At 57.7% G+C, this 127,901-nt stretch overlaps 13 protein-coding genes, 3 long non-coding RNA genes and 2 other non-coding genes across 25 annotated transcripts; 6 read left to right on the top strand and 12 right to left on the bottom strand.

Annotated features, from left to right (window-relative positions):
* Positions 1 to 6,639: 6,639 nt before the first annotated feature.
* Syt3 (synaptotagmin 3) lies at positions 6,640 to 14,574 on the bottom strand. The gene is made up of 10 exons (XM_090322061.1): positions 14,473 to 14,574; positions 13,355 to 13,520; positions 12,118 to 12,646; positions 10,624 to 10,996; positions 9,975 to 10,193; positions 8,113 to 8,233; positions 7,852 to 8,023; positions 7,648 to 7,780; positions 7,413 to 7,481; positions 6,640 to 7,158 (listed from the first exon to the last, which is right to left on the bottom strand). Exons 2-9 carry the CDS (start codon positions 13,503 to 13,505, stop codon positions 7,416 to 7,418), a joined length of 1,764 nt encoding a protein of 587 aa, XP_090178187.1. The 5' UTR covers positions 13,506 to 13,520; positions 14,473 to 14,574; the 3' UTR covers positions 6,640 to 7,158; positions 7,413 to 7,415.
* A 1,897-nt stretch (positions 14,575 to 16,471) lies between these two features.
* LOC150043493 (uncharacterized) lies at positions 16,472 to 16,948 on the bottom strand. The gene is made up of 2 exons (XR_016533387.1): positions 16,830 to 16,948; positions 16,472 to 16,661 (listed from the first exon to the last, which is right to left on the bottom strand). It is a non-coding gene; the product is annotated as an uncharacterized LOC150043493 (long non-coding RNA).
* A 443-nt stretch (positions 16,949 to 17,391) lies between these two features.
* C31H19orf81 (chromosome 31 C19orf81 homolog) lies at positions 17,392 to 23,481 on the top strand. Its single transcript, XM_090322059.1, has 5 exons — positions 17,392 to 17,812; positions 21,158 to 21,227; positions 21,347 to 21,467; positions 22,430 to 22,563; positions 23,119 to 23,481. Exons 1-5 carry the CDS (start codon positions 17,416 to 17,418, stop codon positions 23,312 to 23,314), a joined length of 918 nt encoding a protein of 305 aa, XP_090178185.1. The 5' UTR covers positions 17,392 to 17,415; the 3' UTR covers positions 23,315 to 23,481.
* Positions 23,482 to 25,563: 2,082 nt separating this feature from the next.
* On the bottom strand, positions 25,564 to 64,941 carry Shank1 (SH3 and multiple ankyrin repeat domains 1). Its single transcript, XM_090322060.1, has 25 exons — positions 64,881 to 64,941; positions 62,726 to 63,023; positions 62,407 to 62,610; positions 61,911 to 61,982; positions 60,771 to 60,879; positions 60,342 to 60,493; positions 58,923 to 59,090; positions 58,490 to 58,606; positions 52,123 to 52,200; positions 51,311 to 51,377; positions 50,433 to 50,763; positions 49,642 to 49,835; positions 47,758 to 47,871; positions 47,528 to 47,603; positions 47,103 to 47,129; positions 39,694 to 39,776; positions 39,346 to 39,470; positions 38,695 to 38,830; positions 38,508 to 38,588; positions 37,798 to 37,821; positions 37,535 to 37,603; positions 37,089 to 37,207; positions 31,807 to 31,903; positions 28,035 to 31,035; positions 25,564 to 26,359 (listed from the first exon to the last, which is right to left on the bottom strand). Exons 2-25 carry the CDS (start codon positions 62,978 to 62,980, stop codon positions 25,648 to 25,650), a joined length of 6,411 nt encoding a protein of 2,136 aa, XP_090178186.1. The 5' UTR covers positions 62,981 to 63,023; positions 64,881 to 64,941; the 3' UTR covers positions 25,564 to 25,647.
* A 3,765-nt stretch (positions 64,942 to 68,706) lies between these two features.
* Clec11a (C-type lectin domain containing 11A) lies at positions 68,707 to 71,119 on the top strand. 2 transcript variants are annotated; one of them, XM_090321975.1, is made up of 4 exons: positions 68,707 to 69,041; positions 69,236 to 69,416; positions 69,605 to 69,796; positions 70,241 to 71,119. In XM_090321975.1, the coding sequence occupies exons 1-4, from the start codon at positions 68,895 to 68,897 to the stop codon at positions 70,684 to 70,686; spliced, it is 966 nt and encodes a 321-aa protein (XP_090178101.1). In that variant the 5' UTR covers positions 68,707 to 68,894; the 3' UTR covers positions 70,687 to 71,119. The 2 variants fall into 2 exon arrangements, with proteins under 2 accessions (XP_090178101.1, XP_090178099.1); XM_090321973.1 differs by having other exon boundaries at positions 69,227 to 69,416.
* A 4,125-nt stretch (positions 71,120 to 75,244) lies between these two features.
* On the top strand, positions 75,245 to 77,773 carry LOC150043489 (C3a anaphylatoxin chemotactic receptor-like). Its single transcript, XM_090322587.1, has 2 exons — positions 75,245 to 75,298; positions 76,084 to 77,773. The coding sequence occupies exon 2, from the start codon at positions 76,097 to 76,099 to the stop codon at positions 77,072 to 77,074; it is 978 nt and encodes a 325-aa protein (XP_090178713.1). The 5' UTR covers positions 75,245 to 75,298; positions 76,084 to 76,096; the 3' UTR covers positions 77,075 to 77,773.
* Positions 77,774 to 80,569: 2,796 nt separating this feature from the next.
* On the bottom strand, positions 80,570 to 81,065 carry Smim47 (small integral membrane protein 47). Its single transcript, XM_090321990.1, has 3 exons — positions 80,889 to 81,065; positions 80,751 to 80,810; positions 80,570 to 80,671 (listed from the first exon to the last, which is right to left on the bottom strand). Exons 1-3 carry the CDS (start codon positions 81,048 to 81,050, stop codon positions 80,660 to 80,662), a joined length of 234 nt encoding a protein of 77 aa, XP_090178116.1. The 5' UTR covers positions 81,051 to 81,065; the 3' UTR covers positions 80,570 to 80,659.
* Positions 81,066 to 81,067: 2 nt separating this feature from the next.
* On the top strand, positions 81,068 to 87,044 carry Acp4 (acid phosphatase 4). Its single transcript, XM_090321991.1, has 11 exons — positions 81,068 to 82,032; positions 82,325 to 82,429; positions 82,511 to 82,597; positions 83,259 to 83,405; positions 83,575 to 83,673; positions 83,741 to 83,836; positions 84,378 to 84,510; positions 84,587 to 84,669; positions 84,844 to 84,974; positions 85,077 to 85,255; positions 86,972 to 87,044. The coding sequence occupies exons 1-11, from the start codon at positions 81,967 to 81,969 to the stop codon at positions 87,013 to 87,015; spliced, it is 1,170 nt and encodes a 389-aa protein (XP_090178117.1). The 5' UTR covers positions 81,068 to 81,966; the 3' UTR covers positions 87,016 to 87,044.
* Positions 85,989 to 90,420, bottom strand: LOC150043484 (uncharacterized). Its single transcript, XR_016533381.1, has 3 exons — positions 88,958 to 90,420; positions 88,501 to 88,617; positions 85,989 to 87,331 (listed from the first exon to the last, which is right to left on the bottom strand). It is a non-coding gene; the product is annotated as an uncharacterized LOC150043484 (long non-coding RNA).
* LOC150043486 (small nucleolar RNA SNORD88) lies at positions 87,411 to 87,502 on the bottom strand. The gene has a single exon (XR_016533437.1). It is a non-coding gene; the product is annotated as a small nucleolar RNA SNORD88 (small nucleolar RNA).
* On the bottom strand, positions 88,689 to 88,779 carry LOC150043485 (small nucleolar RNA SNORD88). The gene has a single exon (XR_016533436.1). It is a non-coding gene; the product is annotated as a small nucleolar RNA SNORD88 (small nucleolar RNA).
* A 1,942-nt stretch (positions 90,421 to 92,362) lies between the features above and the next one.
* LOC150043483 (uncharacterized) lies at positions 92,363 to 97,842 on the top strand. 2 transcript variants are annotated; one of them, XR_016533419.1, is made up of 6 exons: positions 92,363 to 92,608; positions 92,811 to 92,928; positions 94,325 to 95,134; positions 95,346 to 95,438; positions 96,833 to 96,937; positions 97,315 to 97,842. It is a non-coding gene; the product is annotated as an uncharacterized LOC150043483 (long non-coding RNA). The 2 variants fall into 2 exon arrangements; XR_016533418.1 differs by having other exon boundaries at positions 94,325 to 95,438.
* On the bottom strand, positions 94,454 to 98,387 carry LOC150043482 (uncharacterized). 3 transcript variants are annotated; one of them, XM_090322672.1, is made up of 5 exons: positions 96,827 to 98,384; positions 96,257 to 96,531; positions 95,888 to 96,034; positions 94,933 to 95,130; positions 94,454 to 94,684 (listed from the first exon to the last, which is right to left on the bottom strand). In XM_090322672.1, exons 1-5 carry the CDS (start codon positions 97,630 to 97,632, stop codon positions 94,617 to 94,619), a joined length of 1,494 nt encoding a protein of 497 aa, XP_090178798.1. In that variant the 5' UTR covers positions 97,633 to 98,384; the 3' UTR covers positions 94,454 to 94,616. The 3 variants fall into 3 exon arrangements, with proteins under 3 accessions (XP_090178798.1, XP_090178799.1, XP_090178796.1); XM_090322673.1 differs by having other exon boundaries at positions 94,999 to 95,130; positions 96,827 to 98,381; XM_090322670.1 differs by lacking the exons at positions 94,454 to 94,684; positions 94,933 to 95,130 and having other exon boundaries at positions 95,255 to 96,034; positions 96,827 to 98,387.
* On the top strand, positions 97,902 to 100,888 carry LOC150043481 (uncharacterized). Of its 4 annotated transcripts, none has more exons than XM_090322676.1 (5): positions 97,902 to 97,941; positions 99,004 to 99,233; positions 99,539 to 99,685; positions 100,238 to 100,366; positions 100,503 to 100,888. In XM_090322676.1, exons 2-5 carry the CDS (start codon positions 99,119 to 99,121, stop codon positions 100,730 to 100,732), a joined length of 621 nt encoding a protein of 206 aa, XP_090178802.1. In that variant the 5' UTR covers positions 97,902 to 97,941; positions 99,004 to 99,118; the 3' UTR covers positions 100,733 to 100,888. The 4 variants fall into 4 exon arrangements, with proteins under 4 accessions (XP_090178802.1, XP_090178801.1, XP_090178800.1 ...); XM_090322675.1 differs by having other exon boundaries at positions 97,905 to 97,941; positions 99,024 to 99,233; positions 100,285 to 100,305; XM_090322674.1 differs by having other exon boundaries at positions 97,905 to 97,941; positions 99,024 to 99,233.
* Positions 100,889 to 101,453: 565 nt separating this feature from the next.
* Klk1 (kallikrein 1) lies at positions 101,454 to 105,289 on the bottom strand. The gene is made up of 5 exons (XM_090322669.1): positions 105,183 to 105,289; positions 103,839 to 103,998; positions 102,619 to 102,905; positions 102,397 to 102,533; positions 101,454 to 101,654 (listed from the first exon to the last, which is right to left on the bottom strand). The coding sequence occupies exons 1-5, from the start codon at positions 105,226 to 105,228 to the stop codon at positions 101,499 to 101,501; spliced, it is 786 nt and encodes a 261-aa protein (XP_090178795.1). The 5' UTR covers positions 105,229 to 105,289; the 3' UTR covers positions 101,454 to 101,498.
* Positions 105,290 to 106,596: 1,307 nt separating this feature from the next.
* On the bottom strand, positions 106,597 to 110,989 carry Klk15 (kallikrein related peptidase 15). Its single transcript, XM_090322714.1, has 5 exons — positions 110,927 to 110,989; positions 108,320 to 108,470; positions 107,925 to 108,208; positions 107,458 to 107,594; positions 106,597 to 107,117 (listed from the first exon to the last, which is right to left on the bottom strand). The coding sequence occupies exons 1-5, from the start codon at positions 110,961 to 110,963 to the stop codon at positions 106,965 to 106,967; spliced, it is 762 nt and encodes a 253-aa protein (XP_090178840.1). The 5' UTR covers positions 110,964 to 110,989; the 3' UTR covers positions 106,597 to 106,964.
* A 4,121-nt stretch (positions 110,990 to 115,110) lies between these two features.
* LOC150043478 (kallikrein-2-like) lies at positions 115,111 to 120,456 on the bottom strand. The gene is made up of 5 exons (XM_090321971.1): positions 120,423 to 120,456; positions 118,238 to 118,463; positions 116,611 to 116,879; positions 116,020 to 116,156; positions 115,111 to 115,720 (listed from the first exon to the last, which is right to left on the bottom strand). Exons 1-5 carry the CDS (start codon positions 120,454 to 120,456, stop codon positions 115,565 to 115,567), a joined length of 822 nt encoding a protein of 273 aa, XP_090178097.1. The 3' UTR covers positions 115,111 to 115,564.
* Positions 120,457 to 121,439: 983 nt separating this feature from the next.
* On the bottom strand, positions 121,440 to 124,811 carry LOC150043477 (kallikrein-2-like). Its single transcript, XM_090322715.1, has 5 exons — positions 124,766 to 124,811; positions 124,040 to 124,199; positions 122,847 to 123,139; positions 122,614 to 122,753; positions 121,440 to 121,595 (listed from the first exon to the last, which is right to left on the bottom strand). Exons 1-5 carry the CDS (start codon positions 124,809 to 124,811, stop codon positions 121,440 to 121,442), a joined length of 795 nt encoding a protein of 264 aa, XP_090178841.1.
* Between the last annotated feature and the right edge of the window lie 3,090 nt (positions 124,812 to 127,901).

The following is a 127,901-nucleotide window of genomic DNA, read 5'->3' as shown; positions in this document are numbered from 1 at the left end:
GGGGCGGCCTGGGAGGAGAGTAAGCCCTGGGAAGCCTGCCACTGAGCTGAGGTTCAGGGGTGATGATGAAACCCAGTCCCCCCCCCCCCCATTAGAATGGAGCTTCAGACCCTGGAAGGGGCCAGGGTGGGAATCAGATCTTGAGTTCTGGCCCACTGGCAGGCTTGACCAAGGCAAGAATTAGGGAGGGGGCCCTGGCTCAAACCCAGAGGAGCCAGTGGGGCTGTGCCTGCCCCCTCTGCCCCCGTTCCTGCCTCCCCCAGGTGACGCAGCAGGTGCTGGGGTCACACTTGGAGGTGTAAGGCTGCTGGTGTGGTGTGGCAGGGAGGGAGAGGAGGGGAGGGGAGGAGAGGTCACAGGGTGCCCACTTCTGCCCTCCTCTACTGGGCTCACGTCCCCGAGGACTGGAGCACCCCGGAAGGGGGGCTAGAGACCCCCAGAAGGGACAAAGAGGAGGCACTGACTATCCACCCAGATGTTCACATCAGGGCAGGGGCTCCTTACTGGGCTGCAACTCCCTCACCACCCAGACGTGTGTGTGACCCTCGTGACCCTCCTCCCTCCTCGGCTGAGCCCAGGAGAGGGCAGCATCTCCACCCTCCACCACCCTGATGACAGCTCTGAATGAAGAAAACTGTGCCCAAAAAGAGCCAGGGGCATGAGGGGGCGGGGAGAGGAAAGGGGCTGCTGCCAGCAGTCCCAGTTACTTACTGGGCAGAATCAGGGGGAGGACCTTGAATTCAAGGCCAGCCTGGGCTACATTTAAAAAAAAAAAGACCAAAAAAGCCAGGTGCTGGCGCTAACACCTATAATCCTGGCTACGGAGGCGGCTGCAGACTTGGGGATCATGGTTTGAAGCCATCGCATCACCTTGAGAAGGGACGGACTGTAGCATCATAGAGCAAAGTACGCTCCAATGTGACACCGCTTCCCATGTGCCATTTGCTATCCACGAATGTTGAAATCGAGTCTCGCATAGCCAGGAGAACCCTGGTTATCAAACGACACTGAGAAACTGGGCATGCGTGGGAGGGGGGATTTCACAAAGTCACAGCTGGCCTGGGCATCGTGACCAAGATGGCACTGGCAGAGGTTTAACCATCACTTCTTTGGAGATAAAGTGGCAGCTGGAACCTGGGGTGCAGCGCAATGGGGCAGGGCCCCCCTCACGTGGTGAGGTCCAGGGCTCTATGCCAAGGTGAAATAAGGTTATTTCTCTTTGAATTTGTGTGTATGTGTGGGGGGGGTACCGTGCATAGAACCCAGGGCCACTGTCTGAGCACTGTACTATGTGAATCACACATCTCTCTCTCCCCCTTCCCCCAAAGCTCTTTTTTCTTTTCTTTGTGTGTATGTGTCAGTCCTGGGGCTTGAACTCAGGGCCTAGATGCTGTTACTGAGGGGTTTTTTTTCCCCCTCTCGTGGCTGAGGCTCTACAACTTGAACCCCAGCTCTATTTTCCCAAAGGAGATTCTTGATCTTACACAAACTTGGATCTTAGGAAACAGAGGAGGAAGAGATACTTTCAAAATCATTTCTCAGCTCAGCAAATCCCAGTATCAAAACCTGACATTACGAGAAAAGAAAATGACACGCCAATATTCCTCACAATGCCAGGGACAAAGTCCTTAGTAAAATATTGCAGATATAAAAGAGGAATACAGGAAAAGGTTAATGCGGTGTAACAAGGGGATTTAGAATGGGGAAAATTATTTGTTTAACATTCAGAAAGCAATGAGTGGAATCCAGCACAATGCGGGGACCCTCATGTGGTTATCTCAAGAGGAAAAGAAAAAAGTGGCTGGATGCTGGTCTATAATCCCAGTTACTATGGAGGCTGAGCTGTGGTTCAGAACCAGTCCAGGCAGAAAAGTCTATGAAACTATTATCTCCAATTAAGCACCAAAAAAAAGCCAGAAGTGGAACTGTGGCTCAAGTGTACAGTGCTAGTCTTGAGCAAAAAGGCTAAGGGACAGCTTCTGGGCCCTGAGTTCAAGTCCCAACAAACCAACAATCAAAAGAAATAGGAGGTGAAATTTGCTGGATTCAGACATCATGTATGTGGAAAACCCAAAGAAACTTGCCAACCAGTTTCTGGAACAAATACATGAAATGGAGTTAGGTGGCAAGAGAGTCAGTGAAAAGTATATTAATATTTTTAAACACCAGATTAATATGAAAAAATTAAATTTCACCTAAAATAGCACCAGATGCATAGAAATAATAGAGGGTGTTGTCAAGGACCAGTGGCTCACACCTGTAATCCCAGCTTCTTGGGAGGCTGAGACCTGAGGACCACAGTCCCAAGCCAGCCCAGACAGGGCAGTTTGTGCGACTCTGATCTCCAATTAACTAGCACAAACAAATCAGGGCTAGAAACTCAAGCAAGCAAGTGCAGAGATCACAAGGTGCTGAGTTCAGCTCTGGAACCAGCAAAATATAAATATATTCCAGAGGCTATGTAAGTCTTCATTGAACGTTACACGATGTTACTGTAAGAATAAATGGGGGGGGGGAACCATCAAGAGTGTGAGCCATAACTACTCCTTTGGTAGTTAACTGGAGATGAGAGTCTCATGGACTTTTCTGCCTGGGCTGGCTTTGAACTACAATCCTCAGATCTCAGCTTCCTGAGTAGGATTCCAGGTGCGAGCCCCAGTCCCCGGCAGCCATTTGAGAGCAACTTAAATCCAAAACCTCGGATGTGTGATCTTGGGGGCTGTGCTTTCACCTGCAGCCTGCTCCAGTCACGCCCACCTTGCTTACTAATCATGTCTATATTTGGAATAAGTTTGGTGCTGGTTGCTGGAAGTATAGTAAAAATCTGTTGATGGCACATGTCTATAATCACAGCTACTTCATCTGTAGGGATAGAAGAATCACACTTTGAGATCAACCCAGGCCAAAAAGCAAAAAAAGAAAAAAAAAAAGTGAGATTCCCTATCTCCAAAAACCACAGACCCACACATAACCCCAGCTACAAGGGGGCTGGAGGCCGGACTGTCGTCTAAGGTCAGTCCTCCGCCACGGCCCGAGACCTCATCCAAAAATAATGACCTGAAGGAGGGCCGGGGCCGAGCGTTCTTGGGGGACTCCGCGTCCTGTCGGGGGCCCCGCGCCCGCAGACCCTCGCGGCGTCTCCACGTTCAGGAGCAAAGGGAAGACGGGGAGGAAGCCGCGGGACCCAGATCTTTACCTACGTCGGGATGGATTTCCACGACCTACTGTCGAGTTGAACAAGCAGGCCGCACAACCACACGGACAGGACGACAGGCCGCGGCCCCTCCAGGGGGGCGGCACCCACCGGGCCCGGAGCCCCGGGGGGCGCAGCGCCTTCGCGCGGCCCGCGGGGCTGGGTGCGGGAGGGGGGGGAGTGCGCATGCGCCCGCCCGTCATGGCGCATGCGCCCGCCCGGCCTTGAACCCCAGCTCCGCTGCGGGCTCCTCCGTGGCTGGCTGGATATGAACCGTCTCTTCCCTGCCCGGGCTTTGAGCCCACTCGGCGTCCGGAGAAGCCTGGATGTCGGGCGGGGCCGAGGGCGCTGGGCGTCCGTGTTATTCGCTCATTTGTGCGTCCTGCTCCGGGCCTGGGCTCTGTCGCCGGCTTCCTCGTGAGCCTCAGCACCACCTCTGGGGGCCCCGGGAGCCCAACCCGCGTCTTCGCGCGCGCTCGTGTCATTTTTAAGGGTCGTCTCCCAGGCTCTTCCTGGGCACTCTGAGACCTGTCGGTCGGCCGTCCATCTGTCCATCTCCATCTTATTTCTCGCCTCTCCTGCTTTCCCGCCTTTTATCGCCTCTCGCCACAGAAAGAAGCAGATGTGCGCCTGCGCATCTCCATCTCTCTGTGGTGGGGGGGGTCAAGAGCGCGCAGAAACTCTCGCGAGAAGTCCTACACGCTTGCGCTAGCTTGGCAACTAGTGACGTCACGTAGGTCTGGCCCCTTCTCATTGGCTGCCTTCCACCGGCCGGGCCATGCGGTGCGCGCTGTCTGGAGTCGTGGCCAAGCGTTGCCAGGCGCCACGAGGCGCTCAGCGCTAGGGCTCACAGACCTTGGGAACCCTCGAGAAACTCGTGTTGTCATGGCAACCTGGCCCTCTCCAGTTGAGTACCTGGGGATTTTTTCTGCGAATCTGATTGGATCCCTTGCAGATGAATGCCTATTTCTGATTCGATGTCAGGGAGTTTGGACCACCCCTCTCTCCGCATTTGCTTCCTCTTCTAGCAGGAGTTGGTCAGCGATGTGGGGATAGGAAGTGACCCGGGTTGCCAGGGGGCGGGAGGTGCTGGGCACAGCTGGGTTTGGCTCTTCTCAGGGGCAGTGTCCCTTGCCTCCCGTCAGAGGGCGCCAGAGAGCAGCACTGGCCGGGGGCGGGGCTGGAGGCAGTGACGTCAGCGGCGGTCCACTCCTGGTTGGCTCCCTCTCCCCCTCATTAGCATAACCAGAATGAGACGACGCAAAAACGAGAGATTCCCGGGTCCCCAGGAATCAGCGTTCTGTTCTCAAATCCCCTTCAATGTGCAAAGGCATTGCTTTCCTTCATTCTTCTAATCTCCGAAATCATGAGCGGGCACTCATTAATACTGGACACCTGTTGTGGGGCGTGACATGTCACCAAGATTTTTCTTTTTGTCACGAATTGACTTTGAGCACACACACACACACACACACACACACGCACACGAGTTTTAGGTTGACTGAAAAATCTAGTGGACACCTGCAATCCTAGCTACTCAGGAGGCTGAGATCCGAGGTCTGAGGTTCAAAGCCAGTATGGGCAGGAACGTCAGAGTGACTCATCCCCAATAAACACGCAAAACCTGGAAGAGGCCCTATGGCTCAACGTGGTAGAGTGCTGGCCTTGAGCCAGGCACAGTGCCCAAGCCCCGAGTTCACGCCTCAACGACAAAAAAAAAATTGCAGACATAATTAAGAATCTGCAAGTGAAATCATCCTGGCTTTAGACTGGTACCCAGTGCCAGGTGTCCTTAGAAGAAAAAGACAGGGAGATTTTGGAGCCACAGCAGCGAGAAGGGTACAGGAAGACAGAGACATAGGAAGTGGCGCTGTGGCTCAACTTGGTAGAGTGCTAGCCTTGAGCTGGAGAGCTCAGGGACAGCGCCCAGGCCCAGAGTTGAAGCCCCATGTCTGACAAGAAGAAGAAGGGGTGGGGGGAGGAAGAAGGAGGAGGAAGAGGAGGAGGAGGAGGACAGAGACAGATTGGAGTGATGCATCCACCACTACCCAAGGAATGCAGGGTTGGCCAGCTGCTGCCAGGGACATGCTGTGCATGTAGTTTTCCTAAGAGCCTTGGAAGGAAGCTACCTGTTGCTGCCCAGACTTGCAATTTCTCTTCCAAGAGGGAGATATTTGTTCAGGCTGCCCAGAGCAAAAATCAAATAAAATCCATTGCCATACCATTTTCCTGGAGACGTTGTGGAGCAGCTGTATTCGGGAAGTAGATGTGAACACCAAGGAATGAAGTGCGCATCCATTTCGAAGAATTACTGCCCTGAAATTCCTTCAGGACCATCAATCAAGGACTCTTCCCTAGGTTCTGGATTAAAGAAAGTTTTATCTTCAAAGAGATGAATTTCCCATTCAAGCCAAAAGCAATGACAGCCTGAGGGGAGCTGAACCAATAGCAAGTGAGATAGGGGAAAAGTGGAGTCAGGGGTGGTAGAGGGCAGGGCCCAATGGCAAACGGGATGCAGTGATTGGTCCTAGGTGGCCACCCGAGGCCTGAGCAGGACCAATCAGAATCCTCTCCCCGAATGTGCTCCACAATGGGGAGACAGAATCCCTCTTTGGTTTCCTTGGGAAACCTGCTTCTAACTAAAGAAAAAAACCAGAGTTCTGAAGGTGATCGCATAAGGGCTCTGGTCATATTGCCCCTTAGTTCCCGTTGTTGTTATTGTTTTGTTATCTTGGAGATTTTTCTTCTTCTCTTTTTGTGTCAGTCTTGGGCATGCACTTAGGGCCTGGGCACTGTGCCTGGGCTTTTATTCACTCAAAGTTAGTGCTCTATGACTTGAGCCACAGCTCCATGTTTGGCTCTTTTTGGTATTTAATTAGAGATGAGTCTCTTTCTTGGGCTGATCCTTGGATTTCAGACTCAGTAGGGTTATAGGTAAGACCAGCGTGCCTGGTGATGTTGGCTGCTTCATTAATGGTGTGAGAACATGTCATCTTGTACCCAGGCTGGGGGAGGCACAGTAGCTTCAGGGACACAGCTCAATGCTGCCTGCTGCCGCGCAGCTGAGCTAGCCCTGGCATTGTCTTCAGAAGATCTGTCACTGGAACACTACAAACCTTCCTCCCTGGCAAACAGAATTTTAAGAAACTAAAGCTAAGCCTGACACAAAGTTGCCCAACTCCTGTCCGGCCCAACAGGTGTCATCTCAGGAGACCTGAGATCTGAGGAGTTGAGGATCACAGATGGAAATCTTTATCTGCAATTAGCCAGCAAAAGGCCAGAAGTGGAGGCGTGGTTCAAGTGGTAGAACACCAGCCTTGAATGAAAAGGCTAAGGAACACTGATCAGGCCCTGAGTTCAAGCCCCAGGACCTGCACATACACACACACACTAACAATAATAACAATAATAATACAAATTCAGTCACAGAAGCAGGACCAGGCAGCTTGAGGCCCACAGAATGTTTATTCTGGCATCGGTAGCAGCAGCAGCGGTGGGGTAGGGAATCGGCCGGCTACAGAGTGGCGCACAGGGGCAGATACAGATGTGTGTGTGTGTGTGTGTGTGTGTGTGTGTGTGTGTGTGTGTCTGGGGTCACACAGAGGATTGGCCCAGTAACATTCACGGTGAGAACCAGGGTCAGAACACCAAGTCTTGGACAACACTAAAGAGACAGAGACAGACAGAGGATCTAGGGAAAGGGTCCCCCGACATGCATGGCCCCTTGCCTTGAGGGGGACCCCAGGGAACAGAGGACAAACAGTGGAGGCTGAATGCCTCCCACCCTGACACAGAGGACTGGGCCCAGCGGCCTCCCACCCACACACCTCCAGGTGGAAAAGGGCAGGCCCAGGGCTGCCTGCACCAGCGGCTCGGACGCTATGGCTTCGAGATGAGTTTATGGTCCGGGCAGGAAGGGATGGGGTCGTCAGGGGCCCTGGTTCGATCCCCAGCCTAGGCCAGCCCTGTGCAATGGGCAGGGGAGGAGAGGTCAGAGAAAGGGAGAAACATGCTGGGTTGATCTCTGGCCTCTTCCCCCAGACCCAGGTGTGCAGACTCCAGCCCCTTCCCTCCAATCATAAGTCTAGACCCCAGCCTCCCACTCAGACCTCAGTGGTTCAGACTGCAGCTTCTTTCCTCAGGTCAGGAGTCCAGATCCCTCTCCTCCTCCCTCAGACGTCCTCCCTCAAACCCAGGGGGCCTCGTCGGGGTGCCTTACCCCTCACTCTGAGTTCTCTTTCTCTGATAGACCTTTGCTGCCTTTTGTGAAGCTGGTCAGGGTCTTTTCCTGAGGGAGGAAATCCACGAGGTTTGGGAGTGGGGTCAACTCAACCATTCCTGCGGCAGGGAAGTGGCCAGCTTTCTTCCCTCACTCTCCGTGGGGGAACGGACAGGCAGGGGTTGGGTGACCACTGGAGGGGCACACGCCCAGCCCTAAGGCCCAGCACGCTCACCTCCACCAACTGGTGCCAGTGCTCCACAGGCTTGCGCGGGTTGGCCAGCATCTCTGCCCAGTGCTCCCGGCCGCGGGGGTCGGCTGCCTCGGGGCCCACGCGGCACACGCCGATCACCTCGTTGTGCCCGATGCTGCGGGGGCAGGGAGGAGGTTACCCAGAGCTGGAGGGGCCCCAGCGCCCCCTGCCCCAGCCAAGGCCCACCAGTCGTAGTCCACCACCGCGATGCTCAGCCCCACGTTCTCCACGCTCTCGGGGGCCACGTCGAACACCAGCGCCTCGTTGTATGTGGGGTTCAGGGTGTTTTTCTTGATGGAGGTTTTCCGCTTCTTCAGACGTCGACCCTCGCTGATCAGAGAGGCCTTGACGTAGGGATCTGGGACCGGAGAGGGACAGCACGGTGACCTCCTCCCTCAGACCCAGACTGCAGCTTCCTCCTTCAGACAGGGGTGCTCTGGTGCTCACCTGAGAAGCCGGTAAGGTCCATCGCTTTGAGGTTGGAAGCTTTGATGATGGTCACTGTGAGGCGCCCGGCCGTGGGGAGGTAGCAGAGTGAGAAGTTGAGCTCCCCAAGATCTGCCTTTTCCTGCCATTGGGAATGGGGTCAGCAGAGCCAGCCCCCCGACCGCCCTTCCTCTGGCTCTCCCGCCCCCAGCCTCCTCCCTGACACCAGTGCTCGGGTTCCTGGCCAAGGCCTAGCAGCCCCCAGGCCATAGCCGCCCAAGTCGATCAAAACCTATTTGCTCTCTGCAAGGAAAATGGAAGAGATGTGAGTGAGTGGGAGAAACAGACAGACAGACGAGACAGAAAGAGGATGGAGATAGACCAAAAGAAGGGAATGGAGCCAGCTGCCCTGGGACAGCATGAGACACAGGGTCAGCTGTGGAGAAGGCAGGAGATGAAGCAAAGCAGGATGGGCCTGGGCGGAGAGGCTCTTCCCTCTTGGAGGCCCACGTGAAGCAGAAGCCAGGGCCGAGGGGGACCTGCGCCTGCCCCCCTCTGCCCTGCAGCCTCAGCTGCGCCCCTGGCTCCCACTGATGCTGACCAGACCCTTGCCACACTGTGCCCCCCGAAGCTCCCCCTTGTGTGTACCCCACAGCCCTGACCCCCGGCACCACCTGGGACTTCCTGAAACCGAAGCTCTGAGGACCATCTGGTTAGAAGAATGAATGACTGACAGAGAATGGATGAATGACAGAGGAAGGGAGCAGAAGAGGAAGAGGATGCAGGGATGAACGGGCAAGTGAATGAGAGAATGAATGGATGAATGAATGCGCTGATGAATGAGCAAATAAACATGCCAGGGGTGAAGGAGTAAATGAATGAATGGTGGAGTGGATTAATAAGTGAAGGCGTGGGTGAATACATGAAGGAAGGAGTGAAGACCGCCTTAGGTTGTGAAGGCAAGAGGAAATGAGAAGAGCGGCACAAGCATGAGACAAGGTGGCCCCCAGGGAACACTTCGGGGGACAGCAAGGCTCAGGGGTGGATGACAGACGGGAGCTGTGGGGGTGGGCCCAGAAGGAGGCTCCTAGACCCCAGGGGTGAGCCCTGGGTGGGAGGATGACAAAGGTTATAGGCAGACACCTCACTCAGGTCACTGGCAGGTGGGGAAACTGAGGCTCAGGGCCAGACCTCTCTGGACCCCAGCCATGGCTTCCTGGCAGGGAACTGGAATGCTGGGAAATCCATGGCTGCAGAGTCAGGGTGTGAGGTTGAGGCCTCAAAGGCTCTGCGCACTCAATCAGGCCATGGAGTTAGGCTGGGGCAGGGGCTGGATCTAGATGTTGGGAGAATGGGGGACGGGGGCAGGGAAAATCGAGGATCCTGGCCTGTCTGGGGCCTGCCAGGGCTCAGGGTGGGAGACAGTGAAGAAATGGGACGAGGTATTTGCGAGATAAAGGGGTTCAAGCCTGGAACACCAGGAGGAGAGGAAAGGTCAGAAGGTGGGTGGCAGAGGATGCTGAGAGAAGCGAGAAGGCTGGAACCACAGGGCCACAACTGGAAGCCAAGAGATGTGAAGGGGGGGTTCAGAAGTCGGGGGTCTGCTGGGCGCAGTGGCTCACGCCTGTCATCCTAGCTACTCAGGAGGCTGAGATCTGAGGATCGCAGTTCAAAGCCAGCCCAGGTACTAAAGTCATGAGACTCCTATCTCCAATTAACCACCAGAAAACTGGAAGTGGTGCTGTGGCTCAGGGGGTAGGGTGGTAGCCTTGAGCTGAAGAGCTCAGGGACAGCGCCCAAGCCCAGAGTTCAAGCCCAATGATGGATTAAAAAAAAAAAAAAAGCCAAGGGTCTCAGGCCCAGAGAGGGTGCACGCCACTGACCGAGCCCCCCTCGATGATGTCTCTCCAGAGAGGGCGGTCGGGGGGCTGCTCGGCCAGCTCCAGGAGGTTGTCCAGCACCACCTGGCCGATGAGGTCATGCCGCGAGAAGCGGTCGAAGTCGTAGACGCTGAAGTGCAGCTTGCGCTGGGCCAGCTCGGCCAGGGGCACCGAGAACTGGAACGTCTCGTTGAACACAGGGTTCAGGGTCTTCCTGTGCACCTTGAGGGACGAGAGCCGACAGACACGGGGACCCTCATCTCCCTGGTCGGCACTTCAGGAATCTAAGCCCAGGCCCGGCCTCAGACCTCTGACCCCGGGATCCACGCCCAGCCTCCTCCCTCAGACCCTGGGGTCTACACCCCCGTCCTCCTCCTTCAGACCCAGGGGTCCAGGCCCAGCCTCCTCCCCCAGACCTGGGGGGCCAGACCCAGCCTCCTCCCTCAGACCCGGGGTCCAGGCCCAGTCCCCTCCCCCAGACCCGGGGGGGGGGGGGTCCAGGCCCAGCCTCCTCCCTCAGACCCAGGGTCCAGGCCCAGCCTCCTCCCCCAGACCTGGGGGGCCAGACCCAGCCTCCTCCCTCAGACCCGGGGATCCAGGCCCAGCCTCCTCCCTCAGACCCAGGGTCCAGGCCCAGCCTCCTCCCTCAGACCTTGGTCTGGAACTTCTTCTTGCGATCAGGCAGCAGGTAGATCTTGACATAAGGGTCGGAGAAGCCATTGGAGTCCTTGGCTGGGAGGTCCAGGGCCTGCAGGACCCGCACGACCAGCTGGTCGGAGCCGTAGAGGTACCGCAGGGCGAAGCTGATCCGGCCACAAGGGTTGCCCCCCTCTCCGGAGCCGCCGCCCCTGCGGCCGCCGGGGCCGGTACCCTGGTACAACTCTGGCTTGATCTGCCCGATCAATTTGGCTTTTTCCTCGCCCCCGGGCAGGGGTAAGGGCATGGCTGGCGGCCGCTCCTCGCTGCTGGGCTCTGGCTGCGTCGTCAGCGTGTGTTGGGTAAGGGGCCGGGGCAGGGCTGGGTACCTGCAGGGGACCAAGATGAGCTCAATGCTCCTCATCTCTGCCTGCATTCAGGCACCTAGGGACTTCTCTGCCTCTTCAATGTCCAGCCAGGTGACCACAAATTCCCTTGGCCTGAACAAGCCACTCATGCCTCAATTTCCCCATCTGCACCCACCCTTTGCAAGCCCTCCTTGAAGCTACTCTGGGTCACTGGTGACACCAAGAACCTGCTCTTTAGTCCCCTGGGGGATTGTCCCCTATTGCCAGGCTGAGCCTCTCCTTCCTTGCTTGGAGTCTCGGCCTACAGCTGCTCCCTCTCGATCACCTGTGTGGCCCCAGTGGGAGACTCATACACCTGACCTCATTCCTCTCCCTCTCTGAGACAAAATCTCACCCTGGCATGACTTGGTGCCTGCAGGCCCATCTCCCAAGTTTTCTAATTACAAATATGTTATCAAAGACCCATAATTCCTGGCAGGTCCCACAGTTCACCATGGTCTCTTGCCCCCACAATGCACTGCAGTGTCCTCCCATGGAGCACCACAGTCTCCTCCCACAATGCACTGCTGTTTCCCCTTTGGCCCCTATGACTGGATGCAGGGCCTCCTCCTGCCTCAGCCTTCCCCAGTCTAGAACCAGGAGTTCCTGGGGACCCTGCTGTCACACCTCCCACCTTCCTGTCTCTAGGCCACTCCTGAGCCAGGTGGCTCTGAGGGTCAAGGCCAGGGGCCTGGATGCCCTGCTCAAGCCTGGCTGGTACTCAGGCCATGCAGACCAGTAAAGACCAATGAATGACTGAGTGGAGCCCAGGCCTCCTAGCTGAGCCCGGCCTCGAGCAAATGAAGGCATTTGGGAATCTCATTCTTGGTCGCTTCTACTTTTCTGAACCCATATGCTTGTCCCCACTCCTTCCTGTCTCTGGACTCAAGGATCAAGGCCTCCAGTTCCCTTCCTCCTTTAGATCCCGGGAGTTTACACCCCCATCTTCATCCTCATGGGTCCAAAAGTGTGGGGTGTCAGCCTCCTCATTCTTTTGGACCCAAAGTCAAAACTTCAATCTTCCCTGACCAGGGACTCAGATAAGGCTTAGATTAAAAAACAGCCACGAAGTTAGGGGGTCCCCAGCCCAGGGTCCCTCTTACCTGGTGGCAGGTGCTAGGCTTGTGACTTGCTGATGTGACTGGGCACTGGGCAGGCCCCCTCCGCTGGGGGGCAGCAGCAGCAGTCCAGACCCAGCTCCAGTCTCGGAGGGCAGCTCTGGAGATGTCTGGCTTGGCTTGACCCCAGCAGCCACCATAGCTGCAGCGGCAGCCTCTGGATAGGAGTCCATATCCAGGTAAGAAGGTTCAGGGGGCTCCGAGCCCCCCAGGCTGCCTGGCTCCAGCAGCTCCGCAAAGGGCGGGTGGTGGACGGCGTGGGCATGGTGTGGGGGGACGCCCAGCAGAGGGTGGTCGCCCAGGCCAGTCCCCAGGTGGTGTGCACCACCACCCACCAGGCCAGCCAGCCCAACCCCCGGGCCTAGGTCCTTGCGCAGAGGGCCGCCACCCACTGCTGACCCACCCTTGTCCCGCCAGGGTACCCAGCACAGCTTCCAGGACACAAAGAGAGAGACGCCCAGAAGGACAATGCCACAGAAGGTCACGATGACAGACAGCAGGCTCACAGAGATGTCTAGAAAGAAGCAGAGAGGCCTGGGTCCAGAAGGATCCTAGCGCATCTCCCACCTGAGAGCTCTGAATGCAGGCCTCAATCTGAACCCTCCTCCTCTTGGAGACAGCTTATTTCTATTCAGCCATTCTGGTTTGGGACAGTCCTCGGGTTTGGATTCAGGGCCTTGCTAGGCAGTCACTTGACCGCTGACCACACCTGCAGCTCTGACAAGCACGTGCCAGTGGCTCATGCCTGTAATCCTAGCTACTGAAATTGAGAACTGTACTTCAAAGGCAGACTGGGTAGCAGTATCAGTGAGACCCTACCTCAGTTAATATGTCAGGCATGGTGGTATGCATCTGTTGTCCTGGATATATAGGAGACACCAGCGGAAAGACTGAGGTCTGGGGCTTTTAAGCGGTAGAGTGCCTGGCTAGCAAACACAAGGCCCAGAGGTCAAACCTGAGCTATGCAGGAGTCACAAAGCGTCCTGAAAAGTCTGTCTGGAGGTCATGGTTTTGGGGTGGACCCCAGGAACAACTCCAAAGGTCGGGGAGCAGGTTGAAGGCAACGCTCTTTCCACTTAGAAGTTTTGAGACAGGGTAGCTGCAAGCAGGATTGGGGCAAGACTCTAAGTGGATCTGGTCCCAAATGGAACAGAAAACAGAATCCTTTGGGTCTTCTCTATCATGGTGTTGGGGGCTGTTGGGATATGGAGGGGGTGCAGACCTGCATCTGGGCCCCGCGGATAGCCTCGGATTCGCAGTTCATTGAACTCCTGGCATCTGTCGTTGGTGTCAGCATCTCGGACCCGAGCACAGAGGTCCGAGGCCAGGATGAGGGCCCGTCGACACAGGTCGTCCTCGTAGTCTCCAGACATGGTGGCCTTGGGGTCCTGTGCTTGAGAGGGGTGGGGAAAGGTGAGGATGGGAAGCGGAATGAGGGGAACGAGTGGGCAGGGGTGCAGGAGTGCAGGGGTGAGGAAGAAGGGTAGCTGGAGGACAGGTAGGGAGCCTGAGTGAGGGAAGGCCAGCAAAGGGGGAGAATCAGGATGGACCAATAAAGGAGCAGATAGGTGAGGGGACAATGATTAGAGATGCGTGTGGGAGGATTCAGGGATGGACACTCATTCATTCATTCATTCATTCTTCCAACAAATATTCATTGAGGGCCAACTGCATGCCAGGCCCTGGGCTAGCTGCTGCAGACACAGGAGCGTGGAGCCTGCCAGGCTTGTTGGTGTCACAATTCGGTAAAGAAGACAGAGCAAAGAAAACCAAACACCAACCAACAAACAAGACCTAGAGTGGGCAGGCAGGGGCCGCCTGGGTGGAGCCAGGCATGGGCAGGGAGCTGGGGCAGGGAAACGAACTGGGGCAGCCAGGCCAGTATGGGCAGGTGGCTTAGGGGAAGGAGCCAGGCTGGGGAGGACAGAGGTAGGAGGAGGAAGGAAGAGAAGTGGGTAGGTATGGAGTTGCAGGATGAGGTGAGTTGGAGAGAGCAGTACCAAGGAGGGACAGACAGACAGAAGTCAGATACTGAGTTTGGATGGAGAGGGATGTATGTGAGCGGGAGGATCCGACAGCCGGGTGTGCAAGTGGTAGGAAGGAGGCACGGGTGGACGGGAGCAGAAATCCAGGACAGACAGGACAGACAGACAGCCAGACCCCGGCCAGGATCCCAGGCAGCCCGGGGAGGGGGCTGGGCGGCGCAGGGGGAGGCTGCCTGGGGAGGGGCGAGGCAGGGCCCGGGTGTGAAGCCAGACCAGAGGACGCAGAGGGCAGGTGGGGGCGGGCAGGTGGGGGCGGGCAGGTGTGTGCTGGGTACCGCGGCACCGGTGGACTCACCGCGCTTATCCCCGCCTGGTCCTGGGCGCCGGCCGAGGCGGCTGCGGGCGTCGGCCCATGGGGGCTGCAGGGCAGACTAGCGGGGTGGACGAGTCCCCACACTCGGGGGGGGGGGGGGGCGCGGGCTCTGATCTGGGGGAACCGAAGCCGACAGGAAAAGCTCAGCCCGAGCCGCATATCATGCCGTACTCCCGCCGGCGGCCCGACCCCAGACGACCCCCGAGAGGAGGCGGGTGGTCCGGCCGCCCCCTCCCACCTCCAGGGAAATGCTTAGGGACTACAATTCCCGGCAGGCAGTGCGCTCTCGCCGCTGCTGCTTCAAAGACCCTGTGCCGCAAAGGCTGCTGGGAGTGGAAGTCCTTAATGCCGCTCCAGGCTGCAGAGAGGATGGGATTGGGGGGGCAGGTTGGGGGGGGGTAGTTAAGATGCTAGGGTCCCAAGACGCTGCAGGAAAATGGGGGGGGGCGGACGGCATCCAGGATCGCGAAAGGCAGCGAGCCCACGTACTTTGGAATACAGTAATGAGTGGACGACCCGCATTGGGGCATGGATGGGAGACGGGGTACAACCAGGTGCGTCGGGGACCCCCCTTTCCGGGGCCAAGCGCCCCTCCCGGGCGGCCGCGAGCGCGGCGGACACCCCCTCCCCGCCCAGACCCACGCTCCGGGGCACCCACCCCGGCTTCTCCGCGCGCTGCCGCCCGCCCCCCCCCCCCCCCCCGCCGTGGGGTCGAGGTGGAGGAGGGGAGAGAAGGGGAGGGAGACAGGAGAGGAGGGGAGGGGAGGGGCGGACTCACCCGGAGCCGCCGCCGCCGCCGCCGGCCGCCGCAGCCCCGCGCGCCCGCACCGGCCCCGCTCGGCTCCTCCCCGCCCCTGCCGCAGGTCCGCAGCTCCTCCCCCTGCACCCCCTCCTTCCACCCCTCTGAACCTGCGGGCCCGAAAGCCAAAATCCCGAGGCCGCTGCGGGGAAGGAGGGCCGAGGCGCCACCGCCCCTGGACGCCAGGCAGGACCCCGGGCCCTCCCCAGGACGGGGGACTTCAAGGGCTGCCACCAGAGGGTGGGAGCAGATTCAGGCCTCGGGGTCAGGGGCCGAGGCAGGAGAAACCTGGGCTGAGATTCCGGCAGGTACAGACCATATGCATCCCGCCAGAGAGACTTGGGAGCTTGCAAAACCAGCCAACATACATAACGCTTGGGCACCAAAGAGGTGCCTGATTAATGCTTCTTAAAAGCAGCAAATAAGAGCCCGATCCCCGTGGCCTAGGTTTGTAATCCTAGCTAACCAAGAAGTTGAGATCTGAACACCGCAGTTCAAAGCCACCCTGGCCAGGAAAGTCAATGGGACTCATCTCCAGTGAACCACCAAAAAGCAGAACTGTGGCTCAAGTGGTAGAGCAGCAGCCTTGAGTGGAAAAGCTCAAGGATAGCACACAGGCCCTGAGTTCAAGCTCACACACACACACACACACCTTACACTGAAAGTTTCTGGTATATTGATAGCAGCTAATGGTAACTGCTCTCAGCCTCTTCTTTAAAGGGATTTCCCCAGTGTGCCTTCATGTGGTGGGGGGTCTGGGGGTCACGCATTTATATTCTTCCCACCTTGCTAGCAAGAGATGGAGGCCCACAGAGGCTAAATCCCCCAGGTAGAGTCTAGATTTACTGCACAGCTGCAGCTCAGAAAACTGGCACGGATACCTCTTCATCTTTCCCTGAGCAAAAGGCCCTTTGCTTCTCCTGCAAAAGCAACGGGACATCATTGTCGCCTGTGCAGACACCAGCAGTGATTAGCACACTACAGATGCCCCAAGAAATGATGCCCCCGAATTGATAATCTTTTTCCCATGTGGCTCTGCTTCTGTGCCAAGGAAAACTGGCCCGGGGGCAGATGCAGAAGGGAGAGCCTCTGTGGAGGTGGCGCAAGAAGTAGCAGGACTACAGCGAACTAAAGACACAGTCTGGACTGTTAAAATTGCCAATGATAACAAGTCAAACCGAATTGACTTAAGTATAATGAGATGTATTGAGAGGATGAGGGTTCAGGCATAGCTGGATCCAGCGATCCCAATCATCACCAAGAACCTGTCTTCTCTTTGCACTCTGCTTCCCTCCAGTTGTCTCTGTTCTCAGGAGAATCAGCCTGGTCCCCAGGCAGCTCCATCCTCAGCTCTGAGCAGCCAAGCAATTTCCTGGAAAGAGCAAGAAAAACATTAAGACTTGTCTCTAAAGATGGTTTGCTCCTGCGATCAAGGTGCTATTGCCCAGAGAAATGGTGGACTGATACTGGGCAGGTAAGCACAACAGGCAGGAAAGACGAAGAGCACTTGGGAGTGGGGAGAAACAGTCAGGAGTGGTACCTGCCCATCACCTCAGATCTCAGGAGGCAAAAGCAGGAGTTCTAGGGCAGAAGGGAGAGAGACAGACAGGGAGATACCCAGGCCGAGCCCTGAAACCCCACCCTGAAGTCCAAGCCCCCACTTTCTTCTTCAGAGCCCCTCCCCCGCCCCAGGAGTGCCATGGCAACCAGACCCCGCCCCCCCAAAGAGCCCCCTTTCTGTTTGAGTGTCACTTGCGCGTAGCCAGTTCATACGTAAGACACTGGAATGGACGCGCGGGCCGGCGAGGGGCACGCGAGGGAGGGGAGGAGCGGCGGGGAGGACCGCGGAGAGCTGGGGCGAGCAAGGGGGGCGCAGGGGCGCCGCGAGGGGGCCATGGGCTCACAGAGAGGCAGCCGGGGATGAAGAGAGGGAGCGCGCGATGGCCGGAGCCATGCTGGGGAAACTGATGCAGAAAGAGGAGGAGGAGGAGGAAGGGGAAGAGGGAGAGGAGGAGGAGGAGGAAGCGGAGGGGGGAGCGGAGGAGGAGGAAGAGAAGGCGGAGGAAGAGGAGGAGGAGGAGGAGGAGGACGACTACGAGGAGGAGGAGCAGGAGGAGGCAGAGGAGATGAGGCCAGGGAGGAGAGAGGCGGGGAGGAAGATGGCGGAAACGCTCCTACGAGCGGACAAGTGGGGAGAGGGGCCGAGCGGGAGCCGGGCCGGGCGGTGGGGGGCGGAGGAGCAGGGCTGGAGAGAGAGCGCCCGGAGGCCGGGAGAGACGGGCGCCGAGGGCGGGAGGTGGGAGCGGAAGAAGTGGGGCGCGCACGACGTCCCCGAGGTCAGGGGGACCCGGCTCTCCATGTGGTCCCAGCCCTCCAGCTCGTCGCTCCTCTCCCGGACCGGGTGGTGCAGCCCGCGCGCCCCGCCCCAGCCCCCCGAACCGGCCCCCGCCCGCCCGACCCGGGCGCCGCGCGAGGCGGAGGCCCCGCCCTCGCCCAGCCAGGGCAGCCCACACAGGGAGGCAGGTATGCGGGGGGCGGGCGTGCACGCGGCCCCGTCCCGGGACCGGTCACAGGCATCGCCACGCGAGAGGCTTCCCCCAGGTTCCTGAACGAGAGTCCTTTGGGCTCCAAACTACACTTCCCGTGAGCCTCCGCAGCTTCCCGGCCCGTATGCTGGGAATCAGACTGCACTTCCCCTGAGGCGCTGCGGCCAAGAATCGGAGCGTAGAACTACGCTTCCCGTGAGGCGCTGCGGCAAATAATAGCGGCGTAGAACTACGTTTCCCATGAGGCACTGTGGCTCCCCGGCCAATACGCTGGAAGCAGAACTACACTTCCCATGAGCTTCCGTAGCTCTCTGGCCAATACGCTGGAGCGCAGGACTACATTTCCCATGAGACTCGGGGGTCTTAGCAACTCCTCGGAGGCCATTGTCCCCCGTAGATACCCACCCTCCTTGTCTTCCGCAGTAAGCACAGTGTTCCTTTTCTTATCCTGTTTTTCACTACCAGCTCAGGCACAGAATCAGACCCCAGCCGCTATTCCTCCCCTCCCAGCCCCTACTCCCTCTATCAGTCCCCATCTTCTTGCCCTCCTACCTCCCTGCCTGGTCTGATCTTAATATAACTACAAACAAAAGGCCTGGGAGCTTGAGTCAAGTGGTAGGAAACTTCCCTAACAAGCAAGGAGCTTTGGGTTTAATTCCCAGTACCACAGGGGAAGACAAGACAAAAGTAAAAAACCAGACAAAGCATTTTTAGTAGTGTTTGGGAGATCAGGAGGATCACAGTTCCAGGCCAAAGGGCCATAAGACTCAATCTCAACAGTAGAAGCTAAGCATGATGGCATATGCCAGTCATCCTAGCTAGACGGGAAGACTATAATAGGTGCCTCTGGGGTTTTAAGCATGTGGTGCCAAGATGAAAAGCTCTCTGGCTTGCCCTGAGAGGGCAGATTGAGGCAGGAAGATGGAGCCATAGAGGGCTGCAGACCGTGGTTCAGGGGAGTAGGCTTTGCTCTGGTTTGGACCCTTCCAAGGGGCAGGGTAGAGTCTACCACTGGGTCTGTTTGTCTTATCTTGAGGATGCAGGAGCTAACGCTGTGGTTAAAGACACGGTTATCAGCCAGGTGTGGTAATACATGCCTGTCATACCATACCTGGGAGGCTGAGGCAGAAGGACTGTAAGTTTGAGGCCTGCCTGGGCTACATAACAAGACACTGTCTCTAACAAAACAACATATAGAAGCAGACATCAGCTCTGCACCTGTAAGGTTGTTTGATCTCGTGTGTGGTTTGGCCAGTGTTTGCGTTCATGTCTCCGTTGAGGTGTGACTCACAGCGGTCTCTGTCTTGGTGCATCACAGTCATGGTAGCCTTGCCTAGTGCTGGTCTTGTTCTGTTCGGCAGGAGTAAAAGCACCGGGACTTGGCTTGGAGGACATGCAGTTCCAGGCTGTCAAAACACTTTGGAGACTGAGGCAGCTAGTTGGGGCTGTGGACGCCAGAGCTCACAAGTGGATCCAGAGATCCAGGCTGCTTTGGTTCACCATGGAAGCACCTGGAAGCTAGTGTTTTGCTACAGGCTCAACCCAGCCCAAGAGGAGGGGAAAAGGTCCAAGACTAATCATGTACTTTTCTTTTCCTTTCTTTTTTTTTTTTTTTCTTTGTCAGTCTTGGGGCTTGAATTCTAGGCCTGGGCCCTGAACTCTGGGCCTGGGCTCTGTCCTTGAGTTGTTCAGCTCAAGGCTATTTCCCTACCCCTTAAGCCACATGCCACTTCCCATTTTCTAGAGTTAACTGGAGATGAGTCTCACAGTCTTTAGTGCCCGGGCTGGCTTTGATCCTCAGATCTCAGCTTCCTGAGTAGGATTACAGGCATGAGCCAACGCACCCGGCTTCTTCTGGCAATTCTGAGGATGGAATTCAGGGCCTCATGCTTAGATGATGATTACCAATCTATCACTTGACCCATGCACCCGTCTGCTTTTAGTTTGTTTTTCAGGTAGAGCCTCACTGAGTTTCCCCAGGCTAGCCTCAAACCTCAAACCCTCCTGTCTCTGCCTTCCCAGCAGCCAGGATTAGAGGTGTGCCCTAGCCTAAGCAATTTGAAGCAAATGACCCCAGAGTTGGACTTCTTCCTACTAACACTCTGTCAGTGAGAACATGGTCACGTGACCATATAGCTGCAAGGGAGACAGGGCTGCTGGGTGCTGGGCACTGCTGAGTACTACGTCTAGAGTTGAAAGGGAAGAGGGCTGTAAGAACAGTCAGCTGACAAGGAACTCGATGTGAGGCAATCATCTATCTGTTAGGTTTCATGCACTAGGCTTGCCTCTTAAAGTTCTGGGGTGGGGGAACACAGCCTAGACTTAAATGCTTTTTTGTTTGGGTTTTGTTTTGGTAATACTGGGTTTCCTCCATTCTTGCTCTTGGTAAGCAGGCCTTCAAGGTAGGGTCACAGAGTTGGGTGTTGGTGGCTCACACCTGTAGTCCTAGCTATTCAGGAGGTTGAGATCTGAGGATCACAGTTTGAAGCCAGCCTGGGCAGGAAATCCATATGATTTTTCTCTCCAATTAATCACAGAAAAAGCCAAAAGTGGAGCGGAGGCTCAAGTAGTAAAGCTCTAGCCTTAAGCAAAAGAACTCAGGGACAGTGCCCAGATCCAGAGTTCAAGCTCCAAGTTCCAGGACTGGTTAAAAAAAGGGAGGGTCTCAGTTTATGCCCCAGCAACACAATCCTATTTGTGCTTCCTTTAGTTACTAGGACAGGTATGGACCACTGTGCTTAGCCATGCTGTCCCTGAGCTCTTCAGCTCAAGGCTACCACCCTACCCCTTGAGCCATGGCCCTATTTCCCATTTTCTAGTGGCTAATTGGAGATGAGTCTCCCGGTCTTTAGTGCCCGGGCTGGTTTTGAACCTCGATCCTCGGATCTCAGCCTCCTGAGAAGCAAGGATTACAGACCTGAGCCACGGCACCAGGCTAGAATCTGTGAACTTTTCTGAATGGGCTGGCCTCAAACTGTGAACCTCCCTATCTCTGACTCCCAAGCAGCTAAGATTATTGACTTGAACCACTGTGCTTGACTCTGGCAACATGATACCATGAAGAAGCCTACTGGAGTTGACCCAAAGGGGAAGCAAATAGAAGCAAGACTGCAGGCTTCCTCCAACCCTGTGGGTTCCTTCAGGCACCAGCTGTCCAAGCAGAAATGTCAGTAAGGTCCCAGCTCCAGCCTGGGGAAGCCATATAGAAAGGACAGCGTTTGGAGCTGAGAGATGAAAGCCCAGGAGCTGGCCTCTGTAGACAGTACTGGGTTCAAGGCTGAGGAGGTCTTGAGGGCAATGACACTGGGGTCTCTGTTCTCAGGAATCCTTGCGGACCTGGAGACTCCAGAAGACGTACAAGTTCGCAGCCTGGGAAGGCTCTTCAAATCCTCGTGAGTGGCCTCTTCTCCACCCCACCCCCCGAACCCCAGCCTCTGCTCTCAGTTCCCAGAGGTGACAACAGTGAGTGACTCCTGACCTTGGAGATCTCTGCTCTTTATTCTCTCCTCAGGAAGCAGTACATGAGGCATGTTATTGCGGAATATGAAGCACTGGACAGAGACCTCCCATGCATCCGCAAATTCTCCATGCCCCCTGCTGCCCAGCCCCTCTGCCTGTGCATGGAGACCTCAGTGAGTGTCCCTCCATGGCCTCTGGCTTTCTAGTCTGGGTGGGAATTAGGATTGAGGTAGCTGTGGTTCAAATCTCGGCTCTGTGGTTAACCAGAAGTAGGCTTGGCACTGGCCCAGTGTGCAAAGAATCAACTGTGGATTTGTGAAAGGATCACTTGTCAAACTTTAGCATCCCAGAAAACAGGCAGAGAGCCAGAAGCTGAGGCAAAAGGAGCCTGTGATTCCATCTCCTGGGGAATTCTGAGATGTTTCATATACAACAAAAACTCACAAGGAAAAGCTCATGTTTTTGCCAGAGTTGGCTCTGTGGAGCCCTTTGGCAATCACCCCCCCCCCAAATTACAGGTGAGGGCTTTGAGGAAGAGGCCTTTCAGACTTGCACTCATCCCTCCTGGGAGATGACCGATTTAATGGTTTCACACAGGATCTGGGCAGCGGTGTGTGTCTGTAATCTCAGGAGGATGAATGTAGGAGGATCTTAGTCCAAGGGTGGCTCTGGACAAACATTGGGGCCTTATCTGAAAAGTTAATTAGAAAACAAACAAAAAAACGCTAGAGCGGTGGCTAAAAGTGGCAGAGCCAAGCGGAAGCTCTGAGTTCAAACTCCAGCACTACCAAAAAAAAAAATAAAAACCCAGCAACCTGCACGCCTGTACACGAACTGGCCCAGCTCGGCTGAGCATCCCTTAGAGGCGCGTGCGAGCCGGGCCGGGCAGGCGCATCCACCCAGCACCCACCCAGGCCTCGGCCGACCCAGGCCTCGGGGCGTGGCCACCGGCGTGGTCGCCGCCCCGAAACGGCGGAGATGGGCTCCGCTCCCGCCCTAGCCGCAGAGGCAGGGCGTGTCCCGGGACGAGGGGGACCCCGCCCCGCTCGGACGCCTCGGGGACCAGGGCGGTGACGTCGGGATCCGGCTGGAGCCCGGAGGCCGAGCCCTGAGCCTCTCCACCTGACTCGTCCAGGAGGACTTTACGCACCTGGAGGTGCTGCAGGCACTGGAGGCCGAGTTACCCGGGGCCATGGAAGGCGGGCGTGTGAGCAGCATCCGCTTTGAAAACATGAACGTCATCTGCGGGACCGCGGGCCGCCGAGACCGGTGAGAGCGCGAACGCGACCGCCTGCCGGGCGCGTAGCCCGGGTGGGCGGAGCCAGAGGGAGGCCGTGGGGCGGGGCCGGGGAGCGTAATAGGATGGGGGGTCAGAGGGGCGGAGCGTATGCTTGTGGGCGGGGCCAGAAAAAAGGCCGTGGGGTGGGGCCGAGGGCTCCAAGGCTGCAGTGGAGGCGTGGCCTACGGTGTGGGCGGGGCCCGAGAAACGCGGTGGGGGCGGGGCCTAGGGCGAGTAGTTAGGTGGGCGGAGTCCGGAGAGGACAGTGTGGGTGGAACCGAGGACGGTGGGGAGGAACAGGATGGGTGATTGGGGAGACCCCAGAGAAGAGATCCAAGATGACCCGGGTAGTGATGGACACAGGTGTGCAAGGTGTGCATTCTGCACCTGGAAAGGCTGAACGCAAGGGCGGTACCCAGAAAAGCCCAGCTGAAGGTAGGGCCGAAGGGGCCTGGAGGCGCAGAGTGACAGGTGCACCGGGACGTGGCCGTGACCGGCGGCCGACGAACGTCCCTCCCTGTCCTCCGGGCCCCGTCCCTTCGCAGGTGGCTCATCTCCGTCGCCGACTTCCAGACGCGCTCGCGTCTGCTGCGCTCCGGCCTCAGTCCCCGCGGACTCGCGCACCAGTTGGTGCGCCACGACGACCTGCTGCTAGACGACTACCGCCTGCACCTACGCCGCTCCCAGGTCCGGCGGCGCATGCTCGAGGCCCTGGGGGCGGATCCGACTGAGGAAGATTGACGCGCGAGGCGGGTTCTGGCTGCGCCTGCGCCCCGCCCCGCTGGCTCGGGAGACCCAATCCCCAACCCCGGAGGACGAGGGAGCGGCGCCTCCCCAGGAAGGAGGCGGGGCCGGCTCGAGGGGGTGGATACTGCGAGTTTAATTATAAAGAATGACCTGGTACAAAAGCCATCTCTCTCTGCAAAATCCCGGTGGCGAGTCGGGGGAGGGAAGTGATGGGGGTGGGAACGAACCCCCATATTATAATACCGCCTCCCTCGCCTTACTCCAGTCCCAAGTGGACGCCGGGGTTCCACTCCTTAAGGGACAGACCGAGGCCGGCGGGAGAGGACGCGGTGCTGGGACTCCGGGCGAGGCAGCCCACGTCTCTCCAGAACCCGCGTCGCCATCCATCCACCCCTCTCCCTCATCTCCCCACTCCCCTTGGAAGACAATTCTCGGGCTTTTATTTCAGGTTTTTTTTTTTTTCTGAAAATTTTTTTGTTTTAGGGATTTTTTTTGTTTTGCTTTGTAATTTCTTATTGTTTCTTTTTGCTTTGTATCTCCTCTCCACCCCGCGCTGCACCCCCCGTCCTTCCCCGCCCCCCACCCCACTTCCCCCCTCCCCACCCCCTGCGCCCTCCCCAACCCCGCGGCACCCATCCAGAATGAACAAGCCCTTGATAGACAGGCGCCGCGCAGGCCCCCTGCGGACTGGGGGCATCCGACCAGGGGGAGGGGGCGGGTAGGGGCCTAGCTCGACCTCAGCTCCTCTGCTCCTTACCCCTCCCCCCTCCCACGACCCTCCCACAAGGTTCCCCGCAGATCCCTGACGTGGTGAGGGGAGGGGGCTGCCCCTCCCCTCGTAGACGGAGCGCCCCCCCCTCGGGGGTAGGGGGCAGCAAGGGGGGAAATGGGCTGGAGGGGGAGCTCCCTTCTTTGGCAGCTGAACATGGGGGACCTGAGGGCAATGCCCTCCCCCCTTTTACCCACAGCAGGGGAGGGGCTCCCCAGAGGGAGGGGTGGCTTAAAATTCCCAAGCCCCATGAATAAGGGGAGAGGGGAAGCGTGCGTGGGGAGGGGGAGAGCCATGCTGGAGGGGGAAAGGAGGTGGTGAAAAGGTTGGGGAGGACCTTCCTGCAAAATGGACAGAGGTGGAGCAAAACGGAGGGAGTGGGGGCTGGAGGCAAGCTGGAGATGGAGCAAGTGTGCATGCACCCCTCTCTTCTCTCCCAGGAAGGAAGGGGCGTGAGCACTGGAATGAGAGTGTCAGGAAAAGAAACAGCACAGGATGAATGGGGAGAGGGCCCGTGCTAAGTGTCCCCAGACAGATGGCAGAGGTGGTCTAGAAGCTGGAAGAGTGTGCAGATGGGCTGGGGTGCTGGGACAGTGGGAGGGCCACAGGCTTCTCAGGAGCAGGGAGGGCGCTGTGCAAGAGATGCACAAAGGAGTCAAGTCTGGAGTTTGCAGAAGTGTCATGGGGGGGGGCAGAAGGGAGGGAGGATATAGGAGCATTAGGGGGGGTGACCACACCAGAGGGGTTGGAACGAGAGGGACAGTGCTTAGACGATGAAAACAATGGAGGTGTCCTGTGGAAAGGGCCACCAGGGCAAGTGTGCAAGGGCTGAGCAGAGGCCAGAGTCCTTGGGAGAGGAGGTTTGAGGTTTGTCCCATGTGTGTCTGCATCATGGGTCTAGAGGGCATGGGGGAAGTGGTGTGGAGGGTGCAGGGAGGGCCCCAGGGGATGAGTGTGTAAACAGAGGACTAGGGACGTGAGAGGAGATACCACGTGTGCAAGAACTGAGAGCTGAGAGGACCTTGCAAGCTGGAAGTAAAGGCGGTGTGCAAGACGGGTTTGTGCAAAATTGCAGGCTGCGGGAGGGGGGAGCAGGCGTGCAGAGCGTGCAAGAGGTGGGGGGAGGACAGCAGTGTGTGCTGGGGAAAGAGGAGGTGGGGAGAGCTGAGGGGCTGGAGACCAGGGGTGGGAAGGCTGTTAGAGGGGCGCAGGTGGTGGAATCTGAGGGCACCCCTTCTCCTGTGGCCTGGGGGACGGCCCCCATCCGGTCAGGCTTGGAGCTGACCCTCTATGGCTCTGTCTGTCCCCTCCCCCATCAACTCTTCCCTTCTCAGTCCCCCCCCTTTACTTCTTCTACTCCCCCCGTGTCACACACGCAGTCTGGTGTCAGCTGCCCCCTCCTGTGAGGTGTGGTGTCCGTCCTCCAAGTTGTGTTCTTCCCCCTCTCCCCCCCCCCCCCCCCCCGTGACCTCGGAGGGCCGGGCAGGGCGCAGTTTCCACGCGTGCCCGCCCTGGAGGGGTCGTGGGCTCTCGAGGCGGGCGGGCCCTCGGCCGTCCATCACCTCTCCAGGAAGAACTTGAGCGCTCGGTCGATGTTCATGCGGTGACCCACCCTGGTCACGCCCAAGTCCACGTAGTCCTCCTTGGTCAGGGCGGGCAGGTGCGAGCCGTCGATCTCGTGGTCCAAGAACCGGGCCCGGTGCTCGGACAGGCCCAGCCACTCCAGCCAGTCGGCCACGTCGAACTTGGTCCAGAACCCCAGAGGTTTGGCGCCGAACGGCTTGTCCGGGGGTAGCGAGAGCAGCCGGGTGGGCGAGAGGGAGCGCGAGGCCCCGGCCAAGGCCCCTCCGAGCCCCCCGGAGAGCCCGGCGTGCGGCGGCACGAAGACGGGGGCGAAGGGGTCGCTGGAGCCTCCGGCGCCCCCGGTGGGCGAGCCGCGGATGTCGAAGAGGCCGGGGTAGAGGGGTCCGGACGGCAGGATGGGCAGGGACGAGGGCCGCGGCGCGGGGCTGACCTTGTGGTCCGAGGCGGGCAGCAGCGAGGGGCTCGGGGCCCGGCGCAGCAGCGGCGGCCGCATCTCGAAGTCCACGCCCTGGAGGTGGCGGGAGGCCGCGGACGCCGTCGGGGAGGTGGCTCCGGCCGGCCCCGCGCCCGCGGCGGGGACCCCGGCGCCCGCGGGGAGCGGCGGCAGCGGCGTCTTGGGCCAGTTCTGAAACAGGCTGCTGACGGGCTTGGAGAGGAGGGAGGAGGGCTGGGGGTCGTCGGAGAGCCTGCAAAGTGACAAGGGGGCGGGGCGGGGCGGGGCGAGAGGAGGGAGGGCAGAGAGATGGCGAGAGAGAGATGGAGGGAGGCCGGGGTCAGATGAATGCCAGGACAGCGTGAAGGGAGAGAAAGAGGAGAGGACAGGGAGAGGGCGACAGCCAAGAGAGATGAAAGAAAAAGAGACATTAAATGATAATAATAGTCATTGCCACCACTTACTGCTGCTCACGTGTGCCAGGCTTGGTGCTAAGAACGTTAGGGATCACGTCTCAATTTAAGCCCCAGGACAGCTCTGCCGCCTGGCACAACTGCGGCCCAGAGAGGTTTAAGTAACTTGCCTAGGGACACACAGCCAGGAAGTGGCAGAGCGCGGTTATAGGGCACCAAAGTCTGAGCTCTTAACCACTACTCTATACTGCCTTTTGGGTTATGGCCAGTCATAGCAGAGTGGAAGACAGGGAGACGAGAAAGAGAGAGAGAAGGAGGGAGAGAGAGGGGGGAAAAAAAGATGGTGTGCATTCATGGGAGAGAGATGGAAGGGAATGGGGGACAGAGAGAAAAGAGAGATGAAGAGAGGGAGATGAAAGAGAGAAGAAACAAGGGGAGAAAAATGTTCCCCTCATCCCTTTAGCTCCCTCCAGTACGGCCCTGCCTCTGGGCCTCTGAACTGTCTGTTCCCCTCTGCACACTCCGGTGGTCCCCCTCCCTTCCCTCCTCGCATCTTGCCTGACACTTGACAGCCCTTTTCCAAATGTCCCAAACAGCCTCTTCATCCCCTCCCCCCAAGGATGGCTGCAATAATCATGTTCTTTGCTGTCCAGCCTCCGTCCTCGCTAGACCGGAGCGGCCTAGGGCCTGAGCTTTGCTCTTGCCCAGTGTGGTCCTTTATGTAGAAGGGTACCCTGTGATGGAACGTCCAGCATCCAGGCCTTGAGAGAATAAACAAGCACCCTCTCTTCCTCCAGAACACTCAAGAACAGCCAGTGAACTGCTTTAAGGTTTCCAAGGCCTAAGAACCCCACAGTGGAACTTGAGCCTGAAGTTGACCCACGGACAAGCAGAATTCCTGTGAGCTCTCCTCCTCTGGGGGTGAACCAGGAATGTGTTTCCTCCCCGCCCTCTCCCACCAACATTAAGGGTCTAGAGTTGGCTCAGACCTTGCTAGCCCGAAGTCCTTCACCAGTCTCCCAGTTTTGGTTCGTTTGGTTGTTCTGGCCATTGAAACGCAGGGACTCTACCACGGAGACTCCCTCCAGCCCTTTTGCTTTGAAGTTTGAATTTCAAAAAGGGTCTGGTGCTTTTTGCCTAGTGAGCCTGGGATTTCCAGCTTTCTACCTCCACCTCCCCTGGAGCCCAGCCCTTCCCTAAGCCTTCAGGTAGGGACTGCCAGGTCTCTTTTCTGCTAGGTAGAGTCCTCGCCTTAGACCTCGGTCACTCTTGTTACTGGACCTGGGAGCCAGCAGTCGGGGAGCCCCTGATTCCCGGGTCTGCCCCTGGAGGCACAGACATGCGCCTTGATCACCAGGCAGGCACTGGTCCTGGCGGCGAGTGAGGGACCCGAACAGAACCCAGACGCCACCGGGAGGCGGCCCAGTCCTGGACTCAGTCCTGCCAGTCGGCCTCGGGGCGGGCCAGCTCTCCAGCCCCTCTGGCCTCCTCTGCCATCCTGGTGCCCCCACCTACCTCTGCCGCTGGAGGGAGGAGGTCCTCTCCGGGACGTAGCCGGCTCCCCCGTGGTGACTGTCCCCGCCGCTGCCGCCGCCTCCCCGGGCCCAAGGCAGAGCCCCCCCGGCGACCGAGGAGCCCCCGAACTGCTGGAGCTTGGAACTGAGTTCGCTGATGATGCTAGCTTTCACGGTGGCCAGGGCCGAGGCCGGCGGCGGGGCCAGGGGCCCGGGCAGGGGCGGCGGCGGGGGGCCGGGCCCCTCCTCCCAGGGCAGCAGTTTCCGGGGCAGGGAGGAGGCGGCCGGTAAGGGCACCGGTGGGGCTTCGGGCTCCACCGACCCCGGGCTCCCGACCACGCCGGCGGCGGACGGGCCCGCGCAGGCGCTCAGGGCCAGCAGCCCGTCGGTCCCGGCCCCGGTCACGGACACGGTGGGGCTGGTGGGGGTGGCGGGGTCGCGCAGAGCCCCGCCGGGGCCGGGCCGGAGGACCCCGCCGGCGCCCAGGGCCCGGCCCCGGAGCTTGGAGGGGGTCATGAGCTGCGGGGGGAAGGGCGGCCCGGGGGCCCCGCCGCCCCCGAAGGCCTGGCCGTCCAGGTAGGCCACGTAGGTGTCCAGGAGCTCCGGGCCGCCGGCCGCCGCCGCCCCGCCGCCGGCGCCCTCGGCCGACAGGCTGCTGAGCGTGGACGCGCTGCTGATGGTCTCCAGCGGGTGGTCGCTGCTGCTGCGGCTGTCCACCTCCTCGATGCCCGAGTCGGTGCCCGCGGGCGGGTCGGCGCCGGGTGGCGGGCCGGGCGGCGGCGCGGGGGCGGCCGCGGCGGGAGGCCCCGGTGGCGGCGCGTCCCCGGGGGCGGCGGGCGGGCCCTGCGTCAGCGTGGCCACCTCGCTGTCGTAGGACGTCAGGCTGGACGCGGTGGAGTCCAGCGCGGGGCCGGCGGGGCCGGCGCCGGGGGGCGGCCCGGAGGGCGCGGGCCCGGCCGGCGCGGGCGGGTCGGGCAGCGGGTGGGGCGGCCCCGGGGTGAGCGGCGACTCGGGCTTCTCGAAGCTGTTGGAGAATTCGAGGGGCGGCGGCAGCGGCTCCACGAAGAGGAAGTCGCCGTCGTCCACGTCCACCGACGGGGCGGGCGGAGGCAGGACCAGCAGCGGGAGCCCGTTCTCCTCGCCGGGGCCGGCGCGCGGGGAGGCTGGCGCCTGCCGGCGCGGGCTGGGTGGCGGCGGGACCCCCGGGCCGTCGTGGGCCGTGGGTGCCCGGGGCTGGCAGTTCTCCAGGAAGCGCACGTGCAGCGGCAGCCGCTCCGCCTCGTCGGGCGCCGCCGAGCGCCAGGCCTTGCCCGCGGCGGCGTGCGCGTGCGCGGCGGGGGGCTCGGGCCCGAGCTGCAGCAGCAGAGGCCCGACCCCGACCCCGACCCCGACCCCGGGCACCGCAGGGACGCCGGGGGCGGGGGGCAGGCGGTGCAGCAGGGAGCGGCGGGCCGCGGGCGGGCTGGCTTTGTCGGGCCCGCCCAGCCCCGAGCGGAAGCCCAGCTCGCGACGGGTGGTGTCGGGCGGGGCCGCGCCCCAGAGGCGCAGCACGGGCTCGGGGTGCGCGTGGTGGTGCGCGGTGGGCGGCGGCGCCTCGTAGCGCGGCGACGGGGGCCGGGCCGGGGGCTCGGAGGACTCCTTGAGCGCGCGCTCCCGGGCGGCCAGCGCCAGCCCCAGCGGGGACGCGGGGTCTAGGGCCTTGCCGGTGAGCGGGTGCAGCAGCGGGCGCGGCGCTGGGACGCTGGAGAAGGCGCTGCCGCTCGCGTATGCCCGGCCACCGGCCGCGTAGCTCGCCGGCTCCAGGCGCAGGTAGGGCTCGGCGGAGAACATGCCCTCGTCGATGGACTTGGAGTGGCGCAGCCGCGGGCCCGGGGGCTCCACGCCGCCGCCGCCGCCGCCGCCGCCACCGCCGCCGCCGTCCTCGTCGCCCGCGTCGGTGGACAGGAAGAGCGTGGAGCGGCGGCGGGCCTCGCTCTGCCAGCCCCCGTCGCGGCGCGCCGCGCCCACCAGCGCCGCCCCAAACTGGCTGGTGAAGTCCAGGGTGGCGGGGCCGCTGGGCGAGGCGGGGCTGGGCGCGGGCGAAGGGGCGGAGGCGTTGGCGTTGGCGGCGGGCGCGGCGGGCGGCGCGGGGCTGGGGGCCGCGGGGCCCGGCTCGGCCGCGGCGGGGGGCTCGGCCTCGGTGCTGCTGCCCTGGCTGCTTCGGCCGCTGCTGCTGGTGGACGGGGCCTTGATGATGATGGTGGGGATGGCGATGGAGTTCTTCTCGGCGGCGGGCGCGGCGGGCGGCTGCGGGGAGGCGGGCGCGGCGGGCGCGGCCCCGCCCTTCTGCGGCTCGCCCTCCACCTTGGTCTGCTTCACCAGCGGGCCTTTGCGGCCGCGCCCGGCGCGCGCGGGCACGTACATGGCCGCGCTGGCCGCCCGCGGGGGCAGCTGGAAGTAGCGCAGCGCCGGGGCCTGGGTGCCCGCGCCGTGGTGCGAAGGCGACGCGGCCCCCGGGCTCGGGGTGGGGCTGGGCCCGCCGCCCCGCCAGCCCCGCAGACTGGGCTGGGGCCCCAAGGCCAGGCGCGGCGGAGGGTCGTCGGGGGACCCGCCCGTCTCCATCTCGGGGGGGTGCGGGGGGTGCGCGTGGTGGTGGTGCGGCAGCGGCGGTGGCGCGTGGTGGTGGTGGTGGTGCGGTGGGTGGTGGTGGGCCGGGGGCAGGGGCCCGCCGTGGAACAGGCTTTTCTCGCGGCCTCCCACGCGGCCGTCGGGGGGTGAGGGCCCGTCGAAGGACGAGGGAGAGGAGGCAGGGAGGGGACCCCCGGAGCCCGGGTTGAAGGGAGCTCCCCGCGGGGAAGGAGTGAGGCGCCCGGAGGAGGAAGGGGCCGGCGGGGTGCTGTAGGGGGGCTCGGGCGGGGACGTGGTGGGCGGCGGGGGGATGTCCTCCGAGCCGGGCACCGACAGGCTGCGGCTGAACTTCATGGCTGGCGGTGCCAGATAGGGTCGGTCATCCTCCGCGGCCCCTGGGGAGACAGACGGGGGGGCATCCTGGGCCGCTCCCCCAGGCCGCAGGCACGGTGGCGACTATGGATGAGCTCGGAGTGGGCGCCAGCCGCTGGTGTGGCCGCCGGCCCGGCCTCCGGCCCCCGGGGGGCGCGCGCTACACTTCGCCCCAGGCTGGGAGCGCGCGGGGAGACCCGGGCCGGCAGGTTGGACCATATCCAGAGCGGAGGTTGGAAAGGCGGGCGCTAAGCATAGGCGCCACTGCTTGCGCCACTCCTTTAGCCCTCTTGTCCTGAGCGCTGTCCCTGAGGCTTTTGTGCTCAAGGCTAGTGCTCTACCACTGGAGCCACAGCTCCATTTCCGTTCTAGTCTTGCGGGTTTTGCCTGGACTGACCTTGGACCAGTAGCCTCTTAACTCTACCTCCTGTGTAGCTAGAATTACAGACATGGGCTACCATGCCTAGCCCAGGCAGGCTTCATTCACTCCCCCTCTATTGTCAAGCCCCATCTTTATGTCTGGGCCCTGTCCTCTCCCGTCCTGCTGATGCCAGGGCTGTAATATGTCCTCATTTCCTAGCTGCAGAACTCAAAGCCCAGAGAAGTCAAGGCATTTGCCCCAGGTCACTCAGCAAGGGAGGAAATAAAACAGGATTCATACACACATCTCTCAGCCAAAGCCTGACCTGAGTTAGCTGTGGTCTGGCATGTGAACATGCCCATGCGTTCCTATTTCCCCCATAAATGGTCCCCCTGGATCCTCCATCCCTCGTGCCGCCCCTTCGAGTACCTACCAATAGATTTCTGCCGAAGCATCAGCGCAGGTCCAGGAGGCAGGAAAGAAGGACGTTCGTAACTTGGCTGGGAGCGGTGATGGGGATCGAAACTCGACTTTAGCGTGGCAGGCAGACAGAAAAGATGACAGAGAAAAATCAGTGAGGGTGTGAAGTCTCCTGGCTTTCTCCACATCTCGCTGTTCTTTCTCTGAGCTTCTGCAGGGAGTGGAGAGTGGCATGAAGACCACAAGAGGATTGTGGGAAGGTCAAGCATTCTACATGTGGGCAGTGCAGAGAAGGAAAGGGAAAGGACGCCTTCTGGCTCTGCCTGCCGTACCACAAAGCTACCCATTTCCTGCTGTTGCTGCCTGTGCCCACGTCCCATCACTCCACGTTTGCCTGGGTGGCTGCAGTAGCCTCTTGCCACTCTGCTTTCCACACGAGTTAGAAGACCTTTCAAAAAATTTAGGGTGTGATACTGCCCTTCTTGAAAACTAAAGTGAGCTGGGTGCAGTGACACACACCTGTAATTCCAGCAGAGACCAGGAGATTATAAGTTTTGAGGCTAGCCTAGGCTACATAGTGGAAGAGCTGGCTTCACAGGTACAGCTCTCATTCCAGCTGCAGATTGGTTCCAGCAGGCTGATTCTAGTGGGCATCCTTCTGCTGGACCCCTATCTACAGCCCCACCCTGCCTCCCTCCTGAAGTTTACCCCTTAGCACTTGGCACCTGTGACTCACGCTTATAATCCTAGCTACTTAGGAGGCTGAGATTTGAGGATCATGGTTCAAAACCAGCCAGGAAAGTCCAGAAAAAAAGAGGCCAGGAGTGTAGCCTAGTGGTAGAGTGCTTGCCTACCATGCATGAAACCCTGGGTTCGAGTCCGCAGTATACACAGAAAAAAGCTGGAAGTGGTGTGCTGTGGCTAAAGTAGTAGAGCTCTAGCCTTGAGAAAGCCCAAGGACAGTGCTCAGGTCCTGAATTCAAGCTGCAGAACTGGCAAAAAAAAAAAAAAAGTGCAGAAAAAACTCTTATTTCCAATTGACCATCAAAAAGCCAGAAGCAGAGCTGTGACTCAAGTGGTAGAATGCCAGTGTTGAGCAGAAAAGCTCAGGGACTGGCCTTGAGTTCAAACCTTAGGACTGGCGCACACGCACACACGTACACACTTAGAGGTGGAAGAGGGCAGGTCAAAAAAAAAAAGGATCAGAGAGTTTGGCTTAGTGGTAGAGTCCTGGCCTACCATGCATGAAGACCCGGGTTCAATTCCTCGGTACCACATACATAGAAAAAGCCAGAAGTGGTGCTGTGGCTCAAGTGGTAGAGCTCTAGCCTTGAGAAAGCCCAAGGACAGTGCTCAGGCCCTGAATTCAAGCCCCAGTACTGGCAAAGAAAAAACAGGAGGGTGGTGAGAACTGGCATAAGAACGATGATAGTGCTGGAGAAGTCAGAACACTGTCCAAGAAGGCACTGGGCCCAGATGAACAGGCTAAGCTCCACCTACAAACCCAGAACACCCGCCCCCTGCGCATACAGGAAGCCAATCATAGTGCACCAAGTGTGTGACGTCACCGGTTGCCAGGCAGGATCTCGACTCTTTGGGGTCCTGAGCTGGGCCCTCCTGTGTCTATGCAGCCTGACCAGGGGCTGGGAAATTCCTCTTGGGTGACAGAGCAGGACAGAGCAGAGAGAGAGACACAGAATCCCAGGCAGATTGGCAAGGAAATGAGAGTCCCAAGTAGGAGAAAGACTGAGGGGGGGCGGTGTAGGAGAAAGAGAGATGAGACCAGAATAGAAGATGGGACAGGTAATAAATGCCCCAAGGAGAGACAAAAACAACAAAAACAGGAGCCTGGAGCTGATGGCTCAGGCCTGTAAATCTAGCTGTCCTGGAAGCTGAGAGCTGAGGATCTTGGTTCAAAGATATCCTGGGAAGTAGAGTCTGTGAGAAAGGGACAGTGGCTTATAGTGGCAGAGGACCAGCTTTGGGGTAAAAGCTGAGGGAGGGCACAAAGACTTGGGTTCAAGGCCTGATAATGGCACCAAACACAAAAACCCATCTCTAAACTGAGAAATTCCAAGATTCCTGATACAAAATTCTTCCCCTCTTCTTTTTTTTTGGTGGGGGGGGGCATATCACTGAACCTCACACATGGTAGGCAAATGCTCTAGCACTTAAGCCACTCATTCAGCCTTTCCAGTCTGTGTTTTGAGATAGGGTCTTTTTTTTTCTTTTTTCTTTTTTTTTTTGCCAGTCCTGGGGCTTGAGGCAGGGCTTGAGCATTGTCCTGGAGACTTCCTCAAGGCTAGTGCTCTATCATTTGAGCCACAGCACCACTTCTGGCTTTTTCTATGTATGTGATACCCAGGAATTGAACTCAGGTCTTTGTGCATGCTAGGCAAGCACTCTACCACTAGGCCAAACTCCCAGCCCTGAGACAGGGTCTTTCTTGCCATCTTTCCCTGGGTTAGCTTTGACCTCAAGATTCTCCTACCTCTGCCTCCTGAGTTTCTGGGATTTCAGGCATGCCCTACTACACCTAGCTTGTTACCTGCTCTTGTAGAAGAATAAGGTCTTCTATAGCTAATGGGGTAAGTAGCATATGGGGTAGCCTTCATGAGGCCTCTGTACTTGGGCAGGAATATGTGACTTCTCTTTATGGTCCAATTCTGCAATGAAAACTGTACCTCTGCAGTTAAGGCCGCAGGCAACAAATGCTGCCAGTCTCAGCAAGACTGTGTCTGCCTTCCCTGAAGCCTCAGCAAGACTGTGTCTGCCTTCCCAGAAGCCTCAGCAAGACTGTGTCTGCCTTCCCAGAAGCCTCAGCAAGACTGGTGTCTGCCTTTCCAGAAGTTACAGACGCTTCCACACCCACCCCAGCCGTGCAGATTCTGCCAAACAGTGTTTATACTGCTCGTGATTGTGAAATTAGAGTACTTAAGATCCACTGTCGATCTCACAATGGAATGTGTTGACGAAGATTCCCATATTACCATATCACAAATTGGGCTTTAAAAAATATTTTGATAACTCTATTTTGGTATAACTGGCTTCTTTTGTTCACTTACATATAACATTTGTGCATTTATAAGCATCTCTCCCTCTCTCCCTCCCATCTGGTACTAGGGACTGAACCCAGGGCCTTGAGCATGCTGATTAAGCACTCTACCACTGGAGCCAGGCCCCTAGCCTTTTTGGTTACATGTTTTTTTGTTTTGTTTTGTTTTTGCCAGTCCTGGGCTTGAGCTCAGGGCCTGAGCACTGTCCTTGGACTTTCTCAAGGCTAGAGCTCTACCACTTGAGCCTCAGCACCACTTCCAGCTTTTTTCTATGTATGTGGTACCAAGGAATCAAACCCGGGTCTTTGTGCATGCTAGGAAAGCACTCAACCACTAGGCCAAACTCCAGGCCCCTACATGTTGTTTTTGAGCCAGAGATGTTTAGGTGTCAAGGGCCTCGTCCATTGGGAGGCGCTCAGCTCCATCACAAGGGCCAGGGTTCCCTTGGGGGTGAGATCCATGAAGAAGAGGAAGGGCAAAAGGAGAGGAGGAGGGGTGCATTGATTGAACTACTTTATATGGACATGTGAAAATGGAATGGCAAAGCCATTAAAACAGATTTAAAAGGGAGAGGGGGTGAATTTGATCAGAGCAATATGAAAGTATGGATCACAATTAAACTCCTTTGCACAGTTAATACACACTATTAAAAAAGCTAGGGCTGGCTGGGAGCATGGCCTAGTGGTAGAGTGCTTGCCTATCATGCACAAACTCTAGGTTCGATTCCCTGGTACCACATAAACAGAAAAAGGCAGAAGTGGTGCTGTGGCTCAAGTTGAAGAACTCTAGCCTTAAGAAAGCCCAAGGAGGCCAGGAGTTTGGCCTAGTGGTTAAAGTGCTTGCCTAGCATGTGCGAAGACCCGGGTTCGATTCCTTGGTACCACATACATACAAAAACGCTGGAAGTGGTGCTGAGGCTCAAGTGGTAGAGCTCTAGCCTTGAGAAAGTCCAAGGACAGTGCTCAGGCCCTGAGCTCAAGCCCAGGACTGGCAAAAAAAAAAAAAAGAAAAAAAGAAAGCCCAAGGACAGTGCTCAGGCCCTGAGTTCAAGCCACAGGACTGGCCAAAACAAACAAACAAAACTAGGGGTGGGCTAGGAATGTGGCCTAATGGTAGATGCTTGCTAGCAAGCATGAAGCCCTGGACTTGATTCCTTGGTACTACATGCACAGAAAAGGTTAGAAGTGGTGCTATGGCTCAAGTGGTAGAGTACTAGCCTTGAGAAAGCTCAAGGACAGTGCCCAGGCCCTGAGTTCAGTCCCCAGGACTGGTAGAAAAAAAAAAGGCTAGGGCTACACTCTGGACTGGCTGGGTTGAAATGAAATCTTATATCCTTTGCTGAGTCTCAGTGTCTCCATCTGTAAATGGGCTGATAACTGCTTACTACAAGCATAATTCTCAGTAATGGTTGAGATAATCCACTAAAAACCAGTTTCAGCCAGGTGGCTGGTGGCTCATGCCTGTAATCCTAGCTACTCAGGAGGCTGAGATCTGAGGGTCATGGTTCAAAACCAGCTGAGGCTAAAGTCCTTGAGACTCTTATCTCCAATTAACCATCAGAAAACCAGAAGTCAAGTTGTGGCTCAAATTGGTAGTGTGCTAGCCTTGAGAAATAAAAAAGGTCAAGGACAGAGCTCAGGCAGATTTTAAGCCCCATGATTGAACAACAATAAAAAAAGTCACAGCATCTGGAAATGATCTGCACACCCTAGAGGCTAGTTTCTTGTGTGGAAAGCACAGAGAAAAATTTTCTTGTTGTTTTGAGACAAGTTTTCCTGTTTTCCAGGCTGGTCTCAAGCAATCTCATTGCCTCAGCCTCCTGAATAACGAGACTACAGATGTATGCTACTGTACCCTGCTTAATATGAGTATGTTGAGACTACAGATGTATGCTACTGTACCCTGCTTAATATGAGTATATTGAGACTACTGTGTGGCAAGCACCTGTCACCATGGCGGTCACCATGATGGGATGGCCATCTGTGACATTCTTTTGCTTCCCTAACTCTTCTGAGTTGGGTCAAAAAGAGGTGGGACGAGAGAAACAGGAAAAGAGGGGTACATGGAAGAAAAGATGGGGTATGAAAGGAGGGAGACTGTGGATGGGGGGTGGTAAGAAAGGAGGTGTCCAGTGTGGAGGAAGCAGAGGAACCAGGAAGTGGTCCCCAGGAGAAGCCTAAAGGAGGGGAAGGGGGCAGGAATGCAGCCCTGGGTGTCCTCCCGATGCCAGGCTGCCTACCTCGGTGGCGAAGAAACCTTTGGGCCGGTGCTTGCCCAGGGATGCCAGGCCTCCCGGCCCAGGGCTCTCGCTTGCACTGATTGTCTGCTGAGCTGCCGCCAGGATTTCGTCCAGTTTATCTGCGGGGGAGACCGGGGAAGGAAGCTTGCTTTGCACGCTCCCCAGGAGGAAGGCAGGGAGCTCCTCGGGACCAGAGAATGAAGGGCTCCACCCCTGGAGATACTGCCCGGCCCCAAAGTCCGGGTGGCCAGCAATGAGAAGGGGCACAGGCAGAGGAGAGAACCCCACAGGAGGGAGGTGGGAGCAGGCAGGGGGTGGAGAGGGCTGGGGGATGGACTGGGCACCCAAGTCCTGGGCACTGGTGGTGGCAGAGGATGGGGGTGCACAGAGAGGGTGAGGGTGCGGTGAGGGCCGGGGCAGCCTGCGGACAAGGCCGGGCATCTTACTGAGAGCCATCTGATACACCGTCCGCTTCTTCTCCATGCTGGGCACGGGCGGGGGCTGCTGCTCATACTCTGTGGGCAAAGGGTGGCGCTGAAGCCCGCGAGCGCCCCCTGCCGGGCGAGCGGGCCGAGTGGGCGTGGCCGCCGGTGTGGGCTGGTGGGCGTGGCCCGCGGGCGTGCGCAGGCGCAGTGGGGGCAATGAGGGGCCAGGGGTGAGGGCGGGGCGAGTCCGCAGGGGCCCTCCCGCCAGTCCTGTGCCCACTCACCACTCTTCTTCTTCCAGGGGGAGACTAGCCCGTGGGGGGAGGCAGTAGAGGAGCCAAGAGTTAGGAGGTCAGGGGGAGGCCAGGGGCCCCTTCTCTTGGATGCCCTCCTCCCTTAGGGTGCCCCGGGGGGGTCAGGGCGGCCAGATGTCCGACTAGCACCCTGTCAGGGGCAGTGGGACTCCCTAGGTGCACCGAGCCCTGTCTGTTAATGGGAGCCAGTGGCAAGAGCTAGAGAATGGGGGTGGGGTGGTGGAGGGGGTCAGAAGGAGAGAGAGAGCGATCCGCAGAGAGGGACAGAGAGACCCCCAAGAGGGACACATGGAGACCCTGGGAGACCCCGAGAGGGACAGCGACTCCGAGAAGGACGCACAGAGACCCTGAAAGGGACAGAGACCCCAAGAGGGACACACGGAGACTCTGGGAGACCCTACGAGACCCTGAAAGGGACAGACAGAGATCCCGAGAGACCCCCAAGAGACCCCGACAGAGAAACAGATACGGAAGGACAGAGGGAAGTCACCACTCCAACACCCTTCCCAGCGACACACAGGTAAGCAGGCCCCAGGCAGGCCCAAGGTCCAGGGGAGAGACAGAACAGGGTGAGGACAAGGACCCCTGGTCACTAACAACACTGACAACTCCAGGGGTGTCAGCCCACACCCCCTCGCCCTTCCTGCCCTATGGCCTTGGGGCCCTGGTTCCACTCTTACCCATTTCCTCCAGCTCTGAGGTCATGGACTTGGATCGCAGGGAGATGGCGGGGGGTGGGAGCCGCTTGGCCTGCTGGGGTGCTGGAAGGATGGGGTGGGGTGAACAGCATTAGCATCCCAGGGAGAAGCCCCCCTCGACCCCGCACCAGCATCCCTCTGTACCACAGCATCCCTCTGGAGGAAGCACCTTTCTTGTGGACGGCCTCATCCATGTCCGGGTGCCGTGTCACCATGACCACCTTAACCATGAGCGTGTTGCCTCCTTGGCGAATCATGTTCACCACCTGCCGGTGGCCCACCTTCACCACATTCTGCCCGTTCACCTGCAGGTGGATGGGTGCGTCCAGCTTCAGAGCCCCCATAGAGCCTGCCCTGCCCACAGCCCTTTCCTCCACCATGTCCACGTCCCCCTGCTAGGGCCCTGGGATGGGGAGAGGGCCCAGGGATGGAGAGAGGGCCCTGGGATGGGGAGAGGGCCCAGGGATGGGGAGAGGGTCTAGAGATGAGGAGAGGGCCTAGAGATGGGGAGAGGGCCCAGGGATGGGGAGAGGGCCCAGGGATGGGGAGAGGTCCTAGAGATGGGGAGAGGGCCCAGGGATGGGGAGAGGGCCTAGAGATGGAGAGAGGGCCCATTCCCCTCTGCCTGGCTTCTCCCAGCCTGGAATGTGCTGGGGCAGCTCTGGGCCATTAGAAAGAATGGCCTTTGGATGGAATGTCTGGTGAAAGCGGAGGTGGGCTGAGGGGTGGGGCTAGTGCCCAAGAAGGATCTAGATAGAACTAGCAGTCATCTCAGGGTGGTGAGGGGTTCTGGGGAGCGCGGCCTGTGGCCAGGACTCACCTCAATGAGGAAGTCGCCCATCCGCAGTCCGGCCCGCCATGCCACGCCACCCTCGTCCACCGACTCCAGGTACTGCAGCGCCGGGAAGGCCGGGGTGGGGGTGAACTCCTCGATGGGGGTCTGCGCTGCCGGCGGGCGGGGTCGGAGGGGAGAGAGTGAAGAGACCCAGCAGGGGATGGGGCTCAGACCCAAGTCACAGAGGCCTCGCTGTAGCTGGGGGACCAGCACCCCAGGGTGGGGTGGGATAGTGGGTGGTGGGCTGGGGTCTCCCCCCACCTCCCCTTTCCACACTCCCCACCCTAGTCTGGGTCCCCAAGCCCTCGCCCCCCCTCCCTGTCCAGCACTCACCCTTGGCTCCCCGGAGCACGAACCCAAACCCTTCACTGTCTTTTTTCTGTAGCAAAACCGTCTTCTCCTTGATGATGTAATCGCTGGCAGGGAGGCAGGAGACATGGGGGGAAGATAATGAGACAGAGCAGGTGCCCCACCCAGCACCCCAGCCCCCCATCCCCGGCCATTCATGGTGCCTCCCGGCTCCTCTTCCACACTCTGTGTATGTGTGCTCCCCGCAGCCCTACAGTCCTCCCCCTCAGGGCCCAGAGTGCTCTGGCTCCCACTCACTGATTTTTCATTCATCCATCCATGCTCCCCTCCGCCCACCATTCAGCAGGTAGTACCCAGCCCGCTGTGCATGCTGCACCCACGGGAGCGCAGGGAGAAGGCCCCGCATCACCACAGCCTGCCTGGGGTCCCCGCTGGCTACTTCCTGTCTGTGACCTTGGGGCTATGATTTTCACTTTGGGCGCCTCGGTTCCCTCATCCGTGATGGGGGTAATGACACCTGATGGGACTGTTGGGGAGACTTGGGAGGGAGAAAATACAAGCACAGGTGTGTCCAGTGGGCTTCCTTCACTGTTTTTGTTTTTTTTCAGTCCTGGGGCTTGAACTCAGGGCCTGAGCACTGTCCTTGGGTTTTCCTCAAAGCTAGAGCTCTACCACTTGAGCCACAGCACCACTCCTGGCTTTTTCTATGTATGTGGTGCCAAGGAATCAAACCCGGGTCTTCACGCATGCTAGGCAGGCATTCTACCACTAGGCCAAACTCCCCACCCTTCCTTCACTGTTCTTAGATCAGAGTATTTTGTGTGTATATGTGCCGATCTGGGGCTTGGCTTGATTGAATTCAGGGCCTGGTCTCTGTCCTTCTGTCTCTGAGTTATTAGTTAGAGTGTGTGTGTGTGTTTGCATAAGACTGATGCTCGAACACTTTGAACCACACCTCCACTTCTAGCTTTTTGGTGGCTAATTGGAGATAAGAGTCTCACAGACTTTCCTGCCTGGGTTGGATTCAAACCATGATCTTCAGATCTCAGCCTCCTGAGTAGCTAGGATTACAGCCACCAGTGCCTGGCTAAAGCCAAGCAAGTATTAAGCTTATTTTCCCCTACTGGGGATGAAACCTTGCAAGGCCTTGGCACATGCTAGGAAATGGCTCTGCCATTTGAGTCACCAGCTCCCCCCACCTTGTGTGTTGTGTTGTGTGTGTGTGTGTTGTGTGTGTGTTGTGTGTGTTGTGTGTGTGGTGTGTGTGTGGTGTATGTGGTGTGTGTGTGGTGTATGTGGTGTGTGTGTTGTGTGTGTGGTGTGTGTGTTGTGTGTGTGTGGTGTGTGTGTGTGTTGTGTGTGGTGTGTGTGTGGTGTATGTGGTGTGTGTGTTGTGTGTGTGTTGTGTGTGTGTTGTGTTGTGTGTGTGGTGTGTGTTGTTTGTTGTGTGTGTGTGTGGTGTGTGTGTGGTGTGTGTTGTGTGTTGTGTGTGTGTGTGGTGTGTGTTGTGTGTGTGGTGTGTGTTGTGTGTGTGTTGTGTGTGTGTTGTGTGCGTTGTGTGTTGTGTGTGTGTGTTGTGTGTGTTGTGTGTGTGTGTTGTGTGTGTGTGGTGTGTGTTGTGTGTGGTGTGTGTGTGTGTTGTGTGTGTGTGGTGTGTGTTGTGTGTGTGTGTGTTGTGTGTGTTGTGTGTAAAGATCCTATTAACATTTTCCAGGGGTTGGCCTGGACGTTTCTGTCTTCCTGATTCCTTAGCAGCTGGGCTTATCCACATTCACTACTATGCCTGGCTTGACACACATCCTCCAAACCCCTTCACTGTTGTAGGTATGACAGTGCCACCTCCAAGGTCCCCAGAACATGGGAAACACAGCTGGCTGTGCTCAGCCACCAGCTGCCTGTGACTTCCTATCAGCACACACCAGAACACAGCGTAAACCGTGACGCTCTTCCATCTCCTGTGTGTCCCCCAGCTCATCTCAAGTCTACCTCTGCATGCTGTAGTACCAGCTACAAAGATACAAACTCCCCATCATGGCCCCTGCCATGCCGCCAGACCCCCAACAATATAAACTTGTCATGATGGCCCCCGCAGCCTGGCTGGGCGGACCCCCTCCTCACTGCCTTCCATCTCAACCTGTGCTCAGGCTCCCTGAAAACAGCAGTGTCACTGCTCCCACTGAAAGAGGACACAACACCCCCAGCCTGCAGGCCGTTCCATCCACCCCCAGAGGACCCTAGAACCTGCCCCCTGGAGCTGTCAGAATGCATGCCTGGCCTTGCCTCAGAGGAGCACTTCAGCCAGAGCATCGCCACATGTGTTCTAACAATGCCCAAACCCCCTCATAAATCCCCTTCCAGGGCCCTAACACACTCCAATAATAGCCAAGCGGGCTCCCCAATTATCTGCACCACAGATTCTGCAAAGCTGCCCTCCACACATACTGCCGTGTCTTGCACAAACCCCCACACGCTCCAGTAAAACACTTCCCCTCCAATCCTGGTCTATTCCCCACACAGGCCCCCTGTATGCATCTAGCACAGGAAAATAATGGACCCCATGCAAGCACCCTGAGTATGGCTCTGATTCCCTGCCATGCCCCAGCTGTGCGGCCCGTACATCTGCACCAAAGCCACGGTATGGTGCCTGTGCACACAGTGGCCTCTGCCTCATGGGACCCCCACACACATGTGCACTCAGACACACTCTAGCCACTCGGCCCTGAGGACCTGGAATGGTGGCGGTTCACGCCTGTAATCCCTGCTACTCAGGAAGCTGAGATCTGAGGATCATGGTTCAAAGCCAGCCCTCACAGGTCTGTCAGACTTCTATCTTCAGTTACCCATCAAAAAACTGGAAGTAGAGCTGTGGCTCAAGTAGTAGAGCACCAGACTTGAGCAAAAAAGCTCAGGGCAGTGCCCAGCTTCTGAGCTGAAGCCCCACTACTGGTCTAATAAACACATTCATAGTCCCCCCCCCCAACACACACACACACACACACACACACACACACACACACACACACACACACACACACACCATGTCTTCCTCTGCCTGACCTTAGCTATGCCCCAAGCGTCAAGCCACCTTTGGGGAGGGATGGGGCAGGTGTGGGGAGCATACAGAGTGCTGAGGGAGGGAGGCAGGCAGGCAAGAAGAAAGGCTTTGAGGGGCACAGCTAATGGAGTTTGTGGGGGGGAGTCACAGCTGCTTGGTCCTGACCAGACTTTCTGAGACAAACTTGCCCCCATTCCCTGACCCTGACAAAGCCCTCCTCCATGTCGTCCATCCTCTGTGTCCTTGCTATGCCCATTGCCCCCTCCCAGGCCTCCAAGGCCCCTCAACAGCCACTGGTGCCCTTCAGCTCTCCTTCAGACATGGCTTCCTTCTTCCATTCAGGCCTCAGACCCAGCTCCCCCATCTTTCCCTCTGTCCCCCAGAACCTGTCTTTCAACCCCATCCTGAAACTGAGCCCTCCCCCCACCGTGACAAAGGAGCCCTTCCCAGCGAGACGCCAGATCCCTTCTCACAACCGGCTTCTGAGACAGAAGGAGACGGGGGCACAGGGGCAGTGACTTCAACTGCACCCCAGAAAACCATAACCTCCATTCCACCGCACCTGAATGCCTCCGACCCCTTCCCAGATATCCCGGATTCAACCCTGAGCTGCCCCTCCAGCCCTGGAGTTTGTCCAAGCCGAAGGCAACCACACACAAGTAACTCACACGGAAGGCCAGGCTCTTCCGCTTTAATTTGCATGCTCATTTGCATATTCATTTAGTCCCTGTCATATTTACACAGATTTCCACCAGCCCCTAGAGAGACTACATAAGCGTTTGTTGCCGTCCTACTGGATGCAGAAACTGAGGCACCAGAGAGAATGGGCTCCCGATAACGGGTCAATCACAACCTGAGTTCCCTACCAGGGCGACATCCCCAATAGCGCACCCCAGTGTCCCAGCACACCCAGGCCACCATTCTCCATCCCTCTCACTCTCCTTCATCCTGCAGACTTCTCTCAGCCCCACTCTCGTGACCTTGCCAAGTCCCAGCTGTTCTGTGAGCCCTTCCCACCCCCCAGCTGCCCCCCAATTCCTCTGACTTCTGTGACCTCCTCGTCTCCCCCTCCCCCTCCACTCCGTCCTCGGCTGGCCTGGGCTGTCTCCCACAGCCTCTCCTGCCTCCTCTCAGGGGCACCGCGCCACAGGGCTCTGTACCTACCGAGGAGGCGACCCCATGACGCCCCAGGTTCCTTCTGAGCTGTGGCCCCCACCCATGGCAGCTCTCCGGCTGGTGACTCCTGCGTCCCTCCTCCACCGGCTCGCAGCTACTCATTTACATTCCACGTCCTCCAGCTCCACTGCATCCCTCCTCTCCCCCATTTCTGTTCTCCACGCATTCTGCACCCACAGCACCCCACTCTGACAGCCCCCACTCTCCCTCTTCCTGCCCAGACCCCTCCATCCCCCATGCCCTCTGCCCACGCAGCAGCAGTAGCACCCCATTCATGCTTGGGGCGCACTCCACCTGCCCGCCAGGAGCTGGCACGGCGCTTCCCCCCCCCCCCACTTAGTGTCCCTATGAAGCCAGAGCCATGTGGCCAGCTTAATCACCCACCCGGGCCCCACACCCCACCGAGTCCCTCTGAAACACTCTGCCCCCCTCCCCACAGACCCCCTTCTCCACAGGCGGCCAGAGGCCCCCACCGGGTGGCTAGCCTGTCCCCATGCAGGGAAGGGGCCCAGGGCAGTCCCTCTCCACGCAGAAGCTGCGCCTTGGCTCTGCACACTCGCCCATGCAGGCAGAGAGCACAGCCTTTGGCTGAAGGGTCCCCTCATGCACAGAGCCCTGGGGGACAGGGACATGGAGGGGCATGGGGGAGCAGAGCAGGCAGGGGAGGAGGGGTGCTGGGCAAGGCCTCAGCAGTGCCTGGGAGAGACCCACTCCATCTCACAGGAGGGCGCGTGCTCGCACGCGCGTGCTCGTGCACACACACACACACACACACACAGAGTCCTGCTTCAGGTCACACACAGACACTGTGACACAGGGACACACAGATGGACACGGCTGGGGGGGGCCAGAGGCCGCCATCCCCCCTGTCTCTCACACATGCTGTCACACACAGCCGCACACTGGCACACAGTTGCACAGGCGGCCGCGGCACACACCGTCACCGTCACTGTCACTGTCACACACGCGCTCCCGGCGGCAGGCCGCCGCACACCGACACGCAGCGCAGCGGAAAAGCGGAGGGAGGGCGGCCGGGGGCGGGGGCTGTGTGAATGGGAGCGAGGGGCATGAATGGGGGCCTGGCCCACTCCAGGAAGAGGGGCGGGGACTGGGGGCGCGGAGGGCGGCGGAAAGGGCAGCGGGCCCCGGGCACCCCGGCGCGAGGGGTCCGATGGGGAGGCTGACGGGGGGGGGGGGGGCTCGGGCGGGGAGCTGGGGGAGCCCGGAGGGGGCGGGGAAGCCTTCCCGGCCGAGGACGTGTTTGGGGGGCCGGGGTGGCGGGGAGGGGAGCGCAGCCCGGGGTCGGGGGCGGCGCGGGGGGACCCCAGGGCCGGCGGCGCCGGTTACCTGTAGATGTACCAGACGCTGCGCCGCCGGGGGCCCAGGGCCGGCCAGCTGGAGGAGAGCGCGGGGGGCGGCTGCGGCACGGAGCCCCCCGCGGGGCCGAGCCCCCCGCCCGCGCCGCCGACGCCGCCGACCGCAGACAAAGCCATCGCCGCCGCCGCCAGGGCCCCGGCCCGGGTCCCCGTCCCGGTCCCGGCCGCCCCCGCCGCCGCCGCCGCCGCCGCGTCCCCGCTCGGCCGAACCCCCGTGTCCGGGCCCCCAGGCCCCGCCTCATGCTGACCCGCGCCGGGAGGGGGGCGGGCGCGGGGAGGGGGCGCGCACCCCCGCGGGAGGGAGGGCCGGCCGGGGGCTCACATGCCGGGGCGCGGGGGGCGCGGCGGGCGGCGGCGGCGGCCCGGGCACCGCGGACGGCTCCGGAGGCGCCGCGCGCTTTAACCCCTTGGCGTCCTGCGCCGGTGGCGGGAGGGGGCGGCGGGGGGAGCGGGGCCTCGGCGGGAGGGGGGGGAGGGAGGGAGGCACTTCCGGTCGGCCCCCCTTCCCCGGCCCTCCCGCGCAGGTGCAGAGGAGCGCACCGCATCACGCCCGGCGCCCGGCCACCGCGTGCGGAGACGCGCGGGCCAAGCCCCCGCCGCCGGCGCGGGGACCCCGGCCCCCGCCACACACTGGCTCCGACACCTCCCCCAAGGCGGCCTGGAAGGAGCCGGACCCCCAGACTCGGCCCGGACCGGACAGGGGAGGCGCGAGGAGAGGAACGTCCTGTCCTCCCCTTCCAAAGCAGCCCGGCGGAGGGGCTCAGCCCCCACAGATCGCGAGAGGGGGGCGGGCAGCGGGGGGCGGGCAGCGGGGGGGCACGAAGGGGACCCGCCGGGGACGCAGGTGCACCGCACAGGCCCGGCCGCGCACTGCGGAGGGGGCGGGGGAGGGGCTCCGACGCAGCACGGGCGCGCACACACGGGGCACACGCGTGCACACGCACACATCCGCACACTCGCACCCGCGCGTGTGCACACGCATACACACGCACGCGCAGGAACGTGTATCCACCACGCGTACCCGCGAGCACACGTACACAGGCGTACACAGGTACGCACACGTATACACGTGTGGTCATGCCTGCACACGCACGCACGCACAGGGACACAGCCAGGCAGGTTTGCGGGATGCGAGGGAAGCAGGGAGGTCCGGAGAGCTCCCCGCCCCCACCCCCGCTCAGCCCGTGGAAAAGTGACTCCCCTCCCCCACCAAGGCGAGACAGACAAGCAGCAGGTTTGGGGTGTGCATGGGGGGACCCTCCATACTCACCTGCGGCCCAGAGCTGGAGCACGCCCAGGGGTCCTAGCCCCGCCCCTCCCCGCCCTCTCCCCTCCCCAGCCCGGCCCCGTCCCCACTGGCCAGAACACAGACACGTAGGTTTGGACACATTTAATGGAAGGGTGCTGTGAACAAGGGGACCCTTCCCTGGACTGGGGGTGCGGACACCAGATCAAGACCTTCCTGGCCCCCCTCCACGGCCCTTCGCCCTGGGAGCCCCGCGGGGGCGCCGTCCCTCACCCCTCACCACTCGGGATGAGCATGCAGTCGGGGCGCCGGCGCGCGCTCCCCCAGCCCCGACGTGCACAGCCAGCCGTCCGTCACACGCACCCGCGGCACCCACACCAACGCGCCCGTCTGCGCCGGGGCGCACTGACAGCAAAGACCACGTACAGGCTTTCCAGCCACACATGCGGACAGAGGCAGCCATGCAGGCCCGCGGAGACGCGCTCGGCTCGTGCACGCGCACACACCCGCTCGGCACACGAGCCCCCCCCCCCCCCGCACCCGGCCTGACCCCAGCCCCGCCCCGCCCCGCCCCTCTCACCTCCCGGGGCCAATCCCATCCATCAAGCTTCAGAGGCAAATCAGCCAGCAGCCAGGGAGGGGAAAGGTGTCAGTGCGCCCGCCCCTCTCCCTGCCCCTCGGCCCCGACGCCCTCCCCACCCTGGGCACCGGCTGGCGAGGACCCCTGCCTGCCCAGAGGCCCGGGCCGGTGGGCTGGAAGGAGACCATGAGGCTGCCAGCCACGCCGCCACGAGCACCCGAGGCCCCCACACACCCCAGGCCCCATCCAAAGTTGGGCGGTCCCGGTGGCTGACCGGACTTGGACTCTTGGCTGTGCTTCTGAAGCTAACTCAGCTTCTCCCACCCTGCAGACACCGTCCGACCCGAGGAGGGTCGTTGTGTAAAGTGGTCTTACAGTGTGGGCGAGGGGGGCAGGAAGGACACCTGAGGTGTGGGGACATTTACCTTGGGGCATCAAAGCTGTCATAGGAGCCCACGGTATAGTGCCGGAAGAGTCTCTTGGCCTTGTCACTTCGACTTTCTGCAAGGGGGGAGCAAGGGACAATCTTGGACCCTCACTTTGCAAATCATTAGCCCACCCCCAGGTCCCCTCCTTACTGCCTGGCCCCCCCATCCCTGTCTGCAGAAAGAAAGGCAGGGCTGTGAGTGCCTGGACAGTGGTGGGGCGCCCTCACCTTGCTTGCCCTCCTGGGAGCGGTTCGCCACCTCTTCCAGGCAGTCAGAGGGAAACCATCCAACTCGACCCTTGACCTGGCCTTCCCAGAAGCCTCCTTCCCCGATGCTGAGCACTGGAGAGGGAGCAGCGACACACACACAAACACACAAACACACACACACACACACACACACACACACACACACACAAAGCTCCAGATTTCTGCTCTTCAGCCCCCAGTGCCTGGTGCTGGGGCGTCCTTTAGAATTGTTGGTGGAAGTGGGGAGAGGACGGACCCAATAGGGAGTTCAAGAGGCTTCATACAGCAGTCTACATCTGTAACCCCAGCTCACACCTGCAATCCCAGCTACTTGGGAGGTGGAGATTGGAAGGATCAAGGTTCAAGGCAGACAATGCCACCACAGGCGCTGGCCTGTGACCTCAGTCATACAGGAAACAGAGGTGGGAAGATTAAGGTCTGGCCATTAACTACTGCGTGAAATCTAGCCAGGCACAGTGGCTCACACCTGTAATCCTGGCTACTCAGGAGGCTGAGATCTGAGAATCGAGGTTCAAAGCCAGCCCAGGCAGGAAAGTCTATGAGACCCTTTTCTCCAATTAACCACCAGAAAACGGTCAACGGCGCTGTGGCTCAAAGTGGTAGCATGCTAGCCTTGAGCTGAGGAGCTCAAGGGAACAGCACCCAGGCTCTGAGTTCAAGACCCATGATCAATAACAACAACAAATGTGAAATCGTTTCTGAAAAAAAAAATACGCAATGCATAAAAGGCTGGGTTTGTGATTCCAGTGGTAGAGCACCTGCCCAGCAAGTGCAAGGCCCTGAGTTCAAACCCCAGTACTGCCCTCCTCCAAAAAACAACAACAAAAAAGACCCAGGGGAGAGGACTCTACTCCATGACTGGGTCCCCCCAAGGTAAGGGACAGGTCTGCACTTGGCCCTGGTGGCCTGTGGGCCCCACATTTAGCATGCGAATGCCCTCTGCCATTTTGTGCTAGGAGCAGGTACACATGGACAGATGAAGAAGGACAGCCAATGCTTATACAGAACCTCCAAGGGAGGCCTGTGCCTCCCACACACTGGTGAGGGCTGAGCCCCTTGCAGTCTAAACTCAGAGCCTTGCCCCTGACAGGCAGGTGTTCTACCGCTTGAGCCATCCACGTCCCTTGCCCTTTTGCTTTTACAGCCAGAATAGGTTCTGCTGACATGGAGCCTCTAGGTCAGCAGGCCCTGGAGCTGCAACTACTGCAAGTAACTGAAGACTTCGATACGGGGGCAGTGCTCACTGAGATGGGAATGAAGTAGAAAGCAGAGGGGGTCCAGAAAAGAGAGGAAGGGAGGTAAGGAGGAGAAAGGGGAGGGAGGGAGGGAGGGAGGAAAGGAGGGAGGGAGGGCAGTTTGGAAGAGTTGGAGTGGAAAATAAGATGAGCAGCCAAGAGAATCAACCCCAGAAACCTGCAGAGGGGCCAGTGGGACCAGTGGGCTTCAGTTCTGAGAGGGAGCCCTGATGCCACAGCTTGGGGTCAGGTTCAGTGACTGGGGGTGTGGCCAGACCTTGCTTTGACTGCAAGAGGGTGTGTAAAACTAGAGGACTGCCAGGCACAAGCGGCTCATGCCTGCCTATAATCCCAGCTACTCGGGATGCTGAGAGCTGAGGATCCCGGTTCAAACTGGGAGGGCACACACCACACAAAGAAAATTGTCACTTGAAGGGCACTGACCAGGCCAGGGCAGCACCCAGGTTGTCCAGCTACTGGCCTGCACAAGTGAGCGGCAAGGATCAGGTTTGGACTGGAGTGTCCCCCTGGACGATGGGTTTGGGGAGATACTCATGCCATAAGGGCTCAAATGCCCGGCGCCCGCCCCCCCCCCCCCCCCAGTTACCTTTGATCTTCTCGCCCTTGCTCAAGGAGATCTCCCCTTCCCCTTGGGCCTGGTAGGATTTCACGGCCATGAAGGACCGGCCAGGAACGGCTGAGTAGAGCTTCCTCCGTCTTCCGCGGCTGCCCAGGGAGCCCCCAGGGCCCCCGGAGCCCCCAGTGCCCCCGGCTGGCCCTTCCCGGGGGGCTCCGCTGGAGCTGTATACACAGAGGGTGTGAGAGGCAGGGGGAGTGGAGGGAGGGGGCGCCTCTGGGAGGACAGGGGGACCTTGGGTGGGGGGAGATGAAGCATCAGGTCTGGTGTCTGGGGTGACAGGGGAGAGAGGGCATTTGGGGAGACCCCATCTGCTTGCCTACTGCCAACATGAAGCCTCCTCGCCTGCCTCTGCACCTGGCTCTCTGCTGCTTCCCTGCCCCTCTGTCCCCACCTCACCCACCATCAGTGACCCGCAGCGCACTCTGGGTCACCTCCAAGTCTCCTAGCCACGTGCCTCCTGATCCCACCATGGGGCCTGCCCTTTCTGCCCTCTTGCTTCTCTTCCCTCAGTGGCCTCAGTTTCCCCTGCTTCTCCTCCCCAGCTCACCTGCACGCCACTCCCTCCATCCTCTTCCCACCCTGTCCTGTCATCCCGTCATGTCAAGTGAGAGTTCTCTGGGGGACAGGGTCAGGAGAGGGGCTCACCCAGGGACAACCAGGGACTTGGAGGGCCGCCCCACCCCTCTTGGGATGCGGGCTGGAGTTGGGGTGTTTCTAATGAGGGAATTTGGCTGGGGGGTGTCGGAGTCTTGCCCTACCTAGGCCGCCCACGAGGCTGCCTCTTAGCTTCTTCAGGGTGCCTCCCTCGGGATGGGGAGCGGGCCCGGGCCCCACGGGGGCTGCTGGCGCTGCGTAGCGTCCCACTGCTGAGTTTGGTGCTGGGGGCTGGGGGCTGCGACTGGTTCTGGGGTCCTGAGGTAGCACCAGGAGCCCCGGAAGATGAGGCTCCAGGGGCAGAGAACACCATCCAATCTGGCAGTGCCATGCTGGTGTCACTGTTGGCTCGAAGCAGCGCTGGGGGCACCGTCAGCCCTGCACCAGGGGTGCCCCGCCGCCGGGCTGCGTACTTGGGGGACTCCTGGAAGGGCACTAGGATGTGGTGTGTGTGGGGGGACATGGGGTGTGGAGAGGGATGGAGACAGGCAGAGATCACATAAGGAAGAAAAGGAGAATGAGAGAGACAAGAATGAGGGGGGGCTCTTCAGACATGAGGGTTCTAGGTCTCTTCCTCATGCATCCAATCAAGTTTCAACTCTGTGTGTGTGCGCGTGTGTGTGTGTGTGTGCGTGTGTGTGTGTGCGTGTGTGTGTGCGCGTGTGTGCGCGTGCGCGTGTGCGTGTGTGCGTGCGTGTGTGCGTGCGTGCGTGTGTGCGTGCGTGTGTGTGTGTCCTGGGTCTGAACTCAGGGCCTTGAGCTTTTTTGCTCAAGGCTGATGCTTCTCCTCCAAAGATGTGGCTTTTGGGTAATTGGAAATAAGAGCTCCATGGACTTTCCTGTCCAGGCTGACTTCACACCTCAGTCCTCAGATCTCAGCTTCCTGAGGAGCTAGGATTACAGGCATCAACACCAGTGCCCAGCTCAAAGCCTAACTCTCTAATCCCAGCAGGAACCCCAGTAGCCCCCAACTTCCACTCACCCACATCCTGTTCCCGATGGTTGCGAATCAGCTCACCCAGCTCAAAATTCCCAGCAATCACAGCCACCTGGATGGAGGGGTGCAGCCAGGGGTCCGGGGGAGAAACAGAGCAGAAACTCACTGGGGCTCCCCAGCCCAAGCCTCCTTCCAGCCACTCTGCCCTCCTCCCTGCACTTCTCTGCCTAATCCTCAGCTCCACTTCTGGTTTTTAGGTGGTTAGAGATGAGTCTCAGGACTTTCCTGCTTGGGTGTTTTCCCTCTCCCTCCCCCCGCCTCTCCTTTTCTTTCTGCCAGTCCTGGGGCATGAAGTCAGGGCCCAAGCACTGTCCCTGAGCTTCTCTTGCTTACGACTGACACTCTACCACTTGAACCACAGCGCCATTTCCGGCTTTTGTTCTGTGTATGTGGTACCGAGGAATCCAACCCAGGGCTTCATGCATGCTAGGCAAGCACTCTACCACTAAGCCACCTTCCTGCCCCTTGGGCTGGTTTCTTTTGGGTTATTTTCTTCACAGTGCTAGGATTAGAACTCAGGCACTCTGTCACTGAGCTACACCACAAATGCAGCCCAAAGTTGTATCTGGGCTGTCGGCCTCCTGTTCGTCTTGCTTCCCACAAACCTAGAATGGAGGTGCCCAGCCATGTGCTCAGTTACTGGCTGAAAGGGGATTTCGTGAACTTTTCTGCCCAGGCTGCCTCAAACCACCATGCTCTCTGACTCAGCCTCTCCGCCCGTGCCTGGCTGCCTCAGTCTTCTTCATCTCCCCACCCCAAGCCTTGCAGTCACACATCAGTCGCCACCAGCCCCAGACCTGGAAAGGTGTCTGTCCGTTGTTATTCTTCACATCCTTGTTTGCCCCTCGATAGAGAAGGATCCTGGCACACGTTTCCTGAGGGTGGGACAGAAAACCAAAATCAAAGCTGCTGTGAGTGTATGACAAGCAGGGAACCACATAGAAACATGAGGAATAAGTACGACCTTTATGTGCTCTGTCCAGAACCACAGCCCCACAAGAATTCTGGTTTAGGTCCAGGAGTTTGGCCTAGTAGTCGAGTGCCTGCCTAGCCTGCATGAACACCCAGGTTTGATTCCTCGATGCCACATACACAGAAAAAGCTGGAAGTAGTGCTGAGGCTCAAGTGGTAGAGCATTACCCTTGAGAAAGCCCGAGAACAGTGCTCAGGCACTGAGTTCAAGCACCAGGACTGGGGAAAAAAAAAACAGAAAGAAAAAAAAAAAGAATTCTGGTTTTGTCCTTGAACTCATGATCCTCCTGTGTTAGCCTCCCCTGTAGCTGGGATTACAGATCTGCATTAACCACCACACCCAGCTCACAAACACTGGATGGTTGGTCCAAAGGGTAAAACACGTAGGGCTTCAAAGATTTAGCACGGGGAAAAATTAAATGGTCTAATAGCCCATATTTAAGAGAAAAATATTCCTTTTTCCCCTGGGGCTTGAACTCTGGGCATGGGCGCTTGAGCTTCTCAAGGCTGCACTCTACCACTTGAGCCACAGTACCACTTTGGGCCTTTTTGAATAGTTTATTGGAAATAAGAGTCTCATGGATTCTCATGCTTGGCATGGCTTCGAACCTCGATCCTCAGATCTCTGCCACCTGAGTAGCTAGGATGACAGGGGTGAGCCACTAGCACCCAGCTATAATATTCCTTATTTAAGTAATATTTTTATCTTTTAAAATTAAAAAAACAAGTTTTGTCACTAGGCTAAACTCCTGGCCCCTTAGGTGATATTTTAGAAACAACCAGTTAAGTAAAATATGCTACTGCAGTGAAAGTCACCAATTCCTTTTTTTCTCCAGTCCTGGAGCTTGAACTCAGGGCCTGAGCACTGTCTTTGGGCTTTCTCAAGGCTAGTGGTCTGCCACTTGAGCCACAGCACCTGGGTATTTGTGCATGTTAGGCAAGCTCTCTACCACCAGGCCAAACTCCCAGCCCACAATTCCTTTTATCCTTGGCCACTAGAGGGCATTTTAGAGACGAGGCCCCATTCACATCCCATTAGCCATAGCTGACCAGAACTAGAGTTTCCAGACCCAGCTCATTTGGGGCTAGGGGCTCCCAGGTGCAGAGCCACAGCCCTGGTGCCACCGCTAGGTGGCAGTAGCACCACACTGAGTGGGGTGCAGTAGCGGAAATCTCACTGGATTTGCCCAAAGCTCCGGGAGATGGAAATTACTGCTCCTTGTCTCCTAGAAACTTCCAGAACAGCTCAAGGTCATGTGGCTGGTGCTAAGTAGTGCCCAGACTCAAGCCTAGGGCTGTCTCATTCTCTTAGACTCTGATGGAAGGACCCCAGGATGGCCTGGATGCCATCCAGACTCATTCCTTACAATGCCAATCGTGTCACCACACTTGCCATACCTGGGATGTGGTCACCTGAGCTACCTCACCTGAGGCTCCTCTTGCCCTGAACTCCCAACTTCACCTCCTCCTCTTACTTCCCATGCCCCAGAAGCGCCGGTCTCCTCAGTTTGACCGGCCTTGCTCCAGCCCCAGGGCTTTTGAACTGTGGTTCCCTCAACCCCTAATTCTCTACTCCTAGAGGTCTGCTCAGATTGCTTTGGCACCTTCTGCAGGGTTTTATTCAAATGTCGCCTCTCCTGAGTGTCAGTCTCTGTCTACAAAAGAGCCTCTTATCCGGTCCTTCCTTTATTTTAAGAGGACCCTCTTGCCATGTCTCAGGCATTCTTCTAAGGCCAGTAGGAACCTAGTCTCGTCCCAACACCATCTGCCCCAAATTCCATTCTCTATCTCACTTGTCTTTTCAGCAACTCTGCCCACTCACCCTAAAGTAACTTCTTACAATGCGGGTGTTTCACAACGGTAAGAAGTTGTTGCACTCTGGGGGAGGGTCAGCACTGGGGTTTGAACTCAGAGCCTCACTGTTTTGTCCAGACTGACCTGGACTGTGATTCTCCTATTTATGCTTCCTGCCATAGCTGGGGTGACAGACACACACGACAGCACACCCAGCCTCCTTGCGATGGAATCTCATGAACTTTTCTCCTCCAGGGCTGGCCTGGAGCCTCAGTCCTCCCGATCTCATCTCCCCTCACAGCTAGCGTAACGGTCATGCCTGGTCACATTCAGAATGTGTTGAGATGAGGTCTCTGACAGCTTTTGGCCCAGGCTGGCCTCAAACTTCTGATCCTCCCACTATCAGCCTCTTGAGTGTGAGCAACCACACCTGGCTAGCGGGTATGATTGGAAAAAAAAAAGTTTTCTTTCCTTTGTCTCAGCCTGTCTAAACCCAGACTGAGGGTCAGGAGTTTGGCCTAGTGGTAGAATGCTTACCTAGCATGCACAAAGACCCGGGTTCGATTCCTCAGTACCACATACATAGAAAAAGCCAGAAGTGGTGCTGAGGCTCAAGTGATAGAGCCTTGAGAAAGCCCAAGAACAGTGCTCAGGCCCTGAGTTCAAACCCCTGGACTGGCGAAAACAACCCAGACTGACCCCCCAGTTCAGTTCATCAACACTTATACTCCTCCATGCCAAGTCACAAGCGCCTGTTCACCTCACCCCTTCTGAACAGCAAGTCCTCTGCGGATGCATGATTAGCCTCCTTGGACAGGGCAAGCCCAGAGACGACAAGCCCGGGCTCAAAGCTACACAGCAGTGAGTGGAATAGTCAGGATTCCAACTGGCCTTCTGCCCTTGGCTTTCATCTGTGTCCATTGATGGCCAAGGGGACCGGACAGCAAGATAGACTCCAGCTACCATGATAGGTGTTCTGTGGGCGTGCGCATGCGTTTAAGATAGCCGTGTGTGTTTTCACGTTTGTGCCTGCCTCACCCCTATGGGAGCAGCGGCCCCATCCATGGCATCCTCATCCGGCTCTGACCATCTTTTTGGTGTTCCAGATTCTGTGGCTTCCCCTTTTAGGTACGTAAAGAGCCTGGTTTTCACTGGGAAGCTAGCAGACATCTCACAGGATGGCAAGGATTCGTTCACAGGGGAGTGATCCTCCCTGCCCCCCTCCCCTCTAATCTCCTATCCCCAGCACCTGGGGCCAGGCACACAGGAGGTGCTCAGGAAATGTGCATGGAAAAAGGATGAGGCTGGGGGATGTGGAGCTGCCAATCAAACCTCATCGGCTCAAGTCATTCATTTATTCATCTGTTGAGTCATTCGATCTGTGGAAACGAGCCACCACCTGTTTCGAATTCCGAGCCAGTACATAGTCCTGGTGGAAATCCAAGATGGCTGACCCATCGTTCATTCGTCCATTTGCTCATTCATTCATTGGTTCACTCCTCAGAGATGCAGCGAGGCCTACTATGTGCTCCAGGGTAGGGGACCTGGGACAGAGCAATCCCTCAGAGTCAGCCCTCAAGAGCTCCCAGCCTCCACATGGACCTGATCTCCACCACCAAGGGGGCTAAACAGAGATGCCAAGATTACAGAGTACAGAAAAGCAGCCAGACCTAGGCCTGGCCCTTGGGAAGCTTGAAGTCTAGTAGCAAAGACAAGGAACTAGATGACCTTAGCCGGGTACAGTGGTACATGCCTGAAGTCCCAGCCACTCGGGAGGCAGAGACTGAGAGCCGAGGCAAAATTTTAGCAAGAATTCATCTCAACAACCAAGGCAGGTCCAATGGCTTGTGTCTGTAATCCCAGTTTTTCAAGAAACATAGGTAGGAAAATCACAGCCCAGAATATCCTGGATAAAATGTCTACATGCTATCTGCAAAGTAACTACAGCAAACATACACACACACAATGAAAAAAAAAAAACTAAAGAAACTGGAGGTATGGCTCAAGTGTGGTAGAACAGCTGCTAGAAAGAATAATGCCCTGAGTTCAATCTCCAGTCCCACCCGAAAAGTGGAAAATAACCTCACATTTGTGGGACATCTGCTTGGTTATTAACATGCGGGAGCAAGCAGAATCCCAGCCTCCCGCACCCTCTTCCAGGGTGGGTGCTAATTACTGACCCGGTTCAAAGATAAGCAAGAAGACCCAAAAGGGAAAGGCAGCTTGCCTGGTCCTTTCTGTCATCTTTGTCCTAAATTGTCCCTGCTCAAATGAATACGCCTTCTGACCAGATCCCGAGTGACACTGGCAATGACAGTAATACCAACAGTTATTATGATCAGAGCTGTCATGAACACTGGATCCCCAGATCAACCGCCGAGGGGGTGTGGCTTGCGTGGCCCTGATCTGCGAGGAGGGGGGGAGGAGGAGGGTGGAAGGGGGGAGGGGAGTCCTTCCTCCTCCACTGCACTCCCCCGCCCAGATCTGGACTCCAGGACTATTTTACTCCTCAAGAGGCAGAAGCAGGGAGGGGACATGCCAGCACCGTGTGGATTTGGTTTGACAAACACTGAGTCCTCCCTGGCTGCTGCCACCAGGCGGCACACGGCCACCTGCCAAATCCCCAGCACAGCAAGTTCTCCATCACAAGGCAGAAGGGGGTTTTGGAAGACTTCCTGGAGGAAGTGGCTGACAGACCAGCAGCCTCACAGCAGGTCCCAGCTCCCTACATCCCCACATTCAGGGGCAGCAAACTGGAAAAGGACGCTGATGGCTCATACCTATCATCCTAGTTATTCAAGAGGCCAAGATCAGGAGGATCATAGTTCAAGGCTAATTCAGACAAAAAAAAAGTGAGACCTTCCATCCATCCACTCATCCATCCCTCCACCCATCCATCCACCCATCCAGATGTGAGACTTCATCTCAACAGAGAGCGCTGGGTATGGTGGCATGCACCTGTTACCCAGCTGTGGTGGGGAGCATAAGCAGTAAGATTACAGTCCAGGCCAACGTGAGTAAAAAAAGAGGCTCTACTCTCTCAACAATAACTACAACAAAAAGGGATGGGGGAAAGAGGTGGTACAGTGCCTGCCAGCAAGTGCCAAGCCCTGAGTTCAAGTCCTATCCCCTCCCAAATTAAAAGAAAGAGAAAACAACAACAACAACAACAACAAGCAAAAGCGCCTGGAGGCTGCAGCTCCCAGAAGCACTGCTGGGGAGGAGAGGTTGAACTGCCACCATCAGCACACCCTCTCCCAGGAAGTCCTGCCTGGGGACCACCCAGCAGCCTGAGGAGTGCCCCACTCCCATCTCTGTCAGGAGCTGCTTGCTTCTGGACCTTTCCTCTTCCTCTCATCACCATCACGGCTGACTGAATGGAGTTGCTCAGCAAGTGCAGACCCATAGATCCCTTTTCCCATCCTGTAAGGGCCCCCTCCAACCCCCTCTTTTGTGCAGGCCAAGCCCTCTGCCTCCAGCATCCTGCCTCCCCTCTTCTGTCTGGCTGACTCTTGATGTCATAATAATCTGGCTGGCGCCTCTCCCGAAAGCCACCTCCACCCAGGCCTGAGTCCAGACAGCACTCCCTTGGGACCTGACTCTGAGCACTCCAGGTCATTACAGCAGGGGGTGTCCCCTGCTCAGCCACCAGCTCAGCACTTGGTTCCTGGCAGCCAGCTCTGGGCCTGACACAGGACTTTAGGAAGGAACTTGGGGAACATTTGTTGACTAGATGGATGGAGGGATGGATGGTAGATAAGTAGATGGAAAGCAATATAGGTGGATGGAGAATCAGATGAGTAGATGAATAGATGGGTGGATGGGTGGGTGGATAGGTGAATGGATGAGTGGATGGAGAGATGGAAGGATAGGTGGAAGGTTGAATGGATGAGCAGATGGATGCTTGAATGGATGGATAGATAGGTAGATGAATGGATGGGTGGGCAGATGAGTGGGTGGGTAGTTGAATGGATGGTTGGATAAATGGGTGAACAGATGAGTGGATGGATGAGTGTATGAATGAGTAAATGGACAGGTGGATGGATAGGTGAACAGGTGAGTGGATGGATGAGTGGATGGATAGGTGAATGGATGGGTGGATGGGTAAATGAATGGATGGGTGGATGAATGGGTGGATGGACAAATGAATGGATGGATGATGGGTGGGTGAATGGGTGAATGGATGAATGGGTAGATGAATGGCTGGGTGGATAGATGAGTGGATGGGTGGGTGGATGGATGAGTGGGTGGGTGGGTAAATGGATGGGTGGATGGGTGGATACAGGGTGGAAACACTGGAGGAGGAGAGGTGCACAGTGGGGAGGCTGGAATGGAGAGGGCCTGAGTACAGGGAAGATGGTTGAGGTGGCTGAGGTGTGAGGGGCTGCGGGGACAGACCTTGTTGTAGAGAGCACAGATGTGCAGGGCCGTGTTCCCCGAGGCATTCTGGGCTCCAGGCTCAGCCCCGTAGAAAAGCAGGTGCTCCAGATGCTGAGAGTGACCGCGCTGGCAGGCCTGGGGAGACAGGGAGCACAGGGGCTCTGACTTGTCCTCTGAATCTCTCCAGACCCCTCCCTGTTCTTTGGGGTCATGGACCCTGCCGTTCACCTTCTTTCTGTCCTCATTTCTGCTTAGGAACCTAAGGGGCCGAGGTGCCACCCCCGTATACTCTTGGTGTGCATTCCTGCTCCAGCTTTCCCTCTGTGGGGCCCACACTATCCTCACTCACCCCACACAAGGATCCCAGCCCCTGCATCACATCCCAGCCTCCTGGAAGCACCAAGGCTCACTTTCCCTCCCAGATATCCCCTCCTGCCCCAGCCTCCAGCACCTGGTGGATTTCCTGCCAGCCGTTCTCATCAGCAACGCCCAGCTGGGCCCTGTTGTACAGAAGCAGCTCGCAGCAACGGGGGTCACCCCCAACCATAGCCGTGTGGAACAGAGGAGTCAGTCCTCGACGGTCCTTATAGTTGGGGGATCCCCCAAGGTCCAGGAGTGCCTAAGAAGGGAGGCAGACCCAGGAAGGAAGGACAGTCACATGGGAGGTGGCCTTGAGTCACCTGCACGGCCAGCACTGTCTCAGTGCTGCCGTGAGGCCCTTGCCACACCTCAAGCCCAGCCTGTGCCCATGAGTTGCATCCAGTGACACGCCTGCTCTCATCTCCCTTGCGCGTGACCTTAGATGAGCCACGGGAAGACATCCATGGCCAAAGCGCCAGTGCCACCCCCACAGAATATTAGGGATCTACCAGGTCCCCTGGACAAATGGAGGGTATTCGAAGGTATAGGATCAAAACAGGTTAGGCCAGGATGAGGCAGACACTGAGACGGCCTCACTGGGGCTGGGGACTGGGGAGCAGGACGTGGTTCCATCTAAGTTCTGGATGTGGGAGACCAAGCGCCCTCACGTGTCCACAGCCAGCCTGTCCCAGAAGTGCCCTGCAGCAGCCACGTCTCCAGTGGCACCATCCAATATGCTGTCCACACAGGGACCCTGAATGCTACTTGTGAGCCGGAGGAATGACCACTTCATTTTACTTTATTTTTTCATTAATTTAAATGTAAACTGCCGTTTGCAGCCAGTGACCAATGGAATGAACGGGTAGGTTTGGATTCTCTCTCTCTCTCTGTCCCTCCCTTCCTCCCTCTCTGAAGAAGGATGAGATGCCTCTGGGGGGCTGGAAGAGAGGAAAAGCCTTTAATTTTGTGTGTGTGTGTGTGCGCGTGCGTGTGTGTGTGTGTGTGTGCGCATGTGTGTGCGTGCACGCTGGCCCTAAGGCTTGAATTCAGGGCCTATATGCTGTCCTTGAGCTTTACTGCTCAAGGCTAGCTAACACTCTACCACTTGAACCACAGCTCTACTTCTAGCTTTTTGCTAGGTAATTGGAGGTGAGTCTTACCGACATTCCTGCCCAGGCAGACTTCAAGTAGGAATCCTCAGACCTCAGCTTCCTGAGTAACTAGGATTACAGGTGTGAGCCACTGGTGCCCAGCTGAGGAAGAGCCTTTCAAACTAAGTCTGCACAACACGACCCTGTGTCATATATTTAATGGGCACAGGGGTTTGGAACTACCCTGGCTGGAGTGTGACCTGCTGTCACTGATGGTCACATTGGTGCCTGAGACAGGTCTTTCCCTTCAGTTAGAGGAGTGACAATTGAAACAGACACCCAGGACACAAAGAAGGACTGTTTGTAACACACATTCCACAGACAATCAAAGCTGGATGCTGAGTCCGGGAGGGACTCACCGTGAGGGCCAGGCAGTGCCGGGCACAGGCTGCCTTGTGCAAGGCTGTCATGCCATCCCGAGCCCGGAAGTCGATGTGGGCCCCGCCCAAGCACAGGGTTCGAATCACCTCTACAGAGCCTTCAGTCTGGGCCGCCAAAGTCAAAGGCGTCTCTGGAGGTTGAGAGAAGCCGTCCATCATGGGAGTTCCCACTCTCTGCCCTTCCCACTTCCCAGCTTTGAAGGATTTCCTTTTTCATTTTGGAAAACAAGAGTTTCACTAACTTTGCCCAGGCTGTTTTTGCACTTGAGATCCTCCTGCCTCTGCCTCCCACATAGCTGCGATTACAGGCGTGCACCACCGTGTCTGCAAGGGGGCACTCTGGTCTCGTCCCAGCTGCCCAGTGTTGATGCCTGCTCTCCTCCAGCGAGTGGAGGACCTCCTCCCTACCTCCTGAATCCGAGTCATGGTAGTTGGGGTCCAGCCCCTTGTCCAGCAGCCGCGCCACCTTGTCGGACGTCCCGAGCTGCACGTACTCCAGGAACTTCTTCAACCCCGTCTGGGGGGTGGGGGGGGGGGAAGAGGGAGACATTCAGAGATCTGAAACAGCACCACCCAGTGGTGGTGTGGAAGACAGAGCCAGCCATAAAGAACATCCAAAAGTTTCTGGTAGCCACTTCTGAAGAAAAAAGGAAGCTGGTGTGGGGGCTTGGGGGCTGATGATAGGAGATTGCAAATTTGAGAGGAGCCTAAGCCACATAGCAAGACTTTGTCTCAGAAAAAGAAAAGAAGGCCAGGCACAAGTGGTTCTCGCCTGCATTCTCAGCTTCTCAGGAGGCTGAGCTGAGGATCATGGTGCAAAGCCAGTCTGGGCAGGAAAGTCTGTGGGATGCTTATCTCCAGTTACCCACCAGAATACCAGAAGTAGAGCTGTGGCTCAAGTAACAGAGCCTCAAGTAGGAAAAGCTCAGAGGCAGCACCCAGGCCCTGAGTTCAAGCCCCAGGACACACACAACCCGCAACACACACACACACACACACACACACACACACACACACACACACACAGAAGCATGTATCATACTGGAATTAAACAGCCGAAACGGTTCTTTGATTGGTAAATCCACGCTATTACTGTTTCAACGCATGAAAGCTCTGACGTTATTTTACTCCTGGGTAATTGCACAGCATGCCTCAGTTCGTATCTCCCCTGTCACACATGGCCAGTGGCCTCTTAGGACATTGCAGGACAGCAAGGGAGAAAGAGCTGAGAGAACAGAGGAAGGCGTGAGGCATTTGGTGTGGGGTGTCAAAAATTCCCCTCTCTAGCCACAGTAGCCCCTTTGCTGTGGCCAGGGGTGACCTGGGGACATTTGGCACAAGGACTAGAGAACGTAACATAGGTGGTCCTTGGACTCGGTGCATCCAGGTGAACTCAGAGGATGGGGGATGTTGAGGAACCAGTCTCAAGACAGGACACTGGGGACTGGCAGAGCAATGAAAGAGCCCACACAAGGGTTGAACAGAATGAGGGAGGTGCGAGGGTGGGCATCTGGGGGGGAGGGATCCATGCCAGCATGTTTCTCTCACCTTTGTGTGCAACTTGGCCAGCTGCTTCTCGTCCAAATTGGTCTGTTTGTAAACTCTCGTCTTGTATCGGAACTGAGGATGGAGGCGACACGGAGATTGGGAATCGGGGTCTTTACTACAGGTGTTGGGGTGGGGGTGACTTCTGATCTCTTCCTAATCCCCAGGATAGAGCAAGACTGGTGTGCCAATAGTCATGGTACCTTGGCCGGGCAACTGGGCAGAGACTGGACATTTCTGAGAGAGCCAGGCCTACCTTAAAGGTGAGGTGTCTGGTTCCTGCATGGAATCAGGAACTCCTTCCTGATTAACAGTTGGTGTGGGGGGGGTCACAAGGACCTTCCCAAGGCTACCCCACTGGGTAGAGGAAGAATGATTTGAAATCAGCCCTCACTCATTCTGAGCCTCTCTTGCTGGGGAGTCTTGGGAGATGCTCTGAGAGCACAGGGTGTGTTTGTCTTGGAGCACGCCTTTTGTGTTGGGGAGACGAAAGTCTCACCTCCAGGTAGGGCACCCCCTTCTCAAAAGACTGGGGGTACTCTCTCAGTAGCCTCTCCTCCTCCAGGAAGTTGGCATCGCGGCCTGAGGTGGCGGGCTGGAAGAGGCCATAGTTGAGCACGTCCTGAAGGCTCTCACTCAGGGCGCACAGCACCTGCTGCTTGGCAGCCCAGATGGTGGCATCGGGATTGAAACGCAGGCATTTCTGGAGGGGGAGGGCACAGGAGGACACAGGCGGGTCAGGGGTCTCAGGTGGGCTGGGAAGGGCCCTTCCGGAAATGGGGACCTTCCCCCCAGCTGGCGGGTGGGTGGTCACTCACCGTCTGGTGCAGGTCTGGGATGCCGATCCGAAAAACCATCATGCTGAAGTGGGTGTCGTCTGGGACGGACATGGATCGGCCCTGGAGGCCTCGGGCCGAGGCCAGGCTACCAGATGCTCCGCTGCCCCGGCCCCGGGTCCCCCGGGGGCCGTGACCTGGCCCGTCCGGGGAGCTGTCGGACTCTGAGCCCCCCTCGGGATACTCGTTGACACTGTGGGGTTCCTCGTCCTCGCTTGTGGCGGGGCTGTGGGTCATCGTGGGGCCACGGGGCGACGGGGGGCGGCAGCATCACAGGTGGCTGCAGGGGACCAGGAGCGAGCATCAGGCTAGGACCCCTTGGGGGCCACTAGCACCCCTCAGTGGACAGTCTGTGCAGCCTAGGCAGGGAGGAGGCTGGCCACACGCTGCAGACCTGCCGGCCTCTCGCCTCCACCACACCAGGCCCCCCCATGCCAGCCTCGCCTCCTTGGGCACCTGTCTCCTCCCTGCCCTTGGCCCTGCTTGCAGCCTCCCACCCCCCCTGCGCCCCACTTTGCCGCTGACCCAGCGTGGCCGTGTCCCAGAAACCACAGAATCACCGCGGGAGCTAGTGGCCCACTTTGTGAGGTCGCAGAAAATGGAGCTAAAATTAGCTTCGGGACAGACAGGTGGACGCACTGGTTCCCTGCCCGGCCGGCCGCCCAGGCCGGCTGAGCTGTAGTACGGGAGCCATGGCTGAGCCCTGAGGGGTGGCTCCACCGGAGCAGGGCCTTCCCCGGGGAGCCAGGGTGCCACCTGAGGGCGCCACAGGGCAGGGCGTCCTGCGGGCTTCCCCTAAGGGCGCCTCCACAGGTTACTGGGGCATCCGAACCAGGCTGGCGCGGTGCGCGGCCGGCCGGGACGCTGGCCGGGGGTGCGGTGTCTGTCCCAGGACGGGCGTGGCGGGTGGGACGGGTGGGCTGGCATGGGAGGCGTGGGGAGGGGCGGGGGGTGGTAAGCAAGGTAGGAAGTGGGGCTGGGGTTCCTCTCGCGGGTCCCCCGTGCCTTCTGAGGACAGGCCCCTTCCAAAAGGGGGGGTCTGCCTCGCCATGCACCCCCCTAACTCCCACCCCAGCACCGGAAGCCAGAATGTCTGGTCTGGTCCCTCCCCCCCACGCCAGGCCCGGCTCCTGCACGGTTGCCATGGAGATGGGAAGCAGTGGAGGGTACTGCTGACTTTGGGGATGGGGGGTTGAAGAAAGGAAGAGAAAATGTGTGTGAAAGCCCACTTCCGAGAACTGTGGGCGAGCGAGCCTCTAGACCCCGCCCGGACCCCCGCCCCAGCCCCCCAGCCCGCCGACCCCGGCCGGCCTGGCTCCGGGCCCGGGGCCGCGGCCACTCCCCCTCGGCCGGGTCCCCGCGCCCGGCCCGGCCGGCTCGGCCCCTCCCGCTCCGGCCCGAGGGAGGGAGCGGGCACACTCCGCCGGGGCGGCATGAATCAAACGCGCGGGGCTAAGAATAGCTGGCACGCAGCTGGTACCGAGACGGGCTGAGGAGCCGGGGGGCGGGGAGCTGGGGGCGCCCGGGGGACGGCGGGGGGCGACGGGGGCGCCCGGGGGCGGCCGGCCTGGCCCGCAGCGGGCACCGGAGGATGAGTGGGGGCGGAGAGGGGCGGAGAGGGGCGGAGGCCACGGCCCGGGCTGAGGCGGGGAGCGGGGCGCGGCGGATCCCGGGCCGGGAGGGAGTGGGGGACCCCGGGCCCGGGGGAGGGGGTGACGGGGGCTGGAGCGCGGGCAGGGGTGGCCGGGGGACGCCTGGCGGGAGACGCGAGACCCCGGGCGGTCCTGGGGGCCGCGGGAACCCGGGCCGGGGTGACCTGGAGGAGAGGCCAGGTGCGGCGGTGGGCGACGCGGGGGAGTGGCCGGGGCCAGGCGGCGCGGAAGGCGGGCGCCGGGACCCCGGCCCGGCCCGGGAGAGCCCCGAGGTGCGCCCGAGGCTGGGGTCCCCCGCCGCCGCGGTCGGGGCGCGCCCTCCTCTGCAGGGCCGCCACCGGCCGGGCCAGAGCCCAATTCAGTGTCCCCCGCACCCCGCGCCCAGGCCCGAGCCCGGCGCCGGGCCAAGGACATCCGGGGCGCCCCCGCCCCCTCCCGCAGCCCCGGCCCCGCGGCCCCCCGGCCGGCACCCGGCCCGCGCTTACCTGCCTGGCGGGGCTGCTGATCCCGGGCGGCGCCCGCGCCCTCCCCCCTCCCCCCACCCCCCTCCCCCGGAGCCGGGGGACCCTCAGGCCATGCCCCACCGCCCCGGGGGCGAGCGGGCCGGGCGGGGGGCGGCGGGGGCCGGGGCTCACCCCCCCCGCGGGCCGGGCCTGGCCATGCGCCGGGCGCCCCCCGAGCCGCCGCGCCCCTCCTCGCGCGCCCCGGCTCGGTCCCGTCGGCTCCGGGCGCCGCGTCCCCGCGCTCGGCCTCCGCCTCCTCGTCCTCGGGCCGCGGCCGCCGCCCGCTCCGCGCCGCCTTCTGCCACCGGCTGGCTCGCGCGCTCGCGCCGTCTCTCCCTCACCCGGTCTCTCCCTCCCTCCCCCTCTCCCTCCCGCCCTCCCCTCCCTCCGCCCTCTCCCCTCCCTCTCTCCCGAGCCGGCAGAGGAGACATCGCCCCTCCCTGCGCCCCCAAACCTCGCCCATCCCCCCTGCCGGCTCCGCCCCCTCCCCGCCCCCCACTCTCCTCCCCATCCCCCTGCCAACGGGGGTCCTCTCAAACCTCAGGACCGCCCCTCCCCGGGCCCCCCACAGTGGGGGCTGGGAGCCCTGCCTTCCCCTCTCCTCTCCTCCCCTCTCCTCAAAGGCCATCTGAGCCCCGGGCGGGCACGGGTGGACTCACCTGAGTCGCGCTCAGGGTCCCCACAGACAGGGGCATAGCCAGGGTTAGCACAATCCGTGCCTAGGCTCGGGGCATGCCTGCCCTGTCTGCCAGTGCCCCCCAGGGGTATGCAGCCACAAACACGCCCAGCCACACGTGCACACAGCCCTCCTGCACCAGCAAGCATAAGCCAATCGAGCCCAGCTTGGCCACCACCCACCTGGCTGTGCATGCCTGTGTGGCCACGCGGGTCCTCAAAGCAGGAGGCCGGGCCAGTGGCAGGGAGGCGGTGCGGCTACCCTCACCATGCAACACACACTTGTCCAGCAGTCCAGCGCTCTGCCCAGCTCCCCTCCTGATAGTCCTAGCTATCACTTCTACGTGTTCCGGAGGGAGAAACTGAGGCACAGAGAGAATGACTTTCCCAAAGGCACCCAGCTGCAGAGAACTCTGACAATCATTAGAAGCTCTTCCCTGTGTGGGAAGAGCTCTCTCAGGCAGCTGTGCGAAAGAGCTCACACGCTGGGCACCAGTGGCTCACACCTATAATCCCAGCTACTCAGAGAGCTGAGATTTGAGAACAATGGTTCAAAGCCAGCCCAGCAAAGTCCTTGAGGCTCCTGCGTCCAATGAGCTATGGAAAAACCAGAAGTGGATCTGTGGCTCAAGAGATTGACTACCAGCCTCAATCGAGAAAGCTAAAGGTCATACAGGCCTCTTGAGAAGGCAGTTCTGAGTGGCCTGTGGGGTTCTCTCCTCCCGCCCCCCCACCCCTGCCAGCTGCAGGGCTCTCCAAGGCACCCTCTAATGCGTGAGCTGGAGCAGGTGCCTGCCTGCCTGGACTTTGGGGAGGCCCCTGTAAATGCACCCCCACTCACCCAGGTGGGGAGCAGCTGGGCTTTGGAAAAACAGCTGTCTGTGTGGGCACCAGCTGTGAGAGGCTGCAAGCCCCTCTACAGTTCACAAGGACTCTGTGGCCTTGTGCATAATCTAGGGAGGGCTCTGGGTCCCAGGTGGGCACCTGAGAGGTCCAGGCTCTGAGGCAGAGCCTCCACCCTCCCAAGGTCACACAGTCTTCCACCCTGCACTGTGCCATCTTGGAGGACAAAGTCGAATGCATTCATTTCCAAGGCCCCTCTGGGGCTCCCAGCCACCCCAGGGCAGACACCCCTCTCATGCTGAAAGCCAGAGCTTGGGCTTAGCTGCCTACACGCTGGTAACTTCCAGAGGGCTGCAGCCCCCCCCCACCCCGAGACTTTGAGGCTCAATTTCCTTCCTTAAAGAGCTGAGCCTTTGAACCCTGGCTAATGTGTTTGGTGCTGGTTGGCACAAATGGCCAGATCAAGGCTGGAAAAGCCCCATGTGACTTCATGGGTTTGACATGGAGTGGGCCTAGCATGCCCTCCTGTTTCCCTGGCCTCAAGGGGCTTGCCCATCCTCTTCACCCTCACTGTGTCCTCCAAACTGGGAATGCAGGTGCAATTGGACCTCCAGGGCTTTGACCAAGTGGTTACCACACCTGGAAAGGCTACGACAAGACTCACAGCTTGAGTGAGCACCTACTATGTGCAGGGAAGGCTCTGATTTCCAGCTTCAGGGATAGGGCAATGCTCAAGTCCCCGCCTTCATTGGCAAAAGACAGGCACAAAGCAACAAACAGCTCTTGTGAGTCCTTATCAAACCTAAAAGATAAAAGGGGGCGCTTCAAATAAAAGCAGCTTGTATACCAGAAGCTTCTTTAGCTAAAGGTGATTAGGGAAGGCCTCTTAGAGATAAGGAGCTGCAGGGAGAGCCTTCTAGAAGGAAATGGAATGCAAAAGCTCAGGGGTGGGGAGGAACAGGGAGGCTGCATCCTGAGGGGTGTTCTGGAAGTGGGGGTACATGGGGAGCAGAGGTGATGAAGTCGCAGGTACACATGGTTCCTCTTTCCCCCAGCCCTCGGCAGCAGGCTGGGCTGAGGGCTGCGCCTGGGTTTGGCTTTCCTCCTGCTTCTGATGGGAAGGTAGGGGAGTGGGAATGATGTGATTTGATTTATGGTTTGGAAGGATTGCTCTGGCTGCGGCAAGCAGGCAGCCGGGATTGGAGGGGCTCAGAGGAAGGAGGAGGAGGAGGAGGGCAGGAAGGAGGGGACTGCAGTGGTCCAGGCTGGGATGAAGCAGCTCCTGGATTGTTTACAGCGCTCTCTGCACCCAGCCCGGCATCTGTCTACCCCATCTCCTGGAGAAACCTTCTCTGACAGCTCACTGCAACCCCCATGCCCCACCCCCCACTGTATAGCCCTTCATCCTGGAGCTTATCTGTTGCATCGTGGTGGAACACGGCCCAGCCAGGGCATGGTCTGCAGGAAGCTTCCAATAATTGCTGGGAGGGCTGCACACAACTATGTGCACACAATTGTGCATGCTCTCTGTGTGCGTGTGTGTGTATGTGTGTGTGTAGGTTCTGTGGCTTGAACTCTGGGCCTAGGCAGTGTTCCTTAGCTTTTTCACTCAAGGCTGGTGTTCTACCACTTGAGCTATACCTCTATTTGCAGCTTTTGGTGGTTTGTGGGAGATAAGAGACTCATGACCTTTCCTGCCCCAACTGGCTTGGAATCATAATCCTCCGATCTCAACCACCTGAGTAGCTGGGATTTTAGGCAGGAGCCACTGACTCCTGGCTGCACATGGATATTTTTATGTGTCCCCACAGACATACACATATACTTTATTTTCTCATTGGATGAGGGCTGGGTGGGTGGCGATGGCTCATTTTGATGGGGACAGGAGTTGGGGAGGGGGCACCCTGGAGCCTATGATGGAAAATGGTGGCCACAGGGTAATAATAACCTGGGCAGATCCTGAGGTCTACCCCCTCCTCACGAATGGCCAGGAGAGAGAGGAAGGAGGTTGTGTGGCTGAAAAGTCCCATCACCCCACCTTGTCCCCTGGGTCCTGGGGGGTTCCTGGGCAAGGGCCTTCTGTCCCCAGGATCCTCTGGAGAGCAAGGTTCTAGTCCTGACCCGCTAAGCTCTTGGCCAGGCAGAAGGAAAGAACCCCACAGAAGCCAGCTCTGGAGAGTGGAAAGGGAGGGGGAGACCCAAGGCGGGATCTTGGCTTTGGAACGTTGGAGGTTTCCGGCCACAAAGGCAAGGCCTCAGGGGAGCCAAGAAGGGCGGGGAGACACACACACCAAAAAGCCAAGAAGACTAGCCCTCTGAGATCAGAAGAGAGGAGAGGCACTGGAAAGCATCTGGGATAAGTAGAGGTCCGGGGGCTAGCAATCAGCACCCACCACAAGGGCACAGTCTCCAGGGAGCCCAGCCTCAGCCCTGACATCCAGCATCTCTGACCTTGGGTGCCAAGAGCCCCCTCCCCCCATGCAGGCATCCTGGTTCTTCAGGGCCTTGGTGGTCCTCCAGCTCTTGGGCTTTGGCCATGGAGCTCGAGGAGCTGCGAGGGAGTGGGAAGGAGGCTGGGGAGGAGCCCTGGAAGAGGAGCAGGAGCGGGAGGCCCTGATGCTGAAGGTGAGTAGTGGAAGGGAACTCCCTGGGCTTGGGGTGAGAGTATCCCAGAGTTTGAGAAATGGGGACTTGACAGCATGGGAAGGTGGCTTCAGAGAAGGGAAGCAGGCCGTTAGGTCATCCAGCTGAAGATAGGGTTGGGGGAGGGTGGACTGGGAGATGGGGCTGATCCGTTATCCACTGACCAGCATTTACAGGAGGCCCTGGGGCTGCCAGATGGGAGGAGGGAGGAGAATCCTGCCTCAACTGCGGAAGGTCAAGGGACTTGGGGGACAGAGGAGGATCAAGGGGAGGAAGAAGAGGAGGAAGCAACACAGATTTCCCCCACCACCAGCTCCAGCCCCTCTCCTACTCCTGAGGACACCATCACTTATATCCGTGAGTAACCAGAAATCGGGTGGGCTTTCAACTGCTTACAGAGCACTGGCGGGTCCTCCCCAGGGACCACTTTGGGAAGTTCCTGAACTCCCTTCCTTCCTTCCCTCAGTCCCGTAGCCCCCACTCCCCCACTCCCAGAGACGCCCCCAAGCCCCCCACCCGTGAGCACCCTGTCCATCCGTCCGCAGTGGGCCGCCTGGCGGGCCTGGACACAGGCCTGCACCAGCTGCACGTCCGTCTGCACGCGCTGGACACCCGCGTGGTCGAGCTGACCCAGGGGCTGCGGCAGCTGCGGGATGCGTCGGGCAACACCCAAGACGCTGTGCAAGCCCTGCAGGAGGCGCAGGCCCGCGCTGAGCGCGAGCACGGCCGCTTGGAAGGTGAGTTCGCGCCTGCCCGGCGTGGTGAGGAAGGTCGGATGGTCCGGGCCAAGTGGGGAAGCCATGGGGACATGAAGGAGTCAGACGGGCAAAAGGGTTCCCAGGAAATTAGGATGTGTTGGCAGATCTGGGATCAGAATAACTGGATTGGGCGGAGGGCGAGACGCTTCTTCCCAGAAGCCTACCCGGCCCGACTCAGACAGCGCCACGCCCCCACCGCCCCTGCTCTGAAGTCCCGCCCCCACCAGATGACCACACCCACACGGACCACGCCCCGAAGTTCCTGGCTCCGCGTCATTGGTCGTTGTAGTTCTGACCCAGCCTCCTTGCTGCCCTCTAGCCGCTCCCTGAGCCCCTCCCACCGCCACTTGGGACACGCCTCCCTCCCCGCCCCGCCCACAAACACTCTGGCCCCGCCCTCTTCCCGTCCCGCCCTCTCCGTAGGCTGCCTGAAGGGGCTGCGCCTGGGCCACAAATGCTTCCTTCTCTCGCGTGACTTCGAGACGCAGCCCGCGGCGCAGGCGCGTTGCGCTGCTCGGGGCGGGAGCTTGGCGCAACCGGCGGACCGCCAGCAGATGGACGCGTTGGCGCGGTACTTGCGCGCGGCGCTCGCGCCTTACAACTGGCCGGTGTGGCTGGGCGTGCACGACCGGCGCGCCGAAGGTCTCTACCTCTTCGAGAACGGCCAGCGCGTGTCCTTCTTCGCGTGGCACCGGGCGCCCAGCCCCGAACCGGGCGCCCGGCCCAGCGCCGCGCCGCACCCACTCAGTCCCGACCAACCTAACGGCGGCGTGCTGGAGAACTGCGTGGCGCAGGCCTCGGACGACGGCTCCTGGTGGGACCATGACTGCGATCGGCGCCTCTACTACGTCTGCGAGTTTCCCTTCTAGCGGGCCGGTTCCCACCCCTGCGCTCCACCCCATTCCCTTCCCTCCCTGGGCCCCCAAGTGTCCCCCGCCTCGTCCGGCCAGGCGCTGTGAGAGGCGGGCAGGACTCCCCTGGAGTTGAGGAATGGGGATATAATCCAGCCTACCCTTCCATCTCTGCCTCTTCCCTCCCTCCGCCACACCAACACCCCATCGGATCTCCTGGGAAGGAAGGAGGGTAGGAGGCACCCTGCCCATTCCCCAAAGAGGAGCGCACTTACCCACATTTTGTCTGGAGTTTATAGAAAGTACAAAACTGAGCCGGGTGTGATGGCTTACGCCTGTAATGTTAGCAACTTGGGAGGCAGTGATCCAGAAGGTCGTGGTTCAAAGGCCAGCCTGGGCAAAAAAGTTCTCAAGACCGCATCTCAGTCAATAAAAGCCGGAGGAACGGTGATAGATGCTATACGTCTGTCTTCCCAGCTACTCGGGGAACCATAACTGGGAGATTTAACTGTCCCAGACCAGCCTGGGGCGGGGGAAGGCTTTACTCGGCGCAAAGGTTTGGGGGTGTGCATGGCTCAAGTGGTAGAGTGCCTGCAGCAAACAGAAGGCCTTGAGCTCAAACTAGTACAGAGAGAGGAATAAAATGGAGCCTGTGGGCAAGACAGCTTCTGTCACAGGGATGACTTTGCTCAAGGGCTCCCCTTTGGTGATCAGAACCAATGGTGTCTTCTTCCAACCCGGTGCTGCCCAACTAGCTGAGGAACACTTCTTGTCCCTGTACTGGGCAGGACTGGGTAGCACCAACTTGATGTGTTTAGGGTCCCGGGGCGCAAGGGAACTGACTGAATGAAGATACCGGTATGGCATAAGTTGTGGAGCTGAGAAGGATCAACTCTTCCTCCCTGGCCTTCCTGGGGCTGGGACAAGCACAGGCTTTGGACAGCCCACAGAGTCTGTCCTTATACATCTATGTCTGGTCTCCTAGTTTGGGCCAAGACCACCCATACCAGCTCAGGGACAGAGTTGTGTGCATAAGGGAGACAGAGGCTGGGAACACAGGGCGTTTGCTCTGGTTGTTTATGCATCAAAGGGGCTACAACAGCCGGGTGAGATACATGTTTAGATCATCCCAAGTCCAGGAAGGGTTTTTACTTTAATGGAAGGAAAGAAAAAAAAGGTGTGGGGGGGGGGGGGATTTTCTGGACTACAAGTCCCAGGAGGCTAACCGGCTGATCGCCATTCCCAGCAGTCTGAGGGAGTCTCCTAAAGGTCCTGTCAAGTCCCACCGCTCTCTTTCCACGTGGCAGTTGCCTACATTTCCCAGCAAGCCTGAGGGCCACGTCCCAGGCATTGTCAGAGCTATGTTGTCTCCAATCAGAGTTCATAGTTTTATTCCCACTCACTGGCCTCGCCCAAGAGTATTTTGGGAAATGTAGTCTGGCTCCTTATCCCAGGAGTAGGACGTCAGAAGCCACAAAGGTTCACTGGACTGCTGTACTTCATGCTTTCCCAGCTACCGTTTTTCAGAACACAGGAGGATCACTGTGCAGATAGTATCTTCTTTTTTTTTTCCCCCATTCCTGGGGCTTGAATTCAGGGACTGGACACTGTCCCTGAGCTGCTTTTGCTCATTAGCACTCTACCACTTGAGGCACAGAGCCACTTCCAGCTTTTTCTGTTAATGTGGTACTGAGGGATTGAACCCAGGGTTTTCATGCATGCTGGACAAGTACTCTACCACTTAAGCCACATTCCCAGTTCCATAACTAAGTTTAAGTGAAATAAATTCATATAGAGTCTCAGTAGGTATGGAAAACAGTAAGAAATGCTTTTCAGGGTTGGAGGTTTTAGAACACCATGAGCTAAAGCACCAAGTGCTAAGTTCAAATCCCGGTCTCGCTCTCCGTGCCTCAGTTCCCCTCCTGCAACCTCCCACAGCAGGATGTCTGATGTCTGTGCGGATCGCTGTGGGAGTGGGCGAGGCTCCTCCGCCGGTGTCTGCTCCGATGGCGGTGCCACCTGGCAGGCTGGCTTCCTGCCGGGCCTCGCGCGGTCCCCGGGCGGGCCGCGTGTCGCGGCGCATGGCTGCACACCTGCTCGCCCTCCTCCGGGCGGCTTCCCAGCGCTTCGCCTACGCGGACTCCAAGAGTGGGATCCCGGGAGGAGTTTCATCCGCATCGATTTCTTAATGAATGCGGCGACGCCTTCTGACATCCTGCGGTTTTCCCAGCCAGGCAGGCTCCTCCCCGGGGAGGCAGCGGTCTTCGGTTGGGTTCTAAGACCAAAGCCATGAGCTCTTCCTTTGACCCCGTCCGGACCCCCGAGACCGGCCCTGGGCCCCGGAGGACGGCGCTGCGATCGCGTCCCTCGCACAGATGAGGACACTCGAGGCCCAGAGAGGCGAAGCGACTTTCATCAGGTCACACAGCAAGGAGGTGGTGGAGTCAGGACTCGACCGCCAGGCGAGGGGCCAAGGCTTGTGGCAAGGACTGATGTCGTGGGGCGGAGCTACCGCTTAGGGGTGGGGCTAACATCTGGAGGGGAGCTGACGATCGGGGGCGGGGCTAATGCCTTGGAGGAGGAGCTGACGCTTCGGGGGAGGGGCGAACACGCCGGGAGGGCGCTCGATCGGGGGCGGGGCCCGCGCGCCGGGGGCGGGGCCGGCGGTCCGGCGCTGGCTGCGCGCGTGGCAGAGCGCGTAGTAAGGGCGCACGCCTCGCTGAGCGCAGGGAGTAGACAGCCCGAAGGAAGGATTTGCTTCCCGGGCGGGAGGGAGGTAATTATGCCATCTTAATCACTACCTCTGTTTCTCCCAGGCGAAGAGGGAGGGGAGGCGGCGCCCCCAATCTGGCCTGGTTTGAGATGTTCCCTGCCGCAGGAGACAGTCTGTCATCGAGTGTCGGGAAATAGCTGTCAGGAGACTGTTCACCTCCTGACACCTCCCAGCCCCGCCCCGCACGGTTGTAGGTTCTGTTCCCCTTCACCAGCCCCGTTCCCAGGGACCGGAGCTTCACTCACTGGAGCCAGGCTGCGCTGCCGAGGACGGACTCAAATGCAGGACTCGGAAATCCTCAGCCACGTCCTACCCTCAACCCCAAGGTATGGGAGAGGAGGGGTGCGGCAGGAAGGGCAGGGCGGGCGGGCTGGGAAAGGCCCCCTCCTCCTGTCCCTCGCTTTCCCTCCATTACTCCAAGTCTGGGCCACTCTGAGGCCCACATTGGCCCCAGGACAAAACCTAGGCGAGCCTGTACCCACTTCCCCTCCCTGTACCCCTTCTCGTCCACCGCCAGCCACGCCCCTCCCACCGCAGCCTAATCCTTGGCCAGCCTGGCTTGGGAGCTCCTCTCCTGCAGGCTGTCCCTATCTCTGTGCCCCCTTCTCATCCCAGAGGCACAAATCAACTGACTACAAGACCCCAAGAGGACGAGCTGTGGGGGCTCACACCTGTCACCCTAGCTGCTCAGGAGACTGAGACCTGAGGATCTCGGTTCGAAGCCAGCCTTGGCACAAAAGTCTGTGAGACTCATCTCCAATTAACCACCAGAAAACCGCAAGTGGTGCTGTGGCTCAAGGGGTAAGGAGGGATCCTTGAGCTGAAGAGCTCAATGACAGTGACCAGGCCCAGAGTTCAAGCCCTATGACTGCCAAAAAAGAAGAGACTCCAAGAGACTCCATGTGTTGATCCATAAAATGGGTGCATCCATTTCCTGTCATTCTAACAAATTCCTAGGAATTTGGGGGCATTGCACTGCACAAATTCATTATTTTAGAAGTTTTGGTTGAAGGTAAGACTCTCATGGACTTTCTGGCCTGGTCTGGCTTTGAGCCACAGTCCTCAGGTTTCAGTGTCTTGAGTAGCTGGGATTACAGGAGTGAGTCACTGCTGCCTGGCAGGTGGATGCAGCTCTTACAGAGGGGTTATAGTCAAGCATTTGCGGGATGATCAGACAACGCATAATCATGAGAAGCAGTTGAAGGGCCATGGAGAGCCTTCTGGGAAGAGGTGGTCTTTGAACAGAGTTCTAGATGGTCAGAGAACCCAGGATGCAGAAGGCTTGGCATGAGCTAAACTCACACTACAAGTACTTCATACAAAGAAGCATTCTCAGCCCCCTTGATGGGGTGAATGGTGGACAGATCAGAGATTCCAGGGAGGTAACAGACTTCATTGGGTTTTGAAGAATGACTAGGAGTCTGTTGCATGCGTTGGTGGGACAAAGCAAGGGGCACCAGGTTGAAGAGATGGTGAAGACAAATACCAGATGTGTGAACAGGGGTGTTCACTTGTGGAGGTGTGCGGTTTATTCCAGAAACAGAGGAAAGGGAGGAGGAGGAGGGGGAGAGGAAGAGGAGGAAGAAAATGGACGGAACCACACAAATGCTGCAGATGCCAGGCCGAGGGGCTTCTTTCCCTGAGGAGCAAGCCAGCACCTCCATTCATGGAGGGGGAAATGAAGGCCCAGGCCCAGGCCCAGACAGCACTTAGTAGTCTCTGGTTTCCATGCAGACCCCAGCTTCTACTTCCTCTTCTACTGGTGAGTGACTTTCAGTTCCTACTTCCTGCAGCCCAAAGAAGACCAGGCCACTGGCTCTGCTCAGACATCTGGAGGACCTCTGACTCCCACCTCTGGTGAGTGGAGACATGAAGGGGCCAGGTGGGGGAGAAACTGAGATCCACAGACAGTGGGACCCGGGTGCTGATGCAGGCCTCTGAACTCCCAAATATGACAAGCTCAGGGCTCTCTGCCTTGCTGTGGGATTTGATTGTTCCTCTAGGCCTCAATTTCCCCTCATGAAGGGCAAGCTATTTAAAGGTCTGTTTTCTAGTAGCTCTCAGGCCTTGAATTTCAGGATGCTGGGATTTCAGGACCAGAGGCTGACAGGCCTGGTCCTGGAATCTGTGTGTGTGTGGTGGGGTCTGGCGGGAGGCTGGCACTTTGTCCAAGGGCACTGGGGAGCTAAGAGGGTCCGGGGCGTGCTAGAGCCTGGAGTCGGCAGAGAGGCTAAGGAGAGGGGAGGAGCCTGAGCTGTGCTGGCTGGCTGGGCATGAGGTAGTCAAGTAGGGTAGGAAGGCTGGGTGCTAGAGCTCACACCTATAATCCTAGCTACTCAGGAGGTTGAGATCTGAGGGTTGCGGTTCGAAGCCAGACTGGGCAGGAAAGTCCATGAGACTCTTATCTGCAAAAAGTCAAAAGTGGAGTTGACTCAAGTGGTAGAGCACCAACCTTGAGTGGAAAAATCTATGGGATGGCACCCAGGCTCTGAGTTCCAGGCCCAGGAGACCAGAAGGGCCCAGAACTGAAGGGGGCGAGGACATGGGAGACTGAGTGGCCGGTGGAGGTGACATTGGGGTGCAGGACAGAGATCTGGAGGAAGAACTGGGGTGACTGACATGGAGGTTCTGGGTCTCCACAGCCTTGTCTGGCCCATGGATGACCTTTCGGAGCCTTGGCGGCCGGCGCCCCCTGGAGCACTGGGCCACCCCTGGGCCACCCTGATCCTCCTCTACTCCCTGGTGATGGCTGCCTCCTATCTCCTCGAGGTGGCCAGCCACAGCCTGCTGGTCCGGGCCGCTGGGTCCCTCCTGCCGCCCCCTCTGTCCACTGCCTGGTTTGGCTACCAGATCACCGTTGATGTCCTCTTTACCACACTCCTGCCACTGAGCCTCGCCTGGACATGCTCCTGCTGGCCCCTGGGGGGGGCCTTTTGTTGTGTGGACCCCAGCCTGTCCTTCCTCACCTGCTGGGCCAGTGGCCGCCTGCTGGCCCGGCTGGCTGCTGACAGCTACACCTCGCTGTGCCAGCCTGCCTGGGCCCTGGGCCACCACACAGCTCGGCAGGTGGTCTTCTGGGCTGGTGGGTTCTGGATTCTTCTGCTGGGTTTGGGGGGGCCAGTCCTGCAAGCCAGGAGGCACCAGGTCAGCCTGGCTGTCCCTTGTAATAGGACTCCAGCTGCAGAAGCCCCTGGCCAGGACCAGGGCTCCAGGTCCTGGGGCCCCATGTTGGATCAGCTGGTGTTTGGTTTTGGGGTGCCCCTGGGGGTGATGGCAATCTCTCGCAGCCTCTTGGGGGCCCAGCTGCAGCTGGCACGGCTGACTGGGCGACCTCCGCTACTGGGCCTGCGTTGGGCCACGGCAGTCATGCTCTTTGTCTGCTGGCTTCCTTTCCATCTGCTGCTGTTACTGAAGTTGTTGGGGGCCCGTGAGGCTGGGCTGGACTTTGGGGAGGTCTGGGTACTGCTCAGACTGCTGGGGTTCAGCTTCGTGGGGGCCAGCAGCTGGCTCCACCCTCTGCTTTATGTGTGTGGGGACCAGGCCTTCAGGAGGCGGCTGTGCCAGCTTCTTTGGCCCTGCCAGGGGCCGGGTCAGGGGAGGAATTGGAGGTTGAGTGGTCCTGTGGGAACCTGAGGACATGGGGTGGGGCTCCCCGTCTCCTTCACTCCAAAGCAGGTGCGGCTGGTTGAACACAGCCAGACAGGATGGGTGGGGTCTGGAGGAAACAGAAGGGCAGAAGACCCAGGAGGGAGAGATTGACAGGAAAAGAGGGAGACAGAGACCCAAAGAAGGAGCCGGGAGAGGTAGTTCAGAGAGAACTTGTCTATCTGTAAAGGAGTCAGAGAGTCTTGGCTGTAAGTGGAAGCTGAAGCAGGGAGCCCAGGTGTGACAGGCCAGGCCAGGGTGCAGAAATAGAATTGAGGCTGTAAGGAAAGAGCGGAGCAGAGGTGGACAGACAGAAGGACGGGGTGACAAAAGACAAGAGGCCTGGGTCTGGTCCAGAACCAGGCTGATTGGACCAGGGTCCCTGTGATCCTGCTCGTCTCTAGCCATGCCCAAGGCCTGTAATTTCTGTAGCTAAGAGGACCCTTGTTGACTGCAACTGCTCCTTTCCACGCAGTCTCTGAGTGGCCGGATGACAGGCCTGCACTACCACACTGGATGTGTCTTGGTGAGTCTTCAGTCTGTCCCTGGCCCAAGAAGCCACATTTGTCTTCATTTTAGAACCGGCTCATGTTTTTGTGAGGGGGGAAGGTGTTATGGGGCTTGAACTCTGAGCATGGGCGCTGTCCCCGAGCTCTTCAACTCAGGGCTACCTCCCTACCCCTTGAATCACAGCCCCACATCCCTTTTTCTAGTAATTGGAGAGAAGAGTTTCACATTCTTCAGTGCCCGAGCTGGCTTTGAACCATGATCCTCAGGTCTCAGTCTCCTGAGTGGCTAGGATTACAAGCATAAGCCACCTCACCCAGCTTGGCTGTTTTTTTTTTTGTTGTTGTTGTTTTTGTTGTTGTTGTTTTTTTGCCAGTCCTGGGCTTGAGCTCAGGGCCTGAGCCCTGTCCTTGGACTTTCTCAAGGCTAGAGCTCTACCACTTGAGCCACAACATCACTTCTGGCTTTTTTCTATGTATGTGATACCGAGGAATCGAACCCGGGTCTTCATGCATGCTAGGCAAGCACTCTATCACTAGGCCAAACTCCCAGACCCTTGATTTTTATTTCATGTCCTGAATCTTCTTTTTTTTATTGTAATTAGTAAAAGGGTTACATGATATTTGCCAGATAGAAGGTGCCTTAATTCACATACATTGATACCCTTTCACATGTCTTGGTACCCGTTTCCCTCCCACCCCTGAATCTTCTTTTTTTTTTCTTTTCCTTTTTCCAGTCCTGGGGCTTGAACTCAGGGCCTGAGCACTGTCCTTGGACTTTCTCAAGGCTAGAGCTCTACCCCTTGAGCCACAGCACCACTTATAGCTTTTTCTATGTATGTGTTTCTGAGGAATTGAACCCTGGTCTTTGTGCACGGGAGGCAAGCATTCTATCACTAGGCCAAACTCCTGGCCTCCATGTCCTGAATCTCTGCAGAAATATGGGAAAATTCATCATGTTTTTTGTTGTTTTGTGGGTCATGTGGCTTGAAGTTGGCCTGGGCGCTGTCCCTGAGCTCTTCAGCTCAAGGCTACCACCCTACCCTTGAGCCAAGGCCCACTTCATGTTTTTTCTAGAGGTTAATTGGAGATAAGAGTCTCAGGTCCGGCCGGGAGTTTGGCCTAGTGGTTAAAGTGCTTGCCTAGCATGCATGAAGACCCAGGTTCGATTCCTTGGTACCACATACACAGAAAAAAGCCGGAAATGGTGCTGAGGCTCAAGTGGTAGAGCTCTAGCCTTGAGAAAATCCAAGGACAGTGCTCAGGCCCTGAGTTTAAGCCCAGGACTGGCAAAAAAAAAAAAAAAAAAAAAAAAAAAAGAGTCTCAGGTCCTTTTGTGCCTGGGCTGGCTTTGAACCTTGATTCTCAGATCTCAGTCTCCTGAGTAGCTAGGGTGACAGGCGTGAGCCACCGTGCCTAGCTCCTCTTTTTTTAGTGATATTGGAATTAGCAAGGCTTCATACTTGCTACCCTGACACCTTTACTTTGTTTTTTTCTATATGATTTGGAGTTTTTGTCTGGTAAGCCTGCCTGGGACTGACCTATTGTTGATGGCGATGGAGCCTCTGTAGCTTTTTGCCTAGGTTGACCCTAGGACCTCATCTTACTGCTGCCTCCTGAGTAGCTAGAATTACAGCAATGAGCCACCGTGCCAAACTCCTCTTTGGAAAGGGCATCTGAGTGGTCTCTTAACCTTGGCTGTACATTCTCTAAGGGAAGTTTTCAAACTCAATGTATTCTACAGGCATGTTCCCAGCACCCCCAAGTCCAGGTTGTTATTCATTTAAAAAAAAATCAAACCCTGACAAGCAAGCCCACGCTGAGAAGAGGAAGCCACCAGGATCCCTTCAGGACTTAGAAGCTTCACTGTGGTTTTGTGAAAATCAAATTCCTTGGGCTGAGGTCAACCACAGCTGGGATCGCACGGACCTGGGAAGATGGTCGGTCCCTGCCCTCTTGTGGTGACTTGTGGAATCATACCCAAAGCTCCAATCAGGACACTGCGCCCCTGATTCGATTAAACCACACTGCACCAAGCCGAAGTTATGCTAAGAATAACAGATGTGTTTGTAATTGGGGGCTCCTGGTCCTTTCTCTGTAAAACCAGCATACAGCACACCCAGGAGCCACGCTATCAGATAATTGGGTTAAGATGAAATTGCTGCTTTTCAGAGAAGTAGGTGAAACTCAAAAAAGGGCTGGGGTGACTCCCTTCTGGCATTCCCAGGAAGAGGGAGGAATCAGGGGGTGAGGAGGGGGACTAACAAAAAGGACTGTTAACACCAAATAAAAAATAGAAACTTTGGGGTTTGTAGACATTTCTATGTCCAGATGGATATCAAAGGTTGAACAGGATTTGCTAAGACCCTTTTATTAAAAAAAATGGGGAATGCTTTTATTGGTCATACTTGGGAAGAATAATGCTTACAAGAATAAACCTTGTGCTTCTATGTGCCTTAAAAAGCAGATTCAATCTCACTTAAGTATACCAGGACTTGCCCACTCACTCACTCAGCCTCCTGACAAGACCTCTCACAGCCATGTGTAATAGCCCAAGGAAGACTGCTTTCTATTCAAAACAAGAAAAAAAAACTGGGGGAAGGTTGGATGTGGTAACATATGCCTGTAATTCCAGCGGGAGGAGGAGGCAGGATGGTCCAGGCCTTGTGTGAGACCCTCTTAGAAAAACTAAAGGAGAAAGGGCCAGGGACAAGACTCAAGTGGTAGAGCACTTGCCTAGTGAGTCCCTTCCCCCAAATAAAAGGTGTGTTGACACCAGAAATAGTGACGGATGTCACACACACACACACAGGAGGCTTTCAGGAACCGGATGTGCAGCTCTGACAGAAACAGGTTTCAGACCCAGGGAACCGCTGAAGACATCCAGATCTCGGATGTCTACCCCCCCCCCCCGCCACCGCCCATCCTGCAGCTGGAGCGTACCAGCCCCCCTCACAGAGTCGAGCCAGGAGGCAGGTTATGACGTTGCGTTTATTAGGTTTCAGAGGCCAGGGTCATGGTTAGGTGGGTGGGGGTCCAGCTCCAAGGCTGGGGAGCCCATGTGTCCTCATTGCTGGGCCTGAGGAGGAAGAACCACAGAGACAGGAATGAGGGGGGGAAGGGCAGAGGGAGGTCGGCTCCCGGCCGCCCCTCCTCACCTTGTTGAAGAAGTAGATGGAAGCAATGATGGTCAGCACTGCCATGGCCAGGGTCACATTCTGGAGAGGAGGGAGAGGTCAGCACCCTTCCCCTCCCGCCCTAGCCCTGTTCCCCCTTTCCTCCCCCCCCCCACTCACTTCTTGGAAGTTCATGGCCATACACTCCACTCCTTTAGCCACACACTCCTTGACCTCTCTCCCTTCCCAGGCCTCTGAGCCAAAGAGGGGAGAAGCCACTGGAACTAAGAGGGGGTCGTCGAGGAAACCAGAATGGTGGTCATGGAGACCAGAGAAGAGCATTCTGGGTATGAGGCAGGATAGATATTAGGTAACAGGGGAATCAGAAAACACCTGAAAAGCCAGACACCTGCTGTCTGAGCTACTCAGGAGGCGGGGATCCGCCTAAAATAACCAGCCAAAAAGAAAGCAGGGCTGGAGATCTGGCTCAAATAGTAAAGTGTCAGGCACAAGTGAAAAAGTTCAGTGAGGATCCTCTGGGCACTGGCGGCTCCCACCTGTAATCAGCTGGGAGGCTGAGATCTGAGGACGACCGTTCAAAATCAGATGGGGAAGGAAAGTCCATGAGACTCTTATCTCCAATTAACAATCAGAAAGTCAGAAGTGGAGCAGTGGCTCAAGTGGTAGAGCACCAACCTTGGGCACAAAAGCTCTGGGCTGGTGCCCAGGTCCCCAAATTTGAGCCCCAAGACTGGCATCCACAAAAAAGAGGGAGAGAAAATTCTGGTAACAGTGTACATGTGTGCGCGTGCACACGCATGCACATACACAAACAGCAAGGAAAGCTGAACTGGAGTGTGGCTCAAGTGATAGCTGAAGGAGGTCTCGGAAAGGGAGGACAGGGTCAGAGGATACTGCAGTGGCTTGTGCTTGGGAGTCTGGGAATGGGAGGACTGTAGTTTGAGGCCAACCTTGGCAGAAAATCTTGTGAGATCCCCTCACCCCTGCCCATCTCTCCCTAAAGCTGGGTCAAGTGGCACACGCCTGTCCTGTCACTGCAGCAATGATATGAAACCAGATCGCAGCCCATGTGTTTGACAGACTGAGGGAGATCCCATCTCAAAAAATAACCAAGCCAAGATGGCACGGAGGACAAGCTGAGGTGGTAACGCTCCTGCCTACCAAGTACAAAGCCCTGAATTCAAACCCTGGTACTGCAAAATATAAACGAAAGGAAACTCAACAGAGAACAAGGCAGATGCGGGTGATGAGCTGGGGCCTGGTGAAGATGAAACGGTTACCCCAGGCAGAGAGGAGGTCTCAGGTGCTGTGGGGGGCATGCCTGGACCTGTGCTGGCTCGAGGGGGGCCAAGGCAGAGGCTAATGAGCAGGTGAGGCAGTGGCAGACTGTGGCTGAGCTCAGCGTCTGAGCTGTGTGGAAATGGCCGGGCCAGGGTTTCAGGGCCACTGTGGTGGACCGCTCCTGCTGCTCCTGCTCCTGCTCCCACCCCAGGCCCTGCCGGAGGGACCCCTGGTGTTCGTGGCTCTGGTGAGCTGCCCCTGCCCTGCCTGGCCCCCGCCTCCCTCCCGCCAGCCCTGACCCAGTCTGTCTCCAGGTGTTCCGCCATGGCGACCGTGCCCCGCTGGCCTCCTACCCCACAGACCCGCACAAGGAATCTGTCTCCAGCCTGTGGCCTCGAGGCTTGGGCCAGCTGACCCGGGTGAGGAGGCGGCAGAGGAGCAGGGGTGGGGCAGGCGCAGGGGAGGGGAGGAGGGTCGGCTGAGGCCAGCTGTATCCCCAGGAGGGAATCCGCCAGCAGCTGGAGCTGGGTCGGTTCCTGAGGCGACGCTACAAGGCCTTCCTGAGTCCAGAGTACCGGCGGGAGGAGGTACTGCCATGTTGGTGGGGAAACCCTAGGCTCCCTTCCCTCCCAGAACTTGCAGCTCTGCCCTTTGACCTCCATCAACCTGACCCACATCTGTAGACGATGACCTATCTCTGACCTCCACCAGCCATAACTAGACCCTGTGACCCTTACTCAACCAAACGTGTCTCTGTTGATCTATTTGCTCTCCTCACTGCCAACTGTCTGTCCCTCCCCTCCTCTTTTCGTCTCCCTTCTCATGGTCCTGGGGGCCACACAAGCTCTGCGCTTGTCAAGAGAGCACTCTACGGCACTAAGCCACACCCCAACACTGACCTCCCTCTTCTGGCATCCTCTAATTTGCTTCGGGCACAGTTCTTTCTCCTCACCTCAGGCCGTTTCCTTACGGCCTTCTACCCAAGCTGGGTGCTCAGGCTCCTTATCCTGACCTCTGACCTCCTGTCACCATCTCCTTGATCTGCCTCTAACTCCTGTCCTCCTGGCCCCTGGTCCATGTCTCACCTTCTGATCAGACAGCCAAACACCGTTGATACTGACGTCTGACCTGTGGTCCCAAGTGCCAATGTTAAACCCACCTCGAGTGTTGACTCCCAGTGCCCAACATGACTCAGGCTTTTGATCTGCAGCCATGGTGGACTGCCGCCCTCTGCTCTGCCCTCTGCAGGTGTACATCCGCAGCACCGACTTTGACCGCACGCTGGAGAGCGCGCAGGCCAACCTGGCCGGGCTGTTCCCCGAGGCCGCCCCGGGTAACCCTGAGGCCGACTGGAAGCCCATCCCCGTGCACACGGTGCCCGTCAGCGAGGATAAGGTCAGGAGCCAAGGGGTGTGAGGGCGGAGGAAGGGACAGGGATGAGACAGGAGGGACATGGCAGACTCAGGTCTGGCTGGCAGTATCACTGCTTAGAGACTCGGGGGAGAGGCAGGGCTGGGGGAGCCCCCTCCCCTGTGCTGCTGTCCTGAGCCTCAGTTTCCCCCAGCTGCTTAGGTTCCCCATGCGCAGCTGTCCCCGGTACCATGAACTGCTGCGGGAGTCCACAGAGGCTGCCGAGTACCAGGAGGCTCTGGAGGGTTGGACGGTGAGTGGGGGCCTCTGAAGTGGGGTGCTGGGATGAACCATCAGCTCACCCAGCTCTGTGCACCCAGGACTTCCTGACTCGCCTGAGCAACTTTACCGGGCTGACACTGGTTGGGGAACCCCTCCGCAAGGCGTGGAAGGTTCTGGACACACTGATCTGCCAGGTGAGTCCCTGTCTCTCCCACACCAAGGGTCCCAGGCTAGCACGGTTTCCTCAGGCCAAGGGATTCAACCTGTGGGACTCAGTTTCCCAGCGGGGAAGGCCACGCTTCTGGGTTTTCAGGCCATGCAGTTCTTCCTGCAAGCTCCTCATCAGAAAAGCTCCAGCGGAGCAGAACTCAGAACCTGCATAGCAGCTGACCTCAAAACCAAGGGAGGAGGCTTTCATAGTTCTCACACCCTTCTTTCCGAGCTAATACTGGGGGTTTAACTCAGCCTAGATGCTGTGCCTTAGCTTTTCCAACCAAGGCCGCGGGCACACAGCTCCACTTGCAGCCTTCTTTGTAGTTCACTGACTGGTGATGTCTCACAGACTTCCCTGCCCAGGTCAGTTTTGAACCGAGAGCCTCAAATCTCAGCTTAGTAGCCAGGACTACACCAGTGCCTGGCTTTTCCTGCTGCCCTGTTCCTAATTACACGTTGTTTTGCTTATCTGGATATGGAAGACTTCCCTAATATCTGGCCCCAACTCCTCTCTCCCTGCAGCGGGCACATGGACTCACCCTTCCATCCTGGGCCTCCCCGGATGTCCTGCGGACACTGGCACAGATTTCAGCTTTGGATATTGGGGCACATGTGGGGCCACCCCGGGCAGCAGAGAAGGCCCAGCTGACAGGAGGTGAGGTGTGGGCAGGGAAGCTGCCACACCTTCCTGGGCACAGGGCCCAGCTCTGAGCTCTCTGCTCTACCCTCAGGGATCCTGCTCGATGCCATCCTCACCAACTTCTCTCGGGCCCAGCGCCTGGGTCTGCCCCTCAAGATGGTGATGTACTCAGCCGTGAGTGCCCCAGTCAGAGGGCAGGGGAGTTAGGTCAAGGGAGGGCAGCAGTCCCAGATAAAGCTCTGCTCAAAGCCTCATGCAGTTTGGAGGGACAGGCCGGTCACAGGTGGAGGGATGGGCGAGACAGGCCCTGGAGGCCTAAGCTGAACTCAGCCCTGCCCCCACCCACAGCACGACAGCACCATCCTGGCCCTCCTGGGGGCGCTGGGCCTCTACGACGGGAAGACCCCGACGCCACCGTACGCTGCCTGCCTGGCCTTTGAGTTCCGGAGGTGCCTCAGGGATGAGGAAGATGATGGAGGGTGAGGAGGGGTGACAGTGGCGGTGGGTGGGCCTCACAACTGACTCCACCCAGCCTCTCCTGCTGACGGGCCAGTGCCACTGTGCCCTATCCCTCTCCACAGGAACATCACCGTCTCCCTCTTCTACCGCAACGACACCAGCCGTCCACCGCTGCCCCTCAGCCTCCCTGGGTGTCCCGCGCCCTGCCCCCTGGGGCGCTTCCAGAGGCTGACGGCTCCCGCACGGCCACCAGTGCATGGGGCCCGTTGCCAAGGCTCCTCTGACCCTGCTACCTCCCCAGGTGACAGCCCTTTGGGCTTGGGTGGGAGTGGGGGGCCCTCCAGCCCCGAGGCCAACCCCCAAGTCCTTCCGGCTGCAGCCACAGCAGTACCCTTGCTGGCGGGGGCTGTGGCCGTGCTGGCAGTGCTCAGCCTAGGGCTTGGCATCCTTGCTTGGAGGCCCAGCTGCCTGCGGGCCTTGGGAGGGGCTGTATGAGTGCGGCAGCCCCCCTCCCAGCTGCCCCCTGACCCCAACACGTGTGCTCACCTGCTGCTCTGGCTTGTCACTTACTGCGCGTGGGGAGGGAGGACGGGTGGGGGCTCTGGCTGGCTGTGGGAAGTGTGGATAAGGCCACACCTGTATTTGTGGGTTGAGACACACACACCTCCCCAGCCTTGTGGTAGCTGCACTCAGCTCAACTGTGACTGTGGGAGGCCCTCACCAGAGGTCAGAGCGATGGTGGGCCTGTCACCTTTGCAGAATCCAAACCCATGAGGGGGGACTTCACCACTGTCATTCTTGGGGAGCCCCACCCCACTGTCCTGGGTATTAGTCACTCCCAGGGGGCCAGACACCACCAGGGCTTCCAATGTGGGACACTGTTGGTTTGGTGTTTTCTGGCTCTAGGAGGCTGGGCTTGTTTCTGGCTCCCACAAGTCCTTTGGTGGGCAAGCCCAGATGCACCCTGTCTGCCCTGACCCAGCCCAACACCCCAAGACCACGACGGGACCATGTCAGGAGCCACAGTCCAAGGGTGATGCGCCTGCCGTTTAATGGGCACCTGTGTAGGGCTAGCTGCCCAGACCCCTAAGGTGCTGCTAGATGTCAGCCTCAGAAGGAGGGGCTGGCAGCCCTGGGGACCCCAGCCAAGATCAAGGGTAGGAACAAGCAGAGTGACAATGGCCTCCAGAGGAACAAGGGAGGAAAGACAGAGCCTTTTTTGAGCCAGTCACACAGGCTTAAAATAAAATACTCCAAATGCTGTAAAAACTGTTGCACTGAAGAGTTTTCAAGAGGGTTTTATCCCCATGGGCATCAGACTAGACACCAACACAAGCTTGGTGGGGCCTGCGTGGCTCAGACCCAAGAGGGCCCACAGCAATGTCACAATGGGCCAGCAGGCTGACTCCCAAGGGTGCTGTCCTGAGTGGGAACTGTTGTGGGCAGCTGGACGTCCCCTCCACATGGACCCCAGGAAGGAAGGGCAGCTTGGCAAAGCAGGGAGATTCTGAGCTGATGCCAAGCACGCAGCGTCTTTCATTGGTAAATGAAGATGGATGGTGTTCTGGCATGGACAGAACGCAGGAACTTCGAGCTCCAAGCTCAGTGGGGATTGCTGGAAGTGCTGCATGGCCCCAGTTACCTTAGGGCAGGATCAAGAGGTCCAGGAAGGGCTGCGTGAAGAAAGGGCGGTAGTGGGAAAACAGGAAGAAAAGCAGCCCAATCCCCAGACCCCTGGGTGTCAAGATTCCCAGGGGCACCACGTCCTTAGGGTAGTCAGAGCCCAGTGCAGCCCTGAAACCTGCCCTCCCCGAGCAGATGGCACTGAGCCCATGCCAGGCATCTTCAATATTAGTGCTGATTCTTTTTGGGTGGTTTTGAGACAAGGTGGCACAAGACTAGACCCACCCCTCCTGACCCAGCTTCAGGGCCGTGAGTACAGGTAGGTCTCACCACACTTACGTTTATACTAACACCATTACTGACCCCATTGTTTTAAACTGTCTCTTATACCTAGGTCTTCGTGGCACAAGGAAGTGGATTTTCCTGTCTAAACACTGAAAAACCTGAGTCCTATTATTACTATTACCACCGCTATCTGTTCAAATGGAAAAATATTTAACATTCTGCTTTCATAATACAGAAACATTTCTGAGAAACTGTGTGCTGTCAGTGTATGTATGAGGCAGTACAGGAAACACTGCTTTTCTGGATTCGTAAAACCACCTAAATATGTAACATTTATGCAAATAGCTATGAACTCTTGATTACCAGTTAAACTTAGTATTTGTTAGCAAAGCCAACGCGAGTCCCATCTTTTAGAGCCCCAGCAGCTCTTACCTGGCAGGTTGTAGGACCTGGCCCACCGGAAGCACACCTGTATGCAGGAAGAAGAGGGGCAAGAAGTTGGTGGGATGCAGGGAAAGCCCAGCATCCTGATCCCTTCCCCCCAGCCAGGGCCCCTCAGCACCCGGGTGTCAAAGGTCCCGGGAGGCACGGATGTCCTCAGCCCACTATCAGAGCCCAGTGCTGGACATCATTGGGCCCCTGATGCTCTCCACAAACCCCACAGGTCTCAGGGCCACTTTACAGTCCTGAAGGACACAGGGAAGACAAAAAAAAATCAGAGACCTAGGCAAGAAAATGGCTGCCATTTTTTGACTTCTCAGGAGTAGCAGCTGGACTGCCCACTGCTCAGCTCTGTGGGTTCAAGCCACGCCAAGGTGGCTTTTTTAAGAAGGTCTAGCCTCTGAGCTGCTCACCCCCAACTCTGTCCCTGTCTCCCAAAGGCCCAGGAAAACATCCCTGGAGGCCTCTGTCCACACCTCCCTTCTGGGTAGGTCCAGAGTTCATTTCCCATTACTATTTATGAAGTCAAGACCTAGTGCAGAAAAGTGCCACATGTGTAATTTCACATGAGTTGCAGCTCAGGTGCTTTAGAGCAGGGCATTTTTGTCATGTGTCCCACAGGATGGTACTGGCAAGAGGGACACCTGTTCAAGGTCCCTCTGTCCTGCTTTCCTATCCTCTCACATGTTCTCGGCCAGTAATTCTCCCAGAGCTTGAGTACATATATTTGCACATGCGTGTGATACCGTTTGGCTCTTTTCAGCTGCTTGCTCTTCAATCTCCAGAGAAATCTTGCCATTTTAATAATGCCCGCTTGGGCCGGGAGTTTGGCCTAGCATGCATGAAGACCCGGGTTCGATTCCTGGGTACCACATACATAGAAAAAAAAAAAAAAGCAAGAAGCGGTGCTGAGGCTCAAGTGGTAGAGCTCTAGCCTTGAGAAAATCCAAGGACAGTGCTCAGGCCCTGAGCTCAAGCCCAGGACTGGCAAAAAAAAAAAAAAAAAAAAAAAAGATTAACAATGCCCGCTGCTGCTAAACCCTACAAGTCTGGCCTTGCACAAAGGAGATAGTGCTGTTCCAGACACAGCTCAAGGAGCATCTCCGACCACAGACAAAGCAGAGCTTAGGATCAGGGTTCAATGTTACCAAGAATAGCAACTTCAATGGTCTGAATAGAAAGTGTCCCCAAAAATACCTGCTGTGCAGTCACCCAAGGTGAGAACAGTGTCTGATCTGATGGATCATGGCATAGGGGCCATGGTTCTTATCATGAGGACTTCAGATGCTCCCTTGAAGCAGCTTCATGACACACCTGCAAGGCAGGAAGAACTCTGTGAGAGTATGTACACAAACCATCCCACTGGTCCAGGAGATCAATGACCAGGGCCCCTCAGACCCCCAGGTGTCAAAGGTCCTGGGGGGCACTGTATCCTCAGGGATGCTCAGAGCCCAGTGCTGGACATCATGGGAGCCCCGGCCCAGTCAAAGCCAATGGCCTTCAGAAGAGTGGCCAAGCTAACAGGACGCAGGAATTGATAAATGCAAAATCTCCTGGCTGCTCCAACCTCCTCAGTGTCATGGGTGCACTGGGATTCCTAGGCTGGACAGCCAAATCCACTGCATACACAAAACTCTCCCCACACTGGCTATACCTGCTAGTAATCCTGAACAGCAGAGGCTTCCAAGAGGAAGTTCATGCCAAAGAAATGCACGGGAACAGGAGGACAGGAGCCATGCTAGGAAAGAAAGATGGAAATCAGTCCCACAAGGCTACAAGGGCCCTTTCAGCAATAGGAAAATAGTAAAATGCTTAACATGCACGAAGCCCTATGCTCCATTCCTTGGTATCATATACACACAAAAGCTGGGAAACGGACGCTTACACCTGTAATCCTAGCTACTCAGGAGGCTGAGATCTGAGGATCAAGGTTCAAAGCCAGCCTGGGCACAAAAGAACCTGAGACTCTTTATCTCCAATTAACCTCTAGAAAATGGGAAATGGGGCTTGCCTCAAGAGCTCAGGGACAGTGCCCAGGCCAAGTTAAAGGCCAGGACTGGCAAAAAATAAAAAAAAATTTTCACTCATTACGGGTATTCTATTATTTTAACCAGATCTCCCTTTCTGGGTCTCTGCTGGTTAACTGGACATAAAAATCTCAGACCTCAGCAGGGGGATGGTGGCTCACACATGTAATCCTAGCTAGATCTCAGGAAACAGATCCGCGGATCTTGGTTCAAAGACGGGGGAGGCAGTAAAGTCTAGGAAACTCATTCCTCCAACCACCCACCAGGAAACCGGAAGTGGCACTATGGTATAGCGCTAGCCTTGAGTAAAAGAGCTCAGGGACAGCGCCAAAGTCTGGAGTTCAAGCCTCGCCAAAGACAAAAAGCCAAAATAACTGACTGGAGGGAAATCTCCGGTTCTCTCCTGGGTGTTCCTCGAAGTAGAGCCAGTTAGTTCCCTGCCGGCTGAAACAGCCGAACAGGGGATTTTTGTCGGATACTCCAAAGGGTGTAAACTGGAGGTGGAAAACGGTCTTCCTCCTTTCCCTCAGGCGCTTTCCTACCTGGCTCTCGGCGCCGCAGGCAGCCACGAGACCCGCGTCTCCCAGGGTGCTCGGTATCCTGACTCTGCCAGGGCAGGAAGCCCCGAACCCTCTTCTCTTCCATCCGTTCTCAGCCCTTGCTCCAGGTCGCTCGGAGATGCCCACCTCTGGGGCGTTAGAGAAGGCAGAGGCGCGCTCGTCCGGGCAGGCCGGCAGTGTGCCCCGCCCAGCGTGGGAAGGCGCGCCAGGCCGCACCTGCCTCCAGGGGACAAGATGGCGGAGCCGGGCGGCCGGGCGGCGGCCCGCGCAGCCCGCGGGGGGCCGGAAGTCCTCCCGCACCGTTCAGCAGGCGTCGCCCCCTCACTTTCGTGCCGGGGACCCCCTCCCAGGCTCCACCCCGAGGGCGCTCGCTACGACCCTGAAAGGCCCGGACCCATCCACACGACAGGGCCTTTGCTGTGCGGCCGAGGTCGCGGGCACCTCTCGACCAGGACGCCCCAGATCCCAAAGCCGCCCCTGGAAAGGAGAAAGCGAAGGCGCTCGGCGCGCGGAGGGGCACGCTCACCCAGCCCGGCTCCCCGGAGAAGGCCGGGCAGGACCCCGAGCTCCTTTATATAGTGCCCGCCAACCCCAGGCTCCGCCCCTAGCTGTCCAACGCCTTCGCCTGTCCCGGAACCCCGCTCTGAGGATGGCGGGGAAGAAAGAATTCGCGTTTTTCTGAGATATTCTTGAGAAAGATAGGAAAAAAGTGCTGTGAAATGGTGCTAGAGGTGGACATGAACATTTCTGGAACGCTTGCCAATTTCCAGGCCGAACTTCGGGAGTCAGGAGGACCGCGCGGGGCGGTGGGGGGAGGGGAGGGGAGGGGCGGGGAGCTCGGTGAGGGCGGGAGCAGCGCGGGAGCTTCGGCGCTGGAGGCGGGGCCAAGGCAGAAAGAGCCAAACAGCGCCCGCCGCAGCGAGGGGGCGGGGCCACGAGACGGGCTGAGGCCGTTCCGGGTGAGCACCGCGTGGCCGAGGTGCAGACTGAGCATGCGCCGTGAGCGGCCGCTCGCTTCTGTGTTTGATTGGTTGTTCGGAACTCTGGGTCTGAGGGAGGAGGCTGGGCCTGGGCCCCGGGATCTGAGGGAGGAGGCTGGGCCTGGACCCCGGGATCTGAGGGAGGAGGCTGGGCCTGGGCCCCGGGATCTGAGGGAGGAGGCTGGGCCTGGGCCGCGGGGTCTGAGGGAGGAGGCTGGGCCTGGACCCCGGGGTCTGAGGGAGGAGGCTGGGCCTGGACCCCGGGTCTGAGGGAGGAGGAGGCTGGGCCTGGACCCCCGGGTCTGAGGGAGGAGGCTGGGCCTGGGCCCCGGGTCTGGAGGAGGAGGCTGGGCCTGGACCCCGAGTCTGAGGGAGGGGGCTGGGCCTGGACCCCGGGTCTGAGGGAGGGGGCTGGGCCTGGACCCCGGGTCTGAGGGAGGGGGCTGGGCCTGGACCCCGGGTCTGAGGGAGGGGGCTGGGCCTGGACCCCGGGTCTGAGGGAGGGGGCTGGGCCTGGATCCCCGGGTCTGGAGGAGGAGGCTGGGCCTGGACCCCGGGTCTGAGGGAGGGGGCTGGGCCTGGATCCCCGGGCCTGAGGGAGGAGGCAGGGCCTGGACCCCGGGTCTGAGGGAGGAGGCAGGGCCTGGACCCCGGGTCTGAGGGAGGAGGCAGGGCCTGGACCCCTGGATCTGAGAGAGGAGGCTGGGCCTGGACCCCCTGGTCTGGGGGAGGAGGCTGGGTCTGGACCTCGGGTCTGAGGGAGGAGGCTGGGCCTGGACCCCCCCGGGTCTGGGGGAAGGGACTGGGCCTGGACCCCGGGTCTGGGGGAGGAGGCTGGGCCTGGACCCCGGGTCTGAGGGAGGAGGAGGCTGGGCCTGGACCCCCGGGTCTGAGGGAGGAGGCTGGGCCTGGGCCCCGGGTCTGGAGGAGGAGGCTGGGCCTGGACCCCGAGTCTGAGGGAGGAGGCTGGGCCTGGACCCCGGGTCTGAGGGAGGGGGCTGGGCCTGGACCCCGGGTCTGAGGGAGGGGGCTGGGCCTGGATCCCCGGGTCTGGAGGAGGAGGCTGGGCCTGGACCCCGGGTCTGAGGGAGGGGGCTGGGCCTGGATCCCCGGGCCTGAGGGAGGAGGCAGGGCCTGGACCCCGGGTCTGAGGGAGGAGGCAGGGCCTGGACCCCGGGTCTGAGGGAGGAGGCAGGGCCTGGACCCCTGGATCTGAGAGAGGAGGCTGGGCCTGGACCCCTTGGTCTGGGGGAGGAGGCTGGGTCTGGACCTCGGGTCTGAGGGAGGAGGCTGGGCCTGGACCCCCCCGGGTCTGGGGGAAGGGACTGGGCCTGGACCCCGGGTCTGGGGGAGGAGGCTGGGCCTGGACCCCGGGTCTGGGGGAGGGGACTGGGCCTAGACCCCGGGTCTGGGGGAGGGGACTGGGCCTGGACCCCGGGTCTGAGGGAGGAGGCTGGGCCTGGACCCCGGGTCTGGGGGAGGAGGATGAGGCCTGAATCCCAGGGTCTGAGGGAGGAGGCTGGGCCTGAACCCCCGGGTCTGAGGGAGGAGGCTGGGCCTGGACCCCCGGGCCTGAGGGAGGAGGCTGGGCCTGGAGCCCCGGGCCTGAGGGAGGAGGCTTTGTGACCATCCTGGGTTTAGATGACCTAAAAGTCTGAGCTTCTGGATTCTTGGTACAGTTGGAGATCTGAGAACTGTTATGATTCCTAAATTAAGCAGAGAAACTTTTCTACCCTAGGTCACCAGTGGCCAGTGCCAACAAGTCTGGTTTGTCAGGACTCCCATTAGAGGAAACACATTTCCTCTCTCCACCCCCCCTCCCCCGTTTGTCTCACCATCTCCCATGTCAGTGTATAGGCAATCTGTTCATTCATCAAATGATGAGAGCCTACTTCGTTTAACTCATGCCCTGGTCATTTGGGTTCTTTTCTTCCTGCTAGTGAGGATGTTCCTTGCATGAACCCAGTGGTCTGAAGGGAAAGGAAAAATGACCTAGAATTTTCTCTTAAGGACAACAGATATTCCATCACTGGCTCCTGCCTTACTTCCAAGGCAATGGTATGACCAAGGCCCACTACACCTCTAGTGACGTCTGTTTTGTGTCCTGGCCCTTCTGTCTTCACCTGCTTTCTTTCTGTTCTGGAACATGCTAGTATCTGCACTTTGACACCTTCACACTTAGTATTTTCTGCTCAGAACCCTTCTCCCAATCCATGTGGTTCTACTCCATCAGATCATCCTGACTATAGAGCTACCCCACCCTACCCTCTATTTTCATTTCATTATTTATGGACATCATTTTCTGCCTCTGCTGAAACAACAGCTCTGGTAGACCCCGTGTCTGGTATATAGTTGTGGCTCTGCTTATATTTAAAAATGAACAAAAGATTGGGGGCCTTTTGCTGGAGGAAAGAGCAAGGATTATTATTAGCAGCGCAGACAACCTACATACTGTAGGACAGGCATTTGGCATAACTTAGCCTAGATCCAAATGCCATTATTACCTAGTTTACACATGAGGAAACTTGGGCACTGATGGGTTGTAAGACCCGGAGGAAGCAACATAGTCCAGACCCCAAGTGTGGCAGTTTTAACCACAGTGAGAGGGAGCAACAGAGGGGAGCCCCAGGCCACGGCCCTGTGGGGGTACCTGGGCAATGACAGAATTTTGTAACTTGAGTTTTGACACCACCCTCCTAACAAGTGGCTGTTAGCTTCAAACCTTATTCAAAAAGCTGCTGCACATGTTGGGAGTGGTGGCTCACACCTCTTACAATCTTAGCTACTTGGGAAGTAGAGAGGGGAGGATCTTGGTTTGAGGCCACCCTGGGCAAAATATGATTTTGTAAAAAAAAACAAAAAAACCCCCCAAACTCTGAGACTTGTATGTATGGTATTTTATCCTTGTAATTCTAGTTACTTGGGTGGCTGGGTCATTATCTAAAACTGGGACCATTTGAAAAAAAAATCTTTGATGTTGGCAAAAAAAAAAAAAAAAAAGGCTTGGGCTGGGAGTTTGGCCTAGTGGTCGAATGCTTGCCAACCATGTTCGATTCCTCAGTACCGCATATATAGAAAAAGCTGGAAGTGGTGCTGTGGCTCAAGTGGCAGAACTCTAGCTTTGAAAAAGCCCAAGGACAGTTCTCAGGCCCCAGGACTGGCAAAAAAAAAAAAAAAAGGCTAAAGGATGGCTTATGTTGATAAGAGTGCTTGCCCTAGTAGGCATAGAGCTCTGGGTTCAACATCTGTAATGTAAGGGGAAAAAAGCTGCTTTTCTGTGAGAAGAAAGAAAAGATGAGGATTGGTGTACAGTAAGGGTATAAGGTAAAGGGAGCCATGGAAAGAATTTCCCCAGGATTGGTGAGTTACTGGGAACTCACAAAACTAAGACATTGAAGACAAGGCATGGGAGAGAATGAATGATTCATCAGACACTGTACCATCCATTTGCCAGGCACAAGCCTTGGTTCTTCACGTCTGAGTCCCTTCCTGTCTCCACCCAAGGATGACCACCAGAGGAAGGGCGGTTCCACGAAAGGCTTCAAGGTGCAGTGCTAAACTAAATAACATTCTGGGCAGCAAATACGGGTTATTTAAAAATACAAGTTATTAATATAATTTGGTAGGGAGGGGGTCCTGTAAAAATAGGAGTCTTTGTTTTGTTGAGGATGGAGATAAGGAGCAGGGCTGTCAACTATTCAACGAGGGGCTGTGAGCCCCTTCCAGCAGTGGGGTCGTTCCATGGCCTAAGTCCAAATTGCCTGCATTGCCAGGATGGACCAGAAATTGATGTAATTCAGATAGGAGAAGAAACCTGGGAGAGCGAGAGGGGAGAGAGACAGACGGGTGGACAGACAGACGGTTCGCTAGCCAATCCATGGGCCTCACACTATGTTTTAACCCCATGACTTATCCCCTAACCTGTCCCTGACCACACCCCTAAACCCAAACCTGAGTCCACCCCTACCCTCTTCCTAACTCCCTTCCAATGTCAAGCCCTAGCCCATCCTTACAGCCAGCCTCATGTATTTCCAACCCTGTCAACCCGTCATCACATCCTACCTGGCCCTGGCTTCCCCTTCTCCACACAACACCTATCTCTATTCCTGAACCACACCCAGCACAGACCGGTGATGAGGAAGAGTAAGACGCCTGTCCAGGCCAGGTAGAAGCTGATCCCCAGACTGTAGGTCATCCCTTCCTGCAGATACTCGTTGGCCTGCAGTAGGTAGAACAGGACAGCCAAGACGATGCTGGTCCCTGTGTGAGTACAGATGTGAGCGCACAGAGGGTGGGAGGCCAGGAAGGGGGCAGGTGAGAGCCCTTGCTCAGAGTTGTGTGGCCCCCCTGCCTCTTTTATTTTTTTCTCTTTTGTGGGTCATGGGGCTTGATCTTGGCCTGGGCACTGTTCCTGAGCTCTTCAGCTCAAGGATACATCCCTACCCTTGAGCCAAGCCCCACTTCCCTTTTTCTAGAGGTTGATTGAAGAGTCTCAGGTCCTTTTGTGCCTGGGCTGGCTTTGAACCTTGATCCTCAGATCTCAGCCTCCTGAGTAGCTAGGATTACAGGTATGAGCCACTGCGCCTGCCCCTCCCCCCCACTCTTACTCATTTCTTTATTAACTTCCTGACCCTTGCCCTTGGTTTTTCCTTCACATGTTAGGAAACTTTACACACACACACACACACACACACACACACACACACACCCCATCCTACAGAATGAAAAACTGGCTAGGGGACTCAAATCACCAGTGCAATGGTGACTGCTCTGGAGGGATGGATTGGGGATGCGGTGTCTGTGGGGCAGAGGTTGGGAGCTGAAAATGTCCTGGGAATGTGTCTGGTGGAGTGCTGGGGAAGAGCGCAGAGGTGGGATAGGTGGGGATGAATTTGAGAGCGGGGTCCACAGGGTGACAGGGATTGAGGTGGACTGGGGTTGACATTCTCGGATGGCCGGGTTAGAGATAAGTGAAGAAGAACAAGTTGGCTCCCGGGGAGGGATCTTGCCACTGCACCTGACATGATGCTGCAGATGAAGAGGAAAAAGTCCAGCATGGGCAGGTTAGAGCTGGTGAAGAAGCTGGTGCTGAGGAGGCCCACAAACAGACAGAAGCAAGTGATACTCGAGATCACCAGGAAGGCCCAGGAAAGGTCCAGCAGGTCTGAGGAAGGAAGAAATTCAGAATACCATGGCTGTCTTGAGGCTTTGGGCATGGGGGAGGGGGTCACATCTTCTAGTCCCCCCTCACCTCCCCATGAAAAGGATTCTCCGTTAAGAAAATGGAAACGGACTTAGGCCACCTGCCAGCAAGGATCACCCTAGAGCAGGGGTGGCCACCCCAGGGAAGGAGGGAGAAATCTGTCCATGCCAGGGCAGGCCTTACAAGCGTTCTGGTCGTATTCGTGCAGGCAGGAGATGTCTGGACATGGCACAAAGAGTATGGTGTCGATGGGGATGGTAGGGGGTCTCGAGGGGCCCTCAGGGGGCATCAGTGGCACCTGGAAGTGGACCCAGGGCTGGCCCAGCGAGATGAGGCCCAGGATCAACATGCCAGCCAGGGACAGCACCAGGCTCAGATGGCGGCTGGTCTTCCTGGCCTCGTGAAGCAGCCGCCAGCCGATGGGCAGCAGTGACGGGCGACTGTACTTTCCCTGATACCTGCACAGATCACATGCCAGCCGCCAGTGTCAGCACTGACCCACCGGCCCCACCCCATCACTAGGCCCCATCTGTCCTGGTCTGCCCTCTCTGGGAATCCACCTTACACCATGCCCGATAAGAGTGTCATGGACCTCCCTGCCCTGGGGTGGCTTTGAACCATGGACCCCAGCCTCCTGAGTAGCTAGGATTACAGTTGTGAGACACTGGCAGCTGGCTAGGCCCCGACCTTTGCTGTCCCTCCCACAGCGCTGGAGCTCAGGTCTTGGCAGCCTGCCTGAGCGTGGCCTCTCACCCATAGATTCCTGTGGAGCGTCTGGACATGTACTGTGTGGTACTGTCCATGGCATCTTGCTTAAGTCTGTGGCTGTAGTCCTCTTCTCTCAAGGTCCCATCAGAGTCCCAGGCAAGTGAATCAACACGATTGATAGTGGTCTGAGAAACTGGAGTGGCTTCCTGGGAGATGCTGTCGGGGGGCCGGACCGGTTTGCTGACCAGGCTGACCTTCTTGGATTTGGGTGGTGCTTGGGTATTTGTTGGCTCGGAGGGGGACTCGGATTGGATACTGGTCAGTGGGTAAGTGCTCTGGAGACTGAAGTGATCCTGCAATACCGATGGTGCATCTTGGGTCGTGACCCAGCGGTTGTAGGTGATGGGTGGTGTGTCTTGGATGCTGGACCGGTGTGGGAGATTTATTGGAGACTCCTGGATGCTGACCCGGCGATGGCTGTGGGCGGGGGGAGAACCCTGGACACTGGGCTTTTGAAAGCCAAATTCTGGTAGGGGCTCCTGGATGCTGACCCGGCGATGGCTGTGGGCCGGTGGAGAACCCTGGAGACTGACATGCCGACCGAGGATACTTGGCAGGGGCTCTTGGATGCTGACCCTGCGATGGCCGGGCACTGAGGAACGATCTTGACTGCTGGTTCGCCGGCTGAGGATACTTGGCAGGGGCTCCTGGGCACTCATCTGGCGACCATGGTTGAAGGGTGAAGAGTCTTGGGCGTGAGTACTTGGCAGAGTGCGTGGGGTCTCAGCATGGTTGGTATTGGGAGGGGCTGGCTGAGGCCTTTGGGGGTCAGATGAGGCTTCCTGGGACATGGGGAAGGACAGGGCAGGGGCAGGGCTCTGGTGGATTCAGCTAGCCAACGGCCTCACTTTCTCTTTCTGGGCAGCGCCATGACCACCTGGAAGCCTGTGGGTTTCTCTCCAGGGCTCAAGCTCCATCTGTTAGCGTTCGCTTTCTCTGCCTTGGTGTGTGTTTCCTGTTTTTTCCTGCTGTCCACAGGCAGGGCTCAGGGATTCGGTCTGGCCTGCAGCCGGGGGCAGGGGAGGTTCTATGACAGTTAGAGGGGCTCTGGGGGTGGGGTGGGACGTTGACCATGGCCTCACAGTCCACGCTGGCCTTTTGTGAGTGACCTGAGGGCAGGGGCTGGACTGATGGAGTGGGGGTGGGGGGTCTGGATGTAGGGTCTGGGCCGTGGGGGAAGGGGGGTGTTGGTTGAGCCAGGGGCCAGGCCAGGCTGTGGGTAGGCCTGGGCATTACTGAGTTGGAGCTGGGCCGACCAGCACATCTGAAGTGAATTCTACCCATTTCTAGAGAGCCTCAACGAGAAATTCCATCTCTTTTTCTTACTAACATCTCCCTCCACCTCTTCTTGCCTCTTCCAAATCCATTTACTCCATTTAGTCCTTCAGTTCATTGTCTCTCCTCCTTCCCTTATTGCTTGTCTCTCTTTTTCTCCTCTTTCACTTCCTTTGTGGCTTTAGAGAAGACAGTGCTCTCAGTTTTGTGTTACAGAAGTCTGGCAGAGAGGACTGTTAATCAGGGGGCTGTGAGGCATTGGCCAGTGTGTGTGGAGAGCAGCTGGCATCATCTGCTGCTACTGGGCTGCCTGCCCGGGAGCTGAACAGGGGGTCTGGGAGGGAGGCCCAGCGCTCCTGCAGAAGATGGGCAAGCAGTGATTTGGGGCTGAGTGGGTAGGGGGGAGCTGGGCTTAAGCAGGTGCTGTTGGAGGCAGAGGGAACAGCCACTGAGGAAGCGAAGCCTTCAGGGAGGGAAAGCCTTTGGGAGTGAGGGAATCCCTGGGAAGTTGATGGGTTTGGAGGTGAGAGAGCAAACAGTGGGCTGTGTGAGAGATGGCCGTGGCAAGGTTGACAGGGTCACAGGTGGTTGGGGGATGAGGGCTGTACTGTCTTGGTTTCTTCTTTGCACCCTATGGGTTCTTGGTGAGGGGATGGTCTTGAGAGCAGAGATGGGAACTCTGGGCTGGAGAACGGGGTGGAGGTACAAAGCGAGTCCCTTTGAGCTCTGTGTGGGGCCCACTTTGGAAAAGAGATAAGGAATGCAGTAGGAATGGTTAGGGGTGGAGAGGTGGTGATGGGAGTGCGGGTGGACAGGGTGACGGAGATGGAACAGAACAGGTTAGAATGATTCAGTCACCCCACCAAGACCCCTCCCCAAAACCCCAGGACGCCGTGATATTTTTTAGCGGACCAAGTGGAGTACCTGATTTCCTGGGAGGAGGACCGGAAGTTCATCCTTCGAGGCTGGTGCTTCATCTTCATCATCCTGGCCACCCTGTTGATGTTCAGTGTGGGGGATGGGCGGATGGCCTACTTGCAGGGCTCCTACACTGGCTACCTGGGCTTCTGGACCAACTGCAAGAGGCACAAGTGCGCCATCGTGGACCAAGTCACAGGTCAGCGTCCCCTCCGGCCCTGTATAGGCTGTGGGGTCCTTCTAGGACAGAGATCTTGCAGCAGTCTCTCTGCTGACAGAGGGTCTTGGGAGATTGCTTAGAAGACCACTGGGGTGACTTTACTGAGTGGGAGTAAAGTTATTTTGGAGTTTCTAGGGGGAGCATGGGTGATCTTGAGTGTGACTGTGGCTAGAGTTTGGGAGTATGTGTCTGGAGGGCAGCTCACAGTGGCGGCGGCAGGATTTGGGGGCCTGGCCTGGCCTGTCTGCTGGGGCTGACCACAGTATGTGTTGCCACTCCTCTAGTTCTCATTCACATGAGCAAGGGCTTCATGTTGCTGGCCCTGGGCCTGTGCTTTTTGCTTCTCCCCATCGTCATCTTCTCCTTCCGCCCCGTCTTCCGCCGCCTGATCAAGATTGACTTTGTCTTTAGTTCCCTGAGCATTAGCATTGGTAAGTTTGGTTTGGGAGGGGGGCAGCTTGGGGGAGGCCCTGCCCCTTCCCATAACCTCTCTGTGTCTCTCTCTGTCTCTGTCTCTGAGGACAACTCCTTCTGTTCTTCTTGCTTAGGCTCTGTTGTGTGATGTCTTTCTCCTAGTGGATGCTTCTTTTTTCCTTCTTTTTTTTTTTCTTTGCCAATCCTGGGGCTTGAACTCAGGACCTAAGCACTGTCCTTGGGCACCTTTTGCTCAAGGCTAGCACTCTGCCATTCTAGCCACAGTATCACTTCTGGCTTTTTCTGAGTATGTGGTATTGAGGAATTGAACCCAGGGCTTTGTGCATGCTAGGTGAGCTCTCTACCACTAAGCTATGCTGCCAGCTCCCTCTTTTTTCCTTCTTTTCTCTCCCAGTGTCTGCTGTGTGCATATGTGCGTGTGGCTGTCTGTCCATCCGTCTGCTTCTCACAGAGGGTGGGAGAGAATGTCTCTGTCCCCTTTCTCTTCCTGGGGAGAACTAGGGTCACTGTCCAGCCTCCTGTCTGTCTCTGGCCCCACCCCAGTGCAGGGCTCCTGATTCTCCTCAGTCTGACGCTCTTTGTGGTCAACTGCCAGACCCTGAACCCCAGGCCACAGGTATCCTACCTGGTGACCTTCTACCTGTGCCTGTGCTCCAGTGGCTTGATGCTGTGGGCTGGTGAGGGCCAGGCCTGGGAATGAAGGGCGGTGGGCCTTGGGGGGCAGGGGGCCGAGCCCAGGGAAAGAGGCAGGGCAGGGGGGAGGGCGCTGGGTCAGGGCTGGGAGTCGAGCACCCATGCGAACCCTTCCCTCAGGAGGCCTGTCCTACCTTAACCAAGTGGGCATGTGGAGCCGGAGGATGCCCGCCATGGAGCGGAGAATGAGCTACCGCCGCTGGGCCTTTCAGCAGGGCGTCCTGGGACGCCTGTCCCAGCAGCAAGTTTCAGACCCTGAGCAGATGGAGGACAATTCATTCTCCGAACAGAGCGACACTCAGGACCCTACACGGAAGAGCTCCTCACCGTCTCAGAACACTGCCCTATAATCGCAGCAAGATGCCAGGCCGTCCCTGCAGACCCTGGAGGTCCGACACTGCTCCTGGGGTCTCACAGCCTGGACAGTGCGGATGCTTGTGGCCCGGTCCCCACGCTAGCTAGCACGTCCCAGTTGCCAGCCACGCAGGCCCCTCCCCTGGCCCCAACCCCCAGGCCCGAACACAAGCCCAGCTTGACCCCGCCCTTGGTGTCAGTCCTGCGAGACCACGCCCACACGCATAACCAGGCAACGCCCACTACCAGCCCTCAGACCACGCCTCCCTCTAGCCAGGCCCCTCCCCTACTCAAACACTCCGGCCACGCCCACACGCATCGCCCCACCCCTGTGCCAGCTCAGGCCCTGCCCCTAGGCTCCCACCTGTTCCCGTCCCCGGAATTCGGCAGGGCCTGGTCCAGGGAGCAGGCGCCTCCCACGGGGGCGTGGTTTGCGGTCAGCCAGTTCTCCACCCCTTTCCCTCTCCCCCTCCCGCCTCAGTGCCACCAGCCGCAGCCTCCATCCCGGCCCCATGGCGCCCCTGCCCTCACGGGAGGTCAGCCCCAGCACCTCCAGACCCGCCGGGCTCTGTTGCCTCTTTGGTCGTCCGCAAGGGCTATAGACCCGTGCCCTTCCCCACCGGCCTGCCACTGGCCAGGACAGACTGGGGTCCAGCGGATGGGCCGGGGCGGGAGTGGGGGTTGGGCTGGAAGTCAGATAAAGACAGGAGACTCGGGTGTGATGCGTATTTGGCTTTACTGGAAATGGGGATACGGTGAGGTTCAGGGGTTTTGGGCCATAGTGTCCTCTATCCATTTCTTGTACTTCATAATGTTGACGTAGATGCCAGGCTTATTAGGCAAGCCACATGGGAGGTGGCCCCAGGAGGTGATGCCTTGCAGCACCCCATTGCAGATCAGCGGGCCCCCAGAGTCTCCCTGGGAACAGGAGACAGTGAGAAAGGTCTGTGAACCAGGCTGGAAGACAGGGTGCTGATCTAACACAGGGCAGGAGGTGGTGGCGTGAGAGGCAGCGCTGAGGGAAGGGGACAGGGTCCAGCTGGAGGGGCTGGAGCAGCTGGGCGGCCCTCCCCGCCTGGCCCATCTCCCAGGCCTGCCTCAGGAAACTTTCTGGGACCAGGCAGAGAGCACGCTTGCCACAGGGGGCACTGTAGTATGGAGGGGGTTCAGGAAGGGAGGAGGGAGGCACATGGCGCAGGGGGTGGGGAGGAGGGCAGGAGCTATGCCTGGACAGCCTTGGAGCTGGTGGGGGACAGACCTCAGTTCAGATCTGAGTCTCCTCACCTGGGTACTAGTGTCTGAGGTCTGTCATCCTAACTACTCAAGAGGCTGACATCTGAGGGTCACAATTTGAAGCCAGCCTGGGCAGGAAAGTCTCTGAGTCTTTTTTTTTCTCCAATTAACCACCCCCAAACCAGAAGTGGAGCTGTGGCTCAAAGTGGGTAGAGCAAAAAAGAAAAAAAAGCTCAGGGAGAGCCCCCAGACCCTGAGTTCAAACCCCAACCCCTCAAAAAACAAAAAACTGCACATCTGAATCTCTTCTGCCAGCCCTACTCCCCAGGCTGGAAGGCCAGATAAAGACAGACCATGGTCAAGACGCTTGTCCCCCACTCGGATAGAAACCAGCTGTGACCCCCCTGTGGACAGAGGTGCTGCTTACCACACAGGTGTCTTTGCCACCCTCCAGGTACCCTGCACACAGCATGAACTTGGTCACTTTCTGGGAATGTGCTTTCGCACACTCTTCATTATCCAGGATCTTCTGCTCCACGCACTGGAGGTTATCTGGGAACTGGACTGTGGGCCAGGGAGAAAAAGCAGCTGTTAGTTCACCCAGCTGGGGTGTTCCCCTCCACCCTCGGGCCCGAGGGGCTGGGCTTACAGTTCCATGGTTCAGTGCTGCCCCATCCAGAAGCATCACAGGCTGTGCCTATCTTTGGCTTCTGGGCGGGCAGGAGCGCGGGCTGCACGGCAGCCGAGACCTCCGCAGGCTTCAGCAGGCGGAGGAGCATCAGGTCATGGCTGTAGTCGTCCTCAGGTTTGCGGGTGTGGTTCTCCAGGAGGCTCATGTTGAAGCCTGGGTGCGGGAAGCTGGCGCTGACCTGGGCGAACTGCGCTTCCGCTTCATCATCAAACAGGTTGTGGCGACCCAGCCAGAGCTGGTAATTGCTGTGAGAGAAACGGAGAGAGGGAGGAGGCCAGAGAAGCCAGGGCAGGGATCCCTCTCCAGCAGGGGCGAAGGAGTCCCAAAGAGAAACCCAGACTTGAGAAAGAGCAGTGAGTGAGAAGCAGAGGGAGGGAGAGAAGAAAGACACAGTTGGGGAAATTGAGTCAGGGGGCGGGCAGTGCAAACCTAAGGAGCAGGAAGCAGGGAGCTGAGAAGGAGACATGACAGAGGCCATGAGACAGACAGAGGAGGAGGGAGGGTAAGAGCAGGGTAGGGGAGGGAGGAGAGGTGGTGGAGGAGGAGGGCCAGGGCCTGAGCCGTCCAGCCACAGCTGGGACTGGGCCGAGGGCTTCCCAGCAGGCAGGACTTGGCTTGAAACCCAAGGCCAGTCCCCACCTCAGTGCCTTTCTTCCTCTTCTTTTTCCTCATCTTCTCCCTCATCTTCCTCCTCCCTCAGTTGCTCCCACTCAGCTCCAGCCCCTCCAGACTCCCCGGGGGCTCAGAGGGTGGACAGAGGAGCTGGAGGGCTGCGAGGAGGGGGGAGGTAGAGGAAAAACCTTCCCTCTCACACAATAGCGAGACATCCTTTTCTCTGGGGTCTGTTGTGGGAGTTTGGTCAGCAGAGGTGGAGGGAAAGGAGGACATGTGAGGCAGAGACCCAGAGAGACAGAGAGGGACTAAGACAGGGACACCACACCTGGGAGAGATGGAGACAGAGAGGAAGGGAGACAGAGACCCAAAGACACCATGGAGAGACAGAGGCAGACATGGGGGACCATGGGGTCTTCCCCAGCTCGTCTTCTCTCCTTCCAGCACCCCTGAAGACCCTCCCTAGCCCCTCGGCCTCCAGCCTGGCCTGAGGGGTTCTAGAAAGTCACTGCTACTTTCTCCTGGAGGAGTGCTGCCCTCCTCCCCAGCCCCCAGCTCCTACTCACTCATTGAAGCAATGGGCAGCAGTCAGAACCCACTGGGGCTTCAACAAGACACCCCCACACTGGAAGTTGCTATAATGGTACAGGGCCACCTGCCAGGGCCGAGAGTGTCTTTCACACTCTGAGCCTCCAATGATCCGAGACTGGACAGGAGGTGCAGCGCCTGCAAAGGGTCAGCAGAGACCTGGGCTCAGGATCTGACGAGGGAGAAAGGTGCAGAGCCGGGCTGGGGATGTGGGGGTGCCGCCTCAGGTCTCAGGGGGGACCTGGGGGTTGAGGGCTGGTCCTGAGTGAGAGCTGAGATGACCCAGGAGCCTGGGCAGAAGATGCCACCACATCCTCTGGAATGTGGGTCTCCAGTTTGGGCAGATGGGCAGAGACAGAATTTGGGGTTCCCAGAACAAAGGGCAAAGGGCTGAGAGTGGGCCTCTGGGGCTCCTGATGGGTTTGGGGTCCTCCCTGTGCAGTAAGAATGTCATCTCAGGGTAGTGGGGCCATGAACAGGGCTGTGGTCAGGATGGGAAGGACGTGGCCAGGGTCACCGTGGGGTAGGCTGAGGCGTGCTGCTCAGGGAGATGGGGTTCGTGGTCTGAGGGTGTTCTCAGGACAGGCACAGAGGAGCCGAATCAGGCCCGGCCTGATTCAGAGGAGACAGCGGGGAGCGGGAGTTAGAAGCCCATGTTGGGTTGTCTAGGAGGGCAGGCAGGAAGCCCTGCCTGGGTCCCAGAAAACCAGAACTGTGCGGATGGCTGGGGCAGCTCGCAGCTGGGAAGGAGATGGAGCTAGTGGAGGATGAGGGCTGCACTGAAGGAAGGAGGGTCTGAGGTGTGGCCTGGGGGAGACTGGGGTGCTGCATGCAGCATGGGGACAGAAAGAAGGACACTTGCAGACTCCTCCATATGAGAAGGAGAGCTTCTGGTAACTCCCGCCAGTTACTGTGGGGAGCAGGGTGGTGTGGGGGATTGAAGGACCTTGGAGACGAGGCGATGTCAGCGTGGTGGGAAAGATACTGGGTGTGCTGAGATTTGGGGAATTGCAGGCTCAGGGATCACAGGAAAATCAAGTGGCGTTGGTGAACTATGCCAGGATTAGGGGGTTCCTTGGAAGCATTAGTGAACCCCTAGGAGAGACAGATGGCCCAGGGGCCTCCCTTTTGCTATTGACTAGGGAGGGTGAAGGTTATTGCAGCGAGGAGGGTTAAGGGCAGTGCTGGGAGGCACCTGGTGTAGGCTAGGCTGTGGGCTGCAGAGACAAGGCTGGAGGGAGCAGGAAGGGAAGCACTTAGGGGTGTGGGCAGGGTGAATCCAGGTTTCTCCCTCCCCTCCCCCAGGTAGCCCACTGTCTCACCAGTTCCCCCCAGTGATAGGGCGAGGCACAGAACCAGGAGCCACATGGTGCTAGGGGTGTCCAGGTTGGTGGTGAGCTTGGAGCTGGGGTACCTCCTTGTGGAGCCTTTAAAAGCCCTTATCCCCCCCTTAGAGCCCCGCCCCTGCCTTGCTGGCACCTAGTTCTGGCAGGGCCCCACCCCTGCTGATGGAGGCCAGCTGCCCCCACCTGCCCTGAGCTGGGGAAGAAGAGGGAGGACCTGCACCTGCTGTCCTGCAGCCCTGGTCCCACTGGCTGCATGCCCAGTGCCCAGGCCAGGTGGGGTGGAGCTGGGCTGCTCCTGGAGCCTTGCTCCGGGCCCCAGAGCCAGCCAGGCATGGTGGGTGGTGGACAATTATCCAAGCCTTAACACAGCTCCAAGAAGTAAGCCTGCACAAGGTAGCAGCATGCCAGTTCCACCTAGCTGTCAGAACGTTCTAGACTCAGATGTGTCGTTCACTTTATAACCCAAAGTCGGGGCTCGCATCACCACCATCATCAGAACACCCTCAGATCCAAGAATAGGAAATAAGTCTCAGGTCTCCTCAAGACATGTTGGGGTAGCCGTGGCTCTTCTTGTTACTCAGCTAAGAGTACTCAAGGTCATATTCTTCAAAGTGCATGAGATCCGGACTTCCCCCTTCCCTCCTCTTGGAGGGACTAGCACCACAAATTCCCATTACTGCCTGAGCCCTACGAAGAAAAGAGTTCAGTCTCAAGGACAAAGTTCATATGCTTCAAATCAAGTGATAGTGTTATTTTGGGGTCTCTGAAAACTATCAAGAAGTTGATTCCTGAAGCCTCAATGGTGAAGCCATTGGTTTTTGGCTCATGGGTAAAATCAAAGCAGCTCAAAGGGTCCCAGCTCTGCTGTTTGTTCAGACAGTGGCTAAGCAGAATATTTTCTTTTATGCCAAGGCTATCAAGACACTGGAAATTAAATGTTGAGAAAAAAAGACATTCATTTTTTCGTGATCTAGAGTATTGTGCCCTCAAACCAGGATCCAGAGATCCAGAATGTTTGCACGGTGCCACTTCTCACCTAACAATTGCCTTGTTGAGCCCAGAGCTGGCGCTCACCACCGTGTGATCATTGGCTGAGATCTGAGGATGGCAGTTTGGGGCTGGCCCAGGTAGGAAAATCTGTGAGACCCTTCTCTCCAGATAACCAGCAAAAAGCCAGGAGTGGAGGTGTGGCTCAAGTGATAAGAGCACCAACTTTAAGTGAATAAAACTAGGGGATGGTACTTAGGCCCTGACTCGAGCTGTAGTATTGGCCTGCGTGCACGTGTACACGCGCACACACCCACACACACACATATACATACACACATATACACACACACATATACACACACACACATGAAATGCTTTTGAATATTATGATCCTCTTTACAGATGGGAAAACCAAAAATGGGTGTAGCTGGACCCTTATTTGGTATTATGTACCTGGCTGTGCTGGGTGAACAGGACCCTGCTCAGAGCCATTTCTGCTCAGCCAGGGGAGCAGAGGTGAACTGGAGCCACTCCCCACCTAGCCTCTGCCACCCATTTCCATTCTCTCAGAAGAAAGTCACAGAAACTTGCACTGAGAAGCCAAGATCTTGGCATTGAGCGGGTGATCCTGGAGGCCAGCTTTGGCTTGGGGAGGGAAGGACCGTGTATTTGGCTACAATTCCTGGGGGGTGGGGACAAATGGCCAGATCCATCCTGGGTCAGGTGGGAACTTCCATTCAGGCTGGGACTCGGAAGATGGGCCAGTGTTCAGTTTCTCCTGATGGTCTCTCTGATCCAGCCCAAGTAGCGGCAGACTTTGGTATAGACTCCAGGCTTGGTAGTAGTGTCACAAGGAACGTCCCCCCAGGACACCACGCCCTGCAGGACACCCCCACAGACCAGGGGGCCCCCAGAGTCTCCCTGTGGGGAGAATGGGAGTCTCAAGTTAAGTGGGAGCTTCCTGAAGCCAATGCTGGACCCTAATCTAACCCAATGCAACATAACTTCCCCCCAAACTGGCCAACAAAACCCAGCACTCACTGTGTCCAGTGCCTCCCTGTGTGCCCCAACTCAGCCTGGCTAAACCCCACCCATCCAGGCCCCGCTCCAACCTCACCATCGTTCCTACCACTCTTGATGCGCCAGCTCCTAATCTAGCCCTCACACTCTGTCTGGCTCCAAGAAAACCGCCCAAGCCAACTGCAGCTTCCTGACGGGTCCCTTCCCGCACCTCCCTCCAGCTGGACGGCCCCTCCCTGACCTCACAGGAGTCGGTGCCTCCGCCTGCCACTCCTGCACACACCATGGAGTCCCTCACGCGGCCTGGGTAGTCCTTGTTACAAGAGGTGTCTGAGATGATGCTGATGTTGGCACAGTGCAGTGTGTCCGGCAGGTTCACTGTGGAAGACAGTGGGTGTGGAGGTGGGTGGACAGTGGGTGTGCCGGTCCTGGGCTTGAACTCAGGGCCTGGGCGCTGTCTGAGCCACACACGGCTCCACTTCAGGCATTGGGGAGATAACTGGAGATCAGAGTCTCACAGACTTTTGTCAGGCTGGCTCTGAGCTGCGATTCTCAGATCTGAGTGTCTTGAGTAACTGGGATTCCAGGCCACTGGGATTCCACTGTGCATGGCCTTAGAGTCATACTTCTGTCCCTGTCCCCTCAGCTATGGACCCCGGAAGACCGGGTTCCTTGAAGCCTGCTGTTCAAGCCCACCTTTTCACTGACCTTGTGATGTGGAGCTTCCTGTAGTCCCAGACTCATCGTCTGATACCAGGCCCCAGCCAGATACCACGCAGGCCTCACCGGAGTACGGGCAGCGGGCGGGAAGAGCCAGGGGTCGAACCTGTGGAGTCAGGCGTACCGGGTGGGCCAGCTGCAGCAGCATGATGTCGTGGAGGTGGCTGCGGGGCTCGTAGTGGGGGTGTGGGATGACGCGGGCCACGGCGCGCCGCTGCTCGGGGCCGTCGTGCTTCCGCAGATTGTGCTCGCCTAGACGCACGCCCATGAAGCTGGCAGGGAGGAGGAGATGGGAGGCTCGCTGGGAACCCTTCACCTCTCCTCACGACCGGGCATTTCCAGCACCCACCCCTCGGGGGCCCGGCCCAGCCCGGCGTGCATACCGGGTTTGGCAGTGGGCAGCGGACAGCACCCAGTGTGGCGAGATGAGGGAGGCACCGCAGTTGAAGCGCTCCAGCTCGTAGAGAGCCACCTGCCATGGCTGGGAGTGGGGAGGGCACTCTTCTCCTTCTAGAACCTTGTCACCATCCTGGGCTGTTAGGAGAGGGAACAGGAGTCTCCTCAGTGTCCCCGACTCCCAAGCCTGGCTGGTACTTCTTCACCTGTGCCCACTGCCCGGCTCAGGAAATCCTTGCCATTCACTTGGGGGCCTTGTCCTCGGGCATCCACAGCTGCAGCCATATTCCTCAGCTTACAGGGACAGGGTGATCCCTTGAAATGTGTCATTCGAAGCCACAGACATGGCTCCAAACCTGGGACAGACAGGGAAATCCACGTGTAGACACATGGGCCACAGTGTCAGGACTCACAGCAGACACGCCTGTGTGTGTACGGACATGGGCGGTTATGGCAGGCACACACGTGCACGCCCGCACACAGCAGCGTCTGCAGGCCCAAGGCTGTGAGACTGAGAAGAGCTGACTTCTCTGTTCCTCTCTCTGCTTCTCTGGAAATGGGCTGTAAATAGCTGTGTGTGTGTGTGTGTGTGTGTGTGTGTGTGTGTGTGAGAGAGAGAGAGAGAGAGAGAAAGAGAGAGAGAGAGAGAGGGAGGGAGAGAGAGGGGAGGGGAGGGGGGGAGAATTCCTTGCCCACTGTGATTGCTTAATTAATATCACTTCTTCTGTGGGTTTATTTATGGGAGCATTATAGAGATGGGCAGCTTGTAGGCACACAGAGAGTCAAAGGAAGGGAGATGTCCGCACGGACCCAGACACAAAGTCAAGGTCAAAAATGTGATCCATCCATGAACCATTTTATAGATGTTAAAGATCCAGATCCAGTGCCCTGTGGCCCATGCAGTAATTCTAGCTACCTAGGAGGCAGAGATCTGAGGATCACAGTTCAAAGTCAGCCTGGGCAGGAAAGTCTGGGGGACTCTCAACTCCAATTAATCACAAAAAAGCTGGTCATAGGCACCAGCCTTGAGCAGAAAAGCTCCAACATACACATGTGTTTCAGACATCAACTTAGAAGGTCCACACTCTCCCTTCCCCCAGACCAGCCTCCACACAGCAGGCAGATACATAGCAGGAGTCACACACAGCCTTGGGACAGGACAGTCACTCATCTCTAGATCCGCTCCCTCCACAGGGGTGGAGGACATACTCTGGTTTTTAGTTTTCCAGGTCTCAAGGCCCACGACTCCCCTGCACAGTGTTGCGCAGTGAGGAGTGGGTCCCTCAAGGTCAAAGCAGTGCACGGGGCTGCCCACCAAGGTCAGGAGCTGGAGGCCGGGGGAATGCGGATGTGTGGCCCAGGGGCTTAAGAGAGAGGAAGGGCGAGGTCGTCCTCTGAAGGAGGGCCAGGGCCAACAGCTGGGCACCGGGCTGCACCTGGCCAGTCCAAGCTGGAGGAGGGCAGAGGCCTCAGCTGGGTGCAGCAGGCAGGCGGGGGAGGAGAGGCTACTGGGAGAGCCCTGGGGGTGCTGGTGGCAGAGGGCGGTCTGAGGGCCCTGGGGACCAGGGTCATGTGTAGGTGGGTGGGGGTGGGGTGGTGGCAGAGGTGAGTGTCTCCTTCTTCCCCTCAGGGTTCAGGCATCAGGTTACACGTAACTTCTCCCCTGGTGGTGGCAGGGGTGGTGGATCTGGAGTTTCCCAGCCACCTGGGGTGACCTTGACTTTGTGGTCATCCCTGTGTGAACCACAGCAGTGACAAAGTGGTGTGTGCATGTGACATCTCTTCCAGCACATTTGGCGTGCTCCACGGCACTTACACGCTAAGCTGACACAAACCGGTAAGGGAATCGCTGACATCTCCCACATATAGTGGGGGAAACTGAGGCACAGAGATAGAAAGTGTCTGCTGCAGACCAGAGTCTGTGCTGCAGCTTCACCACCACCACCACCTGCGTGTGTGTGTGTGTGTGTGTGTGTGTGTGTGTGTGTGTGTGTGCGCACACGCGCATGCGCTCCAGTGCCAGGGTTGCAATTCAGGGACCTGAGTCCTGTTCTCAGCTTTTTCACTCAAGGCTGGTGCTCTACCATTTGTGCCACAGCTCCACTTCTGGCTTTTTGGTAATTAATTGGAAGTAGGAGTTCTCCTGCGCAGGCTGGTTTGAGCTGTGACCCTCAGATCGCAGCCTCGCGTGAGGCTGGCATGACAGGTGGGCATCACGTGTGCCTGGAGGCTCTCCACCCTTGCCCAGTGCTGGCACTGCTGCTGCTGCTGGAATCTTGCTGCTGCTGTCCTGGGTAGGGGGCTGCTTTACCCCGAAGGCCCAGAGAAGGGAAGGGGTCTCCTCAAGGTCACACAGCAAGAAAGGGGCAAATTCGGGACTCAAACTCAGGTTGGTATTCATGGTCACAGGCAGGGAAAGGCCCCAGGAGGCAGGTCTAGAGCTTTGCTGGCCGGGAGGGGATGAGGGGTGGTGGCTCAGATGGGGGGTGACGGAGGTGGGACCATTAAGTAGTCTCTGTAAGGTCAGGCCTGACAGGTCCCAGGCCCAGGCATTCTGGGGTAGAGGGGTGCCAGCTTCCCCCAGACCCCATCACCTGCAGAGGCCAGCAGGAAGAAGGTGAGAAGCCACATTGTGGAGGAGTGGCCAGGCTCAGCTGACATCTGGAGATGGAAGAGTGAAAGCTGGGGTGAGCCTGGGACCCCTGGATCCCATTATGTTCCTTCTAGACCCAAACTCACTCCCTGCTCTTCCTACTTAAGAAGCTTCTTAGCCCAGATGTTGGGGGCTCACACCTATAATCCTACCTACTCAGGAGGCTGAGATCTTGAGACTCATTCAAACCCAACCCTGGCAGGAAAGTCCTTGAGACTCCTATTTCTAATTAAGCGCCAAGAAGCAGAGCTGCGGCTCAAGTGGTAGAGCACTAGCCTTGAACAAAAAAGCTCAGGTACAGTAGTACCCAGGGCCTGAGTTCAAGCCTTGGGACTGTCCTGTGCACATGCACAGGTCACACAAGCACACCTACATCATTTTTTTTTTTTGCCAGACCTGGGGCTTGAACTCAGGACCTGAGCACTGTCCTTGGGGCTTTCTTAAGGCTAGCACTCTACCACTTGAGCCACAGCACCATTTTCAGCCTTTTCTATGTATGTGGTGCTGAGGAATCGAACCTGGGTCTTCGTGATGCTAGGCAAGCACTCTACCACTAGGCCACACTCCCGGCCCATACCTACAACATTTCTTCTTCCCGCTCTTTCCTCCTCTCCCATAGTCCCCACCTACTGTTTCCCCAGGATCCCCATCTCAGGATGGGTCCATCGTTTCTCTAGACCACAGGTACCCCCACAGCCTGGCTAACCTCAGACACATGCAAAAGCCCCAGTGTCCTGGCTCAAATCTTGTCCCAGCCTCCTATTAGGCCTCCTGGAGGGTCTTTCTGCACCCAGGGCTGCCATCCCCCGCCCCCCGCCCCCACCCCCGGCCCCTAGTAGCCACAGCATGGAATTTCAGCCTTTGGCTCCCCCTCCCCTCCACTTCCTATTCAGGGCCATGAGTTGATTGTCCCCTTCTAGTCTTCAGGAACTTGTCCTTCAGGACTAGGCCACTGCTACTATCCCTTCCTTGTGACCCCTACCAGCTTAGGCCACCTCCTCTTTGAGGCCTTTTCTCACCCACAGCGCTGTCTCTCTCCCCCCACCCACCCTTTCTGACCAGGAGTCCCCTCTGGAAAGGCCCACTCTGACTGGGCTCTCATCTCCTGTTCCCTCACTGAGGGCCCTGGAGCTCAGGTCATGTCTTCTGTGTCCCCAGCACTACCTGGCTCGAGGCCTGGCACACCGGAGGCCTCAGGCTGCTTCTGAACCAACTCCAACCAGGATCGCTCATGACTATGTCCTTGGTTTTATCACGTGTGCCTTCAGGGACTTCCCCTCCCCCGTCCCTCCACCCCCCTTCTCTCCTTCCTTTCCTCCAAGGACATGTGTCTTCAGGGTTACCCTTCTGGTCCCTCCTCTCCCTCCTTCCCCTTCTTAGGCTCTTGGCAGCTTCCAAGATGTTTTCTTGTTTCTGATTCAATTTGCGGCCACAGCAAAGGTCACCTGGGCCTACTATGTGCCCTGCACATTTGCTCCCCCAGTTCCCCACCAGTCTCCCCTCACCATCCCTTTCCAAGTGCTTTCTCAAAGGTCTCACCCCCTCCAGATCCTCCAGCAGCTTCTCAGGGCAGCTTGGATGGCAGGAGAGGGCACGGTCACCTGAAAGCCTGAATTTATAAGCTCCCAGCCCCACCTGGGTCTGGGGGTGGGGTGCGGTGGGATGGGAGGTGGCTCAGAGGTAGCTTTACAAGAGGGACGCCTGGATGGCTGGTGGGGCGGGGGACCGGCCTAATAAGCGTTTATTAGAATGAAGCTATTGTCTGAGTCTGTCAGGAGCTCCTCCCCAGGGCCCAGTGCACCCAAGGGAGGGGTGCAGGAGCCCAGAGCAGAAAATTGGAGGACAGCAAAATACAGAGGCTAGAATTTTGGGTGTAAGCCTAGGGGAATTGGGGTTTTCCTGTTGCTTCTGGGATGGAGGTTCTAGTACTTGCATTCTAGATCTGGATTCTGGATTGAGTTTGGTATTGATGACCTGAAATCTGTGGAGTATGGATTTCTGGGGGGTCTGGATCCTGGGGTGAGGCCTTTGTATCGCCTTTAAGTCAGACTGGATTCTGGATCCCTGGACTTCACATTTAAAAGTCAGACTTGAGCCAAGTAAATGCCTATAATCCCAGCCATTCCAGAAGCAGAGAAAGAAGGATTACATCCCAAGACGCACACCAAGTGAAAGTATGAGACTTTATCTGAAAAAAACAACAACAACAAAACAACCCAGTGGTGCTGTGGCTCAAGGGGTAGGGCAGTAGCCTTCAGCTGAAGAGCTCAGGGACAGTGCCCAGGCCCAGAGTTCAAGCCCCATGACCAACTCACTAACCAACTAAATAAACCCCCAAACCCCCAAACCCCCCAAAACAAAAACAAGCTGGGCCTTGGTGGCTCATGCCTGTAATCTTAGGATCTCAGGAAGCTGAGATCTGAGGATTGCAGTTCAAAGCCAGCCAGGGCAAGAAAGTCTCAGATTCTAAACAAGAAGTGATTCTGTGGCTAAAAGTGGTAGAATGCTAGTTTTGAATGCCCAGGCCCTGAGTTCAAGCCTCATGACTGCAACAACAACAACAAACTATCCTCCCAAAAAACAAAATCACTAAAAGCAGGTTTGCTTTGCAAATCTTCAGTCCTGCCAAAACAAAACAAAACACCAAGGGCTGGTGTGTGGAATTGGGCATTTGAGGTCAGAACTTTTGCATTTTGCAGGTCTGTACTACAAACACTAGATTTTGGATTGTGTGTGTAAGTGTGAATGTATGTACTGGGGCTTAAACTTAGGCCTTGGATGCTGTCCCTTAGATTTGTTGTTCAAGACTGCTTGAGGCTTTACCATTTGAGCCACAGCTCCACTTCTGACTTTTTAATTTTGCTGGTTAGTTGGAGATAAGAGTCCCAGGAACTTTCCTGCCTAGGCTATGACCCACTACTGTCTTCAGATCTCAAGCCTTCTGAGAAGCTAGATTACAGATGTAGGCCACTGGGACCCAGATAGATTTTGGATTTTGAATTTTGGCATGTGGGTTCTGGCATCTACATCTAGACTCAGGTTTGGAGTGTGACATCTGGAGTTTCAAGTCTGCCTTGCACATTTAAAAGGCCGGAGCAGAGAACAGGCCTGATGTCCAGGCTTCTGAGCTTGCTGGGATCTTGACTGTAGAGTGTGCGTTTAGGCTCAGGTCTCTGGTATGGATCCTACAACCTGGATTCTGGGTTCTGGAGCTTGAAATCTGGAGCCTGAAGATCATCATTCAGATGACCCAAGGCCTCAGGTATTTAAGTTTGGCTTCTGGAGTCTCAGAACCCCAGAGGAACTTGAAGCAATTGTCTAGATGTCTAACTAATGAGAGGGTCCGAGCACGGGAGGGACTGTCCTCAGGCCATCCAGCAAAGGATGGAGACTGTCATAAGCCTACCCCACCCTGGGTCTGTAAAGTCATTGTCTTTCTGGAAAACACCTTTCTGACTGGGACAAGAACAACAGGATCTCTGTATTTTTAGAGGATCACACTTGGAGATTTGAGAAGTGTAGGTTCTAAGACATTCTGGCACTTCGGGAGTGTGTGTGTGTGCGTGCGTATGTGTGTGTACCAGTACTGAACCTAGCTTGTAGTGTGTTTTGAGGCATAAGTTTAGTGAGCTCCGCGCTAGTCCTCTCAACATTGAGCTATGATTCCAGTTCTGGTTCCAGGCACAGAAACTAGGCAGAACATCACCTTTCTCAGGCAGAAGATGGAGCGTCACAAGAGCCCTCATTTCTGCATCACTCAGATGTGGTGCCTTTTCTGAATTTCCCCAATTGCTTTATCAAGACTTCATGTTTTGTCAGGTGGTATGACTCAAGCGATAGAGCACCTGCCTAGCAAGTGCTGGGCTTTGATTTCAAATCCAAGTACCAACAAAACAGTTAACAAAACAAACCCTAGTTTACAAATGGGTACACAGGTGCAGGTAGAGACAAAGATAGATGGCGGTGTATTGAGTTTCACTTTTTTTCGACTGTAGCCCTTAGGCTGCGCTGGGAGAAGGAGCAAAGCAGCAGAAAAATCTGCCTTTCGGATGTCCTAGAGGGATCCTACCACAAGATGGCACCAAAGTATGCTTGTTTGGCCATCTGAGGAACAAAGCTGAGCCTGGGTGCCTGGGTCTCAGGGAGGAAGGCTAGAGTCTGCAGTCCATGGACCCTGAAGGAAGGCTAGGCCTTGGGCAGGGATAGCAGGTCCTGTGGATCTTGGTGGGAGCATGATGTACTGAACTAACCCAAAGCAAAAAAAGACCAGTTAGGACATCTCTACATGGCTGCACTGGGGTTGTACCTACCACTTGAGCCACACTTCCACCTGCGGCATTTTGGTGATTAATTGGAGATGAGAATCTCATGGACTTTCCTACCCAGGCTGGCTTCAATCCTCAGATATCAGCCTCCTGGGTAGCTAGGATTATAGGTGTGAGCCACCAGCGTCCAGAATCCTCAGCTTTTGACTCACTGAGTTTTGAGCCTTCCAGGTGCCTGGAAGTCTAGAAGCGTGGGGTGATGACAAAACTTGATATAGGCTCCATTTTCCTAGGGGGTGGCCCAGCAAGGTCCCTCAAGGGTTGGCTATCATGATGTCCTCGATCCACTTGCGGTAGGGCATCAGCTTGGTGTACAGGGCAGGCTGTCTGGGCAAGGCACAGGGGTCGCCACCCCACGATGTGAGGCCTTGAAGCATGCCATTGCAGATGAGAGGGCCCCCTGAGTCACCCTGAGGGTCAAAGGGACAGAGACAGAGTGAGGAAGTGAGCCCCAGTATCTGCCCTCCCCCAACCCCGTGTGTCAGATCTAGCAGATCTCCCGGGCATGAGGAGGCAGGAGTGTCTCCAGAGCTCAGTGCCAGAAGGAGTCAGAGGGTGGCTGGAGGGAGGGACGTGTGGGAGGGGACTTGGTGGGGAAGGGGTGAGGACGCCTGGAAAGCATCTACTCCAAGGTGGCCGGTTGGCTTCAGGGTCCCCTCACTCTGTTCCCCTCAGTCATGGGCCGGCTGGGGGAAGGGGTCTGGCTCACCTTACAGGTGTCCTTGCCGCCTTTCCAGCGCCCAGCACACAGCATGAACTCGGTCACCTTCTTGGAATAGACCCCTCCACACAGGTCGTTGGACATGAGGCGGAGGTCTACGCACTGCAGGGTCTTGGGGAACATGACTGAGGGCCCGGGAGAAAGATGGCTGCAGGGTGGACTCCTGGGAGCCACGGCCCCTCACTGGCCCGCCTCTCACTTCCGGCCCCGCCCACCGCAGCAGGCCCCACCCAGCGACCCCTCGGTCCCGCCCTCCCCACCAGCCCCGCCTCTCACCGTGAGCTCCCCCTCAACCCCCGCCGCTCCCACAAGCCCCGCCCCATCAACGGCCCCACCCACGAGCCACGCCCACCCGCTAGCCCCGCCCCTCACCACCAGCCTTGTTCCCTCCCGGCCCCGCCCCGACGCCAAGCCCCGCCCCTCTCCGCGCAGGCCCCCTGCCGCGCGCCACGCCCACTCCGAGGCCTCCGCTCCTCCGAGGCCCCGCCTCTCGCCACCGCCCCGCGCTCCTCTGCCTTCCTGGCACCCCTGGGCCGCGGTCTGGGCGGCGGCGGAGTCGGGGCTCTGGGGCAGGCGTACGCTTTTCGGGATGGACGCTGCCCCAGCCGGAGGCGACGCAGGTGCTCCCCAGCGCGGGCTCCTGGGTGGGCAGGCCCAGGACCTGGACGGCGTGGGTGAGGTTGGCCGGCGCTGACAGGCGCAGCAGCATCAGGTCGTGGCTGCCGTCGGAGCCCGGCAGCAGGCTCGTGTCGTACAGTGGGTGTGGAAAACTGTGTCTGACTGGGACATACTGAGCCGAGCCTTCATCCTCAGACAGGCTGTGGCGCCCCAGCCAGACCTGGCTGTGGCTGGGAGGGGGAGAAGGGGAGAGGAAAGGGCTGGGAAGGGAAGCGTGGGGAGATGGGGCAGTGGTGCCAGGGGGCTCGCAGGGAGGGACAGGGAGAGAGGAAGGACCTCTGTCAGCCAGGGGGGAGCCGAATGGGGAGGGTGTGAAAGGCACATGCACACAGATAGAGGACAAAGGTGGGGGGCAGTGAGAGGCTGAGGGGGGGCAGTGGGAAGCCAGGGAGGGGAAAGAGGCGGGTGAGAAGGAGACAAGGCAGGGGCCATGAGAGAAAGAGGAGGAGAAGGGAAGGGAAGAGCAGGGCAAGGGAGGGAGGGAAGGGGTGTGGGGAGGAGGGCCAGGGTCTGAGCTGCCCAGACACAGCTGGGACTGGGCTGAGGGCTTCCCAGCACACAGGGCTTGGCCTGAAGCCCAAGGCCAGTCCTTTCCTCCTGTGCCTGCTATCCCCTCCTCCCTCCTCCTCCTCCTCCTCCTCCTCCTCCTCCTCTTCTCCCTCCTCCTCTTCCTCCTCCCCCTCCTCCTCCTTCTCTCCCTCCTCCTCCTTCTCTCCCTCCTCCTCCTGCTCTTCCTCCTCCTTTTTCTCCTCTTCCTCCTCTTTCTCCTCTTCCTCCTCCTCTTTCTCCTCTTCCTCCTGCTCTTTCTCCTCTTCCTCCTCCTCTTTCTCCTCCTCCTCCTCCTCTTTCTCCTCCTCCTCCTCCTCCTCCTGCTCCTCCTCCTCCTCCTCCTCCTCCTCCCCGTTCTTCCTCCCTCAGTTGCTCTCACCCAGCTCCAGCCTCTCCAGACTCCCCTGGGACTCTCCAGGGTGGACATGTGATGGGGGAGCAGAGGGGAACTGTCCCCCTCACACCATTACTGGCCATCCTTTCCTTTCCTCAGGGGCTTCCCAGGGTCCATGCCGGGAGTGCAGTCAGAAGATATGGAAGAGAAATGAGGAGACAGAAAGACAGAGACAGACAGAGAAAAGAGAGAGGATCCAGAGATGGCCAAGAGAGATACAGAGCTCAAGAAGAGACACAGACATCCAGAGATGGCAGAGATGGGGAGATGGAGACCAAAAAGGACACAGGGGCTGGGAGTTTGGCCTAGTGGTAGAGTGCTTGCCTAGCATGCACGAAGACCCGGGTTTGATTCCTCAGTACCACATACGTAGAAAAAGTCCAGAAGTGGTGCTGTGCTCAAGTGGCAGAGTACTTCGAGGAAAAAGCCCAAGGACAGTGCTCAGATCCTGAGTTCAGTCCTCAGGACTGGAGGGAAAAAAAAGACACAGACCACTAGGCCAAACTCCTGGCCCCCCTAGTCATTTTTGGGGGGACTCCTGGGGTGTGCTGTACCATGGAGCCATGCATCCAGCCATCTACTCACTCTTTGATGCAGTGGGCAGCTGTGAGCACCCACTGGGGATGCACCAGGACCCCTCCACACACTGCCACGCCATGGTGAGACACAGCCACTTGCCAGGGCTGAGAATGCCTCTGACACTCCCAGCCTCCTATGACCCGCGGCTGGATGAAGGGCACAGCGCCTGCAGAAGGGGGTCTGGGGTTGGCAGGGTTGGCTATGGGACTGTGGGACTGGACCAGGAGAAGAGCTGTGGGTTTGGAGGGATACAGGAATGAGGGGCCCACGTGGTAATTCCTGGGGTGTGGTCAAGGGATGCTGGAAAGGACCCAGAATTTGGATGGCTGTCTGGGTTTGTGGGTTCATGGCTGTTCTGATGAGACTTTATATTTTGAGCTGGGAGACACCAAGACAGCACCTGGTGTTGGAATTGGGCCTGGGTTTGGGTCATTTGGGAGATTTGGGGATTGGCATGGGAAGTTGTATGTCCTGAGAGGCAGAGAGATCTAGAAACTAAAGATATACACTCCGTGAAGCTCATTGGTAGGAGAGAAGGGCTTTCTTGGGGTGGGGGGAAGGATGTGAGCACAAGGACACAGACAGGGGATGCTGTGCAGGAGTTTTGTTTTTGTTTGAGATGGGGTCAGGCTATAAGATCCAGGTTGGTTTTGAACTCGTGATTCTCCTGCCTCAGTTTATTGGGTGCTGGGATCACAGGCTGGCAGTTAGTGAAGAACCTGGGGCAAAGGGTCTTGTGACGAGCTGCGGGGAGCGCTGGTGGGGGGTGATTTTGTGGCTCTTACTGGTTTTCAGAAGATGCAGGTTTTCCAAAGGACGGGACCGGAAGCCAGGCGCTGAGTTCTATGCCAGTGTTAATTAAGAATCTCACAGGCATGGGAAAGGTCAGCAGAATTAAGGCAGGATTAAGGGAGATTTGGGGATGATTTTGTTTTACTTTTGGTGCCAGTATTGGGGCCCGGGCATGATCCTGTAGGATTTTGGCTCAGGGCTGGTGCTCTACCCTCTTGAACTCTGGTTCTGTTTCCAACTTTTTTTTTTTTGTGGGTCATGAAGCTTGAACTCGGCCTGGGCCCTGTCTCTGAGCTCAAGGCTACTGCTCTACCCCCTGGGCCTGGGTGTTATCCCTGAGCTCTTCAGCTCAAGGCTACCACCCTACCCTTGAGCCAAGCCCCACTTCTAAAGGTTAATTGGAGATAAAAGTCTCAGGTCCTTTTGTGTCCAGGCTGGCTTTGAACCTTGATCCTCAGACCTCAGCCTCCTGAGTAGCTAGGATGACAGGCGTGAGCCACTGTGCCCGGTTGTTTCCAACTTTTTGCTAGTTAATTGGAGATGAGGGTCTCATGGACTTTCCTGCCCAGGCTGGTTGGAACCCTGATCCTTAGATCTCAGCCTCCTGAGTAGCTTGGATGGCAGGCCTGAACCATCAGCACCTGGGCTGGGAAGGGTTTGAACCCCACATGGACAAGGATGTCTCCCAACCAGCCCCTTTTAATGAAGTCACTGGTAGAAAAGAAAGTTCTGGAGTTCCTGGGAGGGAATGGTGTGGGACTCGGGGCTGGGAAGGGTTTGTCGATATGGGCGACTGTGAGATACTGAAACAAGCCTGGCACCTGGTCTGGGGTGGGTGGTGGGTTGGAGGGGCAAGGCTAGGGTGGAGGGGGGAGGAAAGAATTAGGGGGTGAGGGCAAAGTGAGAGCCAGGCCCCCCTCCTTCGTACCCCTTGTCTCACCAGTCTCCCCCCAGGATAGAACGACACGCAGAGTCAGCAACCACATGGTAACCAGAGGTGTCTGGCAGGAGGTGAGTTCTGAGCAGAGTAACTTCCCAGAGGAGACTTATAAGCCTTTCCCTGCCCCAGGACCCTGCCCCTGCCTGGCTGGCACCTGGAGGCTGGCCAGTGGCCTGCCTGTGCCGTGAGACCTGGCCACCTTCCACCAAGAGCTGTGCCAAGGGAGGAGGAGAACCTGGCACATCTTATTCTGAGGATACAGCTGGACAGGGCCTGTGGCTCAGGGACCCTCCATTTAGATGGAGGTAAGAGATCAGGTGACTCTGGAAACAATTCTCATGTGTCTAAACTCCAAGTAAATTTTATACCCATAACACCCACTGTCCTCTGAGTTGCCAGAGCCATGGGCTCTGTGATGCCCTGGCCCCACGCCCCACTGGACCAAGATGCAAATCTCACATCTTTCCATGTGTTCTTCCCAAGCATTCGGCATCCTCTGATTCTTGCCCTCTCACAGCCAGGACCTAGTCCCTCAAAGCTATCTGTTTTCTCATAATAAAACCTTATTATTTCCTCTCTAGTAAAATCTGAGGGCTCGACACAGTCCCCTGCCTACTGTTCTCTGGTCCAGGCACAGAGCAGTGGAGACCATGTGTGCTAAATTCACGGGGGGAGCCCAGAGTGGTGGAGAGGAAGGGATAGTGAGAGGAGGGGGCTGCGGGGGAGGGGGGCCGGGGCCAGGCTGGGACACACAGGCTGAGTTAAGTTGTTCTGGGTGGGGCTGTGTCCCGCCTCATCTTCTATGGTTAGAGGGACTCAGGTCGACCCAGTGTGGGATTAGGGGCAGCAAATGTCCACTCAGATTCCTCCTGGAGAAATGACCACTGTCCCTTCTTAGGGTGTCCTGTGAGGGAATGCAGACCAGGGACCCCACAAGCAGACCCCTGGCTCCAGATGCAGGGCCACAACTCTTCCCAGAGAACAGATGCTTTTCTGCCCTTTTGTGTTGCCTGGAATTCAGGTCCTCTCTCTCCCAGTCTTGCAGAGTCCCTGCTCTCTCCTCTCTCTTCAGTCTCCTTTTTTTTGTTCTTGTTTCCCCCCCACATCAGCCCAAGCTAAGATGTTTCCCTCCCTCCCTCCACTCTCCTCCCTTCTCCCTCTCTCTCTCTCTCTCTCTCTCTCTCTCTCTCTCTCTCTCTCTCTCTCTCTCTCTCTCTCTCTCCTCCCTCCTTCTCTTTGTCCTTCTTCTCCCCTCCTGGGACACCGCCTCAGGATTTGTGGTCACATTCCTTAGCTTTGGGGGTCCATCCCTGGCAGAGCATCCAGCTGCCACTCAACCCTCCTGCAGCAAAAAACAGCTCAGGGACAGCGTGCAGGCCCTGAGTTCAAGCCCCAGGGCCAGGATGCAGCCACAGACCAGAGGACACCAGACTTGCTAGCGTTCTGTTTTAATGGTGGAGCGGGCAAGGTGGGCACTCAGGGATTGGCTGCCATGGTGTCCATGATCCATTTCACATAGAAGTGCACCCGGGTGAAGATGCTCGGATAGCCGAAGACGCCACACCTGGAGAGGCCCCAGGATGCCACCCCTTGGAGCACGCCATTGCAGACCAATGGTCCCCCAGAGTCACCCTGTGTGGGGGATGGGGAGAGAGAGAGAGAGAGAGAGAGAGAGAGAGAGAGAGTTGGGTTGGGAGCCCAGCTGTCAGACATGGCCTCCAGAGGAAGAGGATGGGGTTCTGGCAGAAGGTCCTGGTCACTGAGACAAGTCAAAACCCAGCTCCTAGCTGGGCTTGGGTGGCTCACGCCTGAAATCCTAGCCACTCAAGGGGCTGAAACCTGAGCATGGCAGTTCAAAGCCAGCCCAGCAGCAAAGTCTAACCACCAGAAAACCGGAAGTGGTGCTGGGGCTCACGTGGTAGAGCGCTCGCCTTGAGCAAGAAAGGGCTCGGACAGCACCCAGGACGCGGAGTTCAAGCCCCACGACAGACCAGAAATAAACCCCAAATGAACAAACAAACACACAAAAACCACCAGCTCCACCAGGGATGCCGGAGACTGGTCAGCCCTGCCACCCTCCCTCCAGCCCCTGCCCCTGCAGTCTGGTCCTCACACCACCACCAGAGGGGGCCTGGCGGGCCCTGCCCTGCCTCTGCCCCACCACTCACCGGGGGAAAAGGCCCTTCTGCCCCGCTCTGTGTCTTCTGTGCTCTGTCCCTGCCCCAGCCGTGTGGCCCCCGACCTCCCCTGGCCTTCTGGTCCTCTGCCCTGGGCACCCGGCCCTACAGTTCCCTGTGCTTCCTTCAGCCAGTGCTTACCGAGTCTGCTGTGGGCTCCTCTCACCTCCCTTGCCCCATAACTGTCACCCCCAACCCCCCATGTCTGCAGTGAGCCCCCTGTGTCTCTCTGTGCCCCTGGAACAGATCCTCCTATGTGAAAAGCCATCTCTGCCATCTGCCCAGGACCTGGGACTGCGCCGGGCGCGTGGCCTGTCCTGGCAGCATGCTGGATGGACGGGCAGGGCAGTGAGGTGTGCCCAGGGGTCTGGAAGGGTGCTGGGGACACGCGGGGCAAAGCTGAGAAGAGGTCAGGTTCTCTGAGCCTCGCCCTGCGGTGCCCAGCAGCGTCCAGCCAGAGGGCAGCGGCCTACCGGGCAGGGGCCTCTGCTCTGCCTTCCGAAGCCCCCTGCGCAGACCATGGCGTCTGTCACCATCCCGCTGTAGACGCTGGCGCACCACTCGTTACTGAGGAGCTCCAGCTGGACGCACTGCAGTTTGTACGTCTGCACATCTGCAGGGTGGGGAGGAGGAGGGCTGTGGGTTCCCGGTTCTATTGCTCAGCCCCCCTCCCCTCCCCCCATGTGTGGGTCTAGGTGGCGCTTACATGTGCCTGGGCCTTGCTGGACGCTGCCCCAGCCCGAGGTGCTGCACGTGGTCCCCTCTGCCGGCCGGAAGAGTGGCAGTTCCAGGAAGCGCACCCCGCGGTCCAGCCTGGCGGGGTGCTGCAGGCGGAGCAGCATCAGGTCGTGGCTGTGGTCCCTGCTACCTTCAGGACCCGGGTCGGCCAGCAGACTCATGTTGTACTGCGGGTGCGGGAAGCTGGCGTTGACCGGGATGAACTGACCCTTTTCTGCAATGTCAAGCAGGTTGGTGCCACCCAGCCAGGCGGTGTAGTTGCTGAGGGAAATGGAGGGGGGGTGAGAACCGGACCCCAGCAAGGGTGTGGGGGGGTCCCAAAGACAGAGAGCCAGTGAGTGAGAAATGGGGGGGGCGGGGGAAGGATGCCTCTGGGGAAATCGAGTCAGCAGGAGGGGGGTGTGTAACAGGAAGGAGAGTATGAAAGGCACAGAGAGACAAACAGAGGTGCAGGGTCCAGGGTAAGGGGAGGTGGGGGAGTAAGAAGCAGGAAGGAGGGGGTTGAGGAGACAAGGTGGAGGGTGTGAGAGACACAGTAGGGGAAGGGAAGGGAAGAGCAGGGCAAGGGAGGGAGGGAAGAGAGGGGGAGGGGGTGGGGCGGGGGGGTGGGGCAGGCCCTGAGCTGCCCAGCTGAAGCTGGGACTGGACTGAGAACTTTCCAGCATGCAGGGCTTGGTCTGAAGTCTAAGCTAGGGTTCCCTCTTCCAGTGCCCTGCTCCTGTCATTCTGTCTCCCGCTGGACTCCCCTGGGGACATTCTTTTCTCTGGGGTCCCTCTTGGTCCCATCCTAGGCATCTGGCCGGTGGAGATGGAGAAGATAGATGAGCAGAGGCCTAGAGGGGAGCTGGATGCAGGAAGCCACACATCCACGCACAGCTAAGAGACCTGGACACAGATAGAGAGGTGGGAGATACTGAGATGGAGAAGGGAAGAGATAGACTGAAGCACTGTGGTAGAGAGACACACGTGGAGCCAGACACCAAGGGACCTGGAGAGGCAGCAAGGGGGAGAGGCACAGAGAGGCCCAGGCTGCTGTCTCTGTCTCTCCTAGGGCCCAGGGCTCAGCCGTCCTCTCCCTCAGGTGCCAGGGGCTATCCAGGGGCAAAGCCAGCTGTTTGCTCTCCTGAGGTGCACAAGCCTCCTTTCCAGGGTCCCACTCACTCTTGGATGCAGTGGGCAGCTGTGAGTACCCACTGGGGGTTCACCAGGACGCCCCCACACGTGATCTTGCCAGAGTGGACTAGAACCACCTGCCACGGCTGTGAGTGTTTCAGGCAATCCCAGCCTCTGACGATCCTGGGCTGAATGGAGGGGGTGGCGCCTGTGGGCAGGAAACCGACCAGGGAGTCAGGGAGAGGGGCCTGTGCTGGGGCCTGAGGTCAGGAGATGGAGCAAGGGCTGCTGGGAAGAGGGGACGGGACGGTAGTGGGTCTGGTGGACCTCAGTGGGGAGGGCTTGTGGTGGGGCAGGCAGGATTTGCCTGGGGTCACAGGTGGGATTTTAAGGTTCTAAATGGACTCCAAGCTCAGGATAGGGTTGAGGGCTGAGCAGGAAGGCAGATGTCACCATGGGAATGCCTCAGTTCCCCTGGCTCCCCTCAGAAGCCATAGGCCCAGGTCCTCCAAGGAGAGGAGAAAGTTCCATTGCAAGTGGGAAGAGAGCTGGGGCCTGGTGAGGCAATGAGGTCTGAGAAGGTTCCAGCCCATGGAGAGACTAGGGGAGAATTTCTGGGTGAGCCTGAGCGTGAGGGAAAAGCCCGATGCCTCCTGGGGGGCTGGAGAAGGAGGCTGGGGAGGAGGGCAGGAGAGGGGTAGACTTCTGGAAGGGCTGAGCAGCGAGGCTGCAGGGAGCCTTCCCCTCCCGCCGCCTCCTCTCCCTCCTGCTTACCTGACCTTCCCAGGGACAGAGCCCAGCCCAGCACCAGAACCCACATGGTTGTGGCGGTTTCCACAGAGAGCAGGTGCTGAGCTGAGAGCTGGGGAGACTTTTTAAAAGCTTTCAACCCCTCCCGGGCCCCTCCTCTGCTGCCCTGACCACACAGAAGCTGGCCAAGGCTCTGCCCATGGTTCTGGGTGAGGACACCCCCTCGGGCGTCAATGTCAAGAAGGGCATAAAAAAAGGCACACCTGGTGTCTCCAGGGCACTGGAGACTTTCCCAGAGGTGAAGCCCCAGTGGGGACAGGGCAATTGCTCCCGGAGACAGAGACTGTGAAGGGAGATGCAGGGGACAAAGCACCTTTGTTCCCTCAAGTACTTGAACTGAAGCCTTGAGATACCCGGATCTCTTCCTCCCTCAGAATCACAATGAGGTCTCTATCTGTTCACCCCATCTTGAAATATGCTGTCCTAAGTTCCCAACAAGTGGGTCATTCCGGTTGTGTCTACAAAGCTAGACCATGGGCTCAACTGCGTCTTCTTCAGAATTATTTAGGATGATGAACAAGACCAGAGTGTGCGCAGAATCTCTCAAGTGGAGGCCAGGAGCACTGGAGTAAGAGGGTGGAATCTTCCTGAGCGGGGTCTCAGCTGTAGCTCTCTATGGTGATTGACAGTGTGTGGAGAGACGAGTCTCAGCCTGAGGGAAGCACTCCTGGGCCCTGGGTCCCCTTTCCTCTACTGTCCCCATCCACAACTCAACCCCAGCCTAGTCCAACCCAACCCAACCAACCGCACACCAATCAACCCAACCCTCCTCAGTCATCACAGTGCCCCTGCTCAACTGCATAAAGCTCAGTTCACCCCATCCAACCCAATGCCAACACAACTTCAGCTCAAGCCAAGTTTACCAACCCCCAACCCAACTTAACCTAACCTAACCAACCCAATAAATCCAGTCCAACTGAACTTAACCTTACCTAACGCAGTGCAGCCCAACTCAACTTAGCCCAACCCAACCAAATTAATCCAATCGAACTCAACTTAACCTAACCCAATCTAACCTGGCCCAACTTAACCCAACCCAATTTAACCCAACTGAACCCACCTCACCCTAACCCAGCCCAACTAACACAATATATGCAACCTAACCTACCTAACACAATCCAACCAACCTAATGCAACGTAACCCGACGTTACCCAATTTAGCCTAATCCCATGTAACCCAATCCAACCTGACTTAATCCAACTCATCTAACCTAACCTCACCTAGTCTAACCCAATACTAACCCACGCCTTCCACATACAGAAGCAAACTATAAACATCCATAAGCAAGGTATTACAAATTAGAGTCAAGGGAAGGGCCTCATGGGAGGCTGAGATCCAGAGGCTCATGGTTCAAGGCTGGTCCCAAGAGAACAGTCCCTAACTTTTGGACTTTGGTCCATCACTTCTTGGAGAGGTATGGATGCAGATGGAGTTTATAATGTCCTCACTAAAGGGAGCGGGGCCTAGAGTCTGGAGGAGGCTGAAGGACACAGAGCAGAGGGATGCGGGGAATTAAGGAAGAACTATAGAGAAAGATGGAACACACATGCTGCCCAGTTCTAGGACGAAGGTCCCCCCGGCCTCTCATACTTCTGCATGGCTTCAGAGCAGCCGCCGCTGCCATTCTCCATAGCCATTATGGGCTATCGAGAAGGTTTGGCAGCTAGTGTGCTTCCTAGAACAGCTGTGTTTGAAGTTCTGGACAGTAAACACAGTGTGTCCCTTATAATAACATCATGTTTAATGTCCGTTAGGATGGCATAGTATGTTCCTACAGGCACAACTTGTTTGTGTTCAGGAAAAAAAGATACTGTCTTCCACTTGGAGAGATACTGGGCAGGGCTGACAGCCTCCTTTCCGTGTAAGATGGAGGTCTGCTTATCTCCCATGCCTCCTCATGGAGCCAACTACTGTCTGTACAGAATCCCCCTGAATTGTTCCTGTCTTCCCATGGCATTCAGAGGTGAGGGTGAATGAAGAAAGAGAGGCATTGCAGGATATGAAACAGCAGTTAGTGAATGAGATGGAGATGCTGAACCACACAGACACCTTAGGAATAGGAGGATGGAAGACGCTCTTTCCCTGTATCTCCGTGAGTCTTACATAAAGCATCCGGCCTCCTCCTTCCACTGACTGAGCAGACAACCACTGGAGAATCCATGTGGATGCAGGAAACGGGTCGTGGCATGGGTTTGGATCCACAGACACAGATCTACTTGGACAGTGAGTGTGAGCCATGCTGGAGGGGAGCTGATGGTGAACAGGCCCAGCCTCAGCTCTGCTTTCATCTGGTTTTGAAGTTCTGGTTTGTAATTATTCTATTTTCTTTTTTTTTTTCTAGCTGATTTGGGGATGTAGCTGATGTTCACTTTTTTTTTTTTTTTTTTTGTTCATCATGGGGCTTGAACTCAGCCTGGGCGTTGTCCCTGAGCTCTTCAGCTCAAGGCTACCACCCTACCCTTGAGCCAAGCCCCACTTCCCATTTTCTAGTGTTCTAGAGGTTAATGGGAGATAAGAGTCTCAGGTCCTTTTATGCCTGCGCTGGTTCTGAATCTTGATCCTCAGATCTCAGCCTCCTGAGTAGCTAGGATTACAGGCGTGAGCCACTGGGCCTGGTGATGTTTACTTTTTTTTTTTAAATTACTATATTAAATTGTTTTTGTTACTTCTGTTTGCCTTCTCTTCTTCCAGTGATCTAAGGCCCATCAAGTAGGGATAGCGGTCACAAACTTGAAAGTTCAGGAAAGAACAAATCTGAAGAGAGGAATAAATGAACAAATGGCAATTAGGAAAGAGTTAAGCCTATTTGAGTCGATAAAACAGAACATTTCTAAGGTGAATAGGAAGAAAAAAAACCAACAACAACCACCAAGCAATGCTCCAATAAACTAGGGGAAAAATCAACCAAATTATAGGCATTACCAGATACCTCCTAACAAAAACCTTAACTGTAAATGGCCTTTACCGGTCTGGTGAAAAGACACAAATGGACTGGATTTTAAACAAACAACAAACAAACAAAAAAGATTTAATTGCTTACTGCCTATAAGAAACACCTCCCGGGCCGGGAGTTTGGCCTAGTGGTTAAAGTGCTTGCCT

Source organism: Megascapheus bottae, chromosome 31 (assembly GCF_031878675.1).
Source record: "Megascapheus bottae isolate mThoBot1 chromosome 31, mThoBot2.hap1, whole genome shotgun sequence".
Taxonomy (NCBI): Eukaryota; Metazoa; Chordata; class Mammalia; order Rodentia; family Geomyidae; genus Megascapheus; species Megascapheus bottae.
Note: the sequence above shows the minus strand (reverse complement) of the source record. Positions and strands in the feature narration are given on the sequence as shown.

Coding starts and splice junctions, on each gene's coding strand:
- Syt3 (XM_090322061.1), bottom strand. CDS start 13,505: ATGTCTGGAGACTACGAGGACGACCTGTGTCGACGGGCCCTCATCCTG. Junction 8,024..8,112: donor GGACCTTACCGGCTTCTCAG/GTGAGCACCAGA, acceptor CTCCGGTCCCAG/ATCCCTACGTCAAGGCCTCT. Junction 7,781..7,851: donor GCGGTGGTGGACTACGACTG/GTGGGCCTTGGC, acceptor CTGCCCCCGCAG/CATCGGGCACAACGAGGTGA.
- C31H19orf81 (XM_090322059.1), top strand. CDS start 17,416: ATGAGGCCAGGGAGGAGAGAGGCGGGGAGGAAGATGGCGGAAACGCTC. Junction 21,468..22,429: donor GCCTGTGCATGGAGACCTCA/GTGAGTGTCCCT, acceptor TGACTCGTCCAG/GAGGACTTTACGCACCTGGA. Junction 22,564..23,118: donor ACCGCGGGCCGCCGAGACCG/GTGAGAGCGCGA, acceptor GTCCCTTCGCAG/GTGGCTCATCTCCGTCGCCG.
- Shank1 (XM_090322060.1), bottom strand. CDS start 62,980: ATGACCCACAGCCCCGCCACAAGCGAGGACGAGGAACCCCACAGTGTC. Junction 60,494..60,770: donor CCATGACTCGGATTCAGGAG/GTAGGGAGGAGG, acceptor CTCAACCTCCAG/AGACGCCTTTGACTTTGGCG. Junction 37,604..37,797: donor CCCCTGGAAGAAGAAGAGTG/GTGAGTGGGCAC, acceptor CTTTGCCCACAG/AGTATGAGCAGCAGCCCCCG.
- Clec11a (XM_090321973.1), top strand. CDS start 68,895: ATGCAGGCATCCTGGTTCTTCAGGGCCTTGGTGGTCCTCCAGCTCTTG. Junction 69,417..69,604: donor GGACACCATCACTTATATCC/GTGAGTAACCAG, acceptor ATCCGTCCGCAG/TGGGCCGCCTGGCGGGCCTG. Junction 69,797..70,240: donor CGAGCACGGCCGCTTGGAAG/GTGAGTTCGCGC, acceptor CCCTCTCCGTAG/GCTGCCTGAAGGGGCTGCGC.
- LOC150043489 (XM_090322587.1), top strand. CDS start 76,097: ATGGATGACCTTTCGGAGCCTTGGCGGCCGGCGCCCCCTGGAGCACTG.
- Smim47 (XM_090321990.1), bottom strand. CDS start 81,050: ATGCTCTTCTCTGGTCTCCATGACCACCATTCTGGTTTCCTCGACGAC. Junction 80,811..80,888: donor TGGCCATGAACTTCCAAGAA/GTGAGTGGGGGG, acceptor CCTCCTCTCCAG/AATGTGACCCTGGCCATGGC.
- Acp4 (XM_090321991.1), top strand. CDS start 81,967: ATGCGGGTGATGAGCTGGGGCCTGGTGAAGATGAAACGGTTACCCCAG. Junction 82,033..82,324: donor AGGCAGAGAGGAGGTCTCAG/GTGCTGTGGGGG, acceptor GTCTGTCTCCAG/GTGTTCCGCCATGGCGACCG. Junction 85,256..86,971: donor TGACCCTGCTACCTCCCCAG/GTGACAGCCCTT, acceptor TCTTATACCTAG/GTCTTCGTGGCACAAGGAAG.
- LOC150043482 (XM_090322670.1), bottom strand. CDS start 97,632: ATGTCCCAGGAAGCCTCATCTGACCCCCAAAGGCCTCAGCCAGCCCCT. Junction 96,532..96,826: donor CGCTCCACAGGAATCTATGG/GTGAGAGGCCAC, acceptor TGATCTGTGCAG/GTATCAGGGAAAGTACAGTC. Junction 96,035..96,256: donor CGAATACGACCAGAACGCTT/GTAAGGCCTGCC, acceptor TTCCTTCCTCAG/ACCTGCTGGACCTTTCCTGG.
- LOC150043481 (XM_090322674.1), top strand. CDS start 97,914: ATGGCCTCACAGTCCACGCTGGCCTTTT. Junction 99,234..99,538: donor CATCGTGGACCAAGTCACAG/GTCAGCGTCCCC, acceptor CCACTCCTCTAG/TTCTCATTCACATGAGCAAG. Junction 99,686..100,237: donor TTCCCTGAGCATTAGCATTG/GTAAGTTTGGTT, acceptor ACCCCAGTGCAG/GGCTCCTGATTCTCCTCAGT.
- Klk1 (XM_090322669.1), bottom strand. CDS start 105,228: ATGTGGCTCCTGGTTCTGTGCCTCGCCCTATCACTGGGGGGAACTG. Junction 103,999..105,182: donor CCTATCACTGGGGGGAACTG/GTGAGACAGTGG, acceptor GACCCTTTGCAG/GCGCTGCACCTCCTGTCCAG. Junction 102,534..102,618: donor CAGCACTGAACCATGGAACT/GTAAGCCCAGCC, acceptor CCTGGCCCACAG/TCCAGTTCCCAGATAACCTC.
- Klk15 (XM_090322714.1), bottom strand. CDS start 110,963: ATGTGGCTTCTCACCTTCTTCCTGCTGGCCTCTGCAG. Junction 108,471..110,926: donor CTTCCTGCTGGCCTCTGCAG/GTGATGGGGTCT, acceptor CTCTCCTAACAG/CCCAGGATGGTGACAAGGTT. Junction 108,209..108,319: donor GCTGCCCACTGCCAAACCCG/GTATGCACGCCG, acceptor CCTCCCTGCCAG/CTTCATGGGCGTGCGTCTAG.
- LOC150043478 (XM_090321971.1), bottom strand. CDS start 120,456: ATGCCGAATGCTTGGGAAGAACACATGGAAAGAT. Junction 116,880..118,237: donor GCTGCCCACTGCATCAAAGA/GTGAGTAGATGG, acceptor TCCCCCTCCCAG/CCACAGCCAGGTCTGGCTGG. Junction 116,157..116,610: donor CAGCGTCCATCCCGAAAAGC/GTACGCCTGCCC, acceptor CCGGGCCCTCAG/TCATGTTCCCCAAGACCCTG.
- LOC150043477 (XM_090322715.1), bottom strand. CDS start 124,811: ATGTGGGTTCTGGTGCTGGGCTGGGCTCTGTCCCTGGGAAGGTCAG. Junction 123,140..124,039: donor GCTGCCCACTGCATCCAAGA/GTGAGTGGGACC, acceptor CATTTCCCTCAG/CAACTACACCGCCTGGCTGG. Junction 121,596..122,613: donor AGAGCAGAGGCCCCTGCCCG/GTAGGCCGCTGC, acceptor TCCCCCACACAG/GGTGACTCTGGGGGACCATT.